This window comes from Staurois parvus, unplaced genomic scaffold (genome assembly GCF_062004578.1).
Source record: "Staurois parvus isolate SC_StPar_1 unplaced genomic scaffold, SC_StPar_1.0 ptg000142l, whole genome shotgun sequence".
Lineage (NCBI taxonomy): Eukaryota > Metazoa > Chordata > Amphibia > Anura > Ranidae > Staurois > Staurois parvus.
In genome coordinates, this window is record NW_028317938.1 from 3,201,554 (window position 1) to 3,345,732 (window position 144,179).

Here is a 144,179-nt window from a genome sequence, read left to right on the forward strand (position 1 = left end):
AGGTCTCCTCACACAATGCTGGTGTGTTCAATTTTTTGACATAGGGTGCTGGCAGATTACGGGCCTCCCATAGCTGCTGCCAGGCCCCTAATCTGCCATGGGCCCCTGTACCGCCTCCTCATGCTGCTGCCAGGTCCACAGTGTCTCATGCCATGTGCCACTTTCAGGTCTCCTCACACTGCTGGTGTGTTGAATTTTTTGACATAGGGTGCTGGCAGATTACGGGCCTCCCATAGCTGCTGCCAGGCCCCTAATCTGCCATGGGCCCCTATACCGCCTCCTCATGCTGCTGCCAGGTCCATAGTCTCTCATGGGTCCCTGTACGGCCTCCCATTGCTGCTGTCTCCATCGCCACACTCTGCCATGTGCCACTTTCAGGTCTCCTCACACTGCTGGTGTGTTCCATTTTTTGTCATAGGGTGCTGGCAGATTACGGGCCTCCTATAGCTGCTGCCAGGCCCCTAATCTGCCATGGGCCCCTGTACCGCCTCCTCATGCTGCTGCCAGGTCCAGAGTCTCTCATGGGTCCCTGTACGGCCTCCCATTGCTGCTGTCTCCATCGCCACACTCTGCCATGTGCCACTTTCAGGTCTCTTCACACACTGCTGGTGTGTTCACTTTTTTGACATAGGGTGCTGGCAGATTACAGGCCTCCCATAGCTGCTGCCAGGCCCCTAATCTGCCATGGGCCCCTGTACCGCCTCCTCATGCTGCTGCCAGGTCCACAGTGTCTCATGCCATGTGCCACTTTCAGGTCTCCTCACACTGGTGGTGTGTTGAATTTTTTGACATAGGGTGCTGGCAGATTACGGGCCTCCCATAGCTGCTGCCAGGCCCCTAATCTGCCATGGGCCCCTGTACCGCCTCCTCATGCTGCTGCCAGGTCCAGAGTCTCTCATGGGTCCCTGTACGGCCTCCCATTGCTGCTGTCTCCATCGCCACACTCTGCCATGTGCCACTTTCAGGTCTCCTCACACTGCTGGTGTGTTCCATTTTTTGTCATAGGGTGCTGGCAGATTACGGGCCTCCCATAGCTGCTGCCAGGCCCCTAATCTGCCATGGGCCCCTATACCGCCTCCTCATGCTGCTGCCAGGTCCAGAGTCTCTCATGGGTCCCTGTACGGCCTCCCATTGCTGCTGTCTCCATCGCCACACTCTGCCATGTGCCACTTTCAGGTCTCCTCACACTGCTGGTGTGTTCCATTTTTTGTCATAGGGTGCTGGCAGATTACGGGCCTCCTATAGCTGCTGCCAGGCCCCTAATCTGCCATGGGCCCCTGTACCGCCTCCTCATGCTGCTGCCAGGTCCAGAGTCTCTCATGGGTCCCTGTAAGGCCTCCCATTGCTGCTGTCTCCATCGCCACACTCTGCCATGTGCCACTTTCAGGTCTCCTCACACACTGCTGGTGTGTTCAATTTTTTGACATAGGGTGCTGGCAGATTACGGGCCTCCCATAGCTGCTGCCAGGCCCCTAATCTGCCATGGGCCCCTGTACCGCCTCCTCATGCTGCTGCCAGGTCCACAGTGTCTCATGCCATGTGCCACTTTCAGGTCTCCTCACACTGCTGGTGTGTTCAATTTTTTGACATAGGGTGCTGGCAGATTACGGGCCTCCTATAGCTGCTGCCAGGCCCCTAATCTGCCATGGGCCCCTATACCGCCTCCTCATGCTGCTGCCAGGTCCAGAGTCTCTCATGGGTCCCTGTACGGCCTCCCATTGCTGCTGTCTCCATCGCCACACTCTGCCATATGCCACTTTCAGGTCTCCTCACACACTGCTGGTGTGTTCAATTTTTTGACATAGGGTGCTGGCAGATTACGGGCCTCCCATTGCTGCTGCCAGGCCCGTAATCTGCCATGGGCCCCCGTACCGACTCCTCATGCTGTGACGTTGCAACAAGGTGGAATTCAACCCTACATATGTTAGACCGCCTTTACGAACAGCGAAAGGCCATCACAGATTTCCTGATGTTAAAAGCGGATAAAGGTACTCCCTGTGTAACTTAGATGTCAGCCATTGGCAGCTCATGCGTGACACCTGCGCTTGCTCAGGCCCTTTGAGGAGGCCACGCTATTCGTGAGTCGGCAGGACTATGGGATGAACGACGTCATTCCTCTGTTGCACGTCCTGGAACAAATGCTGTTAACAATGGCTGGTCAGGGTGCGGTAGACGTGGCGCACAGATCTCAACGCCACATGACCCCTGTGGGGGCAGGACAGGAAGAAGAGGAGGAGGTAGAGGAGGACATTGGTGCTCAGGAATTATTGAGTGAAATGGGTGGTTTTTCCACTCAGCGGACAGGAGTGGAGGAGCAGGAGCATCTGGTAGAGGAGGAGGAAGAGGAGACAGAGGACCCAGACGCACCGTGGCAGTATGCTGTGGAGATGGAGGCAGGGAGTCCCTCGCATTCCTTGGCACAAATGGCCCATAGCATGCTCGCTTGCTTGCGTACTGACAGCCGAATAATAACCATCAGACAGAGGGATGACTTTTGGCTGTCCACCTTGTTGGACCCTCGCTACCGTTCAAAAATGGTGGCCTTTTTCACACCTGCTGAGAGGGAGGCCAAAATAACGTACTATAAAAACCACCTATGTAGTCAGCTGGTCTCTGCCTGTCTGCGCCAACGTCCATCCTCAGACACTGTGGGCCCTGTGTGCTCGCGTTCCGCTGCCATGGCAGCAGGGGAGGGGTGGGGTGGTAGGAGCAGTGGCAGCTCCACCAGCAGCAGCTGCCTCAGTCTGCAGTCGATGATGAGTAGCTTTCTTCACCAGCACAGTGAGGAAAGTAATAACCAGCCGCAGCAGCAGCATCAGGTGGACCTGGAGCAGGACCTCAAACAACAGGCTTAGGCCTACTTGGACAGCACCCTGCCAACCGAGGTAGACAATCCTCTTGACTACTGGGCAACGAAACTTGACCTTTGGCCCCAACTAGCTGAATTTGCCCTTGAAAGGCTGTCATGCCCGGCCAGTAGCGTGGCATCGGAGCGCGTGTTTAGTGCGGCAGGAGGTATTGCAACTCCGCGGAGGACACGACTGTCCACCCAAAGTGTGGAGAGACTCACGTTTGTGAAAATGAATCAGGCGTGGATTAGTCTGGATTTCAAACCACCAGTTCCTGACACAACTGACTAAATCCGCCATGAATCATGCCCCAAACATGTGCCACTTTCAGGTCTCCTCACACTGCTGGTGTGTTCCATTTTTTGTCATAGGGTGCTGGCAGATTACGGGCCTCCCATAGCTGCTGCCAGGCCCCTAATCTGCCATGGGCCCCTATACCGCCTCCTCATGCTGCTGCCAAGTCCAGAGTCTCTCATGGGTCCCTGTACGGCCTCCCATTGCTGCTGTCTCCATCGCCACACTCTGCCATGTGCCACTTTCAGGTCTCCTCACACTGCTGGTGGGTTCCATTTTTTGTCATAGGGTGCTGGCAGATTACGTGCCTCCCATAGCTGCTGCCAGGCCCCTAATCTGCCATGAGCCCCTATACCGCCTCCTCATGCTGCTGCCAGGTCCAGAGTCTCTCATGGGTCCCTGTACGGCCTCCCATTGCTGCTGTCTCCATCGCCACACTCTGCCATGTGCCACTTTCAGGTCTCCTCACACTGCTGGTGTGTTCCATTTTTTGTCATAGGGTGCTGGCAGATTACGGGCCTCCCATAGCTGCTGCCAGGCCCCTAATCTGCCATGGGCCCCCGTACCGACTCCTCATGCTGCTGCCAGGCCCGTAATCTGTCATGGGCCCCTGTTGTCGCTTGTTGGCATATTCCGCTCGTTCAGATGCTCCTTCTCCTGCTACTCCTCTTCACGGATTCCGTCAGCAGTCTTTCTTGGAATACGTTTCCAAGAGACAACAGTTTGCGAGCACGCACCCGACGGTGCAGAAGCTGAACGTCCTCCTGTCCAAGTTGCTGCTGCCAGGCTCGTAATCTGTCATGCGCCCCTGTACCGCCTCCTCATGCTGCTGCCAGGTCCAGAGTGTGTCATGGGCCCCCGTACCGACTCCTCATGCTGCTGCCAGGCCCGTAATCTGTCATGGGCCCCTGTACCGCCTCCCCATGCTGCTGCCAGGTCCAGAGTGTGTCATGGGTCCCTGTACGGCCTCCCATTGCTGCTGCCAGGCCCGTAATCTGCCATGGGCCCCCGTACCAACTCCTCATGCTGCTGCCAGGCCCGTAATCTGTCATGGGCCCCTGTACCGCCTCCTCATGCTGCTGCCAGGTCCAGAGTGAGTCATGGGTCCCTGTACGGCCTCCCATTGCTGCTGTTTCCATCGCCACACTCTGCCATGTGCCACTTTCAGGTCTCCTCACACTGCTGGTGGTTTCCATTTTTGTCATAGGGTGCTGTATGGCCTCCCATTGCTGCTGCCTCCACCGCCACACTGTGGCTCCACACTCTGGTTTTGGCCCCGTGACTGCCCAAATGAGTGAAGTGTGCGGTGATTCTAAGATCGACGGCACTCATCTGCATGTCATACTGACTGTCAGTATTATTTCTCTTCCCCAGCAGACTCCAAGGGCATTTAAATTAAAGGTACAGTGTTCTGCACTAATATAAAGGCTCTCTGAAGCCTAGAAACACCCTTTTATAAGTTAAATTCTCAGCGAATATATTCGACTCGAATCAAAATTTTTCCACGAATTCGCCGAATCAGTCGAATCGAATTTTTGAATACTTCGCTCATCTCTAGTTGATATCCCTGGAAGGGTCTACATCATGGAACATGATTTGGCATTGCTGGAAGATTGGTCAAAGTGGAAACTGCAGTTCAATGTTTCTAAATACAAAATAATGCACCTAGGGAAAAAGAATCCCTGGACAGAATACAATATTGGAGGTACAGTGTTGGGAAACACTACAGAGGAAAAAAATTTGGAGTATTTTGTGATTGCAAAATGAGCAAACAGTGGGGAAGATATACTAACACTGGTGCACTGAGAATCTTGTGCAGCTCTGCGTAGTAACCAATCAGCTCCTAACCTCAGAATTTTCAATTAAGCTTTGGCAATAAAACCTGGAAGCTGATTGTTTTCTATGCAGAGCTGCACTAGATTTAGCTCTCTTCACATTTAGTAAATAACCCCCAGTGTGTCCAGGCAGTGGGATGCAATTCTAGGATGCATCACTGGAGAGGTCACCAACAAAAGGAAGGAGGCCCCGATTGCCCTTTATAGATCTTTATTTAGACCTCAGTTTTGGACTCCTCACTTACAAATAGATATTGATAAGATAGAACGAGTCTAGAGAGGGCAACAAAAATGGTGAAAGGTCTGGGGTATAAAATATATCAGGAGAGACTTCAGGAACTTAATATGTACAGTCTGGAGGGAAGAAAGGAAAGGGGAGACTTTTAAATTCATCAAGGGGGGGAATAAGGTTCAGGGGAGCAGTATTTTCAATATGAAACCAAAATCTTGAATACAAGCAGGAGGAAGGTTCAACATTATCCTTAGAAAATACTTTTTTACTGAAAGAGTAGTTGATGCTTGGAAAAGAATTTTAGCAGAGGTAGAGAGTCAGTCAGCAGTAAATGGATCCACATACCCTTGGGACAAACATGATTCTATACTCGGGAAAAAAATGCCGTTTCACACACAATGCTAATGGGATATGACAACTGAAATATTTGTAGCGGGCACCGGCTTTCTATACATTATAGGGGACACCCCCCAAACAAAAAAAGGTTTATAGAAAGCACCCCCCCTCAAACAAAAAAAAAGGATTATAGGGGACACCCCCACAAATAAAAAAAGATTATAGGGCCCCCCACAAACAAAAAAAAAGATTATAGGGGATAGCCCTCAAACAAAAATAAAGGATTATAGGGCACACCCCCCACAAACAAAAAAAAGTATTATAGGGGGCACCCCCACAAACAGAAAAAAAGATTATATGGGTCACCACCCCACAAACAAAAAAAAAAGTATTATAGGGGACACCCCCCCCCCACAAACAGAAAAAGGATTATAGGGGACACCCTCCCCCTCCCACAAACAATAAAAGGATTATAGAAGACAAAAAAAAGAGGTTCCAAAGGACACACTGATAGCAAATCATGTAGAGGCAGTCAAAACGTCCGCCATATCCAAGTTTACGTATTGATGTAATTTCCGTTTCTGGGGATTAGAACGCATGCCAGCTCCAGAGAGTGTATTGGTGCCAAGGTATTGGGCACCAGAAAATGTGAGTGTCAATCCTATTTGTATTTGGAAATTTTAATCCTATAATCAATACTGCACTGTGAGATTGTTTGTCTTCTGGCACACGCTGATTCTTTACTGATGGAGAGATACCAACAGGGAGCTGATTCAGGATCCTGGGATACCAAGTGTGTATGACCTTCCTTTTCACCACTTGCCTATCGGGCACTTATACCCCCTTCCTTACCAGGCCAATTTTCAGCTTTCAGTGCTGTCGCACTTTGAATGACAATTGCACGGTCATGCAATATTGTACCCATATGTAATTTTTATCATTATTGTGAGACAGATAAAGCTTTCTTTTGGTGGTATTTAATCACCTCTAGGTTTTTTATTTTTTGCTAAACAAACCAAATACAACTGAAAATTTTGGGGGAAAAAATGTTTTTCTTAGTTTTTGTTATAAAATTTTGTAAATAAGTGATTTTTCTCCTTCACTGATGTGCGTTAAGGAGGCTGCAGTGATGGGCACTGATAGGCTGCACTGATGGGCACTGATAGGTGGCACTGGTAGGTGGCATTGATGGGCATTGACAGGCATCACTGATGGACACTGAAAGGCGGCACTCATATATGGCACTGATAGGTGGCATTGATAGGCAGCACTGACTGGCACTGATAGGTGGCAGTGACTGGCACTGATAGGCAGCACTGACTGGCACTGTTAGGCGGCACTGATAGGCGGCACTGACTGGCCCTGATAGGCAGCACTGGCTGGCACGGATAGGCGGAAATGACTGGCACTGATAGGTGTCACTGACTGTCAGCACTGATAGGCGGCACCGACTGGCATTGATAAATGGCACTGACTGGCACTGATAAGTGGCACTGAAAGGCAGCTCAGATGGGCACTGATATGTGGCATTGATGTGGCACTGATGGGCACTAGCAGATGGCATTGATGAGCACTGACAGCTGACATTGTTGGACACTGACAGGTGGCACTGCTGGGGCTACACTGATCATTAGGGCACAAGACCAGTGTACATGTCCTTTCTGTGGAATGCCAATTACTGGCTCTCCTCTCCACTGGAGCTGTCAGCGTGACAGCTCGTGAGGAGAGAAATTCCTATAACCGGCATTTCCCTATTTACATGCAATCAGCTGTGATTGGACACAGCTGATCGCATGGTCGAGCCGACGTCTTTGGCTCTTTCCGTTGATCCACCGACATCTAGGGACACAGCGCACATCCGACATCCGAGGGACACAGCGCACCACCAATCTCCACGCTGCATGCCCCCAGAGCTGCACACGTGCTGTTAGAGTGGAAGGATGTCATATGATGTCCTTCCAGAACGAGAGAACCGCCTTGCGCCCGTCATTTCCTTATATGGCATGCGGGAGGCGGTTAAATAAGGGGTCATGGATCTGTGGTGAGTGCATTGGAGTGGCACACGTGGTGGAGCACTGAAATAACCAGATAGGAGGAAGATACATCACTAAGCACCATATCATTTAAAATGTTAAATATAGAGTTTTGCACTTTTATGATATATGTGAAGAAGGGTTGAAATTTAATGATATTGGTTATTATTGGGGATAGATATATTTGTGGAGAGTAAGCGCCAAACTTTTGTTTATACATTTACAATGCTAATGTGCCCATGAAAAATGGAACCTTTTTGTAAATTCTTGATTGTTCCTTGTAATTCACTGGCTACGAGTAGGCAATGACCAATGGGTGTGCATGTTAGTGCCATGCATTAATACAATGTATTACTCATGAGGTTTATGAAAGCTGAACCCCCAGCCAAGAGTTAAACACACAGATGAAATACTTTTATGAGAGCCGTTTTACCTGCCAGAGTATTAGTATTTTGGCCCATGCAATTCTGAGATGTACACATCTCTGCCACACAACACAGCATTGTCTAAAAGGGTGTGATTTTTCTGTGCTGCAGTTCAGTAACACTTTGAGGTCTGGTCTGTCACCCAGCCTGCAACTACTGCGAAAGGTGAAACAGCAGACTGATAAAGAAGAAGGAATGCGCAGTCTGAGCTCTACTATTGTTTTGGCAAATTTACAACCTCACCTATTCTCTTGATGATAAATATAATACTGTAAAGCCCCATACACATGATGAGAATGCGCGTCGTGCACTGCTCTTTGTGAATTGGCTGCAGTCTTCTTGGACCTGTGAAGTGTTTGAGAAGTCAGAGAGGAATAAACATCCGGGTCAGTTCGCCACTCATTAGCCACTAGTATGATGTCTACATTTGCACGTTTGCACTGTGACTGTACAGTACTGTTGTAAGTACTCTAATAATAATGTTATCAACCAGCTGGACGCTAAAAGCTGGAATATGATTGGCTTTCCCATTTAAGACACTTGTGTAAGAGACCTTTTATAAATGTATTCTCATTTTCAAAATTTATACAACCTTCAAGAGACAAACACTTTTTTCTGATTGGATTCAGTTTGAAAAAGGTGTAAACCTTGGGTGTCAGTTGTGTGAAAACACTGATAAATAGACCCCATAGAGTTCAGGGTTACTAGACTTGCAGCGTGTACAGGTGTATGTTAACTGAATGTTTATTATTATAAATATATATGATTTTTTATATCTTTTTCTTTTAAACTCTTAGTCAGTACTCTCATTTAGTCTCCTATGTTTTAATATCAAAGAGTGTGCTCCTTGATCTGTTAAGGCTGTGTGGAAATGAATAGATACAATATAAAAAACACTTATACGATTACATAAAAAGACATTCATTTAAAAAAAACTGTAATGCATCTATAGATTCGTTTTTATAGTTTTTTATCAATCTGTATTAGATTAATTTGAATTGCAATGTGATAAATACTATTATACTTGTTAAATGTAATTGCCAGCCTGTTGTCAGATAAGCGTGCTTACAATTTTAACTGAAAAAAGTTTTTCCATGCTTTTGCAATTCCTTACTAGGTCATGTTATGGGAGGCTTTGTGGTCACATTATGCATAAAACATCCATTCATTTTACTTTCAAAGTTTTAAGAGGGTTGTCAGAGTTAGTGCTGAAAATACATGACATCCTTCATAGATTTTAAAGAGGAGCTCCAGTCTCCCCCCAAACAATTAAAATCCAGCAACTACAAATACTGTAGCTGCTGACTTTTAATATAAGGACACTTACCTGCCCAGGGATCCAGTGATGTGCTCACCTGAGTCAATTCTATATTCAACTTAGCGTGCAGGTGTCAGCATTTTAGGTAAGGGAAACAGCATTGAAGAATTCCAGCTTCACAGCCAATTTCCTACTGTGCATGTGTGAGCTGTGCTGTGCTTTGTGAATGGCCCTGCAGCCTTCTGGGACCTGTTATGTGTCCCAGAAGGCTGCGGGGGGAAGGAGGAGTGAATAAACTTCGCCATATCCATCTGACCAGAAATGGAAGCGGGCACCTGTCAAAATCAAGTATCTGCTCCTCTCTCCCCCCCAAAACGTGCCAAATATGGCAGTGGAGAGGGAGAGGAGGCAGACAAGTGGAGCTTCCCCTACTGGGTGGAGCTCCATTTTAAGTTGTTTTATAATCAATGTACTGTAAAAAAATCGAAAACTATCCAAAACTAAGAAAAATGTTTTGGCTACAGATACACTTTAAAAATATATATCTGTATGTAGCTGCAACCATTTGTTCTCAGCTGTTCTCTCCCATTGCAAGTAGCCAACTAGAATCATAATATACGCTGTGGTCAGCAGCATGCATCCTTCAGCCTGTACCTCATATACTCCAGTCACAAGTAATAATATTAATAAAAATAATATTATAGTAATGATATAAAACATGAATGCTCTCCTGTTGCTAGGAAAGTCCAGCCATGGACTCATGGTTTTACTTTAATTTCTATTATTATATTGTGAACATATCTTTCTCCTTTAGGCCCCTTCCACAGCAGGAGTCCAATAAGGTCCACCTGTCGGTTTTCAGGCAGACCTGATTGGAGTCTCCATTCACACTTCAGGAACGATGGGTGTAAATGGACTTGTGTCTGTTTATACCTACCTACTACCAATCCAATCTGGTCTGCAAAGAATACAAATGGAAGGGGATCTACCCTTCAAAGGTCAGTTGGGTGTAAACACAGAGTTATTTTATTCCTGGCAGCCCATGGAGCAGAGTGGGCTCTGTCTGTGTCTGCTCTGCACAAACTAAGTGGAAATGGACCTCCCATCCACTCCCTCTGGTCTGATCAGCAGGGGATCAGCAGACCGATCTTCTACTGATCCAAACAAAGTCTGCCGGTGTGAAAGGGGCTGTAGAAAAGCATTGTTTGTATTAAAATAAACAGAGACGTACTTTGTGCTTAAAATAGTTCTACAGGTTTCCTATTTGTTCTAATATTTATAATATGTATCCAAATTTGTATCATTTTACAAATAATAATGCTATAATGGGGACTAGTTACAACAAGGAACAATGGTACAGAAGTGGACAGTAACTTAGATGGATATTATGCATATTTACTGTATTGCCATTTATGTTGTCCACTCCATAATTTTTTACTATAGTATTTTCACAAATAAGCTCTTAAAAATGTTCACCGTATTCACTATGTGGCAACTTTGTACAGCAAAACAGCAGCACAGAGAGCTTAAAGAATGAAGAGGGGTAATCTGGGGGTAATAAGGAAAACACAGTCCAAAGTGTTACTGGGACTGACGGCACATAAAGTAGATAAAGTCTCTATATCCAATGTGGTAGGAGTTCTTGGCTCAGTACCTGCTGCTAAGGAGCTAGAAGATACTCTGTAAGGCAAAGGAAGGAGATAGAGCACTACTATCTCTCTTGCTTCTTGTTTTAGCTCAGAGATCTTCCCTGCAGCAGTGCTCATGCACTCTGTGCCTCACTGGATTGCTCTCATTCTATGCATGCACAGTGCCAGGGTTGCAACAGATGGTCACCAAATGACTTCACATCAGACCAACAAAGTAGAGTAGCATGGGCAGATAGGGGAAAGCTGGCTGTATGGTACCTGCCATTTATTGGTCATTCATTAACCAGAAATTTAACTGTAATTCTACCTCCTTTGGGCAGAAATGATATTTCATTCTCATCCTCACATTTTGTGAAGAGTCAGTACAACTGTTTACCATGTCAATGACACATCTATGACAACAGATTGTATGTACAACAAAACAAGGGACTCAACACAAAGCAGGCAACATCTCCATGGCTACTGACAGAAGCCCCAGGGCCCCATACAGCAAACCTGACAGGGCCCCACCCCGCCCCCCCAATCACTCATTGTGTTCATTCTGGAAAGAAATGGGCAATTATTGGAACCAATCCCCTGTATGGCTCTCTCTACAGCAGCTGAAAGCCAGCGGGAGGAAGAAGAGAAGAAGCCAGCTTTCAGCTGCTGCAGAGAGAGCCATACATGGGATTGGTTCTAGTAACTGGCCCCCACACTGTGCTGATCACCTTCCCTGCCCACTTCTGATTCACATAGCTGCCTGGGCTCCCCTGCTGCCTTGGGCCTCGTACAAGAGGACTGGTGGTACCCCATTATCCACAGCCCTGAACACCTCATATGTGCTTTGGAGTATTTCTTCACTATGGCAATCAGGGTCATGTACAATGACATTCAGTATAAAGAGTCAACCTATATGAGCATGGTACTCAAAGATCAAAAACCAGAAAAGGTGTTGAGGCCTTGCAGTCTCCGTATGCAAGATTATATCTAACATTATAGGTAAATGTTCAAAGTATAATTCAAAATCTGTACCTGTATATGCAATATAGTGTCTCCGGAAATTATAAATAAAACCCACACCTCTATTATTATACAGGATTTATATAGCGCCAACAGTTTGCTCAGCACTTTACAATATAAATCTCTATGTTTAAGAAGTATTTATTTGTATCATTTATACTCAAAAATACATATTCTATCTAGTTACCCATAAGCTAGTTCATGTAAAACCCATATTCATTATTAGCCTAAGGTTGACTAAATATTAACTAAATACAATAAGTATTTTTGAGTATACATGATACAAATAAATATATTTTAAACATATAGAGATGTGCAAAAAAGCCTCAATATATAAAAACATGACTTTCTTAGGGAGGGATTCTGAGGCTTCATAAAAACCGCACTTGTGATCTCTATGTTTTATTAATTTATTATTCATGTTTTTTTCTTATATACATATATTTTTACTATATTGTATACACCTAGGATATAGTTTTGTCAAATGTAAATCTCAGCATTAATCCACACAGCTAGAATCAAATTAGTAATTGTTTAAAAAAAGAAACTGAACAGGAATCATTTTTCTGTAGATTTAAAATCATTAACCAGTCCGTGATTAGGGCATAGTATAGAAGGCTTCAACAATATGGCAGTGTAGAGCTTCTTGAGGACATCGTGATGGCGAAACATGTAGAGGCAATCAACAAATCCGCCATATCTGATTTAAGCACTGATGTAATTTCTAGGTTTCTGTGCTTGAGAGCGGAGCAGCGGCGATGACATCTAAGGCTGAGTGTATTGGTGCCAAGGTATTGGGCACTAGAAAATGTGAGTGCAATTTATACTTTTTTTTTCCTTGTAATTTTAAAATTTATAATAAATACTACACCATGAGATTTTTTGTCTTCTAGTACACATTGATTCCTTACTGAGGGGGAGCTGCATGCCACTTTTGAGGAAGAGACCCATAGTGAAGAAAGCTACCAGTAGTGAGCTGAATCGGGACTGTGGGATAGCAAGCACATAAGACCTTCCTTTTAAATAAGGGGTCATGGATCTGTGGTGAGCGCATTGGAGTGGCACACATGGTGGAACACTGATATAACTAAATAGGAAGAAAATACACTAAGCACTATAAAAGCACTTTATTATACACTATATGGTGTTGGACATTTTTGATACAGTGTATTGCATTTATATGTCATATGAGGAGAAGGATTTCATTTTTTATGTTATTGATTACCAGGTGGGGATAGACACTGGAGTGTAAGCGCCACACTTTTATTTTCATTTTTTAACTATATGAAGTGTTACGCACTTAAAGCTGCAGCTACACATCATTTGTTCAATATAAATTTTGCAGTTGTGTAGGAAGTAAGCGCCCATTACAAATATTTCAGTAAAAATTTCTTATATCTACAGTAAATAAATGTACTATTTGTTGTCCTAATGCTTTTTCATGTACTAAGAATAAACATTTTAGCTTCACTTCTGGCCTTCAACCATTAAAAATAACAAGTGTACACACAATAATTTATACATCTTTTCAGTTTACTTGAAAAAAATTGACTTTACAACAAATATAAATATGATTTAAAAAACAAAGATTGGCTGTAATTTATTACAAACAATATATTACAAAAAATCATTGTGTGAATTCTTCCTTCCCTTTGAAAAATGGGATCTTTGGCAGTAAGTTTGGTGGGCTGACTTTGAGACGTCTTGTTCTTTGCCACTTTAACACAGAATAATTTTAGCCAAAAATCTATTTTGGGAAGAATTTGTCCAGTGCCAACACTATGTTTGATGTATTATTGGAAACACAAATTGTATTACATATTACAATGAAACGAAACGTCAACATTAAATTAATACTGCTGTATATAAAAATGATCTTTTAAAAATAAACTGCAGGTATGATACAGTTACAAATGCACTTTAAAAATCACATGAAAATCTTAAATAATACTGTCTGTAATTTAATGGACATGGTTATATCATGTTGTCTGCCAAAGTCTGAATCCAGTAGACAAAGGCAACCACAAAAGGCCTACAATTTGGTTTGTAATGGGTGTGTGTATTTATTTCCCCCCTTCCTTTCTCACTTCCTCTTAGACATGTGAACAGGGGCTTCAGCTGACCTTTGTTCCAAATCACTAATTTGATGATGTATATAGACTGTTGGTCCTCTAAACACAATTGGATGAAGTTGCTGCCTTGTTTAATGAGGCGAAGGAGCTGGATAGCCAATGATGAGAACAGTCACATGACACACAAGCCCACTTCACAGTTGCAATCATGTGTTTTGTGGTCAGGTGGCATGAAATTACAGAGGTCTCGTTCTCATGCCATTCTTATCTAAGGACAAAGTCATTAGTGTTGGCTCACCACAAAACTTCAACTCAGTCATATATCATAGCAGGTAAAACTGTTACAGTTCATATAAATACAGTTTAAAATGTTTCCAATTGTACATTGACTTTTAGTCCATTGACCTGCATTTAATGCCTACAATTATCTGAACAGCATTTAGCAACATATTCAGAAAATTGTAATGAATATTTGATGGCTCTGGTGGAAGACTGCTGAAGTGCTGAAAGCATATGCTAGATGATATGGATTGAAAATATTAATTCTAATCCTGTTTTTAAATTATTTTTCTTTTAACTTTAACATCCACTAAACTCTGGTCTAAAGAAAAAGTAAATCCAATTAATTTGCCAAATAATGTGAAACACCATAGGTCATCTCTCTAGGCTTTTTCAGCAGCAGGCCGATCCCTATGATCTACATGAGGGGACAAGAGGAGAGGTTTTCTATTTTCTTATTGAAAATAACAAACCCCTTTACAAAAGCCTAGATCTGTAGCACTTATAAAGACTATATCATTTTGCACATAACTTCACCCTCCATAACATCCTTTCAAAAAGAGCTAACATTCATTATTTTAAATATAACATAGATCAGATTCTCCTGCTAGATGACCCAAGGCTCATTTCACAAAACTTTAGCACAAAAAGAAGGATCTTTATTTTATTCATGTGACAGCAATTTTTAAATCTCATTGGGCTCAACTGTGTGAATTGACCCTTTAGTGTTTAGAAGTAAAGAGAGAAAATATCCATGTAACCAAAATACTAATATTTATCAAATAATTTTTTAAGGAATTGAGATAAGGCAGTGATAGAAATTATCATCATGTTCAATTTTTATGGGAAAGTGAATATTTACATTAGCGGACAACTTGTTATGTTATTCTTGTTGTATATATGTAAAGATTTCTTGTTCCCAGATTCAACATAGGGTTTTGACAAATTCATCAAAATAAAAAAGAAAAAGCAAATTTAAGTTTCCCGGTACACCCTTGTGTCACCTACAGGTTCCAATAACAGCAATGGGCCTGATTGACAAAGACTTGAGAAAAGGAAAAGATTTGGTTATGACAACCAATTAAGAGAACCCTAATCTATTTTTCCTGTCTACTAACTTTGCTTTTTTCATTTCCTCCTGCCTTTACAAATAAGTCCCAGGGTGATGTAATGGACTGTACTGCATACAATATACCACAATGAAATACATTTTATTGTGCAACACTGCAAATTCATCCCATGGCTTTGTGTATGTTGATCAAATGCTTCCTTTTACTTGGATTTTTGACCTTTCCTTTAAAAACAACCTGAACATTATATTTATGCATTATGTACAAAATAATTGCACTTTTTTTTACAATTTACATCTATTAAACAAATTCACTTCTACAGCAATCGTTCACTTATTTAAACATTTACAATGGCTCAGTTCAGCTTTGTACACAGTTTTCGGCTCCAGAATTTCCAGTTTCTATGGCAATGTTCCAGCAGCAGTCTGTTTGCACCACAAAGGTTTGCAGTTTCTCTTAGGTATAAGTAATTGCATTTTATCACACTCCATCTACGTGTCACGTCTGGGTCATACAACTCAGGAAAGCCTTCAAATTACCTGGGAAGATGACTAAAAATCAAGTTTTGTGATGAGATGAATGAGAATGCATGGGCTTTTCCCCTTGTTCAGAGAGTCTGCCTCTCTAGGTCTTAGTGGTTCACATCTGAAATGGCTCTTGAATCAATTCCATATAGTAACACCTGAAAGTCCTAAATGTTACCATTGTTTGTAAAGTTCTGAGAAAATGTCCATATCGCTAGGAGTTTAAGTGCAGCAGGATATCACCAGGCTTGCAAAGGGCACTGCAACAGATAAAAAAGACTTTCAGAAACTGCATTTAATTATGATATATTACACTAATTTAGCAAAATGATTTTATTGCACCACAAATGAATTTTATGACAGAGCTACTTGGCCATGGAATATGGACATTTACCCTTTACTGTATACACAACAACAGTACGAAGACCTGTAAGCTTTGAACAGAATTACTATAATATGCACTTTAAAAGCTTTAAAGGCATTACCAAAATGTAGAATTTACTTTAGGTGTAAAACTTTATTGCTCTGGGGCTGTGATATGTAATATTTGTTAATAAAGATTGTAAGAGACAAATACAAAGATCAAGCAGAGAGAAAGAAACTGCAAACTTTCAGATTTTTGGTATATGAAGAACAAACATTGTTAGCAAGATAAGAAGACACACGTGTAGTATTGCACACCATTAAGACATGGTATTTAGTGCCTGAATATATAATTGCACTTGAAAATATTGCATTGTTTTGTCAACAGAGATAAGAAATACGCATTTTATCATAGCATCAGAAATTCAGGGATCTACATTTGTAGATATTAAAAAAAGGTCTGCAATGTATATTGGCCATAAGCTTTTGGTGGTCATCATCAATCTATAGTACTTACAAAACAGTACTTGTCTGTTTAACAGTTACAGTTGGCGATACTTAATATATGAGTGGTTTCTTTTTATGATAAAGTCATTTAAAAAACCTATAGAAATGTAGCTATAAAGATGTTATTTAAATATTTGTAGCAACCAATCAGTCATTTTTGTTGTGTAAAATATAAGACTAATATAATACAGTATATGGCTTGCAATTGCCATTAGCCACAACTTAGTTCATAAAACTTTATAGTTGAGTTCCAAAATGTCTTTCTTTATGCATTGGGCAATCTTGTAAAAAGGTTCTATATCTAGTTATAAAAGTGCATTGTTTTCAGATGAATAAATAGACAACAATGTGAAAGAGATACTCAAACACAGTGCTCTCCTCTCACAGGCCCTTAGTACAGTCATGTGCTTGGGAGGTCATGATCATATTAGTAGTTGTCCAACAAAAAAGAACATCATATTTGGCTTTAAGTAAATAATATAACCATCAAGTCTTTATGAAGGTAACAATCATGTGTTTTTGAATTATAAAACAATGCAAGAATTGGGTATTAAAACCCAATTCCAGCAAAATATTTGTTTTAGATTTGAATCCACATGGGGTTAAAACTGCTATCAGACTTTTACTTCAGACTTTTCTCCACACTACTACAAAGTGTTTTTGCTGCTCTTGTTGGGAGATATTTCTTCCTGTTCTCCTGGTCCCCTGTTACTAGGATGGGAAGCGAGGGAATCCCCCCATTTGGGGACACAGACAGCAATAATAATATGACAAATGTTATAATCCATCTCTGCTCTATGCCTGACTAAAAACAGGAAAGTTTTGATTAGAGCTGGGCTTAATATGTAAACATTGGAAGGATTTGATGGTTCTTGGGATCATTTAACAAATATTATTTTGGCCAAATGCCCAAATAAAATGGGTGAATAATAAAAGGATGGTTTATTTAATGTTGCCCTTGTCTGGCAAAGGCAGTAATGAAAATGTAATTCCATGTATTCCTCGTCAATTCCTTTTGCATTTCCCACTCTTTGTAGTCAAGAGAAAAACATTTATCTAACCCCACAAATCATAATCAGTCAGGCAATCAAGCAAATCAAGGCTCCATGGAATACTATTTCCTTGAAAAGGCTTATCAATCCATCTGGTGGGCGCTCAGCCCTAACCAAACCTGATTAATTATTCATCTTGCCCGAGCTGACTTTGATGCTTGTTGAAACAAGTCCTATAGATGCAGGACATAATTACCTAATCCAAGTACATTAGGATTCAGCCCGTTACGATGTCACAACTCCCAATAATTACTGCTTCAATGAATGTGTAGCAGCTAAAACTGAATTAAATTGTCTTCACATTTAAGGTAAAAATAATAGACAACATCTACCTATATAAACTACCTATGTATTCTAGACAACAGCAACCTATGGACATTTTCTGCTGCATTTTATTATGTTGAAAAGTTTTTGCCATCCCCAGCTTAATGACAAGTACAAGTCACTTGTTACAGGCTATGTCTATCTTCAGTGCAGTCTCTATACTGTCCATGGCAGAGCTATGTAGGCCTGCCTACAGCTGCTAATCTGTGAATAATTAGGCTGAACAACCTGACGTTTAGCCAATAACATCTCTATAAACCAATAGAAAACTCATCTCATCCCTCTAGTTTGACGGTGATTTTATGTATTGATTGGTTGCAAAAATACTGTATCAAAATTGTTATATAATATCTATAGTATATCACTCAAGATAAAATATGCAAATGCAAATAAAAAAACTCAAGGGAAACCAACATGATGTGAGTTCAGTCACCTACAATGTTTAATGTTGTAATAACTATTGCTATCCATTTCCCTGTTACTACAGAAACAAAAATAAAACATAGGTTACAATTCATTCTAGCTATGTCCAAAACTTAAAAAAAGACTTTCACCTGAAGTTGTGCTTTAATGTGCTATTCCCACTAACATCAGTACTACACACAAAAAAGGTTAGCAAGTGCTAATATAGGAAATCAGAAGAATGTAAAACTCATGGCAACTTCTAATGCGTAACCCACCTGTTTACTGGAAGACATGCTTGATAATGTGCTGATGCTGCCAGTATCTGTGACAACCATGGTTGAGGGAAACCGGGATGTGTGTGAATACTGGGGAGGTTCCTGTTTGTGTGCATACACTATGGACATCAAAAGACACAAGAAGAACAAGGTTGAGCCCATCCATCAATATATATAGATATCTTCATAAGAAACATCAAAATCATCTAAAAGCTTTTCTGTTCTCAGCCACTGGTTCCTTCAAATTGACATGGCCCACTTGAGGTGTCATTTTCTACAAATGCCTTGAGCAGTCTATTTCTGAGCAGAATACGAGACACTATTCCTCTCGCTGGCACCAAAAATGGAGCACTATTCCTCCCCTGAATATCAAAGATGGGGCACTGTGTACTCAAATCTGAAGGACAGTAAACTGGCCCTTTGTTTAGAAAGTTTGTAGAGCCCTGCTCTAAAGTTATGTGGTACAAGCCATGACTACAGGGATTCAGTTTTTGGCCTTGAAACATCTTCATAACTCCAGGAAGCTCCAGGAGTCTCTGGCTGTGCTTAAAGCAGTCTGTGGATAAAATGTTTTATTTACTACCCACACAATCGACCCTATACCTATCATATTGACAGAATTATTTAAGAAGATCTGTATGTTTTTATATTTTGTTTTGTTTTACACCTAGGCCACTGAAAATCACTAGTAACTACTGAACTGATTTGGGAATCCTTAAAATTCAGCCAACTATTTTCTGAAACCTGATGGTCTTGGATTTATGAACTGCTCTCCTCAGATGAAACAAATCGGCATACATTTAGGTCAGAAGAATACCCACCATTAACCAAAAAAAAGGTGAGGTTTGCTGAATTATTTATATTTGGAGATCAATTCACTAATCTTAAAAAAAATATGCACTGTTTATTGTAAACACTTTTTCCTAAATAATTATTGTTGATCATTAAAGCAATTCTAAAAGTTCATTTTTTTTTGTAAAATAACAAACATGTCTATACTTATCTTCTGTGTGCAGTGGTTTTACACAGAGCAGCCGGGATCCTCCTCTTCTTGGGTCCCTGACAGGCTCTCCTGGCTCCTTCTGTCTGTCAGGTGCCCCCACAGCAAACGGCTTGCTATGGGGGTACCCACTGCAAAATGTTCAATTTTTTTTATGCCTTTGAAAAGATCTTTGGCATTAAAACGAAACACGAATTTGAGACTGAATGTATAACATTTTGAATTTTTACCCAGGATAAATGGAATCTGATAGAGACGCCATACGTGCAAATATTTAAGAGCACAGTATATCATCCAAATGGATGGGCAAATCCATGCCCTCTCTTGCCCAACTCTTGATAACAAATGCTATTGATGGAGCTGTTTCTTATTCCTTTATAGATGAAGTGTAAACCATACTAGGCACCCAGATTTGTAGGTATGATCCAGCTGCCCTTGGGTACTTTAATCACATGATAGTCCCATAAAAACAAAAAAAAAATCCCCGGCTTGGTCGGGCATCTGTATTTAGGCCTACAGAAAGGGATGGGGAAAGCACCTGCAGATACCTTCAGTATAATCTTTTCTTGGGGAAAACAGTTGTGATAATACTTATATGCACAGGGGCGGACTGACAACTCATGGGGCCCCCGGGTAATAGGGGATCATGGAGCCCCTGTGTCCTTGCCCAAACTCAAAAAAGCCTATGAAAAAGGTACCAGGGACATCTCATGGGGCCCCCTACTGACCCCGGGCCCTCGGGCAGTGCCCGAGTTTCCAAATGGTCAGTCCGCCCGTGTACATGCACATTAGTTGGCTTCCGATGTCTACAGTGAAATACTGTATAGACATAACATTGTCACCCAGTATGACTATTTTCACCTGTTATAGACACCTTCGGCACATACGTGTCCAGTTACAAGCAAGATCTACTGTACATCACAAATATTACAAGATTGTGAAATAATTATACTTTATCACCTGCTTTATACAAGCTCTGTGCCATAACATTGTACAACGTGTATCCCAAATGAGCAAGCGCAAAGTAAAATACAAACTCCAAGCAGATCTGGTAAAAATGTTCATTCTGCTTATAAATACAATTCCTAGAAAGGGTGATAACATTCCTTGAGCACAGTACTTACTGTGTGAATTCTGAAGCTGAGTCATTGTAGCCATAAATGGCTGCTGTGACATGTGACCAGAAGATTGTTGCATGATTTGTTGCTGATGTGGGCTGTGCAACTGAGGTGAAAACTGCACCGACTGTAAAGCTGCTAGGCTTCCGGCAACACTGTTGATGACAGGAACGGTCTGCGCCTGGCTAGCGTTCAAATCTAGGGGCAAGAATGTCACAGATTATTAAAATGTCTTTGACTGCATTCAATCTCATTACAACAATAAATAACTACAAATTGTATACAGGGTTTTAAAGCTATCCAAACACTGCAAGGGTTAAATTCTTGTTTAACTGACCCTCCAGTTCTACAGTCCCCCCCCCCCCCCTTCCCCAGGCTGTATGCCAATGTCAATAATTTCTCCCTTGTGCTCCAGCAGTTACAGGTCATCTGACATCATCAAATCAATGCAGGGCTCAGACCCCTGCATTGGACATGAGTATTCTGAGGGACAATCCACTGTCTGAGCGTAGGGGAGTAGAGCCTTCTGCTAGGGAAATAATTGAGTAAGTACAATTGCTTTTTGCAAGGAAGCATTTTTCCTTTCCTTGGAATTGAACTTTAAATACAGAAGTTCTTGACAGAAATCTGCAGTCTTTTGAAGACAATATTATGAACTGTGCAGTGTTTATATGTGCTTTTATTTTTAAAACCTTGTCTCTGTGCAATCCTGTAATCAAAAATGTATACAACAGTATAGGAGTCTGACGAATGTATATAACAACAGCCAGGGGCGGACTGACAACTCATGGGGCCCCCAGGCAATACAGAATCATGGGGACCCTGTGTCCTCACCCAAACTCAAAACACACCGAAAAAAACTTATGAAAGGTGGGCAGCACAGTGGCTAAATGGTTAGCACTTTCGCCTGGCAGTACTAGGGTTGTTGGCTCAAATCCCAGCCATGGCACCTCCTGCCTGGTGTTTGCATGTTCTGCCTGTGTGGGTTTCCTCTGGGTACTCTGGTTTCCTCCCACACTCCAAAGACATGCTGGTAGATTAATTGGATCCTGTCTAAATTCGCCCTAGTATGTATGAATGTAAGTTAGGGACCTTAGATTATACACCCCTTCAGGGTCAGGGACTGATGTGAATATACAACATATATGTAAAGCACTGCATGAATTGACAGCGCTATATAAGTACCTGAAACAAATAAATGTACCAGGGGCATCTCATGGGGCCCCCCACTGACCCCGGGCCCTCAGGCAGTGACAGTCCGCAGTCCGCCCCTGACAACAGCCATATTTGGGTATAACATAGGCAGCCTTATGCTTCCTACTTAGTACTACATGGTGATTTCTCTTCAGCCCGGGTTCACACATATGCCTTATGGTGATTCGCACAGGAACCACACTGCATTCCTGTGTAAATCACATGCAAATTCTGTGTGGTGCAATTGGAGCCATCCATTTTGTATGGCTCAAATCGCACCACATCCACACCAAAAAGGTGCAGGACCCTGCACTAAAATCAGATTGCATGGGTATCCACAACCATGCGATGAGATTCTGCACATCACACCGCGTTTTGCGCACCAATATCGGGATGTTGTTAACTTTATTTTTCTGCCCCTAGACACTGAAGCTCAAAAAAATGCTCGTAGCCTAAAGTAGTGTGCATGGACACAGGATAACACTATTTAGCTTCTAGGAGCTTAAAAAATGCTCGTGTGCATGGAACCTAAGGCATTCTCAGCTTTTAGCTCTGGACAGCCTTTGCAAACTTTCCTTATCCTAAAGGGAGAAGATGAGTAATGGTTCTGTTGTCTCAAGGGAAACCGAAAGCATTTGGGACAGGTTATCTAATCACATCTTCATAAATATGACTGAGGTTCAGGCTGCACTTCAGTTTGAACTGAACCCAAACAGTTCACAGCTCGGTGCACAATCATATTAGGCCAGTTTGCTTATGTAGCCATAAATCTGTCATTTAGGGGGTGCCAGCACTACTCCCGCTAATTGACATGGCAGTTCCCATCCACTTGTTTTTTTAAACAAGCCGACAGGGATACTGGGTGACATCATTGACATTCTAGAAACCACGGGGATCTGTCATTTGCGATGGGAGTGGCATAGGTAAAAATCAAGGTATGGTTCAAGAGGTGTGTGCATGGGGGGGGGGATAGGGGGGCATGCCAGCTGAGCTGCATGCCTTGATAAGGATCTTTTATACATTTTTAGAGACTAAAAGTGTGGGAGTCTATGGGGAGGGACACACCGCTAAATAAAAGATCCCTGACTGCTGTTTGTAAAAAAAAAAAAAAAAGGGAACTTATAAGGGAGTACATCCTAATGCTTTGCAGCTGTGCAGTGTTCCCCATAGCATGCTCTTTAAAGTGGAACTATACTCACCTTGGCTCCAGCAATGTAGCATCTCGAAGGTCCCTGCCAGCCGCTGACCTCTTCAGGTGGCCAGCTTCCAGGTCTCAATCACTGACCGCTTTCATTGCCTGGACAGGGATGATGTCACTCCTGCAGAAGTGCGGGAGTTCCATCAGCTTCGGCATTGCTGAATTTGTACTGTGAGCTGTGAATGTGCAGCTCCCTGTACAAAGGTGGAGAAGCAGGTAGGTAACTTTAATGCAGAAGAGGCAAAGTTCTGTATTAAAAATCCTGCCTGTTTGCCCATTTTCATTTTACATAGTTACATAGTTAATCTGGTTTTTGTATGTTTGCATTTTTTGCATTGCCATGTTTCCTATGACAGTGCTCAGTTACCCATGCCCTTTTTTAACAATACTTTAAAATCGGCTGGAAAAAACAAGACTTCCCATAGACTTCAATGGGGTTCAGCACTATGTTTAAGTTTACTGAATTTTTTCCTGGGTTTGCTGATCACGTTGCTCATTAAACTTTGTCTGATTTCTAGACATGACATTGACATTTGATTTAATATGGCTGCACTAGGGGACTGTCATGTCATGTCTGTGGTTGGCTTAATTTTTATCTCAACTGCTTATCACCAAGAGATAAGTGTCAGCCTGACATAAAGTTAGCTTGTAGAGAAAGCACCTCCTAAACTATATACAAAACACAATCACATGTGACCTTCAAAACAAACATTAGACTAATAACTCAAAGGAGGAGATTTACTAAAACTGGTGCTCTCAGAATCTGGGGCAGCTGTGCATGGTAGCCAACCGTCTTCTAACTTCAGCTTGTGTTGCTACAGAAAAGAATTTTCGTGGCCCAGAATTTTCTTTTCTTTCCAGACCACAGCTCATGCACATTTCTTTTTCATTTATATTTCCCGCATGATTCTCCCATCATTAATTCGAAATTCGTTGACTTTTCAAAAAACTTCGAACATGCCCGATCACTCAAATTTGATGGCCGCTTGAAAATCGAAAATTGAAATTTGAACAAACATTCTTAGAAAAGATTTTCGAAAGAAAATTCTTTCAGAGTTCGACCTATGTGTGGCTGGCTTAAGGCATATTTACTCTAATTCTAAACAACATTTTAAAATCACCCCTCAGTATAATCATATTCTCGTCTGCTAAACAGAGCCCATTTTGGAATATGATGCTCCACTGACCTTCCATTCAGGTGATCCTTCTTGAAATTATAGCATATTAAAAGTGACTTCACTTTTACAGTCCTACACACCCATTCCTTTTTTGTTTTTCTGATGACACAAAGGTGTGCAATTTGGTTGATATCCCTGGAAGTGTCTATATCATGGAACATGATTTGGCATTGCTGGAAGATTGGTCAAAGTGGAAACTGCAGTTCAATGTTTCTAAATACAAAATAATGCACCTAGGGAAAAAGAATCCCTGGACAGAATACAATATTGGGGGTATAGTGTTGGGCAGCACTACAGAGGAAACATATTTGGGGTATTTTGTGATTGCAAAATGAGCAAACAGTGGGGAAGATTTACTAACACTGGTGCACTGAGAATCTTGTGCAGCTCTGCGTAGTAACCAATCAGCTCCTAACCTCAGAATTTTCAATGAAGCTTTGACACCAGATCTGGCTGCACCAGATTATGCATGACTCAGTTTTAGTAAATCTCCCCAAAATGACTACTTAATGATAATATGCTACAGTTACCATTTAATTGAAATCTCTGAACTAGTATATTGATGGCCATTCACATGATAATTTTATAGTAATTTTCACCACTTTAACCCAGCATTTGATCACAAAAATAATTTATTTGATCCAGGTAATCTGGAACCAACAGTTTGTATATTTATATGTATATGAAAGAAAGTCAGTAGGTTACCTTGATCCAGCTGCATTTTTGCATTTGAAAGCTGGTTACATTTTTTTAATTGCCTGTGTTTCTACCCAGCAAAAGTCCACATTCTGCAAGACCATGCTGCACTGACAGATCCATACCAAATCCTTTATCTGACTACCTCGATGCTGCTTGCATCCAAGGCTTAGTATGTGAAGGTTTATTTCTCCAAATTTTTATTATTATAAAATATTTTATTATTATTTCTGAAAACAACATGAAACTGATTTTTTTTGGTGTAACACCAACCAATAGGCAAGTTTGAAACAAATCCTTTTGCCAACTTACTTTGCGTTATTGCCATGACTCCAGATATGGGTGCCATGATAAGGTTTTGTGATTGTTGGGAGTTGTGGTGGACTGATTGGGATAGACTATGGATATTCGTCAGTGTGCTCACTGGTGGTAGTCCTCCCCCTGACACAGATATCTGTAAAAAAAAAAAATAAAAAAATAATGTGTGATTAGAAAATAGATAAAATGAAAGTTTGTGATGCAGGAAACCACTTTAATGAAGATGATGAATGTCAGCAATGCACAGGAAAAAAAATATGAATAAAGGAAAATAAATGGTATATTATGCATGACATTGAAAAAATATAGCATATCGCTTTAAAAATGTACTTGTGCAACTTCTAAGACTTTACCTTATGATGGATGATTTTTTTTTTACAGAACTTTTGCAATGCTAAATGCAATGCTTTTATAGAAATAGCCATTTACACACAGGCCAATAATGCATCCTGCCATTTTGACTGGTCTGGTCTGAATAAACTATGCACTGCCTAAAGGATGGCGTTATAATATTAATAATATGTGCCAAAGCAATACATTTTAAAAGTTAAAAGGAATCTCACTTTTGGCAGCTTTAAAAGCTGCCTTTTGAAATATTTGTGTTTCAGCAAAAAGTATTGCAAAAAATCATTTGGAGAGAATTAAAGAATTCTTAAATAGGTAGAATACACTACCAAGCTGAGTGCCTGGATGGGTTAAAAAACATACAATTAAAGAGATCACTCATTTTAACAAAAAATCTTCCTATAAGATTGGCTGGAATGCTTGTAGGCATGAAGCTATTTTAGGTGACCAGAGAAAGAAATTAGACTTTCAATGAAAAGGAGAGGCAGTGCTAGGCAATTGACTCTTTATTTGCTCAACATATACATTAAGATACTGACCCCAGAAATGCGTAGGACAGGCTCAAGGATACATCATCATATGACCAGTTTTAGGAATACTAACAAGTCAATCTAAAACAGTGGTTCTCAACCTGTGGGTCGCGACCCCTTTGGGGGTCGAACGACCCTTTCACAGGGGTCCCCTAAGGCCATCAGAAAACACATATTTCCGATGTGTAAAGAGCAGCTACTGTGTTAAAAGCAGCTACTGTGTTGAAAGCAGCAGTATTGGAGGCAAAACGACACTCATGAATTATAATTACTGGGTAAATAATTTTATGGTTGGGGGTCACCACAACATGAGGAACTGTATTAAAGGGTCACGGCATTAGGAAGGTTGAGAACCACTGATCTAAAACTATGAAATAAGCATGGTGACTATACTAATGTAACAAAGACAAGATGGTCACATGATTGTAACGTCAGTGTCTTAATGTATATGTCAAGCCAGGAAGAAAAAGGTTCATTTAAAGTGTCAAATATTTTTGATTTAGGAATTGGAGCACATTGTAGTGGGTTTTTTTTATGTATGCTGAGTAACTATATTTATTTTAACAAAAGAATATGAAATGGTTTTTGATGTTGAAACATCTGATACCGTCAAAGTCCCCTTAAACTACTACTACCATAAATCTACACATTGAGTTTTGAAATGTTGGTACCCTAAGCAAAAAGCCCATACATACAATCAGCTTTCTTTTATAATACATGATTATTCAGCTGCATATTAGCAGCCAAAATGTCAACATGGGAAAGCTTGCTTTGAAAAAAATTATATATTTTTGCTAGAAGAAGAAAAGGCACTTGGGATGGAAAAGCAAGAAGACTCTTGGATTAATCCACATTCTTTTTAACAGATAAGATCACCTTTTAACAAAAAATTGCATTTATTATTTTCTGTGGATCCTCTAAAGCAGTGGTCTCCAAACTATGGCATAGAGCCGGTTGCGGCCCTTTTCTTACTCATCCGGCCCTTGGGGGAGTATTATTCCCCCACTGTCAGCAACAGTGGGACATAGTTCCTGCCACTGACACTGCCAATGAGGCACTATTCTTCCCACTGACACCAACAATGGGGTACTATTTCTCCCACTGACACCAACAATGGTGCACTATTCCTCTCACTGACACCAATGATTGGTCATTATTTTCCCCCAATACTAAAGATGGGGCACTGTTCCTCCCATTGAGACAGATGGAGCACTATTCCTGCCATTGACGCAGATGAGGCACTATTCCTCCCATTGACACAGGCGGGGCACTATTCCTCCTGTTGACACAGATAGGGCACTATTCCTCCCACTGACACTAACCATGGGACACTATTCCTCCCCCTACTACCAAAGAGGGGACACAATTTATTCCCACTGACACCAGTATATTTTCTACTCCCACTTGCCACATTCCAGCCCCTTAAAGTTTGGAAGGGCAGAAAACTGGCCCTCAGTTTAGAAAGTTTGGAGACCCCTGCTCTAAAACACTGAACCAGTGATCAGCAGAATGCTGGTGACTTGCAGGTCTCCTCCTGACCAGTTAATATATGCTTGCTCATACATCCTGGTAAGGCAGGCCGTCACTTCCTGACAGAAAGGCTCAATAAACTACTGTGCAGCGCTGTGGTAGTTCATTGAAAACTACAAGCCAACAGCCGCAAAGGCTGCCGGAATTTGTAGTTTTCTCATTCACAGAATACTGTAAATGAATGAAGTGGCCAAGCGTGGGAAAACTGCACAGCATGTTATTTAAAATTGTGACAGCTAGTGGGGAAGAGAAGAACTTCCACTAGCTGTCACAATGGGGATCAGGGGGGTTCAGGAGCCTGTCCGATGGTAACATGCTACATGTTACACCTTGAATATGGGTGTAACATCTAACATGTTATGAAAGGTGAACTTATCCTTTAAGTAAAATGAAGAGTGGAGGGTTGAGGGGGTAATTCTAAATGTATGGATCCTCCCTCCCAGTGCTGAAGCGTATACAGGCTGCATTTAGCATGGCAAGAGATCTGCATGCACATGGCCCTTCACCAGTGTGGATATTATTCTATGTGCTCACTGTGATAGTATCTGTAGGGATGTATAGGTCATTTCTGATTTTTTTGCTAGAAAATCTTTTACATTGGAATGTATGATGAAGTGGCAGTTTCAAAGATGGATGCAGACAAAAGCCTATAAACTATTTTTAAACTATTTGATATTTGTAAATGGATTAGAAAATCTAGTGATAGTGCATTACTAAAAAAATTGTGAAAAGCCTTGGAGATTAACCATCTGTAATATATATGTATACTTGACTCTTAGTAACTTTACTCATAAAAATACATTTTAATTTCTCAAGATCATTGGTGGAATATAAAACTATTCTTTAGGGCATGCACTGATAATTAAAAATATCATACCTGATTAATCGTGTACATGTCAACAAATAACACTGTTACCCTAGGTTCACATCTGTGTGGGTGGTGCCGCTGTGGATCCACACGAAAATCCGTGCAGCTGCACCACGAGCACAGAGATATGGAGACCTGCGGGCGGGTGCCATTACTTCTATTGGCACGCCACCTGCACTGGAAAACGCAACCGTACTGGGAACCGAGGTTCCCGTGTGGGCTGCATTTTCCAAAGAAGTGCAGGGTGTCACGGGTACGGGAGTCCATTCAAATGAATGGGCTCTCGTGCCCGTGAAAAACGTGGCCCGCATGGCTGCATATATGTGAACCAGGGGTTTTAGTATAAACCTGCCTTGATACTAACTGATAAAAGGGACCAAAAAATGTTAACCTCTTCACGCCGGCCGCACAATGTGTGACCTCTCGGCGTCTGGGCCTAGACGCCGAGCGGCCGCACATATGCGTTCTATTAAAAAAGGACATATTTGCCGAGAACGCGTGCCCTGCGCGCTCCCAGCACACATGTCCTGTACTCAAGGAAAGGTCCCGATCTCCTCTTTCGATCGGGACCTTTCCCGATCATGTGACGGCGAGTGACGGCAGTCACATGACCCTAAACTCCACCCCGCCTCCCGGCTTCTGGAGCCCTTAAAGGGCCGGGAGGTGACGGCGTGAAGGGGTTAAGCAGGCCATACATGGGTCAAATTCTGAATGATTTTTCTATCGAAAATCAAAAACATTGTTCGCTCTGTAATCCGATGGTGCCACCAATGATTTTGAAAATCGGTTGTTTTTCACGAATTTTCCAGCGTACCCGATAAACAAAATGGGGAGGAACCACGAAAATCGGCCAGTGCCATTGCCCCACTAACAGAGCAAAAATCAGTCGATTATTCTTAGGTCAGATTTTTGAATGTATGGCATTTCGACCCATGTATGGCTGGCATTGAGACTCGGCAAGGTGATTATCTCATTAATGACACGTTTGACGCCTCCGGACTGATTACTAACAGGCTGCGAAATAAGGTGGGCAATTACCAAAAAAGAAAAGGGAAAGTATTTTGCCTTAAGTGAAAAAAATCCTGTCCTGTCTACACCTAGCCAACTTCTTTAGAAGAGAAGGCTTTAGGAGAGCCAGCTTTATCAATGTGCATGTCATCTGCGAGGAAAAACAAACACTGTTCCACCCACTTTCCTATTTTGTAAGGCATTTAATCAATAAAAAGTGAACAGCTCTTTGTTACATTTATTGGTCAGCTTCAAAAAAGGCCTTAAAGTGGGTCAGAGTACTGCATTTTAGAGCAAACTGTGCATTCATGATTTTTTTTTCATCCACAATGCCTCTTTGTTTACTGCTGACCCTGTGAGAACCTAAAAAAAAAAAAAAAAGGAATACTGTGTGTTTTGCTTGCTTGTCTCTCTTATCTTATCAGTTCCACAGCTACAATAGGCCAGGTGTACTCACCAATTTACCATCAGGTGAAAGCATGTTATGGCCAGGGTCCAAGCTTGCTGGAGAAACTTGCTGGAGGACTGATTGGCTGGTCATCATGCCACTGTTACCATGGTGATTAATCGATGATGATGACGTGACTTCACTGTTTCCTTGCTGACTGTATCGTACACCTGAAAACATATATCAATGAACACTTATATTATTTATACCATGGAGGTATTTAACCTCCCTTGCGGTCTGATTATGTCAGTATTTCTGTGCTCAAAGCGGTACATTTTTTTGCATGGAAATATGTAGTTTTTTTAGTGTAGGCCTGTAATTTTTAGGAATAACTCACTGAAATCTGTCCGAACAAGAGTCTAGTAAACATCCCGGGTATGATAAAATTTGAAACACGAAATCATAAATTATAATATAATAAATAATCATAAAAAATTATAATATAATAATGATAAATTGTAATAATAATGTAATCAAACATAAAACATTGAAATTCACTCAATTCTGCAAGTGGTTCTAATTTACTATCGCTGCATTCTAGCAGGTGTAAAATCACTTTTAACCGAAAGGGACGCTTTTTGGACGCCATGGACGTTTCTCAGTTTCCAGGCAGAAAGAACAGTAAAAATGCAGGCAGGGCACAGAACAAAGCACTAGGGACCAGGGGCGGACTGACAACTCATGGGGCCCCTGGGCAATAGGGGATCATGGGGCCCCTGTGTCCTTGCCCAAACTCAAAAAAGCCCATGAAAAAGGTACCAGGGGCATCTCATTGGGCCCCCTACTGACCCCAGGCCCTCGGGCAGTGCCCGAGTTTCCTAATGGTCAGTCCGCCCTTGCTAGGGACAAAATGTATGTGAAATGGTTTGATACAGTAATGTAATACTATCAGATTTTAGTGTACGTCTCATACATCCCGACGCTCGCAGGGACCGGAACCCGGAAGACAGATGCCGGCATCGGCCAGAGGAGATGGCCGGGGATGCTGCAGGGGGGACATCGTGGGAGCGCAGGACAAGGTAAGTGCTGGAGGGAATCCCAGAGCAACGCTGCAGGGTATTCCCGAGTGTAGCTCGGGGTTACCACTTCTGGTACTGAAAGTTAACCCCGAGCTACACTCGGGAATACCGCCAGGGAGGTTAATAAATATAATAAAATCATACCCAAAATTTCTACAACTAAAATAAAAAAACGAAGACATGTAAGCTCCAGTCCAGTTATGCTTTTTTTCAGTGAGCAGCCAACTTTTATGTAAAAGCCATCATAGTGGCTAATTGGTTACTGGGTTGCTTTTACAGGCGGCGAGAGGGGTGCCCCCCCCTTCCCTCCCTCTAATGCCTCCCCGGGTTATACTGTCCCTCTGGCAAGCCCGGAATGAAAGCCAGCACTTCCACTGGCTCACCATAGAACATGTCAAGGACCAAAAGGTCCCCAATGAGCTTTATGGTATAGGAAACCGGAAGCAACAAGCATTTTCAAGGAGCAGGGCCCTCCTATCGCTCTTGTATTGAACTGTATTGTTGCTATATTGTCTCCCTTTATATTGTAAAGCACTGAGCAAACTGTTGGTGCTATATAAATCCTGTATAATAATAATATTAATAATAATTTTCATCACTTCTGGTTTCCCAGATGTAAACAGCCCCATCTTTTAATGTGGAAAGTATCCTATCACACCGATCTTGGTGTAACAAAACATTTTTAAATAGCACATAATGCAGGCCATACATGGGTTGAATTCCGAATGAATTTTCTTTAGAAAATCTGAAACTTTGTGCGTTTTGTAATCCAGTGCCACCATTGATTTCGAAATTCAACCAACCAAGCCTTCAGTTTCACCTCATGTTGCTAAAGAAAAGGAATTTCGTGGACAAGAATTTTCTTTTCTTTCCAGGTCGCAGCTCTTGCTCAATTCTTTTTGGTTTATATTTCTTGCACGATTCTACCATCATCGATTAGAAATTCATTCGTTTTTTGAACAAATTTCCAACATGCCCAATCACTCGAATGCAATGGGCGCACGAAAATCGGCCATTTCTGTGACCCACTAATGGTGCGAAATTCAAATGAAAATTCTTAGAAAAGATTTTCAAAAGAAAATTCTTTCGGAATTCGACCCGTGTATGGCCAGCTTAAGGCTAGATTCACAATCAGGATTTATTATTGCTGTCTGTGACTTTACGGGGGACATTTTCACTTCTGCTCTATTGATGGTTTGTTATCTGCACTGTTTGCCCAAAAAAGAGTAATATATTTTTTTAACCGTTTCCAAACCGCCGAAGTACTGCTAGAGGGTGGCAGGGACGCGCAAAATCACGTATATATACGTTATTTTGTTTTTAAGGGTAGGAGGCACGCACGCAATCCCTACCAGCGCCACTATTGGCTCCTTGGCATGTCAATCATCAGGGTTCGTTCAGGTGATCGTTGGCAGAGCTGACAGAAGAGAGCTCTGTATGTAAACAATACAGATCTCTCCCCTGTCAGCACAAACAGGCTGCTTTGTATTGCTCTGCACAGCATGCCTCCCTAGTAAATCACACACAGCACACTATGTACAACACAACACAGCACACTGTTAACCTTTTGATTGCCCCAAATGTTAACCCTTTCCTGCCCAGTGTCATTAGTACAGTGTCAGTGCTTTTTATTATTGGTGTCACTTGGGATTTCAGTGACACCAAGTCAGTTCCCCCCAGTGTCAGAATGCTCACCGCAGTCCTGCAATAAGTCACTGATCGCCACCATTACTAGTAAAATAAAAATAAAAATTACAATATATATATACCGCCATTTGCAGATGCTATAACTTTCACCTATTAATTAATTGACGCGTATTAGGATTTTTTTTTAGCAAACACATGTAGCAGAATACATTTTGGTCTAAATTTATGACAAAATTAGATTTTTTATTTTTTTTTTACTGGATATGTTTTATAGCAAAGAGTCAAAAATATTGTATTGTTATTTTTCAAAATTGGCAGTCTTTTTTTGTTTAAAGCGCAAAAAATAAAAACCACAGAGGTGATCAAATACCACCGAAAGAAAGCTCTATTTGAGGGAAAAAAAGGACAGAAACCAGAAATGTAATTTATGTACAGCGTTGCGCAATTGTCAGTTAAAGTAATGCAGTGCAATATGGCAAAAAATGGCCTGGTCAGGAAGGGGGGGAAATCCTCTGGAGGGCAAGTGGTTAATATTAATTATACACTGCAGATGATTATGATCATATCCTACATATTTCAAGACATGTAGTAACTAGTTAGTTCATTTATAGACCCCAACAGTAGATTACACTTAGAAACCACTACCAGTTGAGAAGTTTTGCAAATGTTTGCCCATGCTTTCCCTTGTGAGATCAAGATTGCACCATGCCCATGGGAAGTGTTTAGATCATACACTGAAGTGTTGTTAAACTCTACCCTAATCTGTTTTAAAGGCTTCTGTATGTTAGGACCTTAAAGTGGTGTAAACCCTTACATATACTCACTGAAGTGACTGGTCTCAGGTGATACACAGAGATGAAACAAAGCCTCCTATATAAGTTGTACCTATTTATCTGCAGTCTTCTCTTCGCTACATCTGTTCAAAGTGGTTTGTTTCTAAAGCTTTCCTGAGAGTTCAGGAAAAAGGGGGCAGAGAGCTGAAGTTACACCCTGCAGAGCTCAGTGAGGAGAGCTCTGAGAGCTGTTTGGAGAGAAACACCTCCTCCACACAGCTCACAGGAAAAGAGCTGAGGGTGTCAATCTGCTGGAACTCCCTCCCCTGTCATCATTTTTCTCTTGGTGTCAGGAAAACTTGTCAAAAGTGATTGATGCTGACAGCAGAGGAACAAAGCAGCAGACAGAAATTACACTCTGGACTGAGACAAGTACACACTATTGAAGGATATGCTTTGTTCATATTCCATGTCTGAGATTTGCAACCACTTTAAAGTATCTTTCTACTGCTGGGCCATCTCTAGAAGCATGTCTAAATAATGTAATCTATTAGGGCATTTGGGCAAAGAATTGAAAATTTATGGAAGCTGAGATTTTGTTTCCTGGTTCATACTAATTAAATAATAAGCAGCAACAACAAACAGTAACAAAATTGTTACTAAAAAAAAAAGTCTTCTTCTAGCAATTGTAATCACTTTAATCTGTAATCTGAGTTTATTGAAAAGATTTATATTTGTACAGGAAATATGAAAAATGGAAAAAAAAAGTTACAGAAGTACCCAGTAAAAAAGTACACAGTAAAAATAAATGAAAACACAGTAAAGAAAAAAAACAAAACAAATGTGTGTATTACTAAACATAGTAGCATTCACTGTCCAAACCCCCATGTAAGGTGTAAGTTGCAAAGTGCTGGGACCAGGGGCGGACTGACCATATGGAAACTCAGCACTGCCCGAGGGCCCAGGGTAAGTAGGGGGCCCCATGAGATGCTCCTGGTACCTTTTTCATAGGCTTTTTTGAGTTTGGGCAAGGACACAGGGGCCCCATGATCCCCTATTGCCCGGGGGCCCCATGAATTGTCAGTCCACCCCTGGCTGGGACCATAAAATATGCACATAAACTCTTCCATGGATGGGCATCACAGTTAAGCATGAAAAGGTAGGGAACAGCATTGCGTGAGTCACTCAACAGGGGTATGAGCAAACTATGATAACTCTGAAGCAATGTGGGTAGATGCCCCTTCAGTTCAGTCCCAGTTCAGAGTTCAGAGTGTGTAATGTGTGAGGAACGGGGGAAAAAAAAGTAGAAGAACAGAAAGAAAGGATATGTGTAGGTATAGCAAGAAGGGAGCATAGGGATCAGTATACGTCTATACTCCAGGGCTAGATTTTTAACCCTGCCCTGCCAGAAGGTCTCCAAGCTCAGAGGATTCTCAAAACATCTTCCAAAAAAGCCAGGTACGGTGGAATTGTTCATAGGTATCCAGTTCGCAGGCCAGGAGGGACTCCATTGCTCAATGTGGTCCATTTCCATTACCCACTCCACTACGAAGGGAAACTGAGTTGTCCGCCAATGGAGCGGGATCACAGTCCTGCCTGCCGTTAGCAATGCCGGAGACTGCCTCTCTTACTAAATTTGAAAGAGCCTGGCAACATTGGAAGTAGTTCTGGCTGGCGTTAGGCAATGCCAGTGAACGCTTCTGTTACTAAATTTGAAAGAGCCTGGCAGCATTGGAAGCAGGGTTACATGAGGGGAGTTAAGGACAGTCACTCCAGCAACAGTGGTGTAAAGTCGCAGGATCAATTCCTAAAAGGCATAGAGCGGGAACATTCCCACCAAACGACCCTCTGTGAACATGACAATGCCAGCAAACATAGGATACAGATGCGTAAATCCGGTGTAACAATGTTAGTGTGTATTCCTGGGAATCAGGGTGAATTTTTGCCACCAAAGCCTTATATACCAAAGAGAGAGTATGGCCTGGGAGTGAATCCTGCAAAAGAAGGGATTCAAATGAATCAAGGTCCCTAGAGAAGGAATCAAGGGTGAGACAGAGGAGAAGAAGGAGTTGCCATTGCTCCAACAAATGTATTAATGAGACAGTTTGGGCCGATACCAGAATGGCCTAATGGGGAAAGTGCCCTGGGTAATTATTTGTGCCAGTTGATGATGGGAGTCCTTCATCCAGAATAGGAAATGAGACTTGGACACCGCAGGAGGAAATTGCAGGTTTCCACACAAGACAAGCCAACTACTTTTAAAATGACTCTTGCTTGAAGAATAATCTATAAAAGCTCCCTAGAAGACTCTTAATACCTCTTTGGTGGAAGGTGAGTCCTCACTTTGGTTACTTCAAGATCAGAACTATGGCCTTCAGTAGGATTGTCAGCATCCGACACTTCCAGGTGTGTCAGATACATCACTAGAGGATGGCAAATGCAGTCACTGAAAATGAGTTGGCTATGAAACTTCTGCTGAAGACTGTAGCTCATAAAGTGAGTGAGATGAGAACTTATTTTAATAAATATCGAACAGTAAAGTCACTGTAACAAGCTTTCCAACACAGGACTGGTTAAACAAATTGATTCAACTTGTCAGCATGCCAACCATATAGATATGAATATGTAGATTATTGGAGGTAGGTTGCTTTAATCCATGTAAGAACGTTTATGATGAAAAGCAGGGTAAACTCAGATTCCTCAGATTCGAAACTCAGTTCATTATACAAGAAAATAAAACCTGATAGGCCACTACAGGTGACAAATATACTTTGGATTCTATTTTCTTAAAATGTTTATGAATAATAAAAACATAAAAAAGGCATATATTTATGTTGACATTTGTATACAAATGCTTCTTAAGAAATATAATTTCCTCCTAAATAACAGTTGTTATACAGTCAGTTGCACAGATAATAATATTTATTAAAAGTGTTATAATTATTAAAAGTGTTTTCTGCTGCTATCATTATCATTGATCAAATCTTTATCTAACAAAAGAAAGGTTACTAATACTTGTGGTAAAAACATTTTTAGAAATAAGAAAGCCTTTGTCAGAGTCCACGCTTCATGCAGTATAAACATTAATTAACCCAGGCAATGTTACACACATTCTTTTACCGTATTTTTAACCTCATGCATAGCTGCATAGTTATTAGGCTTGAAAAAAAGGCAAGTCCACAGAGTTCAGCTTCTCCTACATTACCCCACCGTTGATCAAGCAAGCCAAACAAAAAGCCAGTGTTAACTACTTTCAATTTGTCACAGCAGAGGGAAAAACATTTTGCTTTCATAAAAAAAAAATCTGGTTAGGCTGTAAATAAAGAATACATATTTGTGCTTTTTTACTGAATTGAAATAATTGCTTGGTATATAATCCTAGGAAAAATCATGTCTGCATTTACAGTATGTAGTAATAGTAAAGTGGTGAGTGAGAGACTAGATATGATTATTGCACCACATCCCTTAACATTGCAAATATTCTCTATTGACTATTTACAGTATGTAGTTTTAGGATAGCTGTAGATTAGCAGTTTTTTTTTAATTATTTGCCAATGGACCCCAGATCTTGGGATGGCCATACATGAGACATTTTTTTTTCATTCAACTAGCAGGTTGAACAAAAGAAAATGACTCAATTCCCCCATCCACATCGAATGTGTGTGAGTCCCCCACGCTGGGTTATTGTATTCTGACAGTGGGGAGACTTCCTCACCGTCAGAATACATTGACCGTCAGCTCTGAGCAAGGGAAAATTTTGCAACTGGATGGTTGTACACAAGTTGAATGATAGATAGACTTGTGTACAACCAACTTTCCCATACATGGATCAAAATTCAGCCAGTCCCAGCTGAAGCGGCTGAATCTCGATCCATGTGTGGCTGGCTTTACTGTTTTGAAACTTCCAATTTCTTGCCTAGTGTAATACTGATTGAATGGATATTAGATTTTACAATAAAGGCTGGCTGCAATTTATTTGGCTTTCTTTCCAAGAACAAAAGATGCCATCTGACAAAGCTACATTGGCCAGGTCATACAGTAGATGCATACCCATGAAGAAGGCAAAGCTGTGGGTGCACCCCAGCTATTAAATTGTTCCCTGAGCAGGATAAGCCAGGGCCATAGAAGAGCCTACAAACATCATTATTATTCTTACACAGGATGTATACAGCAGCAACAGTTTGCCTGGCGCTTTACAAAATAAAGAGAGACAGTACAGTTACAATACAATTCAACCCAAGAGCGTTCATTCTCAGGAACAATTCTCCAATGTTTCTATGTAACTTAAATGCTTCCTGTCCACCCTATAGCAGATATACTGCTACAGGGAGGCACAGGTGTGCAAAATCACGTGTATAGTCAAGTCCATAAATATTGGGACATCGACAAAATTCTAACATTTTTGGCTCTATACACCACCATAATGGATTTGAAATTAAACGAACAAGATGTGCTTTAACTGCAGACTGTCAGCTTTAATTTGAGGGTATTTACATCCAAATCAGGTGAACGGTGTAGGAATTACAACAGTTTGCATATGTGCCTCCCACTTGTTAAGGAACCAAAAGTAATGGGACAGAATAATAATCATAAATCAAACTTTCACTTTTTAATACTTGGTTGCAAATCCTTTGCAGTCAATTACAGCCTGAAGTCTGGAACGCATAGACATCACCAGACGCTGGGTTTCATCCCTGGTGATGCTCTGCCAGGCCTCTACTGCAACTGTCTTCAGTTTCTGCTTGTACTTGGGGCATTTTCCCTTCAGTTTTGTCTTCAGCAAGTGAAATGCATGCTCAATCGAATTCAGGTCAGGTGATTGACTTGGCCATTGCATAACTATCCACTTCTTTCCCTTAAAAAACTCTTTGGTTGCTTTTGCAGTATGCTTTGGGTCATTGTCCATCTGCACTGTGAAGCGGCGTCCAATGAATTCTGAAGCATTTGGCTGAATATGAGCAGATAATATTGCCCAAAACACTTCAGAATTCATCCTGCTGCTTTTGTCAGCAGTCACATCATCAATAAATACAAGAGAACCAGTTCCATTGGCAGCCATACATGCCCACGCCATGACACTACCACCACCATGCTTCATTGGTGAGGTGGTATGCTTAGGATCATGAGCAGTTCCTTTCCTTCTCCATACTCTTCTCTTCCCATCACTCTGGTACAAGTTGATCTTGGTCTCATCTGTCCATAGGATGTTGTTCCAGAACTGTGAAGGCTTTTTTAGATGTCGTTTGGCAAACTCTAATCTGGCCTTCCTGTTTTTGAGCCTGTTAGAATGCCTGCCGCTGTTACACAGTCCTGCTATAAGTCGCAGATCGCCATTAGTAGTAAAAATTAAAAAAATCCTAGTATATATACTGCCATTTGTAAACGCTATAACTTTCACATAAACCAATTAATTTATACGTATTGGGATTTATTTTAGCAAAGACATGTAACAGAATACATTTTAGCATAAATTTATGACACAATTTGATTTTTTTTTATTTTTTTACTGGACATGTACAATAGCAGAAAGCCCAAAATATTGTTTTTTCTCACAATTGTCAGACTTTTTTTTATATAGCGCAAAAAATAAAAAAATACATAGGCGATCAAATACCACCAAAAGAAAGCTTAATTCGTGGGAAAAAAAAGGACATAAATTTCATTTGGGTGCAGCGTTGCATGACTGCGCAATTGTCAGTTAAAGTAATGCAGCACTGTAACGCAAAAAATGGCCTAGTCAGGAAGGGGGGAATATCCTCTGGAGGGCAAGTGGTTGATATGTAGGACATGATCAACTAATGTTACCAACTAGTTACCAATCACAATCACAATATAAGGGATCTCAGTGCAGATGTGAATCCGAATGGATATGTGTGTATTAATTTATCAGAGTTTGCGTCACCCAAGATTGCTGTAATAATTAACAGCCAAGAAAACTGAGAGTGAGATTTGATGCTTGCAATCAGAGGGACTTATAGGAGTTGCTTTACTAAAGGCAAATAGGCTGTTCAATTTGCAAGAGAAGTCGCATTGTGCATGGAAATTTGCCCCAGAGCTTAGTGAATGAGATGAATCTCTGCTGACTTTCATCATCCAATCATAAACAAGCCAAAATGCTGTTTTTTTGTTTTTCTTGACATAATTGGGTATTCTTTGCAAAATGAAACTTCATCGCATTCACAAATCTCTGGGGAAAATTCCCTTACAAAATGCAAGAATTCCCTATTCAAGTTCACAACTACTTTGCCTTTAGAAATGGAACCATATAGTCTCTCACTTTAGGATAGTCATACACATTAAGATTTACCTTGTTCAGCTACATAGGAAAGCCTTAAGCCGGCCATACATGGATCGAGTTTTGGCTGGTTCAGCGGGGACTGGCCAAGTTTCCATTTATGTATTGGCAGGCTGTTTGTATATACCGATCGACTTCTGTACAACCATCCCTTTGGCTTAATCAGCACCTCGATCAGTGTATCCTGATGGAGAGGAGTCTCCCCACTGTCAGAATACAATAGCTAAGTGGGGAGGATTCCCCCAGTGGAGGAATCAAGACTGTTTTCTTTAGTTAAAATACCTGGTTGCAAGAAACAAAATGACACATGTATTGGTTGCCTAAACCCTTCACACAGGAAACATGCATGAGACTCAAGCATGGGACCCAGGTGAGAAACATTGACTGATTTTGTAATTACTCTTAAGCTGGGTATACACATATGGAATTTGGCTGGTTCAGCAAAATTCAGCCATATTTCTGTAGGTGTGTACCACTGGCTGTTCAACAAAAGCCAATCCAGCTTCTGTCAAACGGTCCTGCTAGAACACAAGCATTCAAATGGCCCTTGCTGTCAATGACTGCAGTGCATCTGTCTATTCTGCTGGGGGGGGGGGGGGACTGCTGTCAGAATACAATAGTGCAGTGAGGGGGATCCCTGAATCCCCATTGCTAGGGTGGATGAGGGGATCTGACAGTTTGTTTGTTTTTTTCATTCAACCCATGACTGAACAAAGAAAAACAATGCCTGTATACCCTGCTTTAGGAATAGAACAACTCAAATAGCTCCAGAAGTACTATTTAACATCTGGGGCAATCAAAGGGTTAACTGTGTGCTGTTTTACTGTAAGCTGTGTGTGTGTGCTTCACTGTAAGCATACTGCTTTGTACGGCTTTGCTATGCACAGCCATGCAAAACAGTGTGCAGGAGCTGACAGGGAAGAGAACTGTATTGTTTACTTATAGTTCTCGCCCTCTGTCGGTAATGCTCCTCGATCACCGTGTGCCAGCGAGTAATCACCAGCCGGGACCCTGTGATTGACAGCTGAGGCCGCGATTATAGGCGTGGGTAGGGGGCGCCCCTGCTGCCCTGTAGCAGTATACCTGCTATAGGGTGGTGGGAAAGTGGTTAACCCCTTCCTGCCCAGTGCCATTAGTACAGTGTCAGTGCTTTTTATTAGCACTGATCACTGTATTGGTGCCACTGGGGATGTCAGTGACACCAAGTCAGTCCTCCCCCCCCCCGTGTCAGAATGCCCGCCGCTGTCCCGCAGTCCTGCTATAAGTTGCAGATCGCCGCCATTACCAGTAAAAATAAAAAAAATTCTAGTATATATACCGCCATTTGTAAACACTATAACTTTCACAGAAACCAATTCATTTATACGTATTGGGATTTTTTTTTTTACTAGCAAAAATTTTTAAAAATCCCAGTATATATACCGCCATTTGTTTTTTTTTTTTAACAATTGGCTTTTATTCAGACAAAAAGCAGAACATATGAACAGAAATGAACTGCAAGGAGGCATGACATAATATTGTATCATGTAGTACACAATTATTCATATTAGATTCAGAGCAAACTCAATAGCATAATCACAACATTATTCTGCAGAAAGCATTCATATATTAAAATGTTTACAATTTGCAGATACAAATGTCAAGGCAGAAATAAAGGAGTATATGAACAGAAGAAAGTGAAAGGCTAGTAGAGAAAGCATGAGAATAACAATAATAAGGGCAGGACCATCTCTGCAAGAGGTGTCGAGAAAAGAATTCACTGGCATGGCCCACATGTCCAGGAGATAAAAAGAGCTATTCGCCCATCAGCCCCTTATACTTTTCTGAAAAAGTGAAAGCATACCAACAGGACCACAATTTGTGGAATCTGGTTACCATGTCATCAGTCATAGCCAGTGTGCGTTCCAGTTCCTGAATTACATTAACCTCTCTTATCCAGTCTTGGATTGAGGGGGTATGAGCGGTCTTCCAGTGCCTGGGAATTAAGGACTTAGCCGCATTCAAAAGGTGCCGCACCAAGGATTTCTTGTACGATTTCAGGGAACACTCAGAAATATAAAGGAGGCAACATTCAGGGGTTAATGGCAATGCAGTCCCTGTATTAGAGTAGATCAGCTCTCGAACATCACCCCAAAATGGCTTGAGCTGTGGGCATTGCCACCAAATATGAAGCAAGGATTCCTCAGCTGACTCACAGTGCCAGCATAGACCTGACGTCTGGGGGAACCACCTCTTTAACCTGTCCGGCGTAGTGTACCAACGCGTTAACAATTTGTAGGAGGTATTTTGAGTCCTGGTGCTAATGGAGCATTTGTGACCAAAGATGCAAGCTTTTCTCCATTGGTCATTGCAGAACTCTGCCTGAAAGGCTGATTCCCAGCCTAGCCAAAAATTGTTGGGGGTGGCAGAGGCATTGTTTTGAAGCGAAGAATAGGCCAAAGAGGTGGTTTTGTCAATGGGTTTCCCTTTGAGACACAGCGTTTCTAGGGTTGTAAGAGGTCTGGAAAAGCCTGCCTTCCATCTGTGGTTCGTCAAGTAATTGTGTATATGAAAGAAAGTCCAGTATGGGAGAGAAGCCTGACCACAAATCTCCTGGAGCTCACCTTTGGACCTAACTCCCCCTCGCTTAAAACAGTGAGTCGCCAACAAAGGCAGTCCCAACCCGTGCACTGGAATTACTCAACACTCCAACCCAGGGGGAAACTCAGGGTTGTCAGCAATTGGAGTGAGGGGACCTGGAGTGCACGCAAAATCCTCAACCTTCACAAGATCATGGTATGCATCTAAAATCGCACCAATTAAGGGATGAGCCAACAAACACTTTGAGTGGGTAGACGATGACAGCCATGGTGAGAATCTTAAAGGAGCTAAAGAGTAGGAGCTTTCAAGGAAAACCCATTGTTTATGTGGGAATGACAATTGCAGTCTATGATTCTGGTAATGTGAGTAGTGTAATAGTACTTTTTAAAGTCTGGCAACCCCATACCCCCGGAACCTTTAATGCGCGTGATTAGTTGAAATTGTATTTGCGTTTTTTATTGGCCCACACAAAGGCCCTCTGAGCCTGTTGTAATTGCTTAAAAAAGATGGAAGGGAGCCTAATAGGGAGAGCATTCATACAATACAGTATCCGTGGAAGAATATTCATTTTGATGATTGCTGCTCTGCCAAACCAGGAGAAGGTTTTTGCATGCCAAATTTTGAGATCGTTACGAATCTTATACCGCTATTTGTAAACGCTATAACTTTCACATAAACCAATTAATTTACACTTATTGGGATTTTTTTTTAGCAAAGACATGTAGCAGAATACATTTTGCCTTACATTTATGACGAAATTTGATTTTTTAATTTTTTTTACTGGACAAATCAAAAATATTGTTTTTTTTCTCCAAATTGTCGGTCTTTATTTTTTTACAGTGCAAAAAATAAAAAAGCTCTATTTGTGGGGAAAAAAAAGATGTAAGCAAAAAATGGCCTGGTTAGGAAGGGGAGGTAAATCCTCTGGAGGGCAAGTGGTTAAAATTCCATATCTTTCAATTCATTGTGGGGAACATGGGCAGACGCCAGCTAACCAGGATGTTTTTTAAATGTTACTGGAAACTGGACAACCAGGAAAAACCTCACACTGGCCCTTTTAACCCCCCTGACAGTATTCCCGAGTGTAGCTCGGGATTAAGTTTCAGCACCAGAAGTGGTAACCCTGAGCTACAGTTGGGATTACACTGCAGCGTTGCTCTGGGATCCCTGGATCACTTACCTTGTCCAATGCTGTCCTCCCACTGCATCCCCGGCCATGTCCTCCGGCCGATGCTGGCATCCGTCTTCCGGGTTCCATTCCCAGTGAGCGTCAGGACGTACAGGGGGGTGGAACCGGCAGGAGATTCAAAAATGTCAAAATTTTACATACACATCTGAAATCTGATAGTATTACATTAGTGTATCACACCATTTCACATACATTTTGTCCCGAGTGCTTTGTCCTGTGCCCTGCCTGCATTTTTACTGTTCTTTCTGCCTGGAAACTGAGAAACGTCCATGGCGTCCAAAAAGCATCCCTTTAGGTCAAAAGCAGTTTTAGACCAGCTAGAGAACAGCGATAGTAAATTAGAACTACTTGCAGAATTGAGGGATAATGATTCGTGGGGAAATTCGTCATCAGACACTGAAAACGATTCTGCAACTAAGCTCAGTGATGTGCGAACGTGGCGCTATATTTCAAATTTCAGTGTTTTTGGTTTGATTACGTTATTGAATAAAATGTATTACTATTATATTATTATTTTTTATGATTATTTATTATATTATAATTTATGATTTCGTGTTTCAAATTTTATCATACCCGAGATGTTTACTAGACTCTTGTTCGGACATATTTCAGTGAGTTATTTCTAAGAATTACAGGCCTAATAAAAAAACAACATATTTCCATTGAAAGCAATGTACCGCTTTGAGCACAGAAATACTGACATGATCATACCGCTTGGGAGGTTAATAGCAAAAAGTCAAAAATATTGTTTTTTTTTCTCAAAATTGTTGGTCTTTTTTTTTTTATAGTGCAAAAAAAAAAAAGCTCTATTTGTGGGGAAAAAAAGGATGTAAGCAAAAAATGGCCTGGTCAGGAAGGGGGGTAAATCCTCTCGAGGGCAAGTGGTTAAAATTCCATATCTTTCAAATCATTGTGGGGAACGTGGACAGACGCCAGATAACCAGGATGTTTTTGAAATGTTACTGGAAACTGGACAACCAGGAAAAACCTCACACATGCAGATAGAAAACTGGTCCTTTTAAGATAATGCATTGTAGTATTTGTGAAAGGGTAAAATAGACATTAGTTGCCTTACATTAAACAGCTATGAAGAGATTTATGTAAGTGGTACTGTTCCTTGAAAGAAGTTAAGATATTTCTATACTCTATCATCATTTTCTAAGTCGGCCATGTCAAGCTAGGGAGAGGCTGGGAAAGAGTGTAATGTTCTGGATAGATTTTCTGCACAGAAAGCAATTGTCTTTCCATTTCATAGTATCTGTTACATTCCTGAAGTGAATACATTTTTTGAGACTTGCTTAAACCAGCTTCTACCCACATATTTGTCCTTTACAATGACCGAGGTACACGAATATATCCTTGTACCCAGCTTCTCCAAAGAAATTATTCAGTGGTAAAAGAAAATGCTAAGATCTGTCTTGCAAAAGTGCAGTAAATGTATTAAGTGATCCCACCGTTGTTCTCCAGTGCCAGGCAACCAAGTGTCCTTATCAGTAAGTCAATAAAGATAAGAAGTCTGAGATGGAGGAGGGGTGAGAGAGTTGAGTAACCATTTTAAAAACCCCACTGACATCTGTCAAAACAAGAACACAAGTCTTGTTCCACAGAAAACTTCCACTTGTGACACGTATACATATAATGCATGGACAAAACATAAATCAACGACATAGGTATGATATTAGAAGAAAAAGTTTGCTTGAAAAGATTACTTAGCTCTTAGTAATGCAACCCTTTCAATATCCTGACATTCATGCTCCTTGAGAGTTATTATGTCACAAAACGTTATAAAGTGTAGCTTTTATTTCCATCATAAACCTGTTTATTGCCACCAACCCAACCCACTCAGCAGTGGTTTCAAAGCACTTATTACCCCAATAAAACGAAAAGATTTTCAGCATCAGTATGCTGTGGCATGTCATTGCACTGAATAGAATGGTAAGATTTTACTTTTGCATTGATCTCAAATATTTCAAGGTTAATGATATTACTTTTCCAATTTGTTTATTTATTTTATTTATTTCAGGTACTTATATAGCGCCGTCAATTTACGCAGCGCTTTTACATATATATTGTACATTCACATCAGTCCCTAACCCTCAAGGGGCGTACAATCTAAGGTCCCTAGCTTACATTCATACATATACATACTAGGACAATTTGTTCCATTCTGACACCAAAATAATATATTCATGTTTTTAATAATACTTGTAATACGCATGTAACTATCACAGACATTAGTTTTACATATTTAACAATTGCATAAGCACGAGAAAACGTCAAAAAGGCTTCTATAGTGTCTTCTAATTTATACAATTGTTGTACGTATATACGTATGTTTTCTTACTTTAACACCATCCTACTCACAATATGTACTGAATATGTTTATAAATGACATGTAGTATAAGTGGCTGTTTGCAGGTCCTAATCTTTCTCCATGGTTTTAAAAATAGGAAACAGAGATAGACTGCAAAGAACACAGAGGTTTACTAAAATCGGAGAGTGCAAAATCTGGGGCAGCTGTGCATGGTAGCCAATCAGCTTTTAACTTCAGCTTGTTCATTTAAGCTTTGACAAAAAATACTGGAAACTGGTTTCTATGTAGAGCTGCACCAGATTTTGCACTCTCCAGTTTTAGTAAATCAACCCCACAGTGTACTTGTCCTCCAGAGGATTTACCCTCCAAATGACCAGGCCCCACAAATAGAGCTTTCTTTTGGTGGTATTTGATCACCTGTGCGTTTTTTATTTTTTTGCGCTGTAAACAAAAAAAGACCAACAATTTTTAAAAAAATATATATTTTTGACTTTTTGCTATAAAACATATCCAATAAAAAATTTGAAAAATCACATTTCATCATAAATGTAGGCCAAAATGTATTCTGCTGCATGCCTTTGCAAAAAAAAAAATCCCATTACATGTAAATGAATTGGTTTACATGAAAGTTATAGTGTCTACAAATGGCGTTATATATACTGGAATTTTTTTAATTTGTTCCTACTAGTAATGGTGGCGATCAGCAACTTATAGCAGGATTGCAGTGGGCATACTGACACTGGGGGGAACTGACTAACTGCCACTGACATCCCCAGTGACACTAATACAGTGATCAGTGCCAATAAAAAGCACTGACACTGTACTAATGGCACTGGGCAGGAAGGGGTTAACATCTGGGACGATCAAAGGGTTAACGGTGTGCTGTTTTGTGAAACATACTGCTGTGTATTTCTCTGCTGTGTTACTGCTGGCAGGAGAGAGACCTTTGGTGTTTACACACAGATCTCTTTCCTGTCACTGTTCCTCGGCGATCGCTGGGTGCCAGCGGGGAATCTCCGGTCGGGAACCAGTGATCAACATCTGAAACCGCCAGGTAGGGAGCCGCACGTGCACGCACGCAGCTCCCCGGAAATGCAAAATCACGTATATATAAGTGTTTTTGCACAGCCCTCCCAGCCTGTAGCAGTAGTTCTGCTATAGGGCAGTAGGGAACTGGTTAACGTGGTGTTGCAGTCATCAATCATCACGTCATTCAGTGTAGCTGCTGCCTCTTAATAATAGAACACTCACCTGCCCCAGGATCCAGTGATGTTCTCACCCAGCCAGTTTCTTCATCAGGCTTTGGACCCTGGTGCCGGCATACTAACGGTGGATAGCCGGCTGTGACTGCTTGCTGTTTCACAGCCGGCTGACGACTGCAAGCTTTCTAGCATCTGTGGCATGTCCAACAAGGGGAGGGGGGGGTGCGAACTTCCTCTCAGATGCCATTGCGATCTGACTGGAAGTGAGGAATTGGGTACCTGTCGCAACCAGGTACCTACTCCCTCTAAAAAAAAAAAATTGTCCCAAGTGTTAGGGAGGAGGAAGAGTGGAACTTCCCTCTTTTGGTGAAGTTCTGCTTTAAGGATAAAGACTTAAAGTGATACCAAAGGTTAAAATGTTTTGTCTTACAAAAAAGAGGCTATACTTATACCCTTACCTCCTCTTTGGTGTTACCCTGCAGGCATTGTCCACTCCTTCTTCCTCCGAATGCCCCCTTAGCAAGCCAGGTGCCAAGCAGACACCTTGCTGGTGTGCTCCTGATACGAGCTGTGTGCATCCATAGGCACACACAGCACCAGCCAACCATGCCCTCACTCCCTCCTCACAGGAGTTTGAGAGCATTAGGAGCCTATGGTTCCCACTACTCTCAATGTCCCATGTGAAAACAGATAGAGAGGAGAGCAGTGCTGCAGGCCTGGATCAGTAACAGGAGTCAGGTATGTGTCTAGGGATGGGTGGTCAGTAGGATAGGAAGTGGGGAGTTTTTTTACCCTAAAGCAGGGAATGGTTTAAGTTAAAAACTATTTTGACTTTAGTACCATTGTAATCTCTGGTTAGAAAAAAACAGAATAGTAAGTGCAGTATACTACTAAAGGCACTTCTCTCCAAGTCATTGCAATTAAATTCCTTTCCATGCACAAGAGATTCTCTATTCACAGGAAACTGTGGTTGTCTTAAGGTTGTTCTATTCTGCATAGCATCGAGTCCCTATTATCCAAAAACCATTTTCCCTCCCCGGTGTCATGTCACTCATTAGTGTTACAAGGTCTCAGGTGTGAATGGGAAGCAGGTGTGTTAAATTTGGTGTTATGACTCTCACTCTCTCATACTGGTCACTGGAAGTTCAACATGGTACCTCATGGCAAAGAACTCTGAGAATCTGAAAAAAAGAATTGTTGCTCTACATAAAGATGGCCTAGGCTATAAGAAGATTGCCAAGACCCTTTAACAGGACAGGTTTCACTCAGAACAGGCCTTGCCATGGTCGACCAAAGAAGTTAAGTGCATGTGCTCAGCGTCATATCCAGAGGTTGTCTTTGGAAAATAAACGTATGACTGCTGCCAGCATTGCTGCAGAGGTTGAAGGGGTGGGGGGTCAGTCTGTCAGTGCACAGACCATACGCCGCACACCATCAAATTGGTCTGCATGGCCTTCGTCCCAGAAGGAAGCCCCTTCTAAAGATGATACACAAGGAAGCCCGCAAACAGTTTGCTGAAGACAAGCAGACTAAGTAGATGGATTACTGGAACCATGTCCTGTGGTCTGATGAGACCAAGATAAAACTTATTTGGTTCAGATGGTGCCAAGCGTGTGTGGCGGCAACCAGGTGAGGAGTACAAAGACAAATGTGTCTTGCCTACAGTCAAGCATGGTGGTGGGAGTGTCATGGTCTGGGACTGCATGAGTGCTGTCGGCACTGGGGAGCTACAGTTCATTGAGGGAACCATGAATGCCAACATATACTGTGACATACTGAAGCAGAGCATGATCCCCTCCCTTCGGAGACTGAGCCGCAGGGCAGTATTCCAACATGATAACAACCCCAAACACACCTCCAAGGCAACCACTGCCTTGCTAAAGAAGCTAAGGGTAAAGGTGATGGACTGGCCAAGCATGTCTCCAGACCTAAACCCTACAGAGCATCTGTGGGACATCCTCAAATGGAAGGTGGAGGGTTAAGGCAGTGCTGGAAAATAATGGTGGCCACACAAAATATTGATACTTTGGGCCCAATTTGGACATTTTCACTTAGGGGTGTACTCACTTTTGTTGCCAGCGGTTTAGACATTAATGGCTGTGTGTTGAGTTATTTTGAGGGGACAGCAAATTTACACTGTTATACAAGCTGTACACTCACTACTTTACATTGTAGCAAAGTGTCATTTCTTCAGTGTTGTCCCATGAAAAAATAGAATAAAATATTTGCAAAAATGTGCGGGGTGTACTCACTTCTGTGAGATACTGTTTATATATATATATATATATTTTTTATTATTATTATTTATTTATTTATTTATTTTTAAACGTTTTTCTGATCACTGTTGATTTCCTCAACAGGTCTACCAGCCTCTCAACTGCTCACCTGTAGCTGGTGAGGTCATCTCTATCAAAGCAGGAAAATAACTATTTTCCATTTACTCTTCTTCTGCAAGAGTAAACTACCAGCATTTGTTGCCCAATCATGTGAATCAGCCACCTATGTCTAAGTAATTCCAATCACATTGCATTTCTCATTTACTGCAATAGCCTCCAGCTCTTCGGATTTACAATCTTCATGCATTAGCAAGCATATCAAGGTGTAACTATAGCCACTCCAGCTCAGTCAACTGGTTTGAGACCAAGTACAGACTACACTGAATCTATTTAACACAACTCTCTATGGTAACTGTATGTACGGCTACCTATTGTAGTTCATAAAAAGTTTGAGTTGGCATGTACCGAAAACAAAAGTAATTTGTACATTAGGAAACTGGTGATATATGAAAAAACAACAAAATATCGATCTTTCAAGATTATCTGAATATTTGACCCTTTAGACTTACACACAACTATGTATTACAAGGACCTACCTGACAAGTTATAAGATGTTAGCAATAAGAACCTTTGTTAAATTATAATAAAAGGTCCAACATTAAACCATTCCAAAGTATGCCAGTCATAGTTTTTATGTGGTTTTGTACTTAAAGTGGTTGTAAAACACTTACATATACCCAAAGAAGTGATTGACGTCAGGTGATACACAGAGATGAAACAAATCCTGCTTCATAAGTTGTACTTGTTTTATCTGCAGCTTTCTCTTCTTTACAACACTTCACAGTGCATAATTTATACCCTTTGTCTGAGATTTCAGAAAGCAGTGGGCAGGGAGCTGAAGTTACACTCTGCAGAGCTCAGTGAGAGCTGATTGGAGGAAAGGGACCCCCCGACACAGCACACTGGAATAGAGCTGAGGCTGGCAATCACATGCTGTGTGCTTAAGCTCCTTTCCCTGTCACCCTTTTATGTCCTGATGTCAGGAAAACTTGTCAGAAGTGACTCATGCAGATAGCAGAGGAACAAAGCAGCAGATAGAAATGATACTTAGTGCCCTAGACTGAGACAGGCACACACTATAAAAGGATATGCTTTGTTCATATTTCATGTTTGAGGTTTACAACTACTTTAAGGTTTTTTTCCCCACAGGTTCAGTTCAAAATGTCCAACCTCCAGGTATACTTCCAAACAATTGTAAATATATCTAAATTTCATACACATGATTAGGATGTGCTATTTTTTATAATAGCCTCTGAGTGTGGATATTCCAAAAGATTGAGCATCTAACACACATTGATGTAAAATAAAATTAGGGACCAACTCTAAAGAGGATGCAAGCTTCTCAAGAATATCTTAACAAAACTTGAAATGCATACAATACATTTTGCATTATGGCTTTGAGGACAGACATGCTTGTACAACTGGTCCCTGAGTGTACATGGCTCCTGCAAGTCCTTAACTAATGGCAATAAAATCATAATTCTTAACATGAGGAACTTAAAAATACTTTGTCAGTAAAGTAAAAAGCTGCTATCAAGTATAAAGTGCAGACACATAGGGCTGATTTACTAAAACTGATGAGTGCAAAATCTAGCTCAGCTCTGCATAGAAACCAATCAGCTTCCAGGTTTTTCTTGTCAAAGCTTAATTGAACAAGCTGAAGTTAGAAGCTGATTGGCTACCATGCACAGCTACACCAAATTTTCCACTCACCAGTTTTAGTCATTCAACCCCATAGAGTTGTTTGCACATACCTGTAGAAAACCATGGGCCATAGGTACTGGGAAATTGGAGGTTACTACAAGTATATACCTGAAAGCCACTCTGCCTTGATTAGCTGTGTATGTTTTTGAGCTTCAGCTAATTTATCTATGTAAGCATAGCAGTTATGGTTATCCCAGTACATTTGAAATATTTTATGTCCTGATTGTAAAAGGAAAAAACATACCAATGTCTTTTATTTTTTTTATGTTTTAAATTAATAAATAAAGTACATTTATAAAAAAATACTACATTTTACTTTTAATCAGAATTTAGGAGCTTTACAATCAGAAGAAAATTACTAGTAAGCGTAAAACATCAGAAACAAAAAGATCTCTACACGGAACATGTTCCCCTAACCAAGGAATGGGGTTATGGGGAGGAGTTCACTGACAGGTCAAACATCATTGTGTGTAAAGGCTTTTTATTTGTCTGGCAGCAGCAGAAGTCACATTTTGTTTGACACAAGCTTCATTTTTTCTTAGTATAATTATAACTAAATGTGTTTGGATAGGGTGATATCACCTGAATCTGTCAGAATTACATCTGGAGTAAAATTGACAGCTCTCTAACTGTACAACAGATGCACAAACATTCTATCAATTTACCAAGCAACATGTGTCCAATCTCATTCCAGTTTAGTAAACGATCACAAAAAAATGTATACTGGCTGAGGGTTGAAGAACATATAAGCTGCCAAAACGTAAGCAATTGACCTCTGAACTCCTCCCTAGTCAGCTTTAAGTGATGTCCTGTTGTGTTCTTCAATAGACCTACAATACCAGGCTTCCTTCTTTATATGAACAGGAAACCTGCTGTGCATTCAACCAATTTGTCTTCCTTTAAGAATAAAGTTGCATTTATAAAAAAATATATATATAACCTTTATATAAATATGTTTGACTATAACACGCATAATTATACCAGTGGCATGTTAAGCTAGTCAAAGTTAGGGAAGCTATATCATTTGACAAATCCAGAAGCATAGTTGCATTGGCTACAACATAATATATAGCAATCAATTATTTAAGTAGAACAAATGTTTAATGTTCTGTATTGGATCATATAAAGCTAAGGTAAAAAGATTTGCATGTAGGTCCTTCAAATTAGGTCTGATCACCTTGGCATTGACTGCTCTTGCACATCCCGAAGAAGTAAGCAAATTGCACCTTTATTTCTTTTATGCCCAGTTTGCTTTCTGTTCCATAATACCAAAAACATTGGCTGGAGAATTAGCAATAGGGTATAAAAACTCTTTCAATATTTGGTGGAATCTGCAGGTATGATCACCTGCTGTCTCCAGCAGAGGGATCGTCTTCATGATTTTGGCTCTGCTCTTGCTTTAAGCTTGCAGTGTTGTCAAACCTGTCTCCCGCCATAAATACATGGAGAAACTAGTTCAGTCTAGAAAAATACTACTGCTTGATATCAAGTTATATGAAGTGTGTCCCAACCACATTGCCAGCAAATCATTGAATAAAAATCAATTGAAACCAGGGGCGGACTGACCATTTGGAAACTCGGGCACTGCCTGAGGGCCCGGGGTCAGTAGGGGGCCCCATGAGATGCCCCTGGTACCTTTTTCATAGGCTTTTTTGAGTTTGGGCAAGGACACAGGGGCCCCATGATCCCCTATTGCCTGGGGGCCCCATGAGTTGTCAGTCTGCCCCTGATTGAAACTGTGGAAACAATTCTTAAAGAGCTTACTCTTTAGAAGCTTTTATTTTAGCTTGTGGTGTGACAGCTGTAATAGTCCATGATACCTACATGTACTCATTTACATGCAAGTTACATGTATTTAAAGGGCATAGGAAAACATATTTATGAAAAAAACCTAAAATGTTATCCTTGCCTGCACTAGATCCTATGTTCAAAGTTAGCAAACCTATCCTGCTACTAAAATGTGCAACCACTGTTTTGCAATATCTTTGCAGGTGTCATTGCCATTAAAATCCTTTATATGTATAACGCTTTACAAAACTATTGGCAGAATATGACTTAATTATAACCTTTTTCCTATTTACTTTTCATCTTTATCACCTATGTTAATCATATCCCTAACATTAAGAAGAAGCTCACAAAATTGTTAGTCCTATTTTACCAGGAAGCCATATTTATATAATTGCACTTCAGTGTCAAGCAAACAAATGTCCTGTGTAAATTTCCTTCTTTTATGGAATCTAATCAATGTGCGCACCAGTCTCCAGCTAATTCAATCAATTTTCACCCCCGACCTAGCATGACCTCAGTAACTGTATTATGGAGGTAACCATCACTCCTGTCTGGTGAAAGAAAACCACAGAATAGGTTGCCACTATACCTCCTATACCCTAGGACAGCTCCTGCTGTCTCAGTCTAGTGCCAGTAAAATAAACTACGAGTCTAAGAGGCCTTCTGGGTAAAGATAAATGAACACTTGTACAGTAATTGCAGTCCCTTTAAGAGAAAAAAAACAAAGGGTGTCATGGTGTGACTGAGTACGCAATGGAAGAGTGAGGGCACATCAAAGACTACAAGACTTGTACAAAGGTGCCATTTAATTGTCTTCACTATGCATAAAGGCAACAATGCCATGACAACAGAAGGCTACATGCTGGTGTATTATAGCACAGCCAGTGAACAACACTGAAAACAGCTGACTTTGCTGACAGTGTTCAGTTTTGGAGAATCTTGAAAGCTATCTGTCTCAGAGAGCAGAACTTCTCTTCTGTCATTCTTTTATGTGGAACATTCCTGAATTAAGGTCAGCTTTTGGTCATCCCATCAAGGTCTGCCAAAGGGTGTGTTCCAATATCTTAGGCTCAGTGTGGCCCAAACATAAAATGATATAAACCACATGGACATTCAACAAGAGAGATGGATTAGGGATATTGCACTTAATGGAGTGTAATAAATACTTCTATACTGTACATGCCATAAACACACCTCTGACAGCAAAGGCAACAGAAGCACCTGTACTCTATAATATGTTTGTACCTGAAAATCTGATAAGAGTCATCATAAAATACATGTGCATTTTATATAACGTAATAAAATCATTCAAAACAAATTGTGATAATAGAAGGGTTATCTCTTCACTGGAGAATAATACATCTTAAGCAATATTAGATTGAGGTGTCCTTTTATCATGCAGTGGTAAATGACCGCTGCTCAGTTCTCTGGCATTCTCAGAGGAGAGAGTTCTCCTCTGAATGCCTTTTTATGAAGCGGTGTAGATCGCCTCCCTGAATGAAGAGAGAAGTGATTTACAAACGCTTTGAATGCTGGAAAACGGCTGCTGTTACTATAATCTCACAAGATTACAATAAGAGATCAGTCAAACACCATTTACTAAGCAGCGGTAAATTACTGCTGGTTTGTTTGCGGTTCCTCCGATTCTCCAGCTCTGGAGTAGCTCTGGGCTGGAGTAGCTCGATTCTCCAGCTCCCAGTAGCTCTGGGCTGGAGAATCTGGAGGGAGAACACAGATCACCAGTGAAGGACTGACATCACTCCTTCATATACTGGCCATCTGTGGGCTGAGATGATCAGTGGAGAACATGTTCTCCGCTGATCATCTCTGTTTCCTAAACCACTAATGATTGGAGATCAGCAACGATCCTCAGGATCGGCGCTGATCTGTTTCATAAAAGGACACCTTAGTTGGCTAAATTGGAAAAATGAAGATCAGTTGCTAAGGTTCAGACTGTACGATATGAGCAGAGCATTATTATAAGGTTTACGATTACTGTACCACAATCTGTATTCTTTTGTCAACTCTTTTTGTCAACACATTACGATGTTGAAGTCTTTTACGTCTAAAGAAAACTTTGTAAAGCTGCAAAAGTTGTTAACCATGAAACCAATTAATGACCAATTCAATGACATTGTTTCCGTAGCACTGAAATGCAGTCTTGTAATTATCCAATGTTTTGTAAAATGTGTCATATGTATGAATTATGCCACACGAATCACCAATGTCTAAGGACTTATCCTAGTGTCAGTTGCAGGATCACTAAGAAAGCTGACTATACACTAGTAGATTTATAGTTACGAAAACACTTGTATGATAATTCTCAGTACATTCAATGACTTGTTTTTTTTCTTGCTTTTAACATTCAATTTTGGAATGAATGGACATTCCTAAACAGAAAAGAAATTCATTTGTTTAAGAAAAATGGTCCATCCTGCACTTTGGAATTTTTTTCCTCATTGCTGTTAAAACAAAAGTAGATTTGACCTCACTAATGATTAGAAAATCGAACAAACATTCTTAAAATGAAAAATTTTAACCAAAATTGTACTATTGTATAGCAAGCTTAAGTCTTGAAATCGCACAACAGTTTCCTAATAGTCTAAAGTACCTTTAAAAAACATTACCCTATTTATATATCACAAATATATTGAGTTCCAATTTGAGTCTGTTTTTTACTCTGCTTTAAAGGTTTTTTTTATATATAAAATAGACAGCCATGATGGTAATGTTACCAGACACAACTGCAGTGTGTAAATATTCTAAATGTATTTGGTGTTTTACCAAGTACAAAGACAGGTCTTCACAGGTCAGTTTCTATAAAAGCTAATTTTATCCACTCAAAAGCCAGCAAAAGGTTCACCACACTTTTATTCACATGCCATAGCAAGTCTGATAGATAACAATCCTACTGTTTGTTTTTTTTTTCGGAATGCCTTTTAGCTTTTAATATATGGTGAAACAATTTGTCTAGAATAGTATTTAAAGTATGGTATATTGCAGGAGTCTCCAAACTTTCTAAACAAAGGGCCAATTTACTGTTCTTCAGAATTTAGGGGGCCAGACTGTGGCCAATAAGGAGTAGAAAAGGTCCTGATGTCAATGGGAAAAAAATCACTGACATCAACTTTGGTATCTGTGGGAGAAATTGTGCCCCATCGTTGGTGTCAGTAGGAGGAATTATGCCCCACCGTTGATGTCAGTAGGAGGTATTGTGCCCATCGCTGCTGTCATTGGGTGCCATTGTTGGTGTCAATGGGAGAAATGGTTGTTGGTTTCATTGGCAGAAATTGTGTCCCTTTCATTGGTGTCAGTGAGGGGTAATTATGCCTCATTGTTGGTATCAGTGGATGAAATAGTGCCCCAAGGGCTGGATAAAAGAAAGCAAAGGGCCACAGTTTTGAGACCACTGGTACATAGGATACTATAGCATGGTACATACAGTGAAATTTGATATTGTTAGGTACACTGGATTCATATTTATTTATAGATATAAATTTAAACACAAAAGTGCAGTGGCTACATGCTGCCCCTTTGGAGAAGTAGTTCATTCACTACAGAGCACGCAAGTGAATATTATTATTATCATTATTAATATTATATAGAATTTAAATTACCATACAGAATAGGTCATTATTAGCCTTTCAATATTTTCTGTAATATATGGTAGATCAAGTTAAGGTTTTTTGAAAGATGTAACACTAGGATAACAGTCCATTCCCAGACTGTCTTTCTGGTGGTTATGTTATTTGTATTTAAACAAGGCTTCAGTGAAAGATCTCTACTGATCAGAGTTTTCCTGTACATCCTTTTCTGAGGCCATCAACGTAGAACTCCAGCCAAAACCTATTATTAGTTATATATGATGTGGATAGGGATTAAAAAATTTTATTTCTTGTAAACTGCACCCCCATTTCTTACATTTATCCCCACTTACTGTCCTGGTGGTGCCAGTCACCAAGACTGGAAGTGAGGATAAATCTTTCCAATGTGGACAACTGTAAAAACCTGGCAGAAAGTCTAAACTTTCCACCACAATGTAAATGTTCGCCAGCACACCAAGGATCTTCAAAACAAGCCCAAACTTTTTTATTGAAGAAAGATCACATCACAAACAAAGACATGCAACCTTTCTGAGCCATGCAGGGCTCCTTCGTCAGGCAGGTACTTTTGAGAGCTCATTCCAGGAAAGTGTGCATTGGCATTATTGAGTATAAACTTTCCACTATTAATTTCTAAACTTTTTAAAAAAATGGAGATACTCTTTAGGCTGACAGTAATATTAATATTTAGCTTATGCAGTTATTGGGTTGCGTACATCTATTTTAGATACCTCTTCAGCCAATTACTTATGAAGAAACTGCAGAAACAAGGCATGTCACATGGTACTTACATCAAACCAAATTGGAGGTGATCTTAATTGTGCACAGATATATAAACCTACCTTGAGTTTTTGTATAGTTACAGTGTTCGTAAGCTCACCAAACACATTACAGTCTAATCCTGGTACACACACTAAGTTTTTTTTTTTTTTCATTCAACCCATCGGGCTGAAGGAAAAAAAAATGAGCAGCTTGCGAGAAGGTCACTGTATCAACTATGTTATGTTAGTACAGTACAATCTTCCCACTGTGCAATTGTGTTCTGACTGGGGGACACACATGCCAATCGGCTGCTGGTTTTCCAGCATGCTTGTTCCTCAGAAGCTGGTTGTGAGATTATGTTGGACAAGAACCTGTACGCGCAAGCTAAATGTTGACCAGTTCCTACTGTACTAGCTGATTTCATCTGACATACGGCCTGTGTGTACAGGGCTTAATTGTACAATCTTCTTTAGATCTATCAACAACTATGGCAGGCCATGGACAGGTCGTTTATCAGCCAAATTTTCGTCCAAACGAAAAATAGGCCGATACTCAAACCGTTAGTGGGGCAATGCCGTCAGCCGTTTTTCGCGGATCTTCTTGTTTCTTTTTATCGGTCATGCTGGAAAATCCACGAAAAACATCCGTTTTTCATAAGTATTGGTGGCAGCATCCATGGCAGCAACGATCATTTACTTAGGCTGGCCCGTCTGTGGCCAGCCTAATTAATGCAAGGGTCTACCTGGTTAGATACGAATTGATTAAATAGATTAAGAAGGTCCTCATTTTATATAGTTTTATTAAATCCATTCCAAAACTGATTGTAAAAAAATTATATGGTCAGATTGAAACATGTATGGTGACCCTTAGAAGCATAGGTTAATTGGATTCTACCCATTACACATTTTGACACTACCATAAATAACCTGGCAGTGAGTAGAGGACTAATAATCAGAACATAAAGCTATAGGGACACCAGAGTTGACAAAATGTCTGCCATGTGTATTTAAAGGAAAACCGTACTGAGAGAATGTGAAGGCTGTCATTGCTACCCAACTTCTGAAAATGCTGGTTGTCTGACCATCAAGCTAAACCAAAGTCTTCAATGCTTTCAAAGGCATTGGCCTTGAGTAAGTATGTAGATGAGTTCACTGCCTTTACTCTGGCTTTCTAATGTGCATACTTGTTCCAGGTCAGTGAATGAGAAAGTATTGACACCAGCCAACTAGTATTCCTATTTTTATCAGTGTAGATTTTCTGTATTTGTTAGGGTTAAAAAAAAGTTTTTTCATTATATCCAAGGATCCCAGTATCTGTGTTTGAGTATCTTCGTGGACATTACTCCACTTATAACCCATTATAATCAATAACTATGTTTGTGTACATATAAAGATAGACTGTATTTCTTCATTTTTCAGCCTCATTTTATTTACATTTCACTGAGCACCCACCTTGGGTTAGAGAAGTTGAATTAACACACAAATGTTTGAATACATGGGCAGCTCTTCAGAGAGATGTGAGTAGTAACCCTGTCCTGACCCCACACTAACCTTTGTGCTTGTCACAGTCTGCTTTCCTTTGTTTGACTTCTGACTTGGCTGGTGTTTAGATTACAGGTAAAGGGACAATGGCTCTGCTATCATACAATACCTCCTGCCCTACTGTTCATCTCAGACCTCCAGTCTGGAATCTTATCACCTGGACACACAAAAATAATGGCATGTAGATGCTGCTAGTCACCAAAATAAAAGTCATGAAGCAACCCCTAGACATGATACTCATACTTGCAGGTACCAAAAGATACTTCTGGCTGGCCACTTTTGAGGAGAACTATCAACCTCACACCACTCTATATTGGGCTACAATTGTAAACTCAACTTAGCAAAGCATATACTTTTATGGAGCACTACACTTCGTCCTGCAGGGTATTGAGTCCAAAAAAGCCTGTGATACCATAGAATTTCTCCTGAGGTAGCTAGGAATTCCTTAATCAACAAGGTGAGTTGATCCCCCAACTTACACTGAACAAGAGGGCAGTTTTCCACAAACCATCAATTTTCCACTTCTACACTGACCGCTAATGCAAGAGAATGCCACACTTTTTTCATTATAACATTATTACTGAAAATGTTGTATAGAGCAGGGGATGGTAAAAAATGATCTGTCCTGGGTGCCAAACACATAGGAGAGGCCATATTCTAATTTTATTTAAAAATGTCCACAACTTACTGATCATGCTAATGTACCATCAGCTGTAGCTTTATTCATTTTTGGCAGGGGTTCCTCATGATATGAGTGCTACTTCAAGCTATTTCAAGGGTTTCTCAAGGTATAACGGTTAAGAAGGCTGGTCTAAGATAATGTTCTGGAGTCAGATACCATTGCTGGCCACTGACTAGTTGCCTGCCTTTTATGCTGAACTACTGGAACTTGAATATACCAGTTTAGGCTGCTAGTAGACAAGCAGATCCTGCACAAAAATAACATAAATAACAGCTAGAACCAACACAAACATTTTCCAACAAGCCCATTCAAGCCCAAGTCAGTCATTAGATCGACTTCAGGGAATGGTCATAGATGGATCAAAATTCAGCTGGTCCCTGCTGAACCAGTTGGATTTCAATCCCTCTATGGGTCTGCATGAAAATAAATTTGGCCACAGTCCTTATTTGTGCAGACATATTCTCGGTCTGCTCCATTTTATTTAAGGTCAGAAAGTTCCTGCTTTTTTTCAAGACTGTAAACCAGAATGATCCAACTAAAAGGGGAACTTAGAGATCCATAAGAATGGACCCTTATATTGATGTTATTTTAAAAATAGAATGAATTAAATGAACACATATGCATATGAAATTGAAATCTGGAAAGTGAATTTTGTCAGGCACCCTCAGGCACTGATTTATCTCAACTGTTAACTAATTCCGTGAGATTAGCTGACATCAAATGTCAATGGCATTCAGCTAGATCTGGCAAGAAATATATGACCAAGGTAATTTTAGACTTTAGCATATCTAAACTTGAAAACATTGTAACATATTGCACTCAGAATCTGGTGCAGCTGTGCATGGTAGCCAATCAGCTTCTAACTTCAGTTTGTTCAATAAAGCTTTGACATTAAAGCATGGAAGCAGATTGGTTTCTATGCAGAGCTGTACCAGATTTTGAAGCTTGCAGTTTTAGTAAATAGAAATAAGAAGAATTATTTCCAGTCGATCCAAGAGGAAGGACAGGAAAATGTGGATTTTTAATGTGCCAATTAATTCTATATACATAAAGATAAAATACAATTTTTATTTGAACAGTAACCTAATTATCAGTTAAAAACTGCCCACCATTTCTCCTATAGGTGCTGGAGGATGTTGTTAATGCCAGGATGTGGGGACACTGTAGTGAATATGTGGTTTGACTTTTTCTTGCCTGGGAAACTTATTTTATGCCATTAGCGGTCTCTGCTATTTAGTGTTGGTGAGAGGGCTTATGAATTTAAATTCTCTCCTTTGTATATGAATGTTTTTCAGCCTTTAGTGATGTTGATTTATATCTTGGCTTCCCCTCTTTTTGTTTTAGGGGCTTTATGATACCTCAGTGTCCCTGTCCGGCATTATTCATTGATCTTAAGTTTGTGCCCACAACTCGATTGTGTGTGTTTACTTTGGAAAGTACCCTTTATGATTTTCCACCAGGGTACATCCCCTATTGTGTCGTGCTTCCTCTTGCATTGGCTGGAAATAATTCCTTTTATTTCTGTTCAACTGGGAAGGGTGTCAGTATTGTCCCATAAAGCCTTTCCACTCTTTAAATCATGACAGTTTTAGTAAATATCCCCACTTGACTGTGGATGGCTATGCTCACTTCTCCACTGTGTCTATGGAGTAAGCCATGGTTGCCACCCAAGCTGGACTTCAGACAGGTCTGCCTTTGTTCAATTCCAATACATATGGGGCAATGGGATTAGTAGTTTACAGAAGAAGATATGGCTACTTGCACTTTCAATTCAATTAACAGGAAATTACAAAGACATTGCATTTCTGGCAAGATCAACAGATATTTTCTGTGCTTGTCGAAAATGTTCTTAATAAAATAAAAATGAATGCAACCACCACATCTAAGAACTGGTAAGCTGCAATATATTGATTTTTTGTCTTGGGATTAGTTTTCCTTTATTAAGCATAAGTAAAGCAAAGGCCTTCTGTTGCTTTAATTTTGTCATAAAAACAAAGCACATATCTTTGTTAGTTCTCAGCCATCAGAAGAGTGAATCATTTTAGCTATGTGTTTTTTCTACCCCCTTGGTCTGACACTTTATGGTTCCTCTGATGACCTCATGTGCATTCCAATAGAAATGACTTTTACTGTACGTGTACCTTGCGGGCCCCCTGGAAGAAGCAATGCACTATGATATAAATTGTGAGCAGCACTTAAAAGGTTAAACAATGTTACACAAATGAACATTCCAGACAGACACCACGCCTCCGAAAACACACTAAGCCGGGGAAGTTTCATCCCTTACTTCATGAAGCGAACTACATTTCCAACAGCCATAATCCAGCCGTAGACTTCCAAACTGACCAGGAAGATAACCTCTTCATTATTAATTTTGATGTGATCAGTCTTTGGAAGGGAGGTGATTAATGGAGCACATTAGAGTGAATTCTGTCATTACAGTGACACCATTAGTCTTATTTAATAAGCCTAAGTGCAAAATGTCTATAGCTATTCTTTAGCATTCACTAACATGTTTCAAGAGCTGCACAACTCAACCGAACAGCTCATTCACTTTCTTCCTGCTACCATATAAAGTCTGTTTGGTGTTTGTACTATACATCTATGGTGTATATTTTACACAGGGCTATATTTCTCATCATATTACAATTTTCTAATGCTGGTAATACACAGGGATTTTTTACTGATAGCAAATAATCTGATAGCTGTCTATTTTTCAATAATTCATTCTATAATCAATTAAAAATATTACAGCAAACAGTTTAAAAGGATAAATGCTGATGGAGTTCCATGCTATATCTTAGTCATTCCTCAAATAATACCTGACTATAAAAAGCAACACTTGAATAATCTTTGTATCATGTAAAATAACTAATTTGACTAAACCAACCATTGCAGAATTGTTTAGCATTTTGTATACTATGGGCCTCTTTTACTAATGTGTAAATTTAGAAGTATTGTAAAATGAACATGTGGTCATTTTCATTGTTGGCTCATGCACAAACTATCTCATGTCACATTTTAGTAAATTTGACTCACTGACATGGGAAAGCTTTCCAGCCTTGATGTTTTCCTGCCTACTCTGGGCTTATGAAGCCTTTCAAAAAATCTGTCCCTGGGTAAGTTAACTTTTCATAAAAAGTAATAATTACAATCACCTACATTTCATTTTTCTGACATAAATCTTTAAATACCCAATAATTTTTTTAAATTCCTACCTTGCAATTTGCTTGGAGGAGAAGAACTTGACTGAGTGTGGTGTGGAGAGCTGAGACTGAGAAGCCTTTCAAAAAATCTGTCCCTGGGTAAATTAACTTTTCGCAAAAAAGTAATAATTATAATCTCCTACATTTAATTTTTCTGACATAAATCTTTAAATACTCAATAATTTTTTTTAAATTCCTACCTTGCAATTTGCTTGGAGGAGAAGAACTTGACTGAGTGTGGTGTGGAGAGCCATGTGACATAAGAGGAGTCATACTGTGTGGATGTGTGGATCCTGTGCTGTATGCATCCATGGCTAATTTCTGTCGAAATGCTTCTTCTTTCCTCCTGTTAGCAAACCAGTTGTAAACACGAACCTCTGTGACCAGATTTGATCCTAATCCATGAGCCTTTGATGGTGATACACCTCGTTGCAAACATTCTGCTCTGTAAACATAGGTAACAAAAGAGTGCACGGAGCATAAAACATTTGAAATATTTTTTTTCTTATTCTATAAGCACAGTAACCATGAATGAGTCAATATTTGTGTAAAATTCATACATTGGGTAAAAGCTGTCTGCAGCAGTTTAAACCATGCCTTGAATTTGAGTGATATTTAAAAAAAATGTATGACACAACCATTCACAACTGATATATACATTGTTGGATAGACTTCAGGGGTTTGATCACCCACAACCTTCTCAAAACATCTAAGTAGTCTTGTAATTATTTTTCCTCCTGAGATACCAGTTCCATCACTCCATCACAGTTGTGTTAAAGATCAGCATTGCTTATAAGCAATGTTAACTCAGGTCCATAATGTTTTTTTGTTGTACCATATACACTGCCTAGCATCTAGGCCATATGGGTAGTGGAGCTTACAGAGGATGAATCTCTAGCAGATTTGGCAAAGTGGGCAGGATCCCCAACAATTATTCAAATCAGTTCTTAGTGCAAGTATCTAATTTGTGTAATACCTCATGAAGAAATCTTGAATCTTTAATAACTTGAGTTCTTATGCCTTTTTCTCCCTATATCCCCTTGAGCATTACTTTTGGTTTAGTGATGGTCGGTTCCATGCATTATGCTTTTTTAGTATTTGTAGCCTAATGTATCATACATCTTTTTTTTGGTACAAAGTGGGCCTTAATTTGGTAGCAGATTTGTTTTTTTACTGGGAATAAACAATTTAAAAAAATTAAAACAAAAATAATCGTATTGCAATTATGTTTCAAGCAAAACATTTAAGAGACTTGCAAGGCCCCAAAATATAATAAAAAATTCTGCTGATTAAAATATTAAAATTATCTTAGTGCAACTTCAGATTGTAAAATATTATGGAAATCCTCCTGCGCTGCTGGAAATGAATCTATATTACAGCAGCTAACACCTAATCCTATACCTATAAATGGACAATACAATATGATTACACAAATGGTATAGCGCAGAATGTGGGATAATGACCATCTAACACATATATACAAATCTACATACCCACATACATATGGCAATATATACAATAATAGAATACCTTATTAATGTATTAGATCTGGCAGGATCTATCAGGTGGTAAATGGTGCACAGATTATGGTCCGATGTGGAACCTAAATGAGTGACAATACCTGTCCCCTTTTGGGATCAACCCAAAATAATCAAGTGAAATATACATAAAAAAGTGGGTCCCTGTATAGGGATATAAACTCAACAAGTGCTCAGTGTAATGACCCACATCTGCTGTTAAAACAAGTATATACTTCAATGTCCATATTCTACCATCATTAGCGCTAATAGCGAGAATATAGTAATAACTTTTCCTTGTACGAGTGCTCCAGTGCTAGTGCAAGCGGTGAGTGCAAATCCTAAATGGCAGGCATGCCCGCTCACCTTCCTGCTGCGACCCACAAGGGTCAACACGCTTTTCGGATCTCCCCGGATCCTGCACACAATCTCCAGGTGGGTATGGTTCCACAGCTCCTTAGTGGTCTCTCCTTCACTTTCAATTACTCCTCCATACATAGATGACCATAAGCATGCCCATACATATAGATCATGTTGGAATCATAAAATGATAAAGCAAAGATCCTCCATAGTGCAATACTTGGGACAGCTTTCTTCAAGTGTTTCTCCCTCATTCGTCTGCATGGGAAAGATAAATCGGTGTGCAAAATGGTGCAGAATCACAAGCAGATATTGTCTCTTCCAGCTCCATGTGTGACAGCAGCCAGCAAGGTGAAAAATCCTGGGTACAGTCAGTGTACAGAGCAAGACAAAAGCCCTCCGCCACCTCCGCGCTCCCCTGCCTGACTGCAGGTTGTGGTGCAGTCAGGCAGGTCCCAAGTATTGCACTATGGAGGATTCTGCACCATTTTATACACCAATTTTTCTTTCCCATGCAGGCGAATGAGGGAGAAACACTTGAAGAAAGCTGTCCCAAGTATTGCACTATGGAGGATCTTTCCCAACAGGGGACAGGTATTGTCACTCATTTAGGTTCCATATCGGACCATAATCTGTGCACCATTTACCACCTGATAGATCCTGCCAGATCTAACACATTAATAAGGTATTCTATTATTGTATATATTGCCATATGTATGTGGGTATGTAGATTTGTATATATGTGTTAGATGGTCATTATCCCTCATTCTGTGTAAGCTTATGACAAAGCGCTACACCATTTGCTTAATCAACTTCAGATTGTAAGCTCCATTAGCAGGGCCCTCCTATTCCTTCTGTATTGAACTGCATTGTAAACCCTTAATTTTTATTATTATTATAATACAGGATAATTTTATTATAAAAGTTATTATTATAATACAGGATTTATATAGCGCCAACAGTTTGCTCAGCGCTTTACAATATAACGGGAGAAAATACAGCAACAATACAGTTCAGAGGATTAGGAAGGCCCTGCACCTTGGAGCTTACAATCTAAGATATTGTAAAGAACTCTGCAAACTGTTGGCGTTATATAAATCCTGTTTAATAATATAATAACTTTTATGTAACATTTTACTTAAGACCATTCAGTGTCATTGCTGGGAACTGTGGATTATTCTGGGATTTTTTTTTATACTTTTCTTACATTTTTTTTTTTTAATACTCTTTTTTTAATTCTTCATAGGAGAACTAGTAAGTGGAGACCAGATCCAGACCGCTCATGTAGATGTGCAGCAACAAGTCACTTCTGATAATAGTGATCTCTTGCTGCAGGGAAATGATAGACAGAACTGAAACACCACTGGCCGAGCCTCTTCTTGGTAAGGGAGTACCAAGACATCATTTGTGACATTGCTATACTTCTGATGCGCCAGTATTGTTTTTACATTGATCTGCTACTAGTGCTCCAGCACTGTGTAGAAAGATCAGTAGCCCAGGAGATGACTGTTTCAGCTCTTGTGCTTAGTGCTGGATGCCAACTCTCATTGAACCCTGATTGGGACCCACAGAGACACTGGGTCTTGATGCCATTTTTAAAAGCTATTGATACATTGGCCACTGTTCCAGTGCTGTTTTAAATTGCCAGCTAGGACTAGTGGTTAAAAATGTGTCTATTAAACTCCCAACTTTCTGGTCAATACAGTATAACACTCTGCTACCATTAATGATTGTATTAGTGATTTAACTGTATCTATCATGGGTTTCATCTAAGTGTTTTGAGCCTATAGAAGTACAAAGAGGCAGAACAAATACTAAATGCTATGTACAAGCTAACTATTGCACCATTCTCCTTTACAAGATTAAATTTTCAAACAGGTAAATTTTTATACTCCATAGGAGCTCCCATTTCTTTATTACCTATTACACTCTTCAACCAAAGCCTCTCTTTCTTCTTTACTGGGGTTCTTTTGTCTTTCATAAGCCTGGTAGAGAATGTGCTGGGATGCTGGTCCCCATTTGAAACGGTTCCGTCTCATTTTCTTGTTAGCAGGCTCTGAGCAGGAATCATCAGACTGTGCTGTGACTTGAGTTTGATGGTTGAACTCTGGAAAGAGAAACAGCAGCTGATCCTGACTGCTTTTGTCTGTCATATTTCCAGAACCCTGGACTGTCTGGTTGAATTCTGAAAAGAAAGGGGAAAAATATCTAGCCACAGAAAACATATATAAAGCAGCACAAACAAAAAGGACATCATGTAATCAAATTCCGCTCTAAGAAAACCCTGAGGCAGTGCAGGCAATCCCCGAGTAACAAATATCTGACTTACATACGACTCATACTTAAGAATGGAGGCAGCGTGATGTCCCCAGAAACCGCCAGGCGGCCATCTTGCTGCTCACTGCATGCTGTCACCTACTGTCTGGTGGACCTGTCAGCAATCCCACACCACTGCAAGGCCAATTAACCCTGCCCTGTGCTATCCAAAACTTAAAAATAATTTTTGGCTGTAATTACATTTGTACCTGTTGCAAGTTAAATACAAATTCAACTTAAAGCGGAGTTCCACCCAAAAGGGTAAGTTCTGCTTTAACGTTTGGTCCCCTGCTCCCCATTAAGGATTGGCACCTTTGGGGAGAGGGGGGGGGACGGGTACCCGAATTTGAAAGGTACCCACTCCCACTTCTGCTGCGATCACCTAGGCCAGGGGTGGGCAAACTTTTTGACTTGAGGGCCGCAATGGGTTCATATATTGGACCCGGGGGCCGGACCAAGAGTAGATGAATGATGTGTATGTGTCATCCATAGTAAGTATAGTAATATTCCCCCATAGTAAGCATAGTAATTAATCCCCCATATAGTAATTCATCCCCCATATAGTAATTCATCCCCTATAGTAATTCATCCCCCATATAGTAATTCATCCCCCATAGTAATTCATCCCCCATAGTAATTCATCCCCCATATAGTAATCCATCCCCCATAGTAATTCATCCCCCATAGTAATTCATCCCCCATATAGTAATTCATCCCCCATAGTAATTCATCCCCCATATAGTAATCCATCCCCCATAGTAATTCATCCCCCATAGTAATTCAGCCCCCATATAGTAATTCATCCCCCATAGTAATTCATCCCCCATAGTAATTCATCCCCCATATAGTAATACATCCCCCATATAGTAATTCATCCCCCATATAGTAATTCATCCCCCACATAGTAATTCATCCCCCACATAGTAATTCATCCCCCACATAGTAATTCATCCCCCATAGTAATTCATCCCCCATATAGTAATTCATCCCCCATAGTAATTCATCCCCCATATAGTAATTCATCCCCCATAGTAATTCATCCCCCCTATAGTAATTCATCCCCCCTATAGTAATTCATCCCCATAGTAATTCATCCCCCATATAGTAATTCATCCCCCATAGTAATTCATCCCCCATATAGTAATTCATCCCCCATAGTAATTCATCCCCCATATAGTAATTCATCCCCCATATAGTAATTCATCCCCCATAGTAATTCATCCCCCATAGTAATTCATCCCCCATATAGTAAATTCATCCCCCCTATAGTAATTCATTCCCCATAGTAATTCATCCCCCACATAGTAATTCATCCCCCACATAGTAATTCATCCCCCATAGTAATTCATCCCCCACATAGTAATTCACCCCCCACATAGTAATTCATCCCCCATAGTAATTCATCCCCCACATAGTAATTCATCCCCCGCATAGTAATTCACCCCCCACAGTAATTCATCCCCCACATAGTAATTCATCCCCCACATAGTAATTCATCCCCCACATAGTAATTCATCCCCCGTATAGTAATTCATCCCCCGTATAGTAATTCCTCCCCATATAGTAATTCATCCCCCCTATAGTAATTCATCCCCCATAGTAATTCATCCCCCATAGTAATTCATCCCCCATATAGTAATTCATCCCCCCTATAGTAATTCATCCCCCATAGTAATTCATCCCCCATATAGTAATTCATTCCCCATATTAATTCATCCCCCATATTAAGTCCCCAAGTCCCCCCTGTGTCAATTCACTTACCTTTACTCCGCGCGTTCCTCTCGCCGTATTCCCGCGCCGTTCCGGTGTAGCATGAAAATCTGTCTCCTATGAGGATCTGTCCCCCTCGACGTATCTGCGCATGTGCCAGTTTCAGGCATTAGCAGCCGATCGGCGATCTCCGGCACATGCGCAGATACGTCGAGGGGGACAGATCCTCATAGGAGACAGATTTTCATGCTACACCGGTCTTCAGGGCGGACTGTGAGAGGAGCCTAAAGGGAGCCTAGCTCCGCGGGCCGGATTAAAAGGTCCGCCGGGCCGTATACGGCCCGCGGGCCGTAGTTTGCCCATTGCTGACCTAGGCGATCGGAAGCAGAAGTTGTCCTCCTACCCTCCCTCCCCGGAGTCTTGTGGGACACGTGACAGATACCAGAAGATGACGGGGCCATTCAGGAAGTGCAGCGCCACTCGTGCATGCGCAAGCTGTCACAGCCGAGTGCCCACACTGAAGATGCCGGTGCTTGGAATACAGGACGGCCGGTGAAACGGGCTACGGCGGGGGCAAGGTGGGATCGTGGGACAGGTGAGTGGCTGTTTTTTAAAAGTCAGAAGCTACAGTCTTTGTAGCTGCTGACTTTTATTTTTTTACAGAGTGAGTGGAACTCCGCTTTAAGAACAAACCTACAGAACCTATCTTGTTCATAACCCGGGGACTGCCTGTAATTGCTCAGGACGTTCAAAAACAAAAAGTCAGATAGTTGGGGTCTACTATAAATAGCAGCCATTAAGCTGGCCATACACTGTAAGTTTTTGTCATTCTCCTTGGAAAAGAGGTTAACTGCAAACAAAATGCACCTGTCAGTTAATTCAAAATGATTTCAGGAGCATCTCAAACTGATGCCAAAGCAAGCTGCATTTCTCCATTGACAAAAACAGGTCCAATGACAGGCTGCTGGACAAATTCCAAAGATGTTGGTCATTGCAACCCATAAGGTGTGGCATGGATGTTAGTAAACTATCTCATGTCATGAAATTGATTTCATTGTTTTTTCTTCTCTACAGTGAGGATCCCTGGGGAGCTACATACCATTCCTCAGAGAGAGGAGTAGTTGAAATTTTACCATCAGTGAATAAAAAAAGGACATTCTTTGAATGGCAGAGGGGCTGAGTGAGCAACAGACAGCAAGTCGCTCCAGAAGCACCCAGAAGACACCAGCGTGACTGTACAGGCCAATACTGTGAATTTCTACATCCACAGCTGCCCTCCACATGCGAGATATGATATTAGATGTCAACTAATATCATACTAGTTAATTAAAGCCAGACTAACTGAAGTTTTTTTTTTCTAAAAAAAGATCATTCTTAGAGTTCAGCTTTATTGTCCATAGTTTGGACACTTTAAGCATCTGAGTAGAGTTTTGTGAGCCGAACCACTAAATGGAACCAACATAATTTAGCTCACAATTGTATCCATTACCCAAGGAAACTATCACTATCATCAGTCACTTTTTTCTAATTACCCACTTAGCTCACTGCAATGCAACTTTTGTTCCTAACTAGTGAAACAAATCCTAGAAAATGATGTCAGAGCTTGTCATGTCAACAGCCACTTTCCACGGTTTCTTTATTTTGAAGTGGTTGTTGTGTTCCGCATTGTTTGCTCCAATCTGGAAATCATTATAACGTTTAAAAAGACTTTGGTAGAACCAGGAGTGGACTGACAACTCATGGGGCCCCTGGGCAATAGGGGATCATGGGGCCCCTGGGCAATAGGGGATCATGGGGCCCCTGTGCCCTTGCCCAAACTCAAAAAAGCCTATGAAAAGGGTATTAGGGCATCTCATGGGGCCCCCTACTGACCCCGGGCCCTCGGGCAGTGCCCGAGTTTCCAAATGGTCAGTCCGCCCCTGGGTAGAACTGAGACTGGGGCTTGCAAGGAGAAACATGCCAAAGGCAGAACACATAAATTCCAATTTTAAAAGCCAAAATGTTTCAGAGATTCAAAAAGTCTTCTTTCATCAAGGCTTGGTAAAGTGTTTACTGGACTGAACAAAAAAAATTGAGGGATCCCAACAGGTACTTAGTATGACTGCTCCAGATGCCGGCACCCAGTCCGTCCCTACAGCAAACAGCCTGCTTTTAGCCATCACTCCTGCGAAAGCTGCCTAAGTGGAATCATTCCCTATATACTTTATTGAATTGTTGAATTTTGGGGTTTAATACTGCTTTAAGACCTGACTGAGAACACCTATCGCTTTAGGAGATCCAATGTGCCACATCTCTCTTCTACTTCCTAATTTGGGAACACTGGGACATTTGTATTTTTTTTTTTAGTCTTCTGCATAAAATTTGAATAGGATATACACTAGTACTGGATAACAAGCAAAAATTCTAATAACAGATGTAAAAAATAATTTGTTGTAAGTAATTTGGAAGACGCTGTAAAGGCTCATATGTACCTACATTGCCCTCTGAAGAGTGATCTGTGGTGGATCATTTTTTAGAGGGGATTTGACAGGTGCCTGGGAGGCATTTTAATCCTGTAGAGCTTGCACTACCATGCTGCAACCACTTGCATTGTAGGGTGGTTGTTGTGCGGCCCAATGGGTCACTTGTCAAACATGACAGGAAGTATAATTCTTGCAGCAACATATGTACAACTCTGTCTAGCTGCCTTTTCAGCTTAAGTGGGGCAGTTGGCTCAACTGTGGCTCATCCACCTGAGCACAAGTGTGAACTAGGCCTAACGAACTTGTGATTTTAATCTAAGATTTTTGCAAATTTTTAGCGCAAAGGCTACTCACGCACAACTTTTACTAAGAGTTGGGACAATTTTAATAATAATTTCCTTACAGCCATATAGGGCAGAAAAAAAAAATTATGAAACACAGACAAAATCAACATTTTGTCAGGTTTTTACACTACACTTACACTGCCTTCAGGTTGGGTGAATGGCCCATGCAAAATAATAATTTTGATCAATTGTTAGAGGTCAGCTGTAGATTCAGCTACAACACAGCTCAGCCAGTGGGAAATAGTGATGTCTTTGATGTTTGAGTTGAACATAAGTTCGACTCGAACATCGGCCATTCGTGGGTTCGGCGAACACACGAGCAGTAAAGGCATTTGGTAGGCTGTTCGCCCGCCATGCCCCACAATGCACTGCACTCTCACAATGCATTGTGATTGGCCAAAGCGATGCACCTGACCATAGGTCAGGTGCAATGCTTCTGCCAATCACAGCACAATTGGCCCAATTGCTGTGCCCAATTGTTTACATCTGACTGGCAACTGTCAGACCTGTCAGATTGTAGCGAGTGCTCGGTGGGTGCAGACGGGTCGCGGGCATCAGGTTTTTTTATTTCGTGAGTCGGCGGTGTCGTGTCAACGCTGAATGCTATGATTGATGATGGATCACAACAATGGGACCATTTTTGGGCTTTTTTTTTATAAAGGACTTCAAAAACTGTTGTTTTGTTTTTTGTAAAGGATTTTTTCAAAAGTCTGGCATCTTTATTTTTTCACAATTTAACCCTTTAGTAAATGGGTAGGGGTACAAGTACCCTTTACTCATTCACAAGGAGGGGGCAGCATGAGGATGATGCTAATAAGCTCCCCTGCATGAAGACACCCACAACCACCAGGCAAGGGTTTTGGGGAAGAGGCCTTTGTCCCCATCAGCATATGAATTTAGGGGGGACCCACGTTTCCCCCCCCATTTTTTGGAGGTGGGGTTCCCCTTATAAGTCCTATCAGGCCTAAAAGGCCTGGTATGGCTTTTAGGGGAACCCCATGCAATTAAAAAAAAAATACTGTGGGGTCCCTTCTAACCTTGGTGTCAGTGGGAGGAATAGTGCCTTGTCGTTGGTGTGAGTGGAAGAAATAGTACCCCATCATTGCTGTCAGTGGAAGGAATAGTGCCCCATCGGTGGTGTCAGTGGAAGGAATAGTGCCCCATCATTGGTGTCAGTGGGAGGAATAGTGCCCCATCTCTGGTGTCAGTGGAAGGAATAGTGCCCCATCCTTGGTGTCAGTGGAAGGAATAGTGCCCCATCGTTGGTATCAGTGGAAGGAATAGTGCCCCATCATTGGTGTCAGTGGAAGGAATAGTGCCCCATCATTGGTGTCAGTGGTAGGAATAGTGCCCCATCATTGGTGTCAGTGGGAGGAATAGTGTCCCATCGTTGGTGTCAGTGGAAGGAATAGTGCCCCATTGTTGGTATCCGTGGAAGGAATAGTGCCCCATCATTGGTGTCAGTGGGAGGAATAGTGTCCCATTGTAGGTGTCAGGGGCAGGAACTATGCTCCACCGTTGCTGATAGTGGGGGGAATAATGAACCAACTGCCAAATGAAAGCAAGCCTTCAGGCTGTAGTTTGGAGACCACTGCTCTATAAGTAAAGTGAATCGTGTCATAAAAAAAAAACAATCAAGTTCCCCTTTATACTTACGTCTGAGAATTTCCCTTTGTTTTCTCACATACCAGGTATACAGGGCAGCACGTTTTTGTGTTTTCATTGGAGTGCCTTTGTTGAGATGCTGGGAAAGATGTGATTGGTTCAGTCCAGTAATATCAACTACCTCTCTCTGAGGAATGTTGTGCTGCTGCATATATCCCTTTATCATCTTTGCAGCTCTCCAGGGATCCTCACTGTAGAGAAGAAGAGACAATAAAGTCAATGTCATAGCATGAGATGATTTATTAATACACATGCCATACCTAAAGGGTTGCAATGACCAACAACTATGGAATTTGTCCATCAGTCCTTGGACTTTCAGCTTGTGACGACGGACAAATGCAGCTTGCTTTTGACATCTAAGAGGCTTCTGAAATCATTTTGACTTCCCTGACAGGTGCATTTGACCTACAGTTAACCTCCCATTGACTAGTATTAAGCTGCTTTTGTATTCCAATAAACTTGTATAGCTAGAGAAATAGTTGACATTAACAAAATTCTATTAACACAGGGCTAAGACTGGCCATGGAAGGGTAGTTCTCTCTTCCAGAACAACTGGTGGCAAGCTATCTGTCCATGCTGTCATGGTTCATTCTATATCCACAAACTATCCCGATCCTCACCAAATGGTGAAAGTAGTGCAAGCAGTCCCCTAATATTTCACCTTTCTGCACAAAACAAGGATCTATGGACATAATCACCGGAATATCTTTGAAGAACTCCCTGCACTATAACAAGCACTTCCAGCTGTGTGATATGCTGCTTATTGCCTTGGATCATCATTGTTTTTTATCCAACCATGTCTGGGCAACCTAAGAAATGAAGGGATGTACAGATGAAGCAGAAACTGTTCACGAAACACACCAGACCCAATATAATAAGAACATGCTCCACGCAGAAAGTAATATTAGTGAAAATTAAACCCTAGACTCCAACACTCCAAGGTAATGGCGGGTTCTAAAGTTTTATTAACCATGCTGATCTAAAATCTTTGTTTGCAGTTCTTGTTTATAAGAAAGGAAGGGAAATTTCCCATAATAAAACAGAGACAGCTACAGGTAAGCAAAACTGTCAGGGCCTTTAACCACTTGCCCTCCTGAGGTTTTACCCCCCTTCCTGACCAGGCTGTTTTTTGCTGCATTGCTTTAACTGACAATTGCGTGGTCATGCAACGCTACAGCCAAATGAAATTTATCTCCTTTTTTTTACCCTGAATTGAGCTTTATTTTGGTGGTATTTGATCGAATGTGCGGTTTTTTATTGTTTGCGCTATAAAATAAAAAGGCCGACAATTTTGAAAAAAAAACAATATTTTGGACTTTTTGCTATTAAACATGTCCAGTAAAAAAAATTTAAAAATCAAATTTTGTCATAAATTTAGACCAAAATGTATTCTTCTACATGTCTTTGCTAAAAAAAAATTACCAATATGTGTAAATTAATTGGTTTACGTGAAAGTTAAAGCATTTACAAATGGTGGTATATATACTGGAATTTTTTTTTTTTTTTTTTACTAATAATGGCAGTGCTCAGCGTCTTATAGCAGGACTGCAGTGGGCATTCTGACACTGGGGGGAACTAACTTGGTGTCACTGACATCCCCAGTGACACCAATACAGTGATCAGTGCTAAAAAAACAAAAAGCTCTCACACTGTACTAATGCCTCTGGGCAGGAAGGGGTTACCATGAGGGGTGATCAAACGGTTAACTGTGTGCTGGGAGTGTTTTACTAGGGGGTGCTTCACTGTAAGCACACTGCTCTTGATGGCTGTGCTGTGCACAGCCATCCGGAGCAGTGTACCCGAGCTGACAGGGAGGAGGACTGTTAATAAACAAAGCAGTCCTCCTCCCAGTCGGAGATCCTCGGTAATAACCGGGCGCTGGCAGGAAATCACCGGCCGGGACCCGGGAATTGACAGCCACGGCTGTGAATGGCGGCATGGGTAGGACTGGTAGGTAACTGGACTGGAGCGAGCTGAAAACAGGTACTGTAAGTATATTCATCCTTCTTGCACAGGTTAGTCACCATAGGTGTTAGGAGTGGGGAGGGAGTATTTCTAAGGTAAGTTAGGTGTAAAGTGTAATTCTATAATAAGCATTACATTCAGAATGAACAACTAGTTAAATCCAATGGGCAATATATCACAGACAGAAGAGACATTCCATATATTAATACATTCAGATATGCCTTCTATGATGTAGTCTTGCCCTATCTGCCCTGTCATTGCAGATATACAGTAAAATGTTTTTTATGTAACTTTGTATTGCATTGAAGTATTTTCTGCAGATTTGTTTCCTAAAATATTTCTGTGGTGCAATACAGTAAAATAGTTATGGGCATGAAATAAAAAAAACAGAAGGTTTCTGCCACTTTTTGGACATTGTTCATGTGCAGCCACTAGAGACTTGGTCACCAGCCATATATTTACTGTTACATTTGAAGTTGATAAAGTACTTTGGATTTATGTTTTTCACAAATGTTAAAAGTACATTGCACAAATGCTTATAACATTTGTTCATCCTATAGTTTAAATAATATACTAGAAATTCATTCCGCACTTATTTATTTGCTAATTGGTCAACCATAGCGAGTTACAACCAAGGGATCAACTATTGAGAGCCGCTGTTATAACCCAGCAAACACACATGTGTGTGCAGAAATGCACAGGCAGGTACACATTAGGCTTGCCTGAAAAAGAGAGCAAACACTGCTTCACGCTTACTAGCATGCATGTAGTAAATCAGGTATCTAGTGCATGGCCAGTTTGAGGGGAAGCTGCTACAGTGTAGAGGTTAAATATCTGAACTATCTTTTTGAAAACCCTGCAGTAACCCCGCAACCAAAGGAATGCATGTTCTGCACTAGGTAATGAAGTTCATAACTTATGTGTCCACCTGTTTATACAAGCCATTTCTTTTGGCATTCCATTGATATCAGATGAATCATTTATTTTGTCAACATGCTGAAAACCAAACCCATCTAGCTAGTAAGAAAAGTATACGGTCTAAACGTGATGGAATAGTGTTTCCAATATCGCGTTGTGTCTACAAAGCTTAAGGGATAAAAGAATAATGGTAGAAAAACCAACTCTCAGCATCTCCAAATCTCAGAGAAAGGGTTCACCACTACTGAACTGATTTCTGCTGCAAAATTGGGGCAAACCTATGCCTACCACATGCATTCACATTGGAGCTTTTATTCTATACCCTGGTTGAGAAAATGCTACCTGGCTTCACTAGTTGTACATCCAATTAATGTAGTGTAGGGAAAACAAAAGAAACACCCAGTGCAAGGTCAGTGGCCAAGATCCCTCAGTATTCCAGTGAATTCATTTACAAAATCTTCCCTGCCTGTCACTAGTGTTAGAGGACCTGATTTTCTGCTTACTAGGAATTCTACACCAGATTTGTTTGTTTTTTTTATTTTACCCGAAGATCAAATATCTGCCTTGTTTTATTGCCTAGCACTTGCTACCAAGAAATGTCCTCCTAGTTGAAACAATATATTGTTTCTAAAAGCATGCAGCACATGGATTATCTTATTTATCTGTGTGGAATAAGGAACCATACTTACAATGGAACATTGGGTCATGTAAAATTGCTTCTCCAAATTTATTCTGGGATGTGCAGCTTAACCTGCATTATCCAGTTATTGCTGTTAATGCCAGTTAATAACCATAATAAAAATTGATGCTGATTACCAGAGGCAATCAGTCATTTTGTGTCTAGTTTTTACTTGATTTACACTGGTATATGGTTGTAAAGGCTCAGAGTTTTTTCTACCTTTATGCAAAAACCCTCTATGTGCAGCAGCTCCCCCCAGCCCCCCTAAAATGTATCTGAGCACTACCCTAATCCAGCGATGTGCATGAGAGCCTCAGCTCTTCTGGGTCTTTCCCTCTATATTGGCTGAGACAGTAGTGGTAGCCATTGGCTTCCACTACTGTCAATCACAACCAGTGAGCCAATGAGTAGAGACCAGTGGCTGGGTGAGCCAAGCTCTCTGTGTGAATGATCTCTTAGATTGTAAGCTCCAAGGAGCAGGCCCTCCTAACCCTCTTGTATTGAACTGTATTGTTGCTGTATTGTCTCTCTTTATATTGTAAAGCGCTGAGGAAACTGTTGGCGCTATATAAATCCTGTATAATAATATTATATTAATGAACACACAGAGCAGTGGCTTGGGAGCGAGCCTTGTTGGGTGCCCCCATAGCAAGCTGCTTGCATTTGGGACACTAGGCAGAAGAGAGGGGCCAGAAGCACTAGCAGGGGACACGAGAAGAGGAAGACCGGGTCTGCTCTGTGCAAAACTACTGTATAGAGCAGGAAAGTATGCTATGTTTGTTATTATTAAAATAATAAAAAAAGAAAGCCTTTAATATCACTTTTAGTACACACAAGGTTATACAACGTTCACACCTTGAACATACATGCTCCCAAGGCTTTTGTCATGCCCCAGACACGAAACGTGCCCATGTGGCAAAAACGTCTAAGATCCAGTTGGAAAATGACCGTATAATTTAATATAATTTAATATATATATGTGTCTGTTACAAGATCAGAGTTTCCATCACGTCCATTTGATATATGAGGATCATCAAAAAATAGTTGTTCCAGGATATACCTAACTAATCTTAAATATGCTTCCTCCCCACACCCCCCCAACACTGATGCTGACTAGACTAACCAGTGTAAGGGCCAGTCACAAGATCCGGCTTCAGGGGAAAGAAGAGAGCACCAACAACAGAAGCTTATGGGTGATGTCTTCATTTACAGGCATTCCTAACCATTGCCAAGTGCTCTCTCCTCTCCCCTGCAGCCGATACAGCCTGATACATGGGAGACCCTGTGACCTGACTGGAGCAGCATAAAGATAGGTAAACATATATATTTTTCTTATACAGGTTAGTCAGAATAGGTTTTTGGAGAGGTGAGGGAGCATTTTTAAGATTAGTTTGTATAGCCTGGAATTTGACTTTAACTTCATTGAAGGAAAAAGTTATGAGCACTGAAGGTATGAATGTCTCTGCCATTCTCATGCAACACATATACAAAAGCTAGGTTGTTTGGTCCAGTTTAGTCAAATGCCAATCAAATGGTCAGTCCACTCAAAAGTGGTAGTTTAGCTATTGTCGGAGCAAAGAGATCTCCCTGCCATAATTTCCAACTCATGAACATGTTCACCTGAAAACTTATGGATATTCACATCCAGTCCTGGTACAAAGTTGTCCAGTGCCCAGGGGAAGTATCCAGATTTGCGCTCCCCCCCCACACAGTTACTACATGCCGTAGAATGGGTGTACCACCCTGCATCTATTCATTTTCCCCTTCCTTCTCTGTGCACGGGGCAGTTGTCCCTCCTGCCCACCCCTTGTCCCGACTCTGTTCACATCTACAACTGTGTGTTCCAACTCCTTGTGTGGTATTCCTCATAAAATAAATATAAATAGTTGGGCACCACAGTGGCTAAATGGCTAGCACTTCCATCTGGCAGTTCTAGGGTCATTGGTTCAAATACCAGCCACGGCACCACCTGCCTGGAGTTTGCATGGTCTCCCTGTGCCTGCGTGGGTTTCCTCCCACACTCCAAAGACATGCTGATAGGTTAATTGGATCCTGTCTAAATTGCCCCTAGTATGTGTATGAATGTAAGTCAGGGATCTTAGATTGTACACCCCTTGAGGGTTAGGGACTGATATCATGGGGATCATGGGGATCATGGGGCCCCTGTGTCCTTGCCCAAACTCATAAAAGCCTATGAAAAAGGTACCAGGGGCATCTCATGGGGCCCCCTACTGACCCTGGGCCCTTGGGCAGTGCCCGAGTTTCCAAATGGTCAGTCCGCCCCTGCCTGAATTAAACAAATAGTAAATCCAGCAAGAAGATGTTGTTAGGTGTTTTACCTGCAACATGCTGGGGAAAAGACAGTTCAGTTCTGATCTTTTGTAAAGTTCAACATTTTTCTACATAGTGGGGTTGCTGTACTAAAGCTGGAGAGTGCAAAATCTGGTGCAGCTCAGCATAGATACCAATCAGCTTCTAGGTTCTTTTTTTTTTTGTCAAAGCCTAATTGAACAAGCTAAAGTTAGAAGCTGATTGGCCACCATGCAGAGTTGCACCAGATTTTGCACTCTACAGTTTTAGTAAATGAACCCCCATACATCACAGACCATGCTGATTTTAACGTCCTGGAATGAGTCAGTGCTAGAATTCATTGTCCTTCAGATGTTTGTGTGCTCAGAGACAGGAGACAATGCATACAATACTACAGTTTGGAAACAACAGAAGGGAATGTCTGGTCACATAGTTTACAAACCACAAAGGATAACTCTGTTGATAAACTATGTTATAAAACACGTGCCTTATAAAAATAAAAATAAAAAAATCAAGGCTTCCAACAGAAAATACAAATTTCTTGGCTGCCATGCTGAACCTAATTGGTACCTTCGGTACTTTCTCAGTCACTGACCTGGAATAAGTATGCAGGTCAAGAGGTCTGATTTTGCTTATTTGCATACTTGTTCCAGGTCAATGCTTCTAAAAGTATTGCAACCAGAGCAGCCAGACAACTAGCATTTGAAGAAGATCAATAAATGTTGCCTTTGCTAGTACAGTTTCTCTTTTTAAGGATTTTCCCATATATTTGTATATTATGGCAATATTACAGGTCCACATTTCACTGGCTTTATAATGACAAATCCACTATGCACACTACAGCATTTATGAATGCAAACATTCTTCCTTGATTTGTTGTTTTCCTTCTGCTTTTTGCCTCTAAAATCCCTCATTTCAGAAAGGGGGCCAGTTTACTACTATATTTAGTCCCTAAGCCAAAATGATAGACTGACTGTAGGGCAAGAAATTTGTTACTGTGATGAAGTTAATATATAAAATTTACCTGGATTTTACATTTTTAACCACTTCAAGTCCGGACACTTTCACCCCCTTCCAGTCAAGGCCAATTTTCAGCTTTCAGTGCTATCACACTTTGAATGACAATTGCGCGGTCATGCAACACTGTACCCATATGAATTTTTTTGCGACAGATAAAACGTTATTTTGGTTATTTAGTCACCACTGGGATTTTTATTTTTTTGCTGTATAAATGAAAAAGTCCAAACATTTTGAAAAAAAAAGTGTTTTTCTTATAAACGTTTGCAAATAAATAATCTTTCTTCATAAATCTTGGCCAAAATGTATTCATCTATCTTTTTAGTAAAAGAAAAAATAACCTTATTTTTACTGCTATGCTGTGAATAGCCTGTGTATATTGATCTCCTGCTATTCAGATCTAATACTGGCACACATACACTCACCCTCTTCTTGTCTGTTAGCTGTTATGGACCTGTATGAGTTTTGCTCAGTTTCTTATTAAAAAAGGGGTTGATCTACTAAATCTGGAGAGTGCAAAATCTGGTGCAGCACTGCACAGACACCAAAGCTTTTGTCGAAGCTTAATTGAACAAGCTGAAGCTAGAAGCTGATTGGCTACCATGCACAGCTGTTCAAGATTTTGCAGTTTTATTAAATCAGCCCTTAAAGTGTTACTAAACCAAGCCCCTGCATTCACTATATCTGGTCTCCCACAGTACACAGAACATGGAAATGCAATTATTTTAGTAAATATACACTGCTAAATACCTTTTCTCATCAGCAGTTAGAGCAGTCTTGTGACTTCAGCAGAGCACAGGTTAAATCTTGTAGAAGGAGTTTTCTTTCTGCTCTAGGAGGATGTGAAACCCTTGACCCTCTGTCTGGACAGTGCTGATTGGCCCTGTGCTGATCACATGCACTCTCCCAAGAATACAAAAACTCTCTAGCAATATACACTAAACTGAGCATGTGCATGACTACGGTGCAGTCTGGAGATAAGTGGTGGTCGCTTGAAAAAGGGGAGGAACAGAGAAGAAAGGATCAAACAGCCTTTTTACACAACCCCTTAGGTTCCACAGTGAGTATAACAAGCATGCTTTACTGCATATACAAACTGATTTTACTGTTGTGGGTTTAGTAACACTTTAAATGTCAGCACACTTTATTAAATGTTTAATTATAAAATGAAGATTTATAAAAGTAATTGTAAACATTCAAAAAATCAAATAAAATTGACCCAAATGTCCTATTGAACAGATTTCTTTGTAAGGCTTATCTAGTAAGATAATGTAAAGAGCAAATGTGAATGTGCAAAGTGCAAAAACCCATAGCAACACCAATCAATTTCAGTTTATTGAAATCAATTCAATGAAGAAATGATTGTTTAGTTTCCATGAGGTTGCTTGATCCTAGTTCCTTTCTCATTGTCCTTTCCATTGCCTTCAGGAAATGTATCATTAAAGAAATATGTAAGCTGCCATTGTTGATGTTCTGAAAATCCTATACTTTCTAAGTCAGTGACCTGGAACAAGTATGCAACAAGTGAAATCAGACAGACATTAGCACACCTGATCTGCATATTAGTTTCGGGAAAATGGAGTTTCATTTTAACTTTTCCAACTAAATCCAGTTTATTTAGTAGGCTGAATGAGAGTAAGAGTTTATAATTAGACTTCTGACTCATGATGAAACCAGTGGATGGATGTATTTCTTCTGTTTTCCCCTCTAACGAATGAGTCATTAGTATTTATGTAATGGTAGAGCTCATAGCCACAGCATCCTGAACAGACAGGTTGTCGCTGGAACCTTGGTGCCACCGTAACAACACTGCTCACTTTGGAGATGTTCTATGTATGTGTTCTCACATCGGTAATGTAGAGGAACATACATAAAATATACAGAAGTGAATCATAGGCACAGATTTACCAAGGTCATACAATTGCTAGTTGGCGATCTGTCCACAGTCACACAGTAGGGATGCCAAACCCTTTTTTTTTTTATAAAAAAAAGAAGAAAAAATGAAATCATGTCAGATGCACCCCCTATACTAAGACCCTTATAAAGGCAAGCATACACTATCATGTACCTAACAGACTGTTTACTAGTGTATGTCCATTTATTATAGGAGCACACACAAACAGCTTTGTTCCATTATAATGATTGGTGCAAGCATCAAACGTAGGCCCCTTCCACACGGGCGCTCCATATGTCCCTTATGTTCATCTCTTTACAGATGAAAAGCGAGCACCCATGGACTAGTGGATGTAAGAGGATGATCATCTGTTTACATTTGTTAATGTCCGCATCCTTTAACATAAGAAAAAAACATAACGGACTAAAAATGAGTGTAAACAGGCAACAAATGGATGTACTGTATTTTCCGCTCCATAAGAGGCACTTTTTTTCCCCAAAAAAATGGGGGAAAATGTCTGTGCGTCTTATGGAGCAATTATAGAGGGGCCGGCCTGGTATTCCCCCCATGTTAGAATACTGGGCCGGCCACTAGGCTCTTCTCTGTAGACCTCCAGCGGTCCTACCTATTCCTCGCTCCAGTGGTGTCCTCAGTCTTCTCTCCCCGGCACCAGCATGGGCACCCGGATGTGACAGTGTGCGGCTTCACAGTTGGGTGCCCACTGCACATGCGCGAGCAACGCTGCACTTTGTAAATGGCCCTGTAATTTTCTGAGACCTGTCACGTGTCCCAGAAGATTACGGGGAAGAAGGGGGAAGGACAACTCCACGGATATGGGAGCGGGTACCTGTCAAATTCGGGTACCTGCTCCCCCCCCCTCCACTCCCCAAAGAACTGCAATCTCTGGTCATTTGTACTATGTCCGCAGTCTCTGGTCATCTCCTGTACTGTGTCCGCAGGCTCTGGTCATCTCCTGTACTGTGTCTGCAGTCTCTGGTCATTTCCTGTACTATGTCTGCAGTCTCTGGTCATCTCCTGTACTATGTCTGCAGTCTCTGGTCATCTCCTGTACTATGTCCACAGTCTCTAGTCATCTCCTGTACTATGTCCGCAGTCCCTGGTCATCTGTACTATGTCTGCAGTTTCTGGTCATCTCCTGTACTATATCCACAGTCTCTGGTCATCTCCTGTACTGTGTCTGCAGTCTCTGGTCATCTCCTCTACTATGTCCGCAGTCTCTGGTCATCTCCTGTACTATGTCCTCAGTCTCTGGTCATCTCCTGTACTATGTCCGCAGTCTCTGGTCATATCCTGTAGTATAAGCAAATATCTATATATCTTGCGAGCCAAACTGTGTCTACTGAATAACCACCCTAAAACACAAATCTGGACAGAATATGTCCTTAATATTACTGGATCGCAAACACCCAACACATAACTACCACTGTGTACATAAATTATTTCACCATAGTGTGTTGCGCTCCTTATTAATTAATATCTCTTTAAATACTTATAATCTCTTATTTATACCCAAAATAAATAATCATATATTTCCTAGTGATCTAATTTGCAAAAATATTTAAACATGGATTCATACCTTTAACCAAAATTCATATATAATAATAACTTAATATCCTTTAAAAAATAATAAAAATAATAAATAATACATATCCTGTAGTATGCCTGCAGTCTCTGGTCATCTCCTGTACTGTGTCTGCAGTCTCTGGTCATCCCTTGTACTGTTCCTGCAGTCTATGGTCAACTGTACTATGTCTGCAGTCTCTGGTCATCTGTACTATGTTCGTAGTTGTGAGAGGGGGAAACAGCTCTCATTGTTTGAACACTGTGTGGAAGTAAATTAATGTTTTGACTGACATTCTGCGGTTTAGCCACAAGATGTCACTGTTTTTCTAACACAGCCTCAGACTGCATTGATATTTGTATATTCATGAAGAGGTGGGGTTTTGCACACAGAGTTGGAGAGAACAGGAAGGAGAGAGAGAAGCCATGTTTTGGAGCATGGTGAATAAGGGGCCGTGTGAGCTGAGAATCTGATGACATCCAGGTGTGAAAGCGTCCCTCAGTAACCAGAGCTGCAGCTAAGTGAAGCTGATTGTGTCCAAGACCCTGATCCTGTTCAGAGAAAGGAAGATTGCTGCCAGGAATGCTGATGAGAGCAGAGGAACTAAGCAATATATACTGTGATACCACATGCTTGTTGGAGAGACATTTGTTCTGTTCAGAGTCACCAGCGGATGCAAAGCAGACCCAGGTCGGTAAGATCGTGCACGCACCTCATTTCAGTGTTGGCGCCTAGAGACTGAGGCCAGGCCTATAGTTAATTAGTTAGGGTCTCTGTTTGTGTCAGGCCACAAGTGTTGTTACTGATTATTGGAAGGACTCCACAACTTAAAGTGACATTTCACATTGGAGAGCTGATAAAATCCCACAAACTCAAGCCAGACTGGCGTTTTGCTCAGAAGGAATACTCAGGCACATGCTACAGGACCAGTTATGGGAGAGGGAATACTGTAGATTTGTGTAAGATTGTAAGCTGTTGTGCTGCACCGCAGGCTAGCCCATACCATACACCCATACACTGATTCCTGCTCTTTTAGGGTAATAACAGGTAAGGTGTGGCAGCTTATTTGTGCCCGCCAGTAGGTAAATTACTTCACTTTCTACCTTCATCCATCAGAAGGCGCCGTGCTGTGCAGCACAAGGGTCTCAGCCTTTGGGCTGGGTGTATGTAAATTTATTGTATGTTTCCAGCATTTGTGGTTGTGTTTATTTGCCACATCTAAGTAAAATTCTGTTGTGGCAAAAGCTGGTGTTGGGGTTGCTTTCCTCGTTCGTGACTTCACTGTATCCTGGGGAGCCCACCCCAGTACATGGCTTACACAGTCTCTGGTCATCTCCTGTACTATGTCCGCAGCCTCTGGTCATCTGTACTATGTCTGCAGTCTCCGGTCATCTCCTGTACTATGTCTGCAGTCTCTTGTCATCTCCTGTACTATGTCCGCAGTCTCTGGTCATCTCCTGTACTGTGTCCGCAGGCTCTGGTCATCTCTTGTACTGTGTCCGCAGGCTCTGGTCATCTCCTGTACTATGTCCGCAGGCTCTGGTCATCTCCTGTACTGTGTCCGCAGTCTCTGGTCATCTCCTGTACTATGTCCACAGTCTCTGGTCATCTCCTGTACTATGTCCGCAGTCACTGGTCATCTCCTGTACTATGTCCGCAGTCTCTGGTCATCTCCTGTAGTGTGTCCGCAGTCTCTGGTCATCTCCTGTACTGTGTCCGCAGTCTCTGGTCATCTCCTGTACTATGTCCGCAGTCACTGGTCATCTCCTGTACTATGTCCGCAGTCTCTGGTCATCTCCTGTAGTGTGTCCGCAGTCTCTGGTCATCTCCTGTACTGTGTCCGCAGTCTCTGGTCATCTCCTGTACTGTGTCCGCAGGCTCTGGTCATCTCTTGTACTGTGTCCGCAGGCTCTGGTCATCTCCTGTACTGTGTCCGCAGTCTCTGGTCATCTCCTGTACTATGTCCGCAGTCTCTGGTCATCTCCTGTACTATGTCCGCAGTCTCTGGTCATCTCCTGTAGTGTGTCCGCAGTCTCTGGTCATCTCCTGTACTATGTCTGCAGTCTCTGGTAATCTCCTGTATTCTGTCCGCAGTCACTGGTCATCTCCTGTACTATGTCCGCAGTCTCTGGTCATCTCCTGTACTATATCCGCAGTCTCTGGTAATCTCCTGTATTGTGTCCGCAGTCGCTGGTCATCTCCTGTACTATGTCCGCAGTCACTGGTCATCTCCTGTACTATGTCCACAGTCTCCTGGTCATCTCCTGTACTATGTCTGAAGTCCATTGGTTCAGAATATTTTTTTTCCTGTTTTTCTCCTCTAAAATCTAGGTGCGTCTTATGGTCAGGTGCGTCTTATGGAGCGAAAAATATTGTAAATGGACATACGGTATGTTTTTGCATTGGTAAAGGATGTAAAAAAACAAATGTAAGCTAATGAAAAACTGATGTGAACTGATCTGTTTTTTCTTCAAAAAAACATGACTGAACTGATGAAAAAAAAGCGGAATTCCTGTGTGAAAGGACCCTTAGAAATTATTTAATTGAAAGTGGAAAAAACAAACAAACATTATTTAAATTTATTTTTTGTTTGTAAATGTATAATTTTTTACTATTAACATATCTCATTGTTTAAACATTTAATGCATATTTTAATAAATAATTTTTAATAAATACAAAAAAAGCTTTTTTTCTCTAAAATATAAGAATATAATAGGGCACAAAAGAGTTTAATGACTATGTTAATAGACTAAGCAGTACATAATCTGTCCTGAAAGTTTATTGATCTGTATAAATGGAACAGAACTATAATATTTGATTTTTGAAATATGTTAAATAAATTAAATGCAAAGAAAAGTTTTCTTAAGGGAAATACAGCCCAAAATTATTAACATGTACAAACGCAACACAGTGCAACTTATAGAGACACTGACATTTTGCACGAAAAGGGTTAGTACACCCAAAAGTAATGTTATAGGTGGAGTCATGACCTGGTATTTCATGTGTCTTGGACACACTTTTGTTGCATCACCCATAATATAAAATAAATGAAAAAAAATCAAGCAGGAAGATTAACTCCTTGCAATGGAACAGTGGATGTGCAGGCCCAGGTACTCAAACACAGATACGTTTCCAGAAACATATAAAAAGTAGATCTCACCAAAATCTACCAATGAATGAAATATAATTTTTGGTCAAAATGACCCTTTGGGATTATCAGATATATACGTGTTTAAAGAATAGGATGTGAACTGATCCATGATAATATTCTAATTTACTAAAGGAGTAGAAAATGTTAACAAGTAAAAATTAATGTTCAGATAGCTTAGCACATAATGTGAATCTATGGTTTTGAATATCCAGTCCGGTGCATAATTTAAATAAAATAGGACTGCACCTTTCACATGATTAGATTGAACATCTATTTATTTGAAATGAATGTATCTTTACTTCATTAATTCGGTCAAAGTAGCAGTTCCAGTTCCTTATTAAATCAATATTTGTCATTGTAATTGTATTGCTCAATATACAGTATATTCTAAAATATGTATGCAAACGTCTTAGGTAAATATGTTCTTCATGAGACTGTAATCTACACTGGCTATAGCATAACTATGAACTGAAAATAGCAACAACACAGGAAGGGTTTTTTCATCAAGCTCTGCTTAATGCACAACAAATACATGTTCTTTTTAAATAAATACACACAGATATGTATAGCTATATGCCCTATTCCAAAAGTTATGTACTAATTTCTGATAGTAATTCTTCTTTTTTTTTTTTATCATATAACTCCTTCCGTCACTTCTTTTATTTTTCTCTCCTGTTCTTTCTTTTTTCTGGCCTCTATAGCTATCAGAATTCCCCAAATTGTTGCCTTATGTGTTTCCCAAACAGTGGCTACCGAGACTTTTTCGGTTTCATTTAACAGAAAAAATTGCTCTATTTCCTCCCTCGACCTCCTTTCTACCTCCGGGTCCTGTATAAGCATCTCATTTAATCTCGACATTTGCCCCTTTTCTGCAATCACTTTCCACCTTTAGTCTTGTCGTGACAGGAGCAGAAATAGATATAACCTCTATATTAGATTTAACCAGTAGGTCCAGTTGTCTATGTTTGATCATTATATAATCCAACCTTGAGTAAGTCCTGTGCGCTAATTTCTGATAGTAATTCTAAGGTAAATCCACAGCAAAGATTATCTGTGGTATGTACTGTACTTCAGAATCATTCATGCAAGGAAGGCTTCAAATGTCAATGGCAAACCCTCAGATTAATATCCCTTCTCATTTTAAGTGCACCTACTAACATACATGGATGTCTAGTCAAAGTGCACATATTAAAATATACTAACACTTTAGTGGAATTGCAATCATTTTACTAACAAGCTGCTCTCTAATTGGGCAACTTAATATGAGTGCTGAAAAGTCTGTTCATTAATTAAATATTACTCCATGTCTGACCAGAATGCAGATTCCCTACTTCCTGATCTTTGATGTGGTCGAAGGTGGGCTTTGTGTGAAGTAGAAGCATGAACGGATGTTCAGGCTCTTCTAAGGTTTCCCGGCTAGGGAGAACAGTGCGGGCCTGGGAACTAAAGTCAATATTTGACTTTAGGTGCACCTTTATGACTATATACATGGGCAGTGGCCACTGACAACACAATACAAAAAAAAAACTAATTTTGTTCTTCAAAAGGGATGGTAGATATGCTCCATAAGGGTAATTTACTAAAGTGAAATGAAAATAGTAAGGTCAAGTTCAAACCAGGGGCGGACTGACCATTTGGAAACTCGGCACTGCCCGAGGGCCCGGGGTCAGTAGGGGGCCCCATGAGATGCCCCTGGTACCTTTTTCATAGGCTTTTTTGAGTTTGGGCAAGGACACAGGGGCACCATGATCCCCTATTGCCTGGGGGCCTATGAGTTGTCAGTCCGCCCCCGGTTCAAACCATCAATCACATGCAGGAGAATAAAAAAATATGAACTTCTTCTCTAGATCAGGGGTCTCCAAACTATGGCCCTCCATCTGTACTACAAGTCCCGTCATGCTTCTGCCTCTGGGAGTCTTGCCTGTGACTGTCAGAGTCTTGCAAGGCGTCATGGGACTTGCAGTTCCTCAACACCTGGAGGGCCATGGTTTGGAGACCCCTGCTCTAGATGATTGGAGTAATACCGTATTTGCCGGCGTATAAGGCAACTGGGTGAATAAGACGACCCCTTAATTCTCCAGTTAAAACATAGGTTTTGGGCTATACTCGCTATATAAGACTACCCCCCTTCCGAGGCAACACCGTTTAAAAACATCAGATTTGAATAAACATCAGATATGAGTAAATATACACTCACTAATCTGTCAGCCCGCTGGATGTTTGGTAATACTTTATGTACGGTAGCTTTGGCTACATACATTATACAGATATACTGTACACCGCGCTGAGCCAAATGAATAAAGGTTCACATTGTATACCCCGCGTATAAGATGACCCCCCCGATTTTTGGGGTTAGTTTTTAAGTATAAAAAGTCATCTTATACGCCGGAAAATACGGTAAATACTCTAACATGATACTGTATATTAAAGTGATGTATTAAGCAGGACAATAAATAATGCTTTGTGAACATTTACACTATGGCTGACTATACTAAACAATATCAATAAAGGTGCTTTAATTTCATAAAAAGTTGTCTTTGTGATAGTGTCAGACTTTTATTAAAAAATATCCTTGGTTAGATAGTGTATGCCTTGCATTTAACACCAAATAGCTCTGCAAGCAAGTAAGGCCTCATTCACACTGGATATCCCATATTTCGCTTTTTTCAGAAGTTCTCAAGTAGGTATAAACACCTTTTATGCCTCCCAGATCAATTTTCTTACTTTTAAACATCCCTGGGTTTAGCCACATTTAGCTGCATTCGGATCCTGCATTCTATTTTCTCTAAACGCAGCCAAACTGAATGCCTCTGAACGCAAAGTGAAAAGTCATTACCTGCATTTATATGCTTTTAGAATTTCCCTCTAAATGCATATAAATGCCTGTTTGACACTGGCAGTGAGAATGAGGCCTAACAATATACAATGTAAAGTGATTCTAAAGGCTTTTTTTTATAAGAAAAAATAACAAACATGTCTATACTTACCTGCTGTGTGCGGTGGTTTTACACAGAGCAGCCTGGATCCTCCTCTTCTAGGGGTTCCCTGCAGGCTCTCCTAGATCCTCCCTCCTGTAGGGTGTCACCACAGCAAGCAGCTTGTCACACATGGAGTGGTGGCTCAGCCTCACCCTCTCTCTTCCCATTGGCTCACTGGCTGTGACTAACAGCAGTGGGAGCCAATGGCTCCTGCTTCTGTCTCAGCCAATGAGAAGAGGGAGTCCCGGGATAGCGGAGACTCCAGTACCCATCGCTGGATCGAGAGAGGGCTTAGGTGAGTATTGGGGGGGCAGAGTGGTATGTTGCACACAAAAGGTTTTTTACCTTCATACATAGAATGCATGAAGGTAAAAAATCTTGAGCTTTTAGAAACATTTTAAGTCTACTAGACATGGCTTGAATTTTACCATATTCCTGCTCAAAGTTTGAGCTATGGATTGGCCCTACCTACAGCAAACTTCAACTGAAAAATTGAAGGAGCAGGGTGGACAATTATCAGCTGAATATTGACTGCAACCAATCAGATGCTTAGGTATTCAGACCATTGTGCATGCTGCGACTGTCTAAATACAGCATCTGGCATGGGGGATACCTCTATTCCCACTATTTAAAGGGAATGGAGAAATCTATGAGTTTTCTTGTGATCCACTGTATGGCTAGCCTAAAGCTAGCCATAAATGAATAGTTTTATTTCATTCAGCCAGGAGGCTGAATGAAAAAAACCCTAACAGACTCCTCCATCTACACAAATGAGCTGGATGGAAGAATTCCCCCATGAGAACATTGTATTCTGAAATCAGGACTTGCCGCTATTCAGCAGCTGCAGCCACTAATCAACAAACATTCTCTAACACTCTCCTTTGACAGACGTTGGTCAAATGGTTGACTTTTGTTAAGCAAAAGCCATGCACTTATTGAAATTCATCCAGCCAGCTTTAGTCTGGACATGGTAATGTTGAATATTTATCCAAAAAATTGTGTTTAGAGTTTCAGACTTATTGCGGTCTTTGCATATCTTCCTTCTATAACAGTAGTCATTAAATGGTGGACAGTGGTCCGCGTACAGCCCCAGCAGCGCTGCCACCCAGACCGCCAGCCCACAATGACAGATTCGCTGCTGAGCAGGGTGGTTGTCACGGAAACATGACATCACGTGTGCACTCCGCACCTTTCAGCTCACAGTCTCTCCGGCTCCCGCTCCCTGCCTGTACACAAGCGTCCAGCAAGGATCCCAGCACAACTCCTGTCTGCCCTCAGGGTAGAGTGTAGTCTTACAGGGGCACTCTGATGAGCATATTGAATGTTAAGGAGCACTCTGATGGGCACAACATGGAATGTGCCCAACAGAGTGCCCCTTAACATAAAATGTATTAATCAGAGTGCCCCTTAATATAAATGTGCCCATCAGTGTGTCCCTTAACATGAAATGTGCCCATCAGTATGCCCCTTATTGTATGTTGAGGGCCACTCTGACAGGCACATTTTATGTTAAGGAGCACTCTGATGGGCACATTTTATGTTAAGGAGCACTCTGACGGGCACATTTTAAGTTAAGGGGCACTCTGACAGGTACCTTTTATGTTAAGGAGCACTCTGATGGGCACATTTTATGTTAAGGAGCACTCTGACGGGCACATTTTATGTTAAGGAGCACTCTGATGGGCACATTTTATGTTAAGGTGCACTCTGATGGGCACATTTTATGTTAAGGGGCACTCTGACGGGCACATTTTATGTTAAGGGGCACTCTGACGGTCACATTTTATGTTAAGGGGCACTCTGACGGGCACATTTTATGTTAAGGGGCACTCTGACGGGCACATTTTATGTTAAGGAGCACTCTGATGGGCACATTTTATGTTAAGGGGCACTCTGACGGGCACATTTTATGTTAAGAGGCACTCTGATGGGCACATTTTATGTTAAGGGGCACTCTGATGGCACATTTATGTTAAGGGACACTCTGATGGGCACATTTTATGTTAAGGGGCACTCTGATGGGCACATTTTATGTTAAGGGGCACACTGATGGGCACATTTTATGTTAAGGGGCACTCTGATGGCACATTTATGTTAAGGGGCACTCTGATGGGCACATTTTATGTTAAGGGTCACTCTGATGGCACATTTATGTTAAGGGGCACTCTGATGGCACATTTATGTTAAGGGGCACTCTGATGGGCACATTTTATGTTAAGGGGCACTCTGATGGCACATTTATGTTAAGGGGCACTCTGATGGCACATTTATGTTAAGGGGCACTCTGATGGGCACATTTTATGTTAAGGGGCACTCTGATGGCACATTTATGTTAAGGGGCACTCTGATGGGCACATTTTATGTTAAGGGGCACTCTGATGGCACATTTATGTTAAGGGGCACTCTGATGGACACATTTTATGTTAAGAGGCAGGTCCAGTAAGCACATGCAATGCAAGTAGTTGTAGTGCAATTGTTGGCAGAAATGGGGTTTTTTTGAATGGACATTCTCAACTAATTATATCAAGCAGCATATTTCCTCTATCTATCAGTGTCTGGATTGTTATTTCTCACACTAATAATTTCACTTCCGTCATCCCCATATTGAATCATTCTCTGCAGGCAAATATCAACGAGTTGGAGCTCATTAGTAGGTCAATTGGCTCCTGTTTATATTGTCCCTAGTATGTGTATGAATGAATGTGAGTTAGGGACCTTAGATTGTACGCTTCTTGAGGGTTAGGGACTGATCTGAATGTACAATATATATGTAAAGTGCTGCGTAAATTGAAAGCACTATAAAAGTACCTCTAATAAATAAATAAATAATTAGCTGCTCTCATAAAAGTTTAAAAGAAACATTCCAAAACTGCTGAGTTTTCATCCACCGCCCATTTGAGAAGTAACATTAATTTTTGCAGAGTATCATCAACTTCAACTTCAAGATCTCTCCTCAGTTGTGACTTAAGATAATAAATATTTTAGTGTTTTAATAAATGTGTAAAAGAGATATCAATAACCTGAGTAATAAGTGTTAGCATTTAAAAAAAAAGTTGTTGCTCTATATAGTTTGTAATTATATATATATACATTAGGACAGACCTATTTGGTCATCACATGCTCAGGCTCTGCTTCTTTGGATTTACTAAAACTGGAGAGTGCAAAATCCGAGTGCAGCTCTGCATAGAAACCAATCATCATCCAGGCTTTACTGTCAAAGCTTAATTGAACAAGCTGAAGTTGGAAGATGATTATCTACCATGCACAGCTGCACCAGATTCTGAGTGCATCAGTTTTAGTAAATATCCCCCCAGTGGTTTTGAATTCAGCAAAAAAAAACTCTGATTGCATTGGAAAGCATTACTGTCATTTTTTCTGTTTTGGATATAATCTCAAATTGTAGACTATATTTAAGCTGTCAATTCATTCCCAGTTTCAAATTTGAAATCAACCAAAAGGGTTATCAAACTCACCAGTAGTGGATTGCTTTTTTTTTGTTATTATTTTTGGTGTTATTATTGTTATTATTTTTGTTGTTATTATTGTTATTATTATTATTATTATTATTAATAATAATAATAATAATAATATTATCACTCAGTATTTATATAGGGCCAACAATTTGTAGTGTTTTAAAAAAAGAAGGTAAACTTTACAGTTACAATACAGTGCAAGACAAGAGGGTTTTAGGAGGGCCCTGTTCATGAGAGCTTACAATACATCTTTTTTTTAATTATTATTATTATTATACAGGGTTTACATAGGGTCAATAGTTTATGTAGCGCATTACAAAATAAAGGTAGACGTTATGGTTAAAATACAATGCATGTCAAGGGGGTTAGGATGGTGCTTTTGATGATTACTTGTGATTTTCTGTGGATTCAAAGTGATTGAAATTAACAAAATAATTGTCTGTATATACAGTAAGCAAGCTGGCTGATTAAAAACAATGCAGTGATATCTCAATAGCTGTGAAGAAATGAATCAAAGATATATTGGCTAATCTATAATTCACTGCATATAATTTCAAACATGTCTTAGAGTAAATATATAATAATATAGAAGAACATTGCAATAAATAATCAAAATATGTGGTGACTAAAAATATGTTGTGCTTATGTGTGTATATATATATATATATATTGTATCTATACAGTATATACTGTTATTATATTTATTTAGTTTGTGTGCCAGTTCAAGCACATGTGGGAAAGGCTCAAAAACTCACTAGCATATCTTGAGCGATTATTTATTTATTTATTATTTATTACAGGTACTTATATAGTGCCGTCAATTTACGCAGCTTTTTACATATATATTGTACATTCACATCAGTCCCTAATCCACAAGGCGCATATGTAGAGAGGAGATGTCTCAGCTTAATTCCTGGCTATTTACATTTTGGATTTTGTACTACTTCAGTGGTTTTCCAATGCATTCCCCCTGTTCTAAATATATTCCATAATATAAAATACATTAACAACCCAAGAGGGAGAGTGGTCATTCCATTTAATTGCCATGGCAGGTACTGTATATGCAGGCTTGGGTTTTGGACAGGTACATCACAACCCCAGATAGGTATAACCTCTAGATAATGTACCAGTTTTGGGTGGACTGATCCTTTTGTGAGCACTCTATGAATCACTACATAAATCTATGGCTTTGAAAAAAAAAAAAATCACTGTTTTTCTCCAACAGGTGGAAAGGCTGGTGTGGTCACTCTTGTAGTCTTTGTTCCATTTTGAAGCTTTACAAAAGAGTAGAGTGAACATATGGTAAAAGTACACAAACCCTGTTGAGTAAATGAACCATACTTTACATCAGTAAATCAGATATTTGTTCTCATGCGTATGCCTCATTAGCACACACCAACAAATAAGCAGCATAAAACATTCGGCAGTTTAAAATAAAACTCACAACAAAGCAGTAAGAATGCTTGTGAATTAGAGAAACTGGACTTAAATTTGAGCATTGGTTTGCTCTGTGAATACAGATTTACCGCACTATAGAATATTTATTACATCTCCCCCTAGGTGTGAAGCATCAAATGCTGCTAATAGTCTGGCAAATTATTGCTAAGCATGCACCCATTTTAAGCATTGATCAAGATAAGTGCCTAGGGCTAAAGGGAACCTGTCAGGAGAGAAATGAGGAAGTTTTTCTCTGAAAATACTTATTGCCTGGCTGTCATGCTGACCCAATGACCTAAACACCCTAAAGCCGCCCAAAGATAAATCCAAATTCAGCTACTTCAGAAGGGACCAGCCAAATTTCGGTCCATCTGGTCATTACCACAAAACAGAAGTTGATTTAATGCTGATCAGTGTAATCTGACCGTGGAGAAGTCCCCACTGTCAGAATACAATAGTACAGCGGCAAAAATTCCTCCATTTACCTCCCATGTGTGGATAGGGGAAACTAGTTTGTTTTTTTTCAACTGGTCCTCTGGCTGATAAAAAAAAAATGCATCTATGGCAATCTTAGTCTCTGGAAGATCTTCACTTCATTCTGATTCTAGTTGCTGAATACATTTTTTAGGTCAAATGGGGTTGGTTTACTAAACTGTATCTAACTAACTGTATCTTCCCTATGAAATTTTTTTTTTTTTTACGTCACTTAGTTAAAGCAGAACTACACTGAATCTAAGAACCACAAACCAAAAATGCTGTTTAATTCCATTTTAATATTCATAACAAATTCATCCATGCATCCATGTTTCCATGTTTAATTTAGCTGAAAAGTCATTTTGAAAAAGACTCCCTAGCATTTCTGGTCTTGGCCATTTTAAAGTGGTTGTACAGGCTGAAGGTTTTTACCTTCATGCCTAGAATGGGTGAAGGTAAAAAACCTGTGTGCTGCTCCCTCCACAGCCCCTCCTTTATATTTTCCTGAGCCCCATCTCGATCTAGCAATGTAGATGTAGAGCCTCGGATGTCCGGGGTCTCTCTCTCCTCACTGGCGAAGAGACAGAGAATGCTGAGAAAGCTGTATGTTTCTTGTCGATGTATAGAGCGGAGCTTGGGAACAAACACGCACCAGTGCCCCAAAGTAATTGGTTTGCTACTGGGAGCACTGGTCTAGGGAGAAGAGTCAGGAGAGTCAGCGGGGGACCCGAGAAAAGGAAGATCGTGCCTGCTCTGTGCAAAACCATTGCACAGAGCAGGTAAGTATAACATCTTTGTTATCTTTTAAAATGATCCTTTAGAATCACTTTAAGTAAGGGCAGATAATTCATGTAGCAATTACTTCCTGGAATCCATCTGTCCTTAGCTCAGGGATGCAAGCAGAAGGGTGTGCTTAGCTGTGAAATCCCCTCCTCCCCTCTAGAAGATTCCAGGAATATATGACATCATTTGCATAGGCTTGGAATCTGAATGTAACTGAAGAAATGTAAGAAAACGTTTAAAGACGTACATTTTATTATTACAGGTACTTATATAGCGCTGTCAATTTATGCAGAGCTTTACATATATATATTGTACATTCACATCAGTCCCTAACCCTCAAGGGGTGTATAATCTAAGGTCCCTATCTTACATTCATACATACACATACTAGGGCCAATTTAGACAGGATCCAATTACCCTAACAGCATGTCTTTGGAAAGTGGGAGGAAACCAGACTACCCGGAGGAAACCCACACAGGCACAGGGAGAACATGCAAACCCCAGCCAGGTGGTGCGGAGGTTGGGATTCAAATCAATAACCCTAGTACTGCCAGGCAGAAGTGCTAACCATTTAGCCACTGTGCTGCTATAATATATGTTCCTATTTACTAATGCAGCAAAAGGATTAAAAATAGTCAGGGTTGACTGAGAGTGACATTCCACTCTAAAAAGGTGAGGCTAAGTCAAAATTCAAGATTTTTGCATGCATATGTTTGGATGATGGCAGCCAGCACAGATTCACTTCATTCAGTAAGCTATAGCCAGCCATACATGGATCAAATTTTGGCTAGTTCAGCAGAGATCAGACGAATGTTTATTAAGTTATGGGCAGGTTAGTTGTGCACAAGTTGATCTATCAAATGATTTGTGTACAACCAGTCTGTAGGAAAATTTTCCTTTGACCTGCGCCACTGACTATAGCTGGCAAAGGTGAGGAGTGTGTTTTGACAAGTGGATAAACTCCCCACCATAAGAATACAATAGCACAGTGGGAGGGATTCCATCATCCACATCGAGGAGTACCTGGATGGGGGAATCTGGTTATTTTCTTTTGTTCAACCGGCTGGTCATAAAAAAAAAAAAAAAATGACTCATGTATGGGATGCATAAATATGCATTCCCTTTGCAAAGAAACCTAATTGTCTGCACATTGAAAAACAGGAATTCTACTTGATTAAGTTTATATAACTGCAGGCAGCACAGCTTCACTTCATTCACTAAGTTAGGTATAAATCCACTTTGCGAACAATACATGTTTGACTCTTATACTAAATCAGCCCCAGTGATTCAAAAAGTATTAAAACCCATAAAAGCCAGGCAGCTAACATTTTAAAAAGCAGATAAGCAATGGTAGCCCAATGTTCTTTTGTTTAACTATGACAGAACACTACTGTACACAAATGGCTATAACTTTTTGTTGCAGAGATTTTCCAGTGTGCTAAAAGTATTTTCAACCACACGTCTGATTATTCCTTAAAGAACAATTCTTCCCAGTGCATAAAGCAATTTACAATTATTAACTATCCACAACCTACCTTCCTCTTTATTAAATATTTTAAAACTCTCTAACGTTGACCATCGATGGATTGAAATTTGGCCGGTTCAGCAGGGACTTCTCTCGAACAGGACTGTTAAACGTCCTTTTTATCAGCGCTTGCAGTAATCAGTGTATTCTGAAAGTGGAGGAGCCCCAACTGTCAGAATATAGTAACACAGCGTGGAAGATTTCTCCATCCATTTGGCTTTGTGGATGTGGGAATCCTTTTTTTTTTTCATCCTGCAGGCTGATCGGAAACAAAATATGATCCAAGTGTGGCCAGCCTAAGTTTTGGACCAAAAGAAGATTGTACATTAAAGAACAATTCTTCCCAGTACATAAAGCAATTTATAATTATAAACTATCCACAACCTACCTTTCTCTTTACTAAACATTTTAAAGCTCTCTAACATTGACCATCGATGGATTGAAATTTGGCCGGTTCAGCAGGGACTTCTCTAGAACAGGACTGGGAAACTTCCATTTTATCAGTGCGTGCAGTAATCAGTTTATTCTGACAGTGGAGGAACCCCCACCGTCGGAATACAGTAACACAGTGGGAAGGATTCCTCCATTCACCTAACAAGGGAATCCTTGTTATTTTTTTTTTTTTTTTATCCTGCAAACTGATAAAAAAAAATGATACAAGTGTGACCAGCTTAAATTTTGGACCAAAAGAAGATTGTACACTAACCACTTGCCCTCCAGAGGATTTACCCCCCTTCCTGACCAGGCCATTTTATGTGATACGGCGCTGCGTTATTTTAACTGACAATTGTGCGGTCATGCAATGCTGCACCCAAATGAAATTTACGTCCTTTTTTTCAAACAAATAAAGCTTTCTTTAGATGTTATTTGATCACCTCTGTTGTTTTTATTTTTTGTGCTATAAACAACAAAAGACCGACAATTTTGAGAAAAAAAACTATATTTTTTACTTTTTTGCTATTAAACATGTCCAATAAAAAATCTAATTTTGTCATAAATTTAGGCTAAATTGTATTCTGCTACATGTCTTCGCTAAAAAAAAATCAAAATACGTGTAAACTAATTGGTTTACGTGAAAGTTATAGCGTTTACAAATGGCGGTATATATACTGGAATTTTATTTATTTATTTTACTAGTAATGGCAGCGATCAGCGGCTTATAGCAGCACTGTGGGACTGCAGTGGGCATTTTGACACTGGAGGGGAACTCACTTGGTGGCACTGACATCCCCAGTGACACCAATGCAGTGATCAGTACTAATAAAAAGCACTGCCACTGTACTAATGACACTAGGCAGGACGGGGTTAACATCTGGGGTGATCAAAGGGTTAAGTGTGTGCTGTTTTACTGTGTGCTGTGTGTGTGCTTCACTGTAAGCACACTGCTTTGTATGGCTGTGCTATGCAGAGCCATACAAAGCAATGTGCAGGAGCCGCTAGAGGAGAGATCTGTATTGTTTACATACAGGTCTCTCCCTCATCAGTGATACTCGGCAATCGTCGGGTACCGACAGGGAATGACATGTACGTACACTCAGACCTGAAGTTCTATGAGCCCAGTCTGTGTGCCAGGACATAGTGGCTCATAGGAAACAATTACATAACTGCCATGCTACTCAAAGAGGACTGCCGGTGCTGGATCTAGAAAGAATACAGGAACAGCACTGGAATGTGGACAGGGTAAGTAGAACTCACTTTTTTTCTTTTAACAAGGGTTGGGAGAAGGCTAAAATAAATAAACAGCAACTGGAGTTCCACTTTGATCATGATAGGTTTCTTTCTACAATCTGTATATAAAACTCTCTACAATGAGCAATATAAATAGTCTTTAGTGTGTACAATAGCTTACATTGTATTTGACACAGAAGGCTGAGTTTTGTTGCTTTCTATTTAAAGAGAATCTGTCACCAAAAAAAAAAACGTTTTTTGGTCATGCAGCACTTACTAACTGCTTCAGGTCCGCCCCATAGCAGAAATACTGCTACAGGGCGGTAGCTGTGTGAAAAATCATGTGTGTGTGTGTGTGTATATATATATATATATATATATATATATATATATATATATATTTGTATGTGATTTTTCATTTCTGGCCACAGCTGTCAATCACTGGGTCCCACCGGCACCCGGTGATTGCTGAGCATCTCCGACAGGAGTAAACAAAACGGTTCTCCTCCCTGTCAGCCATGCAAAGCAGTGTGCTTACAGTGAAGCACAAACACAGAACATTGTTGAAAACAGCACACAGTTAACCCATTGTTCTCCCCAGATGTTAACCCCTTCATGTCTAGTGTCATTAGTACAGTGTCAGTGTTTTTTTTTAGCGCTGATCACTGTATTGGTGTCACTGGGTATGTCAGTGATGCCAAGTCAGTTCCCCCCAGTGTCAGAATGCCCACCGCAGTCCTGCTATAAGTTGCTGATCGCTGCCATTACTAGCTAAAATTGAAAAAAAAAAAGCCCAGTATATATACCGCCATTTGTAAAAGCAATTACTTTACACGTATTGGGATATTTTTTTTTGCAAAGACATGTAGCAGAATGCATTTTGGTCTAAATTTATGATGAAATTAGATTTTTTTAATTTCTTTACTGGACATGTTTAATAGCAAAAAGTCAAAAATATTGTTTTTTTTCTCAAAATTGTCGGTCTTTTTTTTTTATAGTGCAAAGAATAAAAAATGCACGGGTGATCAAATACCATCAAAAGAATGCTCAATTCTTGGGAAAAAAAAGAACACAAATTTAATTTTGGTGCAGCGTTACATGACCGCGCAATTGTCAGTTAAAGTAATGCAGCGCTGTAACGCAAAAAATTGCCTGGTTAGGAAGGGGGGTAAATCCTCTGGAGGGCAAGTGGTTAAACAAAGTCAGTGTGGAGTCCCAGGGTGTGGCCATCTTTGACAGCATGCACATGGAGCCCCAAACTCCATGTACATTTCTGCATGAGAGCTCTGAATTTAAACAGAAAACACTATAAAAGGACTTTATAGGTGGTTGTGCAAATAGACACAATCTGATTGCTATCAGGGCATGCTATCTGCAGAGTATACCATAAACACATAAGGTTCGCCCTAACAACCTCACTGTAGAAGAGGAGGGGAATGGAGGGCAGTCACCCACAACCATCCAGACTGGACCATTGTGTTATTTTTTTTCAGGTGCTTATATAGCACTGTCAATTTATGCAGCACTTTACATAGATATTATGCATTCACATCAGTCCCTAACCCTCAAGGGGTGTACAAACTAAGATCCCTAACTTACATTCATACATACACAGGCCAATTTAGACAGGACTCAATTAACCTCCCAGCATGTCTTTGCAGTGTGAGAGGAAACGCACACAGGCATGGGGAGAACATGCAAACTCCATGCAGGTGGTGCTGTGGTTGGGATTTGAATCAACGACCCTAATACTGCCAGGCAGAAGGGCTAACCATTTAGCCACTGCAATATTTTAACGGCACAGTGACACATGTCACTCTTTAAGTAATGTATCATTTTATTTTCCATTTCTACTTTTTTATAAAAGGAAGAGCTTGTCTTTTTTTCAGTTTTATGATATTAGTTTAGGTTCGGGTATTCTTACAAGTAAAAAACTGAATATGGAAAAACACAAACATATTTATATACATTTTTTGAAAAAAAAATCTTTGTACAGAACTTTGGTAAGACCTTTTGAATTCTCTAACTCTGTATTTATTCCTAGGTTACATCTTTTATCATCTAATTAACAATCTTGCTAGTTACAAAAGTAGCTTTCTTAGGTATATTATTATTATGTAAAACATTAAGGATCACAATGAAAAAAAGTAGCATTTATTATCATACATGTTAAATCACTCTGTCCTGCTTTGTTAGAGATTATCTACCATTTTCAATAGCATAGCAGAAAGCACAGTGAAGCTGGGGATTTACTACACTACTCTGTGCCTGCACAATGGAAACAAATATTCAATAGTGACACCCATACTAGATTTAGTATTACAATGTATAAGAGATGTGGACACTGACAAGCTCAGGGGTTACATGATATTTTGTTAATTGGCTGCATGTGTAAACGTCGAAGGACATATTTCTTTCACATTACTGAATGCATGATGCTATACTCACAGCTACTTCAATTTCAATTGTTATGTAATGCCAGCAGCCACTGATAAACTACACATCATACTGCTGGGAAGTATTATTTTGGCTTAGATGGTTTGCTAGAGGACTTTTAGACCCACAAACCTGTTTATTATCAAATAACCATTCTGGTGCCCATAGCCATGAGATGGCAGTTTCCCATTCCATATGTTTTTGGTTGGCTCCTATGAAGATCTTTCATCTATTAGCTAGCTGCAGTTGCCACCAACCATGGCTCAACTGGTTGAATAGCCATTGGACAGGATAGAAAACTTTATCCAAGTATGTGATGGACGGGCAACACAGTGGTTAAATGGTTAGCACTTCTGCCTGGCAGCACTAGGGTTGTTGGATAAAATCTGATGTGAATGTACAAAATATATATATGTAAAGCGCTGCGTAAATTGACGGCGCTATACAAGTACCTGAAATAAATAAATAAATCACAACCTCAGCTTCAGCTGCCTGGAGTTTGTGTGTTCTCCCTGTGCCTGTGTGGGTTTCCTCCCATACTCCAAAGACATGCGGGTAAGTTAATTGGATCCTGCCTAAATTGGCCTAGTATGTGTTTTATTAATATAAGTTAAGGACCTTAGATTGTACACCCTTTCAGAGTTAGGGTCTGATGTGAATGTACAATATATATGTAAAGTGCTGCATAAATTGATGGTGCTATATAAGTACATAAAATAAATAAATATGATTATACCACTGATGAGCCAGCAACACAGGTGTCTGCAGCAGTTAACTCCACAATGGTTATTCATGGGAACACATTGAAATACACTGGAGATGCCTGGGGGTGTTCAAGTTATGCCTATATTGTTATTATATAGCGCCAACAGTTTTCTCAGCGCTTTACAATATAATGGGAGACAATACAGCAAAAATACAGATCAATATAAGAGGGTTAGGAGGGCCTGATCCTGGGAGCTTACAATCTAAGAGGGTATATGCCCAATTGTCATTTAGTGTTTATGGCCAGCTTCAGTGAATATATTATTTTTATATAGTTTTAATTCTGCTTAATCTGGAAACAAACACAAATTTACTTTCCTATAAAAACTCCAGTAGGACATATAATTGTACGCAGAACATACCATCCATGTTATCTATCACATCACTAGTGACAACAAAGTGACTCCTGACATCACATCAAGGTCTCTTGAAAGATGACCTTTTTTTATTCTTTCATTACCCATATAAAATAGAGAATATTACACCAATTCTAAGCTAAAATGATGGTAGCTCTTTGCACATATATAGAGGGGCACACACATCTAATAAAAGGCTCAATGAATAGGCAGAACCAGAGCCAGCTATAGGGTATCCAGAGACAGGGAGATTTCTCACTGACAAAAGTAGTTGCCTTTCTTAACTCAAAAAGAAATATTTTCTCCCTTCCCACATGGAAAAATTTAACATTTGACTCTTGGAAGTGCTAGTTAATATTATCATGACAGGAGCCCTACATGGCTCAGTCATTGCAGAACTGGTCACACATATTAAAACCTGATTGCACTATCTCTATAAATCCTCCTTTGTCTCACAGTACGAGACTGTTGATAAATCTAAAGTTTACCATGCACGTTACAGTCTCATCGTATCGCCTTTGCATCTGCTAAAACTATATACCCGGATTTCTCAACCAGGGTTCCTCCAGAGGTTGCTAGGGATTCATTCAGCAACGAGCAATATCCCTCTCTCAGATAGGTTCCCGCTGACACCATTGACATTTTAGCTATCTATAAGGGGTAATTCTTCTCAATGACCTTATGTTTAAGGAACATTCTTCCCATTGACCATCACTCGAATGTATCATGAGCTGTAGATACAGTAATTTTTAGCAGGGGTTCCCCGAGACCAAAAAAGTCATTGCAAGGGTTCCTCTGCGTTAAAAGGGTTGAGAAAGGCTGCTATATACTACCAGGACCTGCCTAATCTATTTATTTATTACAGGTACTTATGTAGAGCTGTCCATTGATACAGTGCTTTACATATATATTGTATATTCACATCAGTCCCTAACCCTTGGGGGGCATGCAGTCTAGGGTCCCTAACTCACATTCATACTAGGGCCAATTTGGACAGAGCCTACCAGCATGTCTTTGGAGTGTGGGAGGAAACTGGAGTGCCTGGAGGAAACCCATGCAGTCACAGGGACAGCATGCAAACTCCAGGCAGGTGGTGCCATGGTTGGGATTTGAACCAATGACCCTAGTAATGCCAGGTGGAGGTGCTAACCATGTAGGCACTGTGCTGGCCCCCAGTTAGCCCATCAATTAGTATCCAATCTGGCAGGCCCTTACAATACATATTATGGTGTCCGTTTATGACACAGAGAATAACTGTGATTCTGAGGATCGTAGCTATTCTCTGATCATTCACAGTTTATGACACTCAGGAGATCAGCGGGGAACATGTTCAGCCCTTCACTGGAGATCTGTGTTCTCCCTCCAGATTCTCCATCCCAGAGCTGGAGAATCGGAGGAACCGAAAACTAAGCAGCGATAATTTACCTCTGTTTAGTAAACTGATCTTTTACTGTAATCTCGGGAGATTATTGTAAAATCAGCCGTTTTCCAGTGTTTGTAGACCGTTCTCCAGCGTTTGTAGACTGTTCTCCCTTCGTTCGGAGAACTGATCTACACCGCTTCATAAAAGGAATTCACAGGAGAACTGTGTTCTCTGAGAATGCCGGAGAACTGAGCAGCGATCATTTACCACTGGTTCATAAACGGACACCTATATACTGTATGTATAAGATGCTCTGCTCTCAAAAATGACCTTTAACCCACATACCATGTAGAGAAATGAATTTAGGGTCCATACACACTAGTGTTTAGGCTTGTTTACCGATTTTTTTTCTGCCAGAAAACTGCTGTAAAAATACAAACCAGTTTTTTTTCTGCCTCTAAACAGTTTAAAAGATGCCTGTAAACAACCTAATGCGCATGGACACATAAGATAACATTGGGCTGCTTCTATTGGCAAAACACAACTCTTCTAGAAGCTGTGTTTTCTTTAAGCCAGTGTGCATGGGCCAGGATCCAAGCACACTGGCTTCAAAATACGCTGCACCTAGAGGAGTTTAGTGTTTTGCCTGTAGAAGCAACTAATGTTATCCTCAGGGGTTTATTTACTAAGTCTCCGATCACACTGGGTGGGACTTGGCATGAGATTTGTATGCCATACCACTCTTAGATTGTAAGCTCCAAGGAGCAGGGCCTTCCTAACCCTCTTGTATTGAACTGTATTGTCTCCCGTTATTTTGTATGTTATTTGCTGAGCAAACTGTTGGTGCTATATAAATCCTGTATAATAATAATAAGTAGCACCCTATTGTCTGCAATTACAGTGGTCATATCAGTGCGGTTCCGACTTGGTCGGAGCTGCAAAGATTTCTTAAGTAGCGCACTACTTTTGGTGCGATTTGCATAGACATCTGTGTCAGATGTCTTGCAAATCGCACTTCAAATTGGCATGTCATCCAATTTTGAAATCTCAGAATCTGGTGCACCTGTGCATGGTAGCCAATCAGCTTCTAACCCCATCCTGTCAAATTAAACTTTGGCAATAAAACCTGGAAGCTGATTGGTTTCTATGCAGCAGTGAGCCTGATCTTGCACTCTCCAGCTTTACATCCTGGTCACACCGATCCTGACTTTGAAATCATGCAATTTACAGTGAAGTCGCGTGATTTGAAAGTCAGGATCGGCGTGACCGGGATGTAAAGCTGAAGAGTGCAAGATCAGGCTCACTTTGGCATAGAAACCAATCAGCTTCCAGGTTTTATTGCCAAAGCTTAATTTGACAAGCTGAGGCTAGAATTTGATTGGATGTACCAGAATCTAAGTGAGCCAGCTTTAGTAAATCTCCCCCCATGCGTCCATGCACGTTACGTCATTTAGAGGCATATTTAAGCTCTGCATTTAAAGGCAGAAGAAAAACCCTCCTATTTTGCATTTTTGAGAGCAGTTTTCTGGCAGAAAAAAACACTAAATGCTCCTAAATGCTAGTACAAAAAAATGCTCAAAATTAGCGTTTATTTTTTTTGTGCCAAGAGCACTGCCAATTTTTTTAAGCTGGACCCTAAAAGCAGCCATGCGATATCCTAAGGGGCATACAACAAATAATCCCAAAGTATGCGCAGCACAAAATAATAATAATTATTATTATTATTATTATTATTATTAATAAATACAGTATTTGTAAAAATTATACAAGTTATTAAAAAAAGCTTTTTTATCCCTTAGACAACAATTTCTGATTTTTACACACACAGACATATATATATATATACTGTATATATACAGTATATATATATATATATATATATATATAGGGGCGGACTGACCATTCGAGCATTCGGGCACTGCCCGAGGGCCCGGGGTCAGTAGGGGGCCCCATGATATGCCCCTGGTATTTTTTTTATGGGTGTGCTTTGGGTGTGCTTTGAGTGTGGGTAAGGACACAGGGGCCCCATGATCCCCTATTGCCCGGGGGCCCCATGAGTTGTCGGTCCACCCCTGTATATATATATATATTTATATATAAAATGTATTGCACTACAGAGTTGCTGGTAAAGGAGATTGTATATATACAGTGTGTGTAATATATATATATATGTGTGTGTGTATATATATATATACACACATACAGTATATATAAAATGTCTTGCACTACAGAGTTGCTGGTAAAGGAGATTGTATATATACAGTGTGTATATATATATATATATATATATACACATACAGTATATATATACAATTTCTTGCGCTACAGAGTTGCTGGTAAAGGAGATTGTATACTCAGATTGTAAAGTGTGTGGTGAGTTTAGATGAGATTGCAAGATGATTGTTCAGACTCGGTGCTTCTTAAACAGTAGGGCATACACAATGAATATGCAAACTGGAATTTTAAGACCTCCCATGTGTGTCAGATTGTTCAGCAAATAGTGGCTAAACTTTACTAATAGTTCTGCAATTTGCATTTAAGACCTAGACGCATTTTGAATATGCTGTATAGAAAGTAATGTACTAAAGTGACACTAGCCTGTGTTCCCTGACAACACCCAATCTTCCGCATAGGGATTTAAAAGAAAAATGTAACTTGTGCTTGTCTACATGAAGCAATAAAACTATATCTATGAATTTCTAAAAGGGTGGGTTTTTTTTGTTTTTACGTTTTTTGTTTTTTTTTTAAGTTTTGCAAGATGAGTGGTTCTGTGAAAAAAAAGTTGTAACTAAAACAATCCTTTAGTAAATTACCACCATAGACAGAACAAAGCAAGGTTACAGCCATCATTGTCTAAGGTGTGTGCCAGTTCACTAGGTGTACAGCTCACGTCCTTGTTCCCATGAGTCCTCCCAGGCACATTACACACAGGTATATGTAGGGAGATCAGTACACCTCTGTGCATAACTTAGTGCCAAGCCATTAGTCACCCCCAATAATGTGCTCATGTATTTTCTCTCAGCACCCCTCAAGCAGAAGTACTAGGCTGCCCTGGACTAAATGAGTTCACTAAATCTTCTCTGATTTATGTACTTTGAAATTAGCTGCATATTCAGCTTTGCTATTCAGGACTTTGCTTTGGAAAAAAAACTTAATAGCCACAAACAGCAACAAATTATCTTTGAAAAAAACTACCCCCTTAGAAAATTCAGTTTTATTAGGATACAGTCAATGTTTTCCCCTTTGTATTAATCTAACAAAGAGATTAAAACTGCAATTACCGCTTTATGATTCAAAGCAGCCATTTGTACTAGCAGGATCTGCTGGCTTTTATTGGAGAGCAGGAGAATTTCCTGGTTAAAGTAGATGTATTAAGCAAATATTTGAAAGGAAAGAGTAAACATCATCAAAACATGCTCACTTACGTGCAGTAAGAGGCGGCAGTTATTTTTGTTATCCGACTATTCTTTTACAGTTAAAGAATTCTTTTTTTTTTTTTTTTAGTTTCTGGACTGTGAGTGTCATTTAACGCAGACTGGCTGCCGGCAAGTGCCAACCCTCATTTCTGATGTAGTATTAAAGGTACATAGAGGAGAGTACACAAAAACGTCCAACTGGTGGCCTGATTTACTAAAGAATCAACACAACCTCACAACACACACCATTGCTTGTTATGTTACAAGTTAAGAGTGAATCTTTAAACAAGGCCATAATATAACTAATGTATGATTAAAAAAAATATATATATATATATTGCAATAAAAAGCAGCAAGAGGGAAAAAAAGGATAGGAACATACCCCCTGGATGCAATGAATACAACTACTTTAGCTAGATGTAATTTGTTTAGGAATATTCAGACACTTGTTCTTAATGGTAATATTACATACCTTAAAAATGACACTTTGGTAAAACCTTCCGAGAGTGCAAAAAAAAACAAACTTAATAATAGTTTATGTCGCCTTTGGATGCACTAGGACGAAGAGAATAATAATAAATATATATAATGTATATATACACACACAAACGTTTTATATTAGATATAAGCACAAATGAATATATATATGTATATATATATATATATATATATATATATATAAATATATACCTAAATACATACATATATATATTCATTTGTGCTTATATCTAATATAAAAAGTGTGTGTGTGTGTATATATATATATATATATATATATATATATATAAAAGATCCATTGCCCTGGTGTACCAAAAGGTGTATATTATACATTAGTTGCACACACATACCCGTATATATAAAATCTATTTCATAATGAAAGAAAATTTTAATAAATAAATAAAAATAGTATTAATATAAATAAATAAAATGTGTATATATATATATATATATATATACATACACATTGTATTTATTTATATATATTTATATTAATACTATTTTTATTTATTTATTACAATTTTCTTTAATTATGATTTTTTTCTTTGCTTTTATATATATATATATATATATATATATATATATATATATATATCAATTGCCCTGTTGTATCAAAAGGTATACATTAGTTATATATAAGCTATACATGCACACACATATATATAGAATCTATGAGATATACAAAAATATAGATATATGTATTAGTATATAAATTCTATATATATATATGTGTGTGTGTTTAGTGCAAATTGAAGCACCAGGTGTAATATAATGTTACGGGATTTATTTTTAACCGTAAATTAATACCATAACCTAATAACTGCAGCGGCAGTAGTAAGACTTCGTGAAAGTGACCTGTACAGACAGCACTGTAATGCTAAGGTTACTTTATGTTGGGACTTTTATTAGTTTGTTTAAAGCAAAAAATAAAATAGATAAATTAAAACTAAAAACTGTAACAAACACAACCAGACAGGTTTAATGCAAAAAATAAAGTAGATACATTAAAACAAAAAATGTAACAAACAACCAGACAGGTTTAAAGCAAAAAAAATAAAATGGATACATTAAAACAAAAAATGTAACAAACACAACCAGACACGTTTAAAGCAAAAAAAAATAAAATAGATATATTAAAACAAAAAATGTAACAAGTACAACCAGACAAGTTTAGAGATATTCTATGGAAGTTATTGAAAACAGAAAGAGTTTATTTGTCGGGATTGTTGTATCAAAAATCCTAATCAGCCATATTACTCTTCCAGGATATTAAACTTCTAGGATGACAAGAATGTTTTTTAGAATACAAGGGAACACAGAAAAGGTGGTGTAAGACACCGCTAGACGCCTTATGTGAACTGTGCTGTAAAGACTATTTTTTCTACTTAACTTGGGGACCAATCGATGATAATATTATATAAAATGATAGTAAAGTACACTTGCTCTTATTTTACCTCTAATACAACTATATTTCATTTATAGGGTCCTTGGAGGAAAAAACGTTTATCCCTGGCAAGCCAGCAATCGCTGTCCCCTGAGTGAGAGAGAATTTCCTCTATCATACTGTAAGTCAATGCCCGGGTATGTAGGCACTCACCTTAGCATTCTGTCCACCTCGGCCCTCTGCTCAGCCGCCTCCTCGGTGTTTAGGGACTGCAGCTCCTTAAGAATTGGTGGGGTGTCAAAGTCCTCCCCATCCTCAGATCCCTCGTCCCCAGAAAGTTTGCCCTTATGGTGCCCATTGGTAAGTGTGTGGAAGACAGGCTTGGTGTCAGGGTCCTGCCCAGGGGACATCTGCATGTCCTCCAGCTTGACCCCAAAGCTGGGCGAGGGAATAAGATCCTCCAGCGCCTGGATCAGGACCTCCTTGGTTATTCCAGAATTCAGGAGAGCATTTAATAGTTCCTGCTGTAGTGAGGATAATTTGGAAACCATTTTACAAAGGGGAAGGAGGGGGAAAAAGTGGAGAAGGGAAAAAGAGGAATCTTCTTGGCACTGAGCACCTGTTCTTGTGGTGCCCACTGAAGATCCAGGGAAGCTCCTACAAAGGGCCTGCTCCTTCTAACTAGCCATGCTCTCCTCCATCGGGCAATATAAATCATGCAAATGAGTGGGAAGGCAGCCAGTCATCCAGAGTGCAGGGGAAGGAGGAGAAGGTAGGCTGGCCTCATCTCCCAGTCTATGCTGGTGACAACACATTTATTGGCTCTGTTTATTGGTCAGACTTTAGGTGAACTTTGGACTTGTTACGCCAGAAGCCAGCCACCAAGTGCACAAAGCAGAGAAAAAAAACTCCTTGCTGCTCTTAGCTGAGCTGCACCTTCAGTCAAGCAAGTTATTCAGTTCATTGAAGACAATGGGATCATCTACTATATGCCTGGGTGGAAGCATTACACTCACAATCGTTTATAGGGTTAACAAGTAAAACGTGTTCACAAAATGTGCCCTCATTCAGTGCGTCTGTGTTCTGTTTAGAATTAAAGCTGGAGTAACATTTTTATGGTTTATAATGTAAAGGCACACAATCAATCAATGCTTTAAAATGTCCATTATATTACATCTAGTGTCACTATAGCCAGGATCCTAGTTATTAATTTATAGTATAATCCCAATAATCAAATATATATATACACACGAGTGTATTCTATTTTACTATAATATATTATATTATCATATAGTACAATCGCACTAATAATGTGCCTGATGTTTTTTTTAAAATGTGTTTTCTTTTCATGTAAAATGTTGTAGAAGCATATGGATTGTTTATTTTTTTTTTTGTTTTGTTTTTTTACTATTGCTATTATTTGTATAATTGTATAATAATAATAATAATTATTATTATTATTAATATTATGTTGTTTTTTATTATTATTATTAGTAGTAGTAGTAGTAGTAGTAGTAATTGTAGTAGTATTGATAATAATAATAATAATAATAATAAGTATTATTATTACAGTAGTAGTAGTAGTAATAGTAGTAGTATTGATGATAATAATAATAATACTAATAATAATAACAATAATAATAATAATATAATAATATACTATAAGAGTAGAGGCTGTTCATTTAGCAAAGTAAATGTTCCATTAGGTTAGTCAGCAATGTGAAGCTGTGTTGAGGTATTATTATTATATTTATTATTATGTCTATTATATAGTGTATTCCCAAAAATCCCTTGCATATATTATGATTAATATTATTATTATTTTTTTTTTTATTAGTAGTAGTCGTCCTAGTATTAAAGGAGTAAAGACCGTTCCTTTAACAAAGTGAATGTTTATGTAGCTTTGACAGTAAGGTGAAGCTGCATTCACTGCAATCATCCAATCATAGGCAAGCACATATCATGCTTTTTTTTATTTTACTTGCTCACGATTGACCTATTGATAGTTAACATAGCGTACGTTATTTACTAAGCTGAGTGAAAATTCGGTTTGCAAAGCGCACAGTCTCCTTGCATAGTGATCAGCCTCTTCTCCTTTAGTAAACCAGTCCCTTTGATTCTGAAAACACAGAATACACAAATATCAGTTATTTACTAACCTTTGGTCACTTCCACTAGCCAGCTGGGTTATGAATAGGTGAAAAAATGATATAACCCTACTGTGCATTTGGGTTACTTAAGGAAAGTAGAATACTGTACCTTATAGGAAAGCATTAGGCAAAATGGTCACCTTGTAGGAAAGCATGCAGCAAAAGTAGACCTCTACAGGAAAGCATTAACCATCTAGAAGGAAAAGTGTCATACAGGGTACCAATGTTGTTTTCTCAATCATCCACTCCATTTGATCAGGTTATCAGTGACTTGTTATCCTGACCATGTTCAAACGGATTGCTGAAAACAATAGCCCCTAGGACACCCATTCTATTCTAAGTGCATTGTGCATGGGAGAGGTGAAGGGACCAGCCTATTGGAGAGCCTGTTGTCACTGACCTCTTCAGTTTACACGTGTTGGCAGGACACAGCCCCCTATAACAATGGCAGGAGACTTTACTATTCATCACTCAGGCACTGGGACTTATCTAAACTGTACAGTACACAGTCCTCATTGTCAGATCTACAGAGCTTACCATTTTCATATCAGCTTCATCCTAGTAGTCACCATTTCTAGGACTTATCAGCTTGATTGTATTGTGCCATAAAGTATACTCCGGAAAGAATGGACTTATATAGAATGTCTTAGATGATCCATACTGGATGACAGATCCGACGATCTTTATTATTATTATTATCATCACATTTTCATGCAGTAAACCACTGATGGCTAAAATAGATCAGAGACACAGTGAGATAGAAACATAGATAACAGATAGATACATACTGTATATACAAAAATACAGAAATGTTTAGTCATCTACTCACTGAAAAGAACAAAAACAAAAATCTCTTTTTTTATCTATTTATCTCTACTTTATCTATCTATCTATCTATCTATCTATCTATCTATCTATCTCTCTATATCTACTTTATCTATCTATCTATCTATCTGTCTATCTATCTATCTATCTATCTATCTATCTATCTATCTATCTATATCTACTCTATCTATCTCTACTTTATCTATCTATCTATCTATCTATCTATCTATCTATCTATCTATCTATATCTACTCTATCTATCTCTACTTTATCTATCTGTCTATCTATCTATGTATCTCTACTTTATCTATCTATCTATCTATCTATCTATCTATCTATCTATCTGTCTATCTATCGATCTATCTCTACTTTATCTATCTATCTATCTATCTATCTATCTATCTATCTGTCTATCTATCGATCTATCTCTACTTTATCTATTTATCTATCTATCTATCTATCTATCTATCTATCTAGCTAGCTAGCTAGCTATCTATCTATTTATCTCTACTTTATCTATCTATCTATCTATCTATCTATCTATCTATATCTACTTTATCTATCTATCTATCTATCTATCTATCTATCTATCTATCTAGCTATTTATCTCTACTTTATCTATCTATCTATCTATCTATCTATCTATCTATCTATCTATCTATATCTACTTTATCTATCTATCTATCTATCTATCTATCTATCTATCTCTACTTTATCTATCTATCTCTACTTTATCTATCTATCTATGTATCTATCTATCTATCTATCTATCTATCTATCTATCTATCTATCGATCTAGCTCTACTTTATCTATCTATCTATCTATCTATCTATCTATCTATCTATCTAGCTAGCTAGCTAGCTATTTTTCTCTACTTTATCTATCTATCTATCTATCTATCTATCTATCTATCTATCTATATCTATCTATTTATCTATCTATCTATATCTACTTTATCTATCTATCTATCTATCTATCTATCTATCTATCTATCTATCTATCTATCTCTACTTTGGGCTGCACAGTGGCTAAGTAGTTAGCACTTCTGCATCTATCTATCTATCTATCTATCTATCTATCTATCTATCTATCTATCTATCTATCTCTACTTTGGGCTGCACAGTGGCTAAGTAGTTAGCACTTCTGCCTAGCAATGCTAGGGTTTTCGGTTTGTATCCCAGCTGTGACTCTACTTGCCTGGAGTTTGCATGTTCTCCTTGTGCCTGCATGGGTTTCCTCCAGGTACGTAAATGTGAGTTTGTGTAAGCTCTTTGAGGGTTGGGGACTGATGTGAATATACAATATATGTAAAGTGCTGCATAGATTGACAGCGCTCTATAAGTACCTGAAATAATAATAAAATACATTTTAAAAATCTAATATCCATCTATTCACCTAATCATTTAATTTCTCTATATCAGTCTATCTATCTATTATCTACCTAACCATCTAATATCTATTGATCTCTCTAATCATCAAATATCTTTGAATCAGTTTTTCTATCTACATACGTAATCTCTCTAAATCTATAAATGTAAAGTGTGTCTAGGAAGAGTGTAGAAGTTATATACAAGTGTTTATTATAGGGTCCTTGTATACTAGGAGGCTGAAAAAATGTCAGAACGTCTGGCAGAAAAAGCAAAATTGCTGACAGTTCTATTTGCTTATAAGCATTTTTTCCAAAAACATTCCCCTCTGTTCATTTTGTCATTATAATCAATGCACACTTGGAAACACCAAATGCTCCTAAATGTCACATTTATGCACTTCAAGCGTTTTTTTTTTTCACTTTTTTTTCAGCATTTTTTTACCCGAAAGCTGCTCTCCAAAACACGATTCTGATGTTTTTTTTCTGCCTGAAAATGCTTCTCTGCAAATTTGCTTGTAAACTCCCTAATGTGTATGGACAAATAGACTAACACATAACTGCTATAGGCTTAAAGCAATACTAAAGGTTAATTTATTTTTTTATGGGTAAAATAACATGTCTATACTTACCAGGGGCGGACTGACCATTAAAGCACCCGGGCACTGCCCGAGGGCCCAGGGTCAGTAGGGGGCCCCATGAGATGCCCCTGGTAGCCTTTCAGAGGCTTTTTTTGGGTGTTATTTGAGTGTGGGAGAGGACATAGGGGCCCCATGATCCCCTAATGCCCAGGGGCCCCATGAGTTGTCAGTCCTCCCCTGATACCTATTGTGTGCAATGGTTTTGCACAGAGCAGTCCGGATCCTCCACTTCTCGGGTCTCCGCAGGCCTTTCTGTCGGGTGCCTCCATAGCAAGGAGCTTGTTATGGGGGCACCCGCTACTCCATGTGTCCATTCACACATGGAGATGCAGTTTGGCCACGCCCCATTTCTCTCCTCATTGGCTGACTGGCTGTGATTGACTTGCTGTCTCAGCCAATGAGGAGGCAGGGACCCGGGACAGCCAAGTCTGTCGTGCACATCGTTGGATCTCGATGGGTCTCAGGTAAGTATTGAGGGGGCTGGGGGCACTGCTGCACACAGAAGCTTTTTACCATTATGCATAAAATACTTGAAGGTAAAAAACCTTGAGCCTTTACACCCGCTTTAAGAAAAAAAGCCAACATTTTTTATGCCCGGTGTGTATAGACCCTACCAGGACTTTATGCTCTGTCCCATCTATTAGGTTTTTATTTGTTTAATCTAACTTGTTGATCTAACTAAGAAGATCTATATACTGTCATATCTGTAATGTCTTTCCATACTGGATCAGTGACCAGCAGCAGGATAACTATGAAGGAGTACAATGTACATATGTATATGGGCTGTCCAAGGTGGTCTAACAAGCCATGTAGTAATTTACTCACTGATTTTCAGGGTTATTATCCAGCAAATAGGTCATAAAGCCTGGTCATTTTGCCTAGCACTAAGCTACCCTTACATGGGACCCAGGATAGATGTGTGAAATATAGGCTCAAAGGTTTAGGTTTTTAGTGCCTTTGAAAACATCTTATTTCATAGAAATATTTTGTGTGAAATCTGAGTGGTTGACATTGTCACACATGCTGGTGGATGGCGTTTGGTTGGTAAATGCTATATTTTGTCTTCCCTATGTGAGTACTCATTGGAGCCATTTATATAGTTACATAGTTAGTTTGGCTGAAAAAAGACAAAAGTCCATCCAGTTCAACCAAAAAAAAACAAATGTTATAATCCTATAACCACAATTGATCCAGAGGAAGGCAAAATAACCCAGCAAAGCACCAATTTGCTTCTGCAGGGGAAACAAATTCCTTTCTGATCCCCCGAGAGGCAATCAGATATTCCCTGGATCAACTTTACCTATAAATGTTAGTATCCAGTTATATTCTGTGTATAGCAGTATTGTGATTTGGGGCTGTCCTCTTCCTTTCTATGGTTCATACATGATGCTTTGAGGAGATGTGATACCGGTCTGTGGAGGTTCATCTGACAATTCCCTTGGATGACCTTCATTCAGACATCTGATATCTTTGGTAAGAGGTTGTCTTTGGTGTTGGAGCAGTATGATAGTATGATATTCAGTCAGCACTTTTCACTGTGGATGGACTTTCTTCTTCATTTTATTTTTATTTTACTCGTTTGTGTTTTGGATGTAGTGGGATAGTAAACATACAAATGTATTTTGTTGATTTTTTTTTATTGTTATCTGTATATTTGGATATTATATATTGAGTTTTGTCACAATTTGTTTCTTTACTGCACTTTAGCTGATATACATATATTTAAAGGAGAAGCACAACAGGTTTTATGTTTATACACTAAAGCAGGCCATAGACAGGTCTAACATCGGCCGATTTAAAAAAAAAAAAACAACGAAAAATCGGTTTTTCGATCGGCCGACATTACCACCAACGTTAAAAAATTGGCCGATTTTCGTCCCATCTACAGCTGGCATTAACCCCATAATGTCTGTCCCTTGCAGAGACAGGGGAGCACACCATACAATGTGACAGCAATACATAAGAAGAATTCCAGTCCGCTATTATATTTTATATGAAAAAGTCTTACAGTTTCAACACATGTATCCATTTGTATCCAAATAAAAACATCTGTATCCAAATAAAAGCATTGTAATACATTATTTGGATTACAATATTTGTATTTGGATACAGATGTTTTTATTTGGATACAAATGGATACATTTGTTGCAACCGCAAGACTTTTTCATATAAAATATAATAGCGGACTGGAATTCTTCTTCTTCTTATGTATTGCTGTCACATTGTATGGTGTGCTCCCCTGTCTCTGCAAGGGACAGATGTTATGGGGTTAATTATTCTTCTTATTCTTCTTATTCTTATTCTTCTTTTTTCTTCTTCTTCTTCTTTTTCTTCTGTACGGCTTCTGTACCTCATTATGCCTCTACCTTTAGTTGGTTTTCCAGTCCTAACTACTTGGGGTCTCTACCTCCACAAGCCACTGCTAGTAGTTTGATGGTCACAGTTTTCTACTTTAATGCCAAAAATCAAATGATACCTCAGCAATCAATAAGATTTCCAGCTTGTAGGAACATCTCTGTGTGATAACAAGCAATTTGTTCAATGCTCACTGTTGCATAGAAGTTAAACTGCACTTACTCAATAATCCAAACACTCTGAAACAATGAGATCGGTCTACATCTTCTGTGAAATGCAGGAAGGCTGTCCCAAATGAATGGAACTGAATAATGAGATCCTGGTTAGCTGAGTCTTCAAGCTGTTGAAGCTTAATTTAGGGGAAGGGTTTGGGACAAACGTACCTAAGCCCCCCTAAAAACTAATGATTGCTTGTAGGCTGTTTTATAGTTGAAACCAGACAAGTTGACTTCCAATTGTCTGTGCTCTGGCATGTAAGGTAAGTAGCAGAGGAAGGCACAGTAGGATTGAAAGACTTTGTAGAGCAAAGCGGTAATAAGTTAAATGGAAGATCATGAAGTTACTTTGTGGGGACAACCATTGCTGGCAGGGCCGTGGATAAGGGGGTACCTCCAGTCCTTCTGTACAGGACCCAAGCCAGCAGGGGAGCCCAAGCAGCTGGGTGAATCGGATATGAGCAGGGAGGGTGATTGGCACATCAGGGGGGCAATTACTGCAACCCATCCCCTATATTGATCTCTCTGCAGCAACTGAAAGCTAGCTTCTTCTCCTCTCCCTCCCGCTGGCTTTCAGCTGCTGCAGAGAGAGCCATACAGGGGATGAGTTCCAGTAATCATCCCCCTGTCATACCCACCACCCTTCCTGTGCACCATACATTTCCCCTTACTGCCTGGACCCCCCCCCTGTGTACCCCAGCAGTGCTGCCGGCTTCCCTCCTCTCCTTCTCACTGGCAGCTGCAAGCACACAATAGGATCCTTCAAGATGGAGAGTGGGGGAAGGTCCATAAATATGTCACATTTACCAGCACCTTCCTTTCCTGAATGAGTACAATGAGTGATCAGTATTGATCACTCACTGTTTTCATTCATAACTAAAGCATAGTAAACTGTGTTTTTTTGGGGGGGGGGGCTTTCAGGTTGGCTGTTTGGGGCCCCATGGTTTCTAACAGTAGCCCTGATTGCTGGCATGAACAATGATGGGTGTAATGAAAACCGGAGAAGCGGAGAAGATAAGTGTGTAAACCCTTGTTAATCTATACTGTATACATTGTTGTATAGTTGTGGTGTCTCTATTTGGGCTAGGGATGTCAGCTTCGAGCACTAGAACTTGTGATTCAAGATTCAAGCACTGGGACAATAGTTTTGGTTAGTTTGGTAAGTTCGTTTGCAAGGTTTATTTAGCCTTGGTAAGGAAGCTAAGGGCTACGTTAAATGGCCTTAGGGTTGAAGGTGAGGGGTTTAAAATATATGTAAAGTTTTTTTGTTTTGGATAGAGTGGTGAGGGGTTAGAACCCCTTTCAGGTTTTTATTGCTCTCTGTGTCCTCACTAGGGAAATACATTCTTTCTATTTTTCCTGGTGGCCAATGGAACCACGACCAAATGAGAGGCAATACATTATTCATTAAACCAATTCAAAAGAACCCTCAAGTGATTCAGTAGTGCAAAAAAAAAAAAAAAATATATATATATATATATATATATACAGTCATGGCCGAAATTGTTGGCACCCTTGATATTTTTCCTGAAAATCAAGTATTTCACACAAAAAAGGTATTGCATTAACACATGTTTTGCTATACACATGTTTATTCCCTTTGTATGTATTGGAACAAATATAAAACAGAGGCAGAAAAGCAAATATGACATAATGTCACACAAAACCCCAAAAATGGGCTGGACAAAAGTATTGGCACCCTTAACTTAATATTTGGTTGCACACCCTTTGGAAAACATAACTGAAATCAGTCGCTTCCTATAACCATCAATAAGCTTCTGACACCTCTCACCCGGAATTTTGGACCACTCTTCCTTTGCAAACAGCTCCAGGTCTCTCTTATTGGAAGGACACCTTTTCCCAACAGCAATTTTAAGATCTCTCCACAGGTGTTCAATGGGATTTAGATCTGGGCTCATTGCTGGCCACTTCAGAACTCTCCAGCGCTTCTTTGCCATCCATTTCTGAGTGCTTTTTGACGTATGTTTGGGGTCATTGTCCTGCTGGAAGACCCAGGATCTTGGACGCAAACCCAGCTTTCTGACACTGGGCCCTACAGTGCGACCCAAAATCCTTTGGTAATCCTCAGATTTCATGATGCCTTGCACACAGTCAAGGCACCCAGTGCCAGAGGCAGCAAAACAACCCCAAAACATCATTGAACCTCCACCATATTTTACCGTAGGTACTGTGTTTTGTTCTTTGTAGGCCTCATTCCGTTTTCGGTAAACAGTAGAATGATGTGCTTTACCGAAAAGCTCTATCTTGGTCTCATCTGTCCACAAGACGTTTTCCCAGAAGGCTTTTGGCTTACTCAAGTACATTTTGGCAAACTGTAGTCTTGCTTTTTTATGTCTCTGTGTCAGCAGTGGGGTCCTCCTGGGTCTCCTGCCATAGCGTTTCATTTCATTTAAATGTCGACGGATAGTTCGCGCTGACACTGATGCTCCCTGAGCCTGCAGGACAGCTTGAATGTCTTTGGAACATGTTTGGGGCTGCTTATCCACCATCCGGTCTATTCTGCGTTGCAATCTTTCATCAATTTTCCTCATCCGTCCACGACCAGGGAGATTAGCTACAGTGCCATGGGTTGCAAACTTCTTGATAATGTTGCGCACTGTGGACAAAGGCAAATCTAGTTCTCTGGAGATGGACTTGTAACCTTGAGATTGTTGATATTTTGCCACAATTTTGGTTCTCAGGTCCTCAGACAGTTCTCGTCTCCTCTTTCTGTTGTCCATGCTTAGTGTGGCACAGACAGACACACAATGCAAAGGTTAAGTGAACGTCTCTCCTTTTTATCTGCTTTCAGGTGTGATTTCTATATTGCCCACACCTGTTACTTGCCCCAGGTGAGTTTACAGGAGCATCACATGCTTGTAACATTCTTATTTATCCGCAGTTGTGAAAGGGTGCCAATACTTTTGTCCAGCCCATTTTTGGAGGTTTGTGTGACATTATGTCGAATTTGCTTTCTTTCCTCCCTTTTTTTGTTTTGTCCCAATACACACAAAGGGAATAAACATGTGTATAGCAAAACATGTGTTAATGCAATACGTTTCGTGAGAAATACATGATTTCCTGGAGAAATATCAAGGGTGCCAACAATTTCGGCCATGACTGTATATATATATAGGTGATTAATCAACATAAGTGAAAAATAAAAAGTCCTTAAATGTCTCTTCCACCAAACAATTCTTCTAATTCCAAAAAAGAAATCACCACGTGCTGCTAAAGAAGGCGTTCCCCCTTTCCGGTTTGCGCTCACTGAATAACCATGCCCCCCATTCTCATGGTTAGCGGGAATCGCTTGTTTTATTACTCAAGGTGGGAAGGAAGTCGACCAGTATCACTATTGTTTCACTCCTCTCTGTTTATCCTCAAATCTCCATTTCCATGATCAGCTCACACCACTTCACAGATTAACAGATTCCTAATGATGAGGAGCTAATCCAATATAGATAACTCTCTCCTTCTCCTTAATCTTCTCTCTCAGGGTTAGTGGACATGAAACAACAAAGAAAAAAATACCCCAATGGTGCAGTACTAAATACACTTTTAATCACTAAAAGTAGACAGCCACTTATAAAAATTTGGCAAATAAAACGCCTGTGGACACTGCAGTAAGATGTTATACACTGGTGGGTTTCAACCTGTGCTACCACCACCACTGGATCTCAAACAATGGTGCTCCCACGTCACTTCCAGTTCCAGTCCTAAACGTCACTTCTAATCGCCGCACAGCCTCGTCCTGACGCGTTTCATCATATCCAACTTAGTCATCATAGTTGTCACCAGAATAGGAATAGAAGGAAAATTTACCAATGGGACACATGTTCTTGTAATATCCATTTAAAAAAAGGGAATTACCCTAGCTTTGGAGAAGTTTCCTCTCATTGTCTGTGTGTATACAGGGCAGGAATTAAATGGAAATCTCCCAAATGGGATATATGGGTATTAATCCGTATTTAAAGTAGTAGTAAATTCTCTTTTTGAACTTGTACCTACAGGTAAGTTTACAATCAGACTGACCTGTTGGTACAATGAATATCTCCTAAACGTGCACTGTTTAGGAGATATTCAAATCAGCAATCACTGATGATGTCACGCGCTCAGTGACACTCTGCAATCCCAAGGCATATTGTGTGCCCTGAATGCAGAGTGCCATGCCATGGCCATGTCTCCCACATGTATGCGCTGAAGTAACATTATCGTGGCCCCAGCCATTCAAACAGCCGGAACCCAGGAACCTGAAAGGAAGACCGGTTGAAGATAGAAGAACCAGGGACAGCACTGGGCTGGAGGACTCTGTTTGCAGGGAAGTCTGTCATAATGTGCTAGCATGTGGTGAATACTAGTACATTATGGGATAAACCTGCAGGGAGTCACAATTTCTTTTTTGGCTGTTTACTACTGCTTTAAGGTATAAAAATGAAAAAAGGTTTTAGCTTTAGATATACTTTAAATCTAAGGAATACGTTAAAAGCTAAGCTTGGCAAAGAGATAGAATTAAGTGGTTGATTAAGGTAAAATGTTAGGTTCTAGGTTAGCAGGGAGTGTTTTTTAAGGGTTAAGTAGGACATTTTAAGGTCAGATAAAAATGGCAAATGTTAGAATAGGTTAAGTGTTAAGGAGAGGGAGATGTTAAAGGGTAATGATAGCAGAAAAAAGACTGAGTGGTCCACTGAGTCTGCCCCATTTTTGTGTATGTATATACATATATTTATTTTATTTTTTACTTTTTTTTGTCTGAGTATAGATCTATGTTTGTCCCAAGCATACCTCTGCTGGAAGTCTATTCAAGGCATTAACTACTTTTTATGTAAAATAATCCTTTCTAAGGCATGTCTTGAACTTTCTCCTGCTAGTTTCAGGTCATGTTCTTGATCTTTGCTTCATATTGAAATTACTGCCTTCCTAAACCTTATTTACCCCTTTGATGTATTTAAAGTTTTCAGTCATGTCTCCCCTTTCCCTTCTTTTGTCCAGACTGTACATATTAAGTTCCTGAAGTCTCTCCTGATATGCTTAGTCCCGCAGACCTTTCACCATTGTTGTCTGTCTCTGGACTTGTTCTATCTTATCAATATCTTTTTGTAAGTGAAGGCTCCGGAATTGGGCACAGTGTGGGAGATTTACTAAAACTGGAGAGTGCAAAATCTGGTGCAGCTCTGCATGGAAACCAATGTTTCCAGGTTTTATTGTCAAAGCTTAATTGAACATGGTGATGTTAGTAGCTGATTGGTTACCACACACAGATGCACCAGATTCTGAAGGCTTCAGTTTTAGTACATCTCCCCCAGTATTCTAAATGAGGTCTATCTAAAGATCTATATAGGGCAGTGGTCTCAAAACTTTGGCCTGGGGGCCGGATGTGGCCCTGTGCTTGCTTTTATGTGGCCTTTGGGGCATTATTCTAAACACTGTCAGCAACAGTGGGGCATAGTTCCTGCCACTGACACTGACAAAAGGGCACCATTCCTCCTATTGATACCAATGATGAGGTACTATTCCTCCAATTTATACCAATTATGGGGCACTATACTTCCTATTGATACCAATGATGGGGCACTATTCCTTCCATTGACACTCATGATGGGATACTATTTCTCCCACTAACACCAATGATGGGGAACTATTCCTCCTATGACACCAATGATGGGCACTATTCCTCCCATTGACACCAATGATGGGGCACTATTCCTCCCACTAACACCAATGATGGGGCACTATTCCTTCCATTGACACCCATGATGGGGCACTATTCCTCCCACTAACACCAATGACGGGGAACTATTACTTCTATGACACCAATGATGGGGCACTATTCCTCCCATTGACACCAATGATGGGGCATCATTCCTTCCATTGACACCAACAATGGGGCACTATTCCTCCCACTAACACCAACAATCGGATGCTATTCCTACCACTCACACAAATGATGGGACACTATTCCTCCCATTGACACCACTGATGGGACATTATTCCTTCCATTGACACCAATGATGGGACATTATTCCTTCCATTGACACCAACAAAGGAGCACTATTCCTCCCACTAACACCAATGATGGGATGCTATTCCTACCACTCATACCAATGATGAGGCACTATTCCTCCCATTGATACCACTGATGGAGCACTATTACTCCCCCTAATACCAACTATGGGGCACTGTTTACTCCCACTGACACCAGGACATTTTCTTCTCCCACTGGCCACAGTCCGGCTCCCCAAAAGTTTGATGGACAGTAAATTGGCCTTTGTTTAGAAAGTTTGGAGACCCCTAATATAGGGGAATCCAAACCTCCTTATTCTTGCTGGTGATCCCTCTAGAGATGCATCCTAAAATTCTATTTGCTTTCCCAACTTCCTGGTCACACTGTTTGCTCATTGTGCAATCATCTGAGATAAGCACTCCCAAATAATTTTCCTCTGTAGTGCTGGCCAACACTGTACCACCAATGTTGTACTCTCTCAAGGGATTATTTTTCCCCATGTGCACTATTTTACAATTAGAAACATTGAACTGCAGTTTCCACTGCTTTGACCAATCTTCCAGCAATGCCAAATCATGTTCAATGTTACAGATCCCTCCAGGGATATCAACCCTATTACACACATCTTTGTGTCATCATCAAAAAGACATACCAGCTAATCACAACAAAAGACTGAATGAATAAGATTAATTCAGTAACAATGGTTGCTAATATCAATGAAATACATTGGTATTAGCAATCATAATGTAAAAAAAAATCATGATCACTTGCCCAGAGTAGTTCAATGTTATTGCTTTGGTCACAGTGTGTTGAAAAAAAAATAGTGTAATAAAAAATAAAGAAAAATAGAAAAATTTAAAAAAAATTTATTATTATTTACATTTTTTTACATACTGTCACCAGTCAGTGTCCATGTTCACTGCCACACCAGTTATATAATAACACTGGACTGGACTGGTGACAATATGTAAGAAAAAATTGCAAAAATGTAATTTCTACATTTTCCAAAAAATGTTAACATTTAAGGGGTATTTGTACTATCCTGGTGTTTTTGGGTCTCAAGAAATGAGATAGGCCATCAGTACATCAGGATTGAGCGATTGTAAGATACTGTATGTTGATTATCTGCTCTAAAGTGTTACTAAACCCAGGACCCTGCATTCACTATATCTGGTCTCCCACAGTACACAGAACATGGAAGTACAATTATTTTAGCAAATATAAACTGCTAAATACCTTTTCTCATCAGCAGTTAGAGAAGTCTTGTGACTTCTATCAGTGTCCAGCAGAGCACTGATTAAAGCTTGTAGGAGAAGTTTTCATTCTTCCCTGATTGCCCTATGAGGCAACCCCTGACCCTCTGTCTGGACAGTGCTGATTAGCCCTATGCTGATCACATGCACTCTCCCAAGAAAAAAAAACCTCTATAGCAATACACACCAAACTGAGCATGTGCAGAGTGCCTCTGTACTAGCAGCAGATGGATTGGGGACAGTAGAAGAAGGGGAGGAGAAGACAGGATCAAACAGCATTTTTACACAATGCAGAGGATTAACCTTTTAGGTTCCACAGTGAGTATAACAAGCATGCTTTACTGCATATACAGACTGATTTTACTGTTGTAGTTTTAGTAACACTTTAATAGACACCTGCCATCTGCCTAAGGTACAGTCACTTTATGGGGCACTTAGAGAACTCTGTACAGGAATGTGTGCAGGAAACTGCTTTACAAGAACTGTTCCTGTATGGAACTGGGCTTGCAACACAAAAAGGGGCACTGAGCTAGAGGAAGATGGAACACATGAGTAGTCTGGTAGTAAAGGTGGTTAAGTGCTTGGCACCTCCACTAGCAGCCGGTTCCTCAATATTTGGAACTGGACTCGAAGCACATCGAGCCCATGGACATAGCCTGGAGTCATAGAAGATATAAGCACTGCCTACATGCTATTTTAAAGTCCTGCAACAAAATGTCCTATGCTGGGCTCACTATGGGGAAAACTAACCTACCATATTCAAAAACTGTAATATGAATACTTGACACTTTCTTTAATTAACTAATTTGTTTAAAAATATCAGTCTTCATGTAGGTGTAATAATGACCATAATAATTCTGTTGATGGGTTCAAAATAAAAACTAGTGGTAAGTAATGCTTGGAAGTAATGCTTGCTTACTAGTAGCAATGCTGGGATGCAATCTTTATTTACAATATAACTGTATTGTTGGACGAGCTATGTGAAAGGCTCAATCTTTTTGCAGATTTTGTAACATGCTGTGAGGTAGCCATCATGTCCACAGCTTGAACATTTTTTATTTCATACAATCAAAGAGCAAGGGGAGAAAAATGTCTGTAGCTCACAACAGCTGAAATGCTGAAGCTTTCTTTTTATTTTGTGTTTTCAGATGTCTTCAGGCTGATCACATGACATCCAGGTTGCTCATAATTTTTAGTTCTTCTCTAGAAGTGGGAGGTTCTAAATAACTCCCTGCACTCACTGGATGTCCTCAGTCTTCCAAGCTAAATGATGCTGGATGTCCTTAAACTGGAAGACTGAGGACATCTAGTGGCAGAAATGAATTGCTGTGCAGGGCAAAGCTAGATGAGGCGAGTATTGCAGCCAGGGCTGATTTTTCCTTTTGAACTATTTTTTTTCTGATTTTGAAGAGTTGGGCTGCAAAATATCTCAGTGAAGGGTAGATCTACTAAAACTTGTGCACTCAGAATCTGGTGCGGCTGTGCATGTTAGCCAATCAGCATCTAACTCCAGCTTGTTCACTTGCAGAGTGAACTATGCAGAGCTGCACCAGATTTTGCTCCTTCCAGTCTTAGTAAATAACCCCCTAAGATACTGATACTGAATATATCCCACAAACAAATATATCAAGTACACATCAAAATTAGTGCACCATGCAAAATAAAATACTGTATATACTTTCTGAACCATTTAACAGTCAGATTAAGTCTACTATAAATGTGTAATCTTCTTGGTCTCACAGAGCTCATTGGAGGTGTTTGTTCAAAATGATATTTCCATCCAAATATAAGGATATAAGTACCCCACATGGAAGAAAAATATATTTGAAATATATTTTAAAAATATATTGCCATATATTTGAAATGCATATTCAATATATTTCAAAATATATTGAAATAAATAAATAAATAAATATATATATATATATATATACCTAATTTGCCGGCGTATAAGACGACCCCCTACTTTTCCTGGTAAAATATAGGGTTTGGGCTATACTCGCCGTATAAGACTACCCCTCTTCCAACGCACACCAAAAATTAAAAAACATCAGATTTGATTTCAATATGGCATGGTATTCCAATGATGGGGCACGCTTCCTCCCACTGACACCAATGATGGGGCACTATTCCTCCCATTGACACCAATGATGGTGCCCCATCATTAGTGTCAGTGTGTGAGGAATAGTGTCCCATCATTAGTGTCAGTGGGAGGAATAGTGCCCCATCATTGGTGTCCGTGGGAGGAATAGTGCCCCATCATTAGTGTCAGTGGGAGGAATAGTGCCCCATCATTGGTGTCAGAGCAACGAATCGTGCCCCATCATTGGTGTCAGTGGCAGGAATAGCACCCCATCATTGGTGTCCGTGGGAGGAATAGCGCCCCATCATTGGTGTCCGTGGGAGGAATCGTTCCCCATCATTGGTGTCAGAGCAACGAATCGTGCCCCATCATTGGTGTCAGTGGGAGGAATAGCGCCCCATCATTGGTGTCAGTGGGAGGAATAGCGCCCCATCATTGGTGTCAGTGGAAAAAATAGCGCCCCATCATTGGTGTCAGTGGGAGGAATAGCGCCCCATCATTGGTGTCAGTGGGAGGAATAGCACCCCATCATTGGTGTCAGTGGAAGGAATAGCACCCCATCATTGGTGTCAGTGGGAGGAATAGCGCCCCATCATTGGTGTCAGTTGGAGGAATAGCGCCCCATCATTGGTGTCAGTGGGAGGAATAGTGCCCCATCATTGGTGTCAGTGGGAGGAATAGTGTCCCAAGATTGGTGTCAGTGGGAGTAATAGTGCCCCATCATTGGTGTCAGTGGGAGGAATAGTGTCCCAACATTGGTGTCAGTGGGAGGAATAGTGCCCCATCATTAGTGTCAGTGGGAGTAATAGTGCCCCATCATTGGTGTCAGTGGGAGGAATAGTGCCCCATCATTGGTGTCAGTGGGAGGAATAGTGCCCCATCATTGGTGTCAGTGGGGGGAGGAATAGTGTCCCATCGTTGGTGTCAGTGGGAGGAATAATGCCCCATCATTAGTATCAGTGACACCAATGATGGGGCACTATTCCTCCCACTGACACCAATGACACTTGCTGACTCCTGTTCTAGTATGGTACTGCTGCAGCCAGCATATGTGGTTGCAGCAGCACCTCTGCACTGCACACTTACCCTCACTCGATTTTCGCGGGTCCGCTCGGCTCCGCCTCCTCACCCGTGATTGGCCGCCTGTGTGCCTTTCCTGAGCTACAGTTCTGGCGGCCAATCACCGGTGAGGAGGCGGAGCCGAGTGGCAGGAGTGAGGGAGTGGCCAGAGTGACTGAAGGAGCAACGCTTCCTGGATGGATCGTCGTGGGAGCCAGGTAAGAGACTGCAGCCCTCTGCCCACCCCTGTACTTGGTGTCCCTTCCATCGGAAGGGGGGGATGGCGGCAGCACCACGCCGCGCCCCTAAAAAGTGCCCCCTGACGTGTACCGGCGTATAAGACGACCCCCGACTTTTGAGAAGATTTTTAAGGGTCAAAAAGTCCTCTTATACGCCGGAAAATACGGTATATATATATATATATATATATATATATATATATTATATATACAGGTGAAACTCGAAAAATTTGAATATCGTGAAAAAGTTAATTTATTTCAGTAATGCAACTTAAAAGGTGAAACTAATATATGTGATAGACTCATTACATGCAAAGCAAGATAGTTCAAGCTGTGATTTGTCATAATTGTGATGATTATGGCTTACAGGTCATGAAAACCTCAAATCCACAATCTCAGAAAATTAGAATATTGTGAAAAGGTGCAATATTCTAGGCTCAAAGTGTCCCACTCTAATCAGCTAATTAAGCCATAACACCTGCAAAGGGTTCCTGAGCCTTTAAATGGTCTCTCAGTCTGGTTCAGTAGGAATCACAATCATGGGAAAGACTGCTGACCCGACAGTTGTGCAGAAAACCATCATTGACACCCTCCATAAGGAGGGAAATCCTCAAAAGGTAATTGCAAAATAAGCTGGATGTTCCCAAAGTGCTGTATCAAAGCACATTAATAGAAAGTTATGTGGAAGGGAAAAGTGTGGAAGAAAAAGGTGCACAAGCAGCAGGGATGACCACAGCCTAGAGAGGATTGTCAGGAAAAGGCCATTCAAAAGTGTTGGGGACTTTCACAAGGAGTGGACTGAGGCTGGAGTCAGTGTATCAAGAGCCACCACACACAGACGGATCCTGGACATGGGCTTCAAATATCGTATTCCTCTTGTCAAGCCACTCCTGTACAACAAACAACATCAGAAGCGTCTTACCTGGGCTTAAGAAAAACAGACCTGGTCTGTTGCTCAGTGGTCCAAAGTCCTCTTTTCTGATGAGAGCAACTTTTGCATCTCATTTGGAAACCAAGGACCCAGAGTATGGAGGAAGAATGGAGAGGCACACACTGCAAGATGCTTGAAGTCCAGTGTGAAGTTTCCACAGTCTGTGTTGATTTGGGGAGCCATGTCATCTGCTGTTGTTGGTCCACTGTGCTTCATTAAGTCCAGGGTCAACGCAGCCGTCTACAAGGAGATTTTGGAGCACTTCATGCTTCCTTCCACAGACAAGCTTTATGGGGATGCTGACTTCATTTTCCAGCAGGACTTGGCACCTACCCACACTGCCAAAAGCACCAAAACCTGGTTCATTGACCGTGGGATTACTGTGCTTGATTGGCCAGTAAACTCGCCTGACCTGAACCCCATAGAGAATCTATGGGGCATTGCCAAGAGAAAGATGAGAGACATGAGACCGAACAATGCAGAAGAGCTGAAGGCCGCTATTGAAGCATCCTGGTCTTCAATAACACCTCAGCAGTGCCACAGGCTGATAGCTTCCATGCCATGCCGCATTGAGGCAGTAATTGCTGCAAAAGGGGCCCAAACCAAGTACTGAGTACATATGCATGCTTATACTTTTCAGAGGTCCGATATTGTTCTATGTACAATCCTTGTTTTATTGATTGCATGTAATATTCTAATTTTCTGAGATTGTGGTTTTGGGGTTTTCATGAGCTGTAAGCCATAATCATCACAATTATGAAAAATCACGTCTTGAACTATCTTGCTTTGCATGTAATGAGTCTATCTCATATATTAGTTTCACCTTTTAAGTTGCATTACTGAAATAAATGAACTTTTGCACGATATTCTAATTTTTAGAGTTTCACCTGTATATATTGGTTACATCTTTTTCTGTAAATATTTTTATTGCACCCTTTTGACCTTTTAATAATAAATCTAACTTTCTAAAAGTGTTGAACTGTTTCTAAAGCTCTTTAATGCGAACTAAGAATCCCTGCCTCTGAAAAGCGCTACTGTGTGTGTGTTTTAAACTTCGGTATATCTCTGCCTGCGGTGACAGTGGTATACCAATGATTATTCAAACATCATAGTGTTATTGCTGATATTGCCAAGTTTCCTCTTTCTCTGTACAAAAAGGAGGTGGTGGCAGTGTGAACGGTTATGTGCGTAATTAACCTGACCCTGTAACAATTGCTCTCAGGCTGCAGGTACACAGGTTGTGGTCCATTAGCTGGAAAATCTGTTTGCAGGGTGCAGCTGGGCGTGGCACGTTGTTACGCACGTTACAGCGTGGTTTTAGGTTGGCTACTCCTTCGGTCACGAGTTTGGTGAGAAGGGCTGGGGTCTGACGCCGCGATCGTCACATATACCTCTTTTAATACAAGAGAGGATTTTGCTCGCTTTAAAAAACGCAGCTTGGCATTGCATGCCATTATTAAGCTTGTGATCTACCAGAACCCCCAGATCCTTCTCCACCATTGATTCCCCCAATTGTACTCTCCCTAGTATGTATGATGCATGCATATTCTTAGCCCCCAAGTGCATAACCTTACCGTTATCAACATTAAACCTCATTTTCCACATAGTTGCCCAATTAAACAGTGTATTGAGGTCAGCTTATAAATTGGAGACATCCTGTAAGGACGTTATTCCACTGCAAAGCTTGGTGTCATCTGCAAAGACTGAAATGGGATTTTTAATCCCAGACCCTATATTGTTTATAAATATATTAAAAAGTAAGGGTCCCAACACTGAACCTTGGGGTACACCACTGACAACCCTAAACCATTCAGAGTATGAATTGTTAACCACTACTCTCTGAATACGATCTTTTAGCCAGTTTTCTGTCCATTTACATACAGATTTTTCCAAGCCCGTAGACTTTACCTTACACATTAGCCAAAAAATTTTATTAGGCTATTTTTTGTTCTGGAAAATGTTTTTTTAGTGATTTAAAATGAAAAAATATCACATTTGGCCACTAGATGGCACTAAGTATAATAAGATTTTTTTTTTTTTTAATTTTAAATTTACATTTATTTATTTTTTTATAAAGTTAGGGATTAAAACCTCTGTCATGTTTTAATTGCCATCTACTTTCACATAATAGCAAAATCCTAAATTTTAAGTTATTACCAGAACAGCAGTAATTGAGAAATCTTCAAATGGGTAGGCGTATTCCAACAGAGGTTTTCGAACTTTAAAGAGATTTTCCTTCACTTCATGTTGAGTCTACAGAAAAAGAAGTGAAGCGGTAGCTCCCTACTGGGACAAAAATGGTAAATAAAATCCTTCCTTACACTTTCCAATATGAAAAAAATGTTTGGTCTTAGATGTACTTTGCTCACAAAGTTTCCCAACATGCTGGTAAATCTATGCATTTGATGAATGCTGTTACCTTTTCTCCTCAAGAATAGAAGAAATATTTTATCTGGTTACTGCCCAGCTCCTGTTTAACGTCGAGGCAATGTGTAATGCAGAGAAGGATTTTGGAAATGACCTCCTTATATTTTCATTCAATGTTTAAATGAATGAGTTGCTTACTGTAATATACAAGAGACTAACATCTTTCTGTGTCTTTGATTCTTGTAGCTTCTCTAAGAGCACCTACCCAGTGTCAAAGAACATACAACTGGACATTAATCTTGGTCTAAGGTGGTGAAACTATAATTGTGAAAGTGAGAAAGATGATATTCAAAGCGGTATTAAGCTAAAAAGCAAACATTTATTATTTACAGCTTACCCATTCTTTGATGTGATCGCTGTATTAGTTTTCTGTTTTGGGCTTTCTTTCCATTATTTTCACTTGGTGATCCTGCCAGCAAGTCTGTTGTTTTTCCATAGAACAAACTGTCCAGCAAATGTAGCAGTTAGAGGGTTGAGACAAACCATTTACCACTGACAAGGGTGCATACAATGATCAGTTTTCATTTATTTATTTAAAACCTTTATCTGAAAAGGAACAAAGCTTTTGTTGTAACAAATTAAAGTGGAACTTCACTCTCTCAATCAACACTGACTATTTTTAATCCTTATACTGCTAGCATTAGTAAATAGATAGTAAAGTATACCATAGTTACTTGTTTTAACCCTTTCACTGCCAGACCCTGCAATTCACTTTTAAACTCAGGTGGTGAGACCATTTTTCAATTTTCCTATTGCTTTTTTAATTTTTTTCCTTACAACATTCAGAGTTTGTAAAAGACCCCCCCAACCCAACACCCCCCCACCACCACCACCACCAAACAGTCCCGTACGCCATACAGACCTGGATGGGTTTTTTTTTTTATATTTCCTTTAGTAACTTCCTGGTTTCAACTGCTAGGAAAATTATATCATACATTCTTGGATTCTTCAGGAAGGGAGGAGGGATTTGTCAGCCTCGCATACCCTCCTGCTTGCATGCCTGAGCTAAGGGCAGATGGATACAAGGAAGTAAATGCTACATGAAAAATCTGCCCTTACTCTAGATGGCCATGGCCATAAATGTTAGGGGGTGTTTTTCTAAGTGATTTCTCAGCAAAATAAAGCAAGGAGACATGGATGAATGGGGGAGTTTGCACTGAATATTAAAAATGAATGAATTAGCATTTTTGGGTTTGTGGTGCTCAGATACAGTGTAGTTCTGCTTTAAAAAGTGTTAATGGTTTGACTTCAATTTATTAGTGAATCTAAATCCACTAGTACTACTAGGCTGGCAATGCTGCTGTCCAAAGGTGCCCCCTGTGCACCTTCATCTAGAGTACAGGTGTCAAACTGGCGGCCCTCCAGCTGTTGCCAAACTACAAGTCCCATGAGGCATTGCAAGATTGACAGTTACAAGCATGACTCCCAATGGCAGAGGCATGACAGGACTTGTAGTTTCGCACCAGGTGGAGGGCCGCCATTTTGACACCCCTGCTGTAGAGTGAGGGCACTGTAATACAAGAGGAGTGTTACTGTCCAAATCACCAAGTGAAAACAGAAGAAAAAAAAGCCAAAGCAAAGAAAACGAACCCAGCCACCACATTTACTGATTGGTTAGCTGCAATATATTACATTTTTGGCTTTGGTTTTATTACCGCCTTAATTTGTGTGTTTTGGGATTTGTGAAGGGTTAGAAGACTGGACAAAATAATCTATTAACAACTGCAGAACATTTAAGGTGAAATTTAATAGCTACAGCTTTGTTTTAGGCCAAAGTCAAAGGGGTAGATGTCAAAATACATACAAAATCTAAAAGAAAAAAAAACACAAAAGAAAAATAAAAAAATGCATGGACATTTCACCTTTTCATACTCAACCCTTGTATATTTGCTGGTTCTATTATCCTTAAAAAAAAACCCTCTTAAGATAGATATTAGTACATTCTTCTAAGGAGAATATGGATCACCTTGTCATACTTTTCATTAGCTTCATGAAGAAATTTCCTCTAAGGCCATTTGCTCTTGGATGTAAGAATTTACTGATGTTTATATTCTGGGTCTTGTTGAGAAAAAGAACCTGTGCAACATGTTCTGTAAAGACCTTGCATAAATGTGGGTAAAGGAGCGTAAAGACGTGTAAGTGTATACAAGTGTAAAATTCTTCTTCATTGCCGGTATTGCAATATATTTGTGTAGATACGCACATAAACATACATTTACGCAAAAAAATGATTGCACTCAAACGTAAAAATTTCTATATTTGTTTGACAGCTCTGTACTAGTCGCTCTATTATTGATCTATACACAGTTGTGTGTAGGGTCCCATAGGCAGTAATGCATCTATAACTAGATCAGCAAAAAAAAGAAAAAAAAGGTAGTGAAGATCAACAACAAATCTTCCACCCTGATTTGAAAGTGAGAAATGAGCATCCATTTTACAAACTGCGGAAAATGCTATGTGTAGCTCAAAGTGACAAAGCCCTTGTAGATTGGCCTTAGGCTTCTGCTGATCATCTTGCTTAGAGCACTAGAGTCAATGTAAATGTGGGTTTGACTGGTGGGTGTATGATGCTTATCAGGTTGTTCAGTTGGACTGTTACTCTGCCTAATCACTTAGGATAGCCATTAACATTAGCATGTACCTGCCCCAATCTGATGGCCCAATGCAATTCTCCTGTGATAATTGGGCTGTACAGGGATAAGAGGTGATAGCATTATTGCTAAATCTGTATGTAATGCTATAGACCAGTGGTCTTCAAACTGCGGCCCGGGGGGCCAGATGCAACCCTTTGCTTGCTTTTATCTGGCCCTTGGGGCATTCTTTCCCCCCACTGTCAGCAACAGTGGGACATAGTTCCTGCCACTGACACTGACAATAAGGCACTATTCCTCCCACTGACACCAATAATGTTGCACTATTACTACCATTGACATCAATGATGGGGCACTATTCCTTCCATTAAGACAAAAGACAGGGCACTATTACTCCCCCTAACCCTAATACTAATCATGGGGCATAGTTTACTCCCAAGTCAGGATATTTTCTACTCCCACTGACCACAGTCCGGCCCCCCTAAATTTTGAAGGACAGTAAACTGACTGTTTGTTTAGAATGTTTGGAGACCCCTGGTATAGACTAATGTATGATATGTGCAGTTACCCTGGAAAATCATCTGTTTATTTATGCCTTACTCAAAGAGGATATTCAAGCTTTTTCTAGCCCTTTATGTTTACATGTAACAATCAGTATTTTTGGCTAGAAGATTTCTTAGAACCCCTAGACACCATATATTTTTCAAGCAGAAGCCCTAGAGAATAAATTGGTGGGTGTTACAATTTTTTATGTCACACAGTATTTGCACAGCAGTTTTCAAATGCAATTTTTATTGGAAAAAATACACTCTTTTGAATTATAATGCAAAAAACCACAATACATAACCCGATTTTTTGATAAAATATAAAAGATGATATTATGCCGAATAAATTGATACCAAACCTGTCACACTTTACACTTGCGCATGTCCCAACAAACAATGAAAATGTTCCATAGGCGATGCTTTAAAAGCCACTACAGGTTACCAATTTAGATTTTCAGAGGAGGTCTGGTGCTAGAATTACTCCCCATGACCTGACATTCGTGGTGATACCTCACGTGTGTGGGAAAACGCTGCTTGCATGGACAGATGCATGTGTTTGCCTTTGCACGTGGGGCGGGGGCACTTAAATTTTTTTTTACACTGTTGCTTTAATTTTTTTTTAACACTTTAATTGTTGTCATAAGGAATTTAAACATCCCTTGTGACAGCAATAGGCATGTGACAGGTACTCTTTATGGAGAGATCTGGACCCCAAATCCCTTCTCTGCCCTTAAAAGCATTGGTGTGATCAAACGCTTTTCTTTTTTTAAAAAGGCACTGTTTATATCGGGGTAAACCGGAAGTGATATAAGGTAATCTCATCCAGTTCCCTATATCATAGAGCCAAATGGAGCTGTTCTGCTTTTTGTTCAGCTCTCAGCTGGCAGAAGTGATGGTAGGTCGATTGGATGTCCCGGTGTGATGGGACAGCCTGTTAAAGCCACGGAAGGTGGTGGGGGAGGGGATGTCCTCTCCTATTGCTTGTAATAGTGATCCAGCAGCTAGTTAGCTGCTCAGATTACTACTACAAATGGCCAACCGTCGGCTCTAAAAACAAATACCGGCAGCTGCAAGCATCATCCTGGTACACCCACTTAACGCTAAATGATGTACATGTACGTCATTTGGCATCAAGTGGATAACAAGAGAGACATTATTTCAGAAAGCTTCTTTGGCTAAATCTAAAGTAGTTTAATTTGGAGGTTTTTTTGAAAGTAGATTAACAGAATTATATTAAAGTGCAACTCCAGGAAAACAGCTCAATATACAGTTTAAAAACATAAGTTTAAAATACTAATACATTTGTAATTTTAGCTATTCCTATGATATGCACCTTTCTTAGAGAGATCGCTTCTGGTACTTGTAGGAGCACACTATGTTTCTGACACCAACAGTTATTTTTTTTGTAGTTGCAGTATGAATTAAAGGGATTATAGCATGGGAAATGTGCATGTGTCCCAGAAATGTACTAAATATAAATGTTTTAATTTTTTTGTACGCTTTAGATCTGTGTGCTTCTCCAATGTGAGAGAGAGTAGACCTGATGAATCAGTGTAAAGTATAAAGTAATTTTTTCTGAGTGGAGAACAAGACTAAATAGTATAGTATAATAGTAATAATAAACAGTATAGTAAAATATACTGTAGTAACAATAGATAGTATAGTATAAATCAACCTTTTTCAACCAGGGTGACCAGGCTCTATTAACCAAACGCCATATGGTTTCCAAGATGGCCATGTGGTTCACCAAGCAGAAGCGATGTCACAGATGAAGCACCCCAATAATGCATTTCATCATCAGGATGTCTTCAGGGGCCCCCGGACATCTTGGAAACCAGGAAGTGTTTGCTTAATAGTAAGAAAAATTGTGATTGTATGTGAATAGTAGTGAAGTGTGCTACAAATATTAAACAAAAAAGGTTTTACACTGTATGTGAATATTTTGGGCTGTTTATGGGGGACTGGAGCTGAAAGGAGAGAAGAGAGGTGGATCGAAGGTTACAAAAGTGGAGAATACATAGTGCTGTCAGACCTTCTTATTAACCACTTCACCTCTCACACCTGTTAAGCCCCTATGAATCAGAGCAATTTTACATTTCTGCTATGGACCTGTTTATTTGGCAATAACTTTGTAATTACTAATGATAACAAGTATTAAGAACAAACAAGGCTTTTTCATGATAGTGTCTTGCAACAATGATTTGAAACTAAACAAAATGCACTTTTTCTTTATTTTGAGCAGTGTATATGAAAATAAATACTGTTACTGAACATAAAATGTGCACATTTTATTCTATAATATGTCCTGTTTAAAATGACACTAAAATCAGCAGGTAAAATATAGCTGAAGAGAAGGAGAATGAGAAGGAGAATAAGGAGTTAATTAGGGTTGATTAAAGTAAACTAAGTTAAACAGAGGAAGATTTTATTAAACAACTTTCTTTTTATTTGTCAGGTTGCTTTGACTGACATCATCTGCAAGTTCATCCCTTTGATCTGCAGATGAATGAAAAGAAAGATACAAATGTAACAATATGTTACATTGAATCTTGTATAATCAGGGTCTGGAGCAGTGTTGTTTATAAACTATGCTTTTTTTGACAGCTAGAGCTGCAAACTTCTTCTCTAAGTATACTATAATGCCAGTTCTGATTAATCATAGCTGAAAATTACAGTATTCTGGGTGGGGGTGGTGTTCCAGAAGTGGGGCAGAGAGACTGGATGTGCTAGTCATGCCCTGTGTACATGATAATGTTTTTTTGTCATGTGTAGCAAAGTCTGCAACTAGTTAATTTAAGGAGTCTTATTATCTGTTGAATGCGGCACATTGGGACACTTTGTGGCATGTTTACTCAAAATTGCACGTTTACACAACAATGGCATGAGTGAACATTTAGGACACAAGTAATATGCTGCAGATCCCACAGAGTAATACTCTGCAGTTTGCACAAATTCTTTCTGCATAGGGACTGAGGACACATAATATTGTTTGAATGTACTTTAATAATGTATCATCTTTGGGAGATTTTATGGAACAATAATTTGCAGTTTTGTATGACAGAATATTGGAAACATAAGAGCAATATTCTGCAGGTCCTGCTGAACAATATTTTGCAGTTTGCACAATTGATATCTATTTGCACATAGGACCCAGCATTGTTTGAATACACTTTATTAAAAGTTTAAGAGTAATACTCTGCAGATAGAGTAATAATCTGTGGTTTTGCACAGAAAATGCAGACACAGTATAGATTGAAGGTTACCTTTTATTTTATATTTTGTGTATTAGCACAAAGGAAAGGGCATTGTTTAAAAAATTCTGATTTTAAATTTAAAAGTAACACCCTGCTGATAGTATGGAGCAATAATCTGCTGTTTTGCACAATTGTAAGGTTTTGCACAGCAACTGAAGACACAGTAAGGATTGAAGAGTAACATTCTGCAGATAATATGGAGCAATAATTTGTGGTTTTGAACAGAAACTGAAGACACAGTAAGGACCGACCACCAAAGAAAGTTATCTGAAGAGGCTATCCTCTCTTCAGTCTATCATGAATGCTGCTGTCAGACTCATCCACCTTACTAACCATTCCACATCTGCCACCCCTCTCTGACAATCCCGGCACTGGCTTCCCATTGCCCAACAAATAAAATTCAAAACATAACAATAACATATAAAGCCATTTATAACTCTGCCCAAAATTACATCACCAATCTTGTCTCCAAATATCACCCAAACCATACTCTCTGCTCATCCCACAACCTCCTGCTCACTAGCTCCCTTGTCATCTCCTCCTCCCTTGCTCATCTCTAGGACTTCTCCAGAGCTTCCCCCATCCTCTGGAACTCTCTACCCCAATTTATCAGACGATCGCCTATTCTGCTCACTTTTCGTCGATCTCTGAAAACCTATCTCTTCATGGAAGCTTATCCTGCCCTCAGCTAATAATGGCAACTTCTATTCCTCCTACCAGTCCATTCCCCACAGTTATTACCTTTTGTACCACTAGCCCCTCCTTCTTAGATTGTAAGCTCCAAGGAGCAGGGCCCTCCTAACCCTCTTGTATTGAACTGTATTGTTGCTGTATTGTCTCCCATTATATTGTAAAGCGCTGAACAAACTGTTGGCGCTATATAAATCCTGTATATTAATAATAATCTCTTAGTTTGTAAGCTCCAAAGAGCATCCCTCCTAACACTCTTGTATGGAACTGTATCATTGCTGTATTGCCTCCCTTTATATTGTAAAGCACTGAGCAAACTGTTGGCATTATATAAATCCTGTATAATAATAATCATTGGTCCATACTGTTTTCACTACAACCACCATGAGACATATGCATGTAATGGTACATAAAACTCCAACACATTTCAGCTCTTGATAAGAATCTTCATCAGGGGGTACTAACAAGATGGTTACATCTAGAATACAAGCAAAAAATATTACAAACATACAGGGCATATACAAATATTTTTTGTTTGAAATTATCAACCTAGGGGTAACATACTGGACCAATCTGGATATTATATGCAGTTCAAGGGATAGCATAATCAACTCCACATAAAGACAGGAAACTGGGGCTGGACTATGTAAGGGACGGCTGACCCTTTAGTGCTTGTTAGCTGTTTGGGCTTGCCAACTTTAGGGACCGTTATCCAGTAATCTGCTTCCTGGTAGGTGTATTTTCTGTGTTTGGCTGTTTATTCTAACAATCTAGGCTGGCTCTATTTTTTTAATTTTATCCAGTTTTGAAATGTATTACTTTCAGTCTCACCCATTTTCTGAAAAATGCCATCTATTACATATTCCATATGGTTCAATTGCAGGGGCGGACTGACAACTCATGGGGCCCCCGGGCAATAGGGGACATGGGGCCCCTGTGTCCTTGCCCAAACTCAAAAAAGCCTATGAAAAAGGTACCAGGGGCATCTCATGGGGCCCCCTACTGACCCCGGGCCCTCGTGCAGTGCCCGAGTTTCCAAATAGTCAGTCCGCCACTGTTCAATTGTGTATCTTTGCTGGACATCATTGTCTTTGGATTTGAAGTTTTCCTTCTGAAGCATATGAGCCCTTAAGGTAACTATTACAACATATATGTTTCATTTATGGGGTCCTATTATACATATGAAAACAGGTCTATACCCACCTTTAACCTCTTTTTTGCTTTATATCATATCTTTCTATCCAGTGGGAGAACAGTCCGGTGTCCTTTGTGCCTCAACAGTTTGTTTCCTGCCTTAATGAGGGGTTGATTACTCTACCCCTATGAATTGCATATAATATATAGATTGGTCCAGTAAGTTACTCCAGGTTGATAATTTCAAATAAAAAATATGTGTATTATGTCCTGTATGTTTGTGACATATATAGCTTGTATTCTAGATGTAACGGCCTTGATAGTATCCCCGATGAAGATTCTTATCAAGAATTGAAATGTGTTGGGGTTTTCATATTTACCATTGCATGCATATATCTTGAGGTGGTTGTATTGATTACAGTATGGACCAATAACGTTCTTTGTATTTGTGTGTACAGTGCTTTTTATATAAATATTTAGTAATAAACTTTAGAATTTTTAACCTTTACTATGTATTGTAGTGGGCATTAAAGTCCCCTTCTTTCCTTTGCTTTCATTTTCTATTTATCTGAATTGGGATATGGCACCGAATTTAATCAGATTGTGCTCTATTTTTTAATATTTGGAGGTTAAACACTCAAAGCAAACTAGGACCATGCTGTAAGCACTGAACACCTGTGTATGATCAGTAAGATAAGGATCTCTGTGTATGTCAGCAAGCATCCTTTTTTTCCCACAAATAGAGCTTTCTTTCGGTGGTGTTTGATCGCCTGTGAGATTTTTATTTTTTGTGCTATAAAAAAAGACAATTTTGAGAAAAAAAAAATATATTTTTGACTTTTTGCTATTAAACATGCCCAGTAAAAAAATTTAAAAAATAAAATTTCATCAAAAATTTAGGCCAAAACGTATTCTGCTACATGTCTTTGCTAAAATAAAATCCCAATATGTGTAAATTAATTGGTTTACGTGTTTACAAATGGCACTATAGATACTTTTTTTTTCTTTTAAATTTATTTTTACTAGTAATGGTGGCAATCAGCGACTTATAGCGGGACTGCGACGGGCATTCTGACACTGGGGGGAACTGACTTGATGTCACTGACATCCCCCGTGACACCAATACAGTGATCAGTGGTAATAAAAAGCACTGACACTGTACTAATGGCACTGGGCAAGAAGGAGTTAACATCTGGGGCGATCAAAGGGTTAATTGTGTGCTGTTTTACTTGGTGTTCAGTGTTTGTGCTTCACTGTAATCACATTGCTTTGCATGACTGTGCACAGCACAGCCATGCAAAGCAGTGTGCAGGAGCTGATAGGGAGGAGAACTGTTTTGTTTTCTAAGAGTTCTCCCCCTGTCGGAGATCCTTGGCAATCACCAGGTGCCAGCGAGTAATCACCATCCGGGATCCGGTGATTGACAGCCATGGCCAGGAACGGCAGTGCAGGAAGGGTACATGTGTGCCCCCTACCCGGAGATGCAAAATCACGTATATATGCGTGATTTTGCGCACAGCTGCCCTGCATTTCTGCTATAGAGCGGAGCTAAAGTGGTTAAAGACCACCTACCTACAGTAATTACTAGAAAAGAAGTCTGGAGCTATTTTGCCTGTTTTTGGGTATTCCGTCCCCTAAGCCTCTCTCCCGAGTTTGTTTTGCTAAATAAACCTCTAAAACATACTAAAATGATTGCCCCCCAATTTCCTTTATACCCTAGAATAAGGAAATGATTCTTCCCTGAGAAATTAAATGTTAGCCTTTCAAGACATCTGGATGTCATCCTCTACAACCCAAAGGTAAGGGGGTGCTACATTAAGATCAGAAATGTTAATAATAGATATGACAAAATGACCCTCCACTACTGATTACTGATCAAACAGTAGGAGTGTACAGGGGCATTCCTAGGCAGGTGCGTGGGGTGTGCACCGCACCGAGTGACACCTACCGCACGGGATGACACTGGAGCCGCTACACGAAAAGGTAAGTTGTAAAGCAAGCTGACGATTCCCGCAGGATGGATCGGATCTGCGGATTGAGCTTAATGGATCAGAGTGCGATCCATTATGCTGCATCCGCAGATCCGATCCATCCTGCGTGGGGATCGTCGGCATGCACCTATACGGGATGACACTGGACCCCCTCCACGAAAAGGTAATTGTAAAGCAAGCCGGTGATCCCCGCAGGATGGATCAGATCTGCGGATTGAGCATAATGGATCGGAGTCCGATCCATTATGCTCAATCCGCAGATCCGATCCATTCTGCGGGGATTGTCAGAAGGGGTGTCACCAAGTGTTATCGCACCGGGTGACCCTAACCCTAGGGACGACCCTGGGAGTGTAAAGTGTAAAAGCTATATCTAAATGAAATTATAATGCACTACAGCACTGCAATATTTATTCACATGTGAACTATTTAATAGTAATCTGCTGGTTCTTGCCAAAGCCAAAGATTCTATTCAGTGTCTGTGCCTACAAATTTCCAAACTCCAAGTCTCAGTGTTAGATCCAGGGTAGAGAAGTAGCATTATGTATGTGTATTGCATGTGGAAAAAGCATTTACATACAGACACATTTACTACTAAACTGACTATTGAAAATTCTTCAAGTCTTCTAAAGTTGATGCGCTGAACTTTGTTATTTGTTTAGGCAGATTTTTTTTTGTGGGTCATCAATCATTAAAAATAAAATTAAGCCTAACAGTACAATTTCTTAAGGAACAAAATTTTAGCAACCTTGGGAGGCAAATTTAGTGAACTACTGCACTTCCAACTGTTCATTTCCTGCTGACAGAGTCTCTTTAAATACAAACAGTAGAAATATTTTTCTTTCCAAGTCAGTGATTAAAATAGAATTCAAACAAACCAGCAAAACATGCAAACTTGTATTATTATTATTATTATTATTATTAATAATCATATGATGATGATTGTTAATATTATTTACATTATATTATTATGTAATTATTAATATTGTTTCAATGATGATGAGGATTATTAAGTGTTCTTGCATGGCACTGTTATCTCACATATATATTCTTATTATTATAGCCAAATTTACCACCCTAACTCCTCCCACAGTTTTTACACTACATAGACAGTAAAATACTGAAAAGTGTAGATTGTTCCCAATTGGTGTGCTATTACTTTGTGGAACGTTTTGCCAAATGGTTCACGAAATATCGGCGTTTTTGTGGTGAAATTGGTCCCATAGGAATGAATGGCGGAATGTTCAAAACTAGAGTGGAAGCTGACAAAGGCTAGAGCAGGGGTGGGCAAACTTTTTGACTTGAGGGCCGCAATGAGTTCATATATTGGACCTGGGGGCCGGACCAAGAGTAGATGAATGATGTGTATGTGTCATCCATAGTAAGTATAGTAATATTCCCCCATAGTAATTAATCCCCCATATAGTAATTCATCCCCCCATAGTAATTCACCCCCCATAGTAATTCATCCCCCATAGTAATTCATCCCCCATAGTAATTAATCCCCCATATAGTAATTCATCCCCCCATAGTAATTCACCCCCCATAGTAATTTATTCCCCCGTAGTAATTCATCCCCCATAGTAATTCATCCGCCATATAGTAATTCATCCCCCATAGTAATTCATCCCCCATATAGTAATTCATCCCCCATAGTAATTCATCCCCCATATAGTAATTCATCCCCCATAGTAATTCATCCCCCATATAGTAATTCATCCCCCATATAGTAATTCATCCCCCATAGTAATTAATCCCCCATATAGTAATGCATCCCCCCTATAGTAATTCATCCCCCCTATAGTAATTCATTCCCCATATTAAGTCCCCAAGTCCCCCCTGTGTCAATTCACTTACCTTTGCTCCGCGCGTTCCTCTCGCCGTGTTCCCGCGCCGTTCCGGTGTAGCATGAAAATCTGTCTCCTATGAGGATCTGTCCCCCTCGACGTATCTGCGCATGTGCCAGTTTCAGGCATTAGCAGCCGATCGGCGATCTCCGGCACATGCGCAGATACGTCGAGGGGGACAGATCCTCATAGGAGACGGATTTTCATGCTACACCGGTCTTCAGGGCGGACTGTGAGAGGAGCCTAGCTCCGCGGGCCGGATTAAAAGGTCCGCCGGGCCGTATACTATACATCCAAATGTAGGTCTTGGTCTTGTGATTCTCACAATATACAGCTCTTTGGTGTAGGATTTATATTTTTTAAACTACAACCATTTGAAGATGGCAACCACCAGTGAAGTGAGCAAGTTGGAGCAGTTTGTTTTTAACCACTCTTCTCTGCCCTTGCTATAGAGTGAGTTGCCATAGGAACCCAGGTGTGTGAGCAGGCAGCAGAGTGACAAGCCACTCCACCCAGTTACTCTGCCCACTCCAGTTGTAGACTACTGGTGGAGGCAAGAACACTTCACACAATTTCCCCAGAAATTGTAGCTTTTCTAGTTATTATTATTATTCATAACACTATTTTATTATTACTATTATTATTTATAATATCATAATTCAATGGTTTGTGCAATGATTTACAAAACAAAGGGAGACAGTACAGTTAAAAGCAAAAGTTAAGAGGACCCTGCTCATGCGAACTTACAACAAATCTGTATAATAAGCCCATTGTTTCCTTTTTCTTACTAAACATAAGAGATGCTTTAGTAAAAGAGTAAGAACTAGAAAAGCTACAATTTCTGGGGAAATTGTGTGAAGTGTTCTTGCCTCCACCAGTAGTCTACAACTGGAGTGGGCAGAGTAACTGGGTGGAGTGGCTTGAAAATGAGGGAGTGGTGGCAGTTTAGAAATCATGTCCTGATTTTTCAGCTCACACTCTCGCTTTGTCAGGTCCCACTCTAGTTTTGAACATTCCGCCATTCATTCCTATGGGACCAATTTCACCACAAAAATGCCGATATTTCGTGAACCATTCGGCGAAACGTTCCACAAAGTAATAGCACACTAATCAGGAACAATCCGCACGTTTCGGTATATTACTGTCTATGTAGTGTAAAAACTGTGGGAGGAGTTAGGGTAGTAAATTTGCTATAACAATAATGCAAGACCACTTAATAAATGGATTGCTTTTATTCCCAGTGTCTGGAAATCCCAGTGTCCAGAAATTGTCACAATTGTGGCAAA

General features: G+C 40.1%; 1 protein-coding gene across 1 annotated transcript; it reads right to left on the reverse strand.

Moving 5' to 3' along the window:
- Positions 1-13,425: 13,425 nt before the first annotated feature.
- HNF1B (HNF1 homeobox B) lies at positions 13,426-109,960 on the reverse strand. The gene is made up of 9 exons (XM_089673597.1): positions 109,512-109,960; positions 73,218-73,417; positions 66,650-66,914; positions 63,053-63,297; positions 30,222-30,382; positions 25,478-25,619; positions 20,906-21,097; positions 18,782-18,900; positions 13,426-16,115 (listed from the first exon to the last, which is right to left on the reverse strand). The coding sequence occupies exons 1-9, from the start codon at positions 109,847-109,849 to the stop codon at positions 16,095-16,097; spliced, it is 1,683 nt and encodes a 560-aa protein (XP_089529723.1). The 5' UTR covers positions 109,850-109,960; the 3' UTR covers positions 13,426-16,094.
- Between the last annotated feature and the right edge of the window lie 34,219 nt (positions 109,961-144,179).

What these genes read in the sequence shown, in the direction of transcription:
- HNF1B (XM_089673597.1), bottom strand. Translation starts at nt 109,849, where the DNA reads ATGGTTTCCAAATTATCCTCACTACAGCAGGAACTATTAAATGCTCTC. An exon ending in TTGGTTGAAGAGTGTAATAG is followed by an intron (nt 63,298 to 66,649) that starts GTAATAAAGAAA and finishes CTATGTTTACAG; the next exon opens with AGCAGAATGTTTGCAACGAG. An exon ending in TCAGCTTCAGAATTCACACA is followed by an intron (nt 18,901 to 20,905) that starts GTAAGTACTGTG and finishes TGATGTCCATAG; the next exon opens with TGTATGCACACAAACAGGAA.